A 144,179-nucleotide genomic window follows, 5' to 3' on the forward strand; every position below is an offset into this window, starting at 1 on the left:
TATTGGCCAATGCACGATTAACTTGCGAGTACATCACTTGTAGCGCTATAAAACGGAACATTTCTCTAGCGTTTCACGCATGTTTGGACATATACGTATTTTCAGAGATGGCATAATAATGCTCATACGTGCGCAAAATTTTTCTTGCGGGCTTATTAGATAGGCCAACTTGCTACAATATACTTCTCAAAGCATTTTAGGTCGGTTTCCTAGCATGACTCAACTAAAAGTTATCACGAACATACGTGGGTTCCAATAACAGTAATGAAACCTGAGTACTGCTATTATGCTCGTTTTATACCCTAAACATCACATCATAAAACACTCCCCTACTCACTCTACCACAGAATAGCCCTCACGTGCTGGCATGAGGTCACGTTCATTCAGCCTCCCCAAATGCGCCAATAACTTTAGAGAGCGCTCCACCATTGCCGCGAGCTCCACCGTGCTGCCTTGTTTTCCAAATTTTATGAAAATTTCTCAAGTTTGAGAATTAGCGGGTTCTTTGAGAACGTTCGGGTAGAGCTTCAAACGTCTTGTAACTCGACAATTAGGAAACAAGCGTTATGGTGAGCATATATAGACTTGCATTAAGCGCGAGCATTGCTATAAAAATGGCCAGTTTCCGTAATAAGCACTGTGAGAGTGATTTAAAATGTCGACTTGAAAATATCCCTAGAGTATTGACATCTACAGGCCGTATTCCAGATCTTGCAATCATCTTGAACACCCAGGACGGTACGTGAGATATTTGCGAAGATAAACAGCTCCTCTATGTTACGTGAATTTAAATCACAGAGGTTTTGTGAGGGCTATACAACTATCTAGGTAGGCACACACTTCGAGAACTCAATCATTTTTCATCCCCTAGGTCATGTAGTAACTTAGTGAACGTTGCCCACCTCGACCTTGTCGCGCCGCTCTCTGATCAAAACACCGTTAAAAGAAAACCTTATCAGCTCGCACTGTAAAACTATGTGAAGGAGGGCGTGGGGACTCAAACAATAGAGGGTTTAAGAGTAGTCGACTAAACTTAGAGCTTTGTTATGACCGGATGCCTTGAGCGTGTAGTTGCTGACAATTAGGTCATTGCATGCCTCGCAGGACGTCACTCACGCTGACAAGCGATCGCATAGGCGGCGGTGAGGCAAGGTGGGTACTGACTGGCACACCAACGGGAACTAGTGTTGAGTGAGAATAACGTTCGGCTCAAGGGTTTGGCAGATAACATTGTTCTGGCCGATCTGTTTACTTGGTTAATTAACCTCATTTGATTATCGATCTTTCAAATATGCAAGAAATCATCTTGATGGGGTACGTCCCTGCGCATGAAATAAAAAAAATCTTCAATCATTAGTGTATTGTAATTATCATTATATATCGTCCACCCGGTTATTCCCTTGATGTCATTACTGTTATTGCTAATTTCATGTGCCTGGCTAACATTCCTTCATCACTATATAACTGCATGGGTGATTTTAACGCCCCTAGTATCTCTGGCCATAACTAAACACAACAGGTCATGAGATACCAAATTGTAATGAAATAATAAATATTTCCTTGTCTTTTGGGCTCACTAAAGTTGTTTTTACTGCAACTAGGTCAAATTCCATCCTCAACTTCGTTTTCTTAAGCGCTGATCTAGCGAAAAACGACTTCTCTTCCTAATTGAGAGGCTCTCAGATCACAAAGGCGTCTTGTTATCACTCTCTTGTCCAATATCCAAACCAACCTGTACGTTTACTAGCTTCCCTGACTTCACTCGTGTGGATGACAATTTTATTACTAATCTCTTAGCTCATTAGCTCATAATTTCAATATGTTTTGCTCTTTGTCAGATACAGAGGATGTAAATTGTCTTGTTAATTACTTTCAAAATCTTTTCCTTTATCCAACAAATTGTGCCCATTAAAATTAACAAAAGTAATGCTAACCTTCCCTGGATGACTCGTGACATCTTGCATGTATCTCGTCATGTCCGTAGGCTTAGGCGTTTTCAATGAACCAACGATCCTATAACTCTGGACAGGTGACACAAGGAAAAAAAAACAGATTTATAAGTGCAAACGCGTAAAGATCCTTTTTACGCGTTTACCAGCCTGATCTATTAAGAACTAACCCTCGTAAATTTTGGTCTTCTAGTTTCCCTCGCTATGCATCACCCACTTCAATCAAAATTGATGATGACGTTATCAGCGAGCGGTCTGTAATATCAGATGCTTTCGAAAAGTATTTTCCGTCCGTATTTGTACCCGATATCAACTTCATTCCTTCTCTTACCAATATAGTTCATTGTGAAGCAATCTGTGAGATTACCATAAGCAATGAAAGCATTCTTAACCTCGGAGAAAACCAATAAATGCACAGGTCCGCGCGGGATACACAATGCATGCTTGGTTCGCTATTCCTTGTGGGCATCCAGATAACTCATGGTCATAGTCAACAAGTCTTTATCATCTGCCACCATTGTTCCGTCCTCATGGAAGATAGCCAAAGTGCTTCCTCTTTTTAAATCCGGTGATAAGCAGTTTGTCGACCTACAGACCGATTTCAATAACTTCAAAATTATGAAAAATATTAGAACATGTCATTCATAAACACATAATACTTTTTGTGCAATCACATAATTTGCCGTATAATATATAGCATGGGTTTAGGCGTGGTTTTAGTACAACGCCGTTGAGCTTACGCATGACATTTTCCTTAACCTTATTGTTGACAACAGGGTTGACACTAGCTTTATAGACTTCTGAATATGACTTCTGAATGCTGAAAAATTTTAATGTTAAGTGTATATTTCAATTTCACGTGTGCTATGTATACGTGTACTAGTGTATGCAGCCAACATAGTGGGCACACTATTTTAATGGCTTCAAGCAGACATGAGTTTCGCGCTGAGTCTCGTAATTTTCGCTCAACCTGCATATCGCAAACGTTGAATCTTGCCTGTTCATATGTGGAACTACCTGTGTGTTAAATGTCTTGCAATACTGGGGCATATTTTTGACCCATTATCTGTACACGTTACACCTATGTCATTATTTGCGTACACTCTAAAAATTTCAACACCCTTAAGGGTGTAAATGGCTTGTCCCATGGGTGACACCCTTTTTGGGTGTATTGCTACACCCCAAGCAAAGGGTGCACATTAACACCCCACAAAAGAAGGGGTGTTTATATGACGTCACCTCACCTATGGGTGTAAAGCAAACAACACCCTTTCTATATGGGGTGTAACACAGACAACCACCCTTTCAATATGGGTGTAGCATGTGACAACACCCTTCAAAAGGGTGTTATCCCTGCAAGTATTTTAGCGTTCACTACAGCCATGTAGTTAATGGGCAGACTAGCTGTTGTGAATGCTGCCTAGCCTTAGCTATGGTACTACCTTGTTCAGTATGAGCCAGAATCTGTGAGGCGTCGACATATTGCGCTTCTGGTCCGTCATGTGGTAGCATAACGTGCGGCCCTTTCAGGAAAACAATTTAAGGTTTCACCATTGCAGCAAGGCACACACGCCATGCTTTCGTAATCTTCCTCTGCAGTGATAGTACACTGCCGGCAGGATGCAGAGCGCAATAACAATGCGCGCTGCACTAAGGACACAGGATCTCCCGCACCTTGGTGCACCAGTACTTATAACTCCGTGGAAACAGCACACAGCCAAAAGCATAGTTACATGCATTTCAGAAATTATTAAAAACCTCCTTTTCTTGGTCAAAAATTTTCGCAACACCAGCTCGACCAGGAGGGAAAGACACCACAGCTCGCTGCTGTAGCTCATATTGAATGCAATAGAGCGCAAGCAATGCATGTATTGGCGACGGTAACAAGTGCAGTACTACAGAAGCATACGTTTGCCTGTCAAGCAGTTTTTTGCCGTTTTAAGCACATATTTTATACCTCTATTCATCAAAGTTGTCATTTATCTCCACGGGATGCTTCTACTAGTACCTTCACATATATGACCTAAAGGTAGCACTGAAAGCCCAAGAACAAAGTGCTTCCACGTCGAATAATCTCTCAGCATTTACGAACAAAACAGCATGTGTAGCTGTGCATGCTGTTCAATATGTAAGCATGCACTATTTTCTGAAATATACGTATGCTCCATTTACTGACAGTGACCTGCTTATACCCAATAACGTAGTGTATTTTTCACCATGTGCTTGCATTGAATATTCTACAGGCATTGTAAGTTAAGCTACCAGAATAACAATTAGCTAGTCTAAGGTTACCTCATTGAACAAAATCATTGTAAAATTTGTGACGAAATGTCAGAAGTATTTATTTCATTCAAGAGAAATGGTTACATAATAATGTTTGCACATTTTAAAAGTAAAAAGGAAGATGAGTAAAACCATACCAATACAAAGACATAAGCACCGAATAATGGCACAGGCTTGCTCAATTAAATTTTAAGCAGAACAGTTTTTTAAATAACCTCACCACGAACTATCACATGTTTTCACTTGAAAAGCACTGCATCTTATTATAAAGCACAAAAATAACCGCTCACATAAGTAAGAACAAGTCTGAGTGTGTCTTTAACACAAGGATAAAAAGTTGGGCAAGTTGGTACAGTAACCTGATCTTGGATGGTAGCGCGAAGTGACACGGACACAGACTAGAAGCAGACAGGATGAGCGCTAACTCTCAACTAAATTTTTATTGAAACGAAGAATATATCCATATATATATATATATACATACATATATATATATATATATATATATATATATATATATATATATATATATTTATATATATATATGTGTGTGTGTGTGCGTGTGCGTGTGTGTGTGTGTGTGTGTGTGTGTGTGTGACTGGAAAAAACCGCAGCACATGTAAATGAATATTGAATACATAGTAGTAACATGAAGACGACAAACAAAAGCTATCAGCCATCAACTGCGTGGCAAAACTGAGTGCAAGCTATTCTCTTATCAAGTATACCTGTAGGCATTGCGACCAATGTGCTCCCAAGATGTATGAGGCATTAGTCATTGCAGAGTTGTAAGGACATGACAATCCTAGAATGATTATGTTCTTGAGGCTTTTTTCCCCACTTTCCATCTTTTGACACATGTATACTTTAGTCTTGAAAACAAAAATGCTACAACTGGCGTGTGATAAGTTTTGCATCTTATTTCCTAGCAGCTCACTGAAAAGAGCCACGATGACAAGTTTAAATGCTGTTACCTCATCAGACATTCAAATTTCTTAAACACAAACAAAACCAGATAGGCATTAGAGTGAGCATCACTTAAATACATTACACTGGTTTAACGTTATTGCACCACTTTGGGCCAGGTAAAAACGTTAGAAACATCAAAAATGTTAAGATTCTACGGCCAACCATGAAAACTAAATAAAAAAAATCATTAAGCTGTCTTAAACGGGTACAGGAGCTTTACAACTGGCCATCTTGGTGATGGACACGCAGATAGATGAGCAGCCATTCCACTGAGACGAGAATGTTGAGGGCTTCGCATGGAAGTCTGTGAGACACTGCAGAGTAGTTCTTGGTCCACATGAAGGAGGTTGCTTGCATACACGTCTGGGCCACCATACTGAATGCAGTGTTACCGGAACCTTTTCCCCCTGCATTGTGGTAAAAAAGCATGGCTAAGTTTATACGATATTTATTATGCAAAAAAAGAGGTGAGGCATGCAGACAGGACACGAGAGTAGAGAAGTGAACACGAACGCGAAAAACATGAAAATTTTCAATAAATTGTTTTATTAGATAAAATTTTTATACTGTGTGTCATTCATTATGAGGGTTCATAACCGCAACACATTTATGATATAAACAGGTAGAATTATCAGCTTGGTCAGTTTGTACAAGCTCGTTTGAGGCAAGAAATCGAGTTTCACAAACACAACCTCAACATTCTTGATTGAAAAAGGAACACCTTAGATGACATGCAGTCCTGTGAGTGGGAATTGCACAGTTCAAGAAAAACAAATTAGAACTCACAGACCGATCCTGAAAAAGGAATAAGCACCTGCTACTGCAAAAAGCGAATTAATTGGTAGGTTTTAGTAGCACAAGGGCATCTTTGGCCAATGAGCGCCAAGTCTATATTGCAAAAGATAAAGTTAGTGCATCTTTAAAAAGCAAATATATAAAGATGACTAATGCCTCTCTGCACTAGTTGCTTTGCTCTAGCGTGAAGTCATTTTAATGCATGCAGACGTACATACACATGCTACACCCAAGTGTAACAGCTGCAGAATTAAAATTGGGCAGCAACAAAGTCGCAACCTTTAACCATTGATCACAAGCTGTACTAGTGACTGGAGGTAGTACCAATATCGCCAATGACTAGTTGCACTCTTTCTGCCCGACGTTATGCTGCTCTTGTTGTCAAAGATGAGTTACAGTCGGCATTGAGGGAAAGCTGCCCTCAAGAGCAGCTCGTATTTTTGTGTTATTTCTAACCAGAGACCAATGGAGTAATATATTTTTAGAAAGAAAATGACACCGAAAATTGAGTACGTAAAACATTTGGTACATTTTCCGGAATTAACTTGGGGGTTAACAGCTAAAGCGGCAATCCAGACACTAGAACATGTTTTGACATGTTTGCTACCAGTGAATGCTGGAAAATATGTTGGCATTCTGTAGTTTTGTTCAACAATGCAAAAGGGATTCTTAATAACTGAGGAAATAAATGGAAAAGTATCATGAAGTATATTTCGTGAATGTAATGCAGAATCACTCAACTTCTGTTGCTATATAATCTCCACTTGATTAACCTGCACTTTCTGAACTAGTTCAGGAGGTACTGCATTTCACTACTCATTCCACCAGTTCAACGTGGTAGCAACTGCACGTTGTGATTTGTTTTACTTAGTGCAGGCAATGTACATGGCGAGTTCACAGCATTCCCTGCACTCGGCCGAAAGGCAGTGCATGTTTACGCAGCAGGTGTGGTGCCGCTTCTGCACGAGCGAGGCGCAGAAATCAGAGTTTCATACAATAATTACTAGAGGGAACTCTGACGTTAGTGTCCACAGGAGATCAAACAAGAACGGCTGTACCAGCATGGAAATTATGGGAAGTACATGGATTTGCCTAAACTTCGTCTGTTTGGCTTCAAACGGCTTTGTGACTTTGTATTCTAGTCATTTTCAACAATATACTGTGTAATAAATAAATAAACATTAAAATCGTCCGACGACAGGATTCAAACACAGGAACTCTAGAACAGAAGTCTGATATTGAAACCATTAAGCAACGGAGGCATGTAACGACAAGCGAGTGCAACGCCCTGATGAATTTATCGCGGGCATACTAGTGCCTTGAGACGCTTGGTGCCCTTCGATTTGGCTACCTGGACAAGCTCAATCGTTGCAATTAATAGCAATTGTGCGTGTTGGCGCTGTCTTCTGCACTTCGAACAGTATAGACTGCGCTGAAATTTACGACAATAAGATTTATATAGCGTATAATATACGAAGCCACAAGAACGTCTGAATTCACAAGCACGAATATCAGACAAATCCATGTGCTTCCCATCATTCCCATGGTGGTACGACTGCAGCGGCAGAGTTCCCTCTAGTAATTACTGTAAGAAACTCTATGGCAGAAATAACCGAAGTGCCTCGCATTTTGTTCTGGAGTAATAAACTAAGTTTTGCTGGTCCCATAAATCTTACTGGTCATTAATTCCAAGTTTTAGTGCAGTCACATGTCTAGTAGGCAATTGTATTTTGCATAAACATTGCAAAGCCAACTGTGATGAAAGTTCACTCTGGTAAATTGTTTATGATCGAGTAGCATAGACTACTGAAGCAATCTCTGGAAGGCAAGTGAAGTAATTTTCTTATTAGCAGCCTTTAAACAGCATTCGAGCATATGACGCATGCACGTCAGATATGCAGTAATATTTCCTTGACTAAGCAAGAAGCGATGCTTCATGTTCGACGAGGCTACTTCTATCAAAGCAGTATTGGTGCTCTCTAAAAACAATGCCAATGCAGATGATCCAAATATTTTTCAGGGGCAACAGCTATGCCTGAAATCATGCCAGATTAGTTTTTTTAAACACATGCTCAGACCATGTTAGAAGTGCTTCTTAAAATCCTCCTATTTATTAGACTAGTCATATATCTGTACACAAAGGCTACTAATTAGGTCCCACGCTACATCATCTTAACAAAAACTTCACTTAGTAATACACATGCTGTGATAAGATTTGAGACCACATTGAGATGCTGAACAAGGTGAATTCATTATTTTTAAAATGAAGCTCCTGTTCTTCCAAACGAGAAGAACGGATACTGAGGGTCAAAATTTTTCTGAATCACAGCTGGAAGATGCCAGGGAAGGCACGTGGAAACTTATTCGTAATTTTCTATTTAAATGTAGAAATGATAAAAGGAAATGAAAATGGTAAAAAAAACAGGCATGGGGGGAGAACGAACCTACAGCCTTTGCATTAGGCATGCGATGCACTAACCACTGTGCCACCGAGGCAGGATTCAACCGTCCACAATGGCCCCTCAGATTGTCGACGCTCGAACATGGCCGTAGTACCACAGTGGTTAGTATATCACATGCGTAATGTGAAGGTTATGGGTTCGTGCCCCACCAAGAGGTGGATATCTTTTAATCCACTTTCACTTACCTAGAATTCATCATTTCTATACTTCATATAAAAAACTTAAAACGTGTTCCTCATTGCTTTCCTTGGCCTCATTATCTGCTGGCTTCTTCCAGTTCTGTTACTTCCAACACTTATACATATTCTAATCTGGTAAGTAAACAGTTCTGTATGATGCTGGAATGCAATATGAAACATTATTGCAGGGCCGTGTTATGTAGAATGCCTTACATTGCCCAGGCAAGGTGTATTTATGTCAATCTGAAAAAAAAAACAATTCCCACTCTAGGCATAAATGCTGTGTACTGCTGTGTGCAACAGGGTTTAACGAAAACAACTTGTTCAGAAATAAAGCCACCAAACAACGAGGAAATATGTAAACTAGATGAAAATTTGTGCAGTTGCATGTTAAAAATTTAGCACAGCAACAGATGTATACATAATGAAGGAAGCGCGAGGATGGTTTATTTTGGACACACGGGTCAATAGACTTGAAAGATGCATATGAGCTTACATGTGGAGAAATATTGTTTATGTAGCAGCTAAACTACGAACAGGCCTAGAACACACTGATGCAAGGTGTCGAGCATGTAACTCTTATCATGCCCTTAAGTGAAAGAAACATGGCTGTTTCTCATGATTTGCTACATATGGCTGGCTCACACAACTTAGCCACTTCTATATATGCCTTGTAATTACCAGGTGGTCTGTATGACATGTGCAAGCTTTAAATATGTACAAGTGCCACGTAGCTGGACAGCACCAAGGCAATGTCGTTTGCCATCGTTTTGAGGAAGTGAAACCAATTCTTACATTTCTTCTAATTAGTTAATTAGTTAGTAACGATTACTTAACTGCTCAAATATTATATTCAAAGCAAAAGTGTCAGTGCGAAAATTGTAGAGCATCCTGAAAAAAAATGGCTGTGGCTTAGGTAAGGTTAAGCCCAGGATGCGAAGCATACTAGCCTTTATTTTAGTTGTTGAACCACTGTTTAGCCTGGTGAACTGCTGTTGCTTGGCTATATTTGGTTCGGCTAGACGACGGAACAACTCATGCATTACTGCTTCGCCTTCAAGAGTGGAACGCGACAGCGTTCCCGTCAACCCGCCAAGGGGTGTAAGACAATGGGCTACAGGGCAGCGACTACGCGCCCCGCATTGGACGCGGTGAGCGTCGAGCAAAGCAGCGTTCGGCGCGGCAACGAAATGTGCGCCTGAGCAAGAGACGCACGCCTTAGAAACAGCTCGTTTCTAAGGCAACACCGCATTCACTAGAGGCGCTTTTGTACCGCTTTGAAGCATCGTACTCGTGGCTCAGTGGTAGCGTCTCCGTCCCACACTCCGGAGACCCTGGTTCGATTCCTACCCAGCCCGTCTTGCAAGAGTTGAGCCAAAGCCACTTCTCCTCTGTCGTGACGTCACGGTGTCACGTGGTTTCATGGCGACACCGCCGCGCCTGAGGAGCTGGGTTGAGCTCTCGTAATATGCTTCGCATAAAATTCCCAATCCAGCTTTCTACTGCTCAATAGGTGCAACAAATTTTTCTTTCAAGCTAGAAAGAAGCCAGTGAACACATGCAAGAAGTGCCGTGCAACTAACTGCTCGTGCACCTGAACACCATTTGGCTCCTCCTTTCATGCTTGAAAAAAACTTTTTGAAAAGAATATTTTAGAAATTGATTAATTATTATTGACTATGTTTTAGGCAAAATGCATGAAATAGTGTGACTACCACCGCCATTTTCGGCGACATGAATTGACTCCATTTTCATGTCCAAATCCAGCTATACATAGTGCGTGTTTTGAGCTGGTTCTGTAATTTAGGCTGGTTTTGACTAATTGAAGCTTCGCACTTTAATAATGGAGTCAGGTTAAAAAGAAATTGGTACATAAACGGCCACTGACAGTACTACATACTCCTTTAACTTAGTGCAAAGTGCTTGTGAGCCAAGAAGTTGGTAGTTCTAAGCAGTATTTCTCATTTTGACCTGGTGTAATAGCCCACTTACTATGATGCCATGCTGCTCAGTCATGCTGGTCCCAGCTTCAATCTAGGCCATGGCAGCTGCCCTCCAATGAGGGTAAAATGCAATACCGCTTATGCACTTAAATTCAGGTGTACATTAAAGAAGCTAGGTTACCAAAACTTTAGGTTTTGGGATGTAAAAGCCCATATCTTAATTTTAAAATCTAAAAGTGCTTTATTAGGAGCAGGGGCATCATTTTGAGCTTTTACTGCACTGCCATGACACCAAGAAGCTCCAAGTAAATAAAAACAATTTCTTAGACAATGTACATATCTTGCAAACATTTACAAACACTTCTCTGCATGCACCTCCGTTGCTGTTATATTTAGATCCGTATGCCAAGGCGGGCTATGATGTTACAACATGTTTCAAATTTTTTTTACCGCTTTAAAGTTGTTGGTTATTTTGCATCTCACTGTGTGTCGAACGCACATTTCAGTGCATCAATTTCTTCAGAAAGTGCACTCCTCTTTATTTATTTGTGCATGCAAAAAGGGTTCAGAACTGCTTTATGAAGGTCTGTATAACAAGCAAAAAACAATTCTATGTAGGCTGCACAAAGAGAAAGGATTGGTTTGTAAATATGTTATTTAGTTCTTAAAAAAAGAGGCAGCTGTCAGTATTCTGTTCCAAAGTAAAAATTGCCCCTACCTGGCTCTGCTTCATTTTCCAATGTTGATGGTCCATTCGGGGGCACTCAACTGATAGGCTGCACTTTGGCGATGTCGGGTGTGCTGTCGCCAGGCCGAAGGTCGATCGACATCCTCACCAAAAGTCGTGTCCAAACGCTATAAAAGAAATATCTCATCATTTTGCTATCAGTTTTGTCATCTTGCGTGTTTCACACACGGCCGTCAGTGAAATATTTCGTCACTTGGATACTGAAAGAAATTCAAGCATTTTCTGGCAGCCAAGCTGATGATGATGATGTGTGGTGTTTTATGGCGCAAGGGCCAGGTTTGGCCAAAGAGCGCCATGACAAGTGGTAATGTTGACGATGTATTATGGAAGATGTGACTTGGCTGTAAACTGGCCTAAAAATTGTCGATGTGAAGTGCGTAAAATCTACGTGCTATAACATTATGGCGATGACTAATGACAAATACTATTAACATTAAAATCCATCGTGGAAGAATGATGCAAAATAGAAAATATATAGGATGGTAAAATTACTTGGAGCACTGCTGCCTCGCGGGAGCCCTTGAAACACAAGGGCCTAGAGGCATGTGCTATACGAAAGAGCTATCACAGCGGCATCCTCTGAAGAGAAGGTGGCAGCCAAGCTGAATACACAGTAAATGGAGAACATTAAAGAGCAGATGCAGTTGTCACATTAGATTGATCAAGTACAGCAGAAATGGAAAATAAATCAGTGATACTGTGTCTGTTGGCTTTGAATGCAAGAAACGTAAAAACAGGGCCTTGCAGCCACGCCACTTTGAATTTCCCGCGTTTGCTACACCTCACAAGTTTGGCATCGTCCGGTACTCGGGGATAGTAACCGCTTAAAATCAAGATGAACGAGCGTCAGCATAAATGAACAGGATACTTAACCGGGCAATATAGGCGCATAAAACAACTCACGTAGCGAAGCTACTGTCAATTACCCGATGACGCATCTGGGGGCGGTGCAGTTTGGGCGAACAATTCAAAAAGGAATGCGAGTTTCACTTGTTTCACGCCTACTAAGCTAACACAGAATTTGAGTTTCTTACTAAACTATACTGGATATTTACGCTCCGAATAAAACGCTGGAAATTTTGTTACCTCACATTGCATACGTATGAGTGAGGAAATTGCTTTTATTGTGTTCTACCCAGACGGCACGCAGCAGCTACCACTCTCATGCAACAAAAGCATGGAAGTGGTACTCGTGACACCGAAAACAAACATATACAGCGCCAACGTTACGCCCCTTAGAGTTGGAACTAAGCACGATCAAGCCATTTAGTTTTCTAGCTTTCATAACGCCCATAAACACGACCAAACATCGAGCGAAAAAACTCTGCTCTCGAAAATTAATACCGCTTCCATTTATACACCTATCGCTGCCACAAGCAAATGTCAATGGGCTAGCTATCCACAAGCCGCAGATTAGACTGACAGCAACATATTACGGTAACGTAAAACAATTTCCACGCTTACTTAGCAGCCGTGGTGTGCTCTAAGTGCCAAAGTTCTCGTTCGCCGCTCGAAATTCACACCATGATCACGGGCACTGCATCTTTCACATGAAATATTGCACGCTTTGCTCCGGAGCTCAATAGGAGGGCGAAACGCATTTGCACGTACCTGAAATCCGCATGCCGGAAACCCGTCGACGCTTCCGAGAACGGGGCGCACAGCCATACACCCGTACGGCGGCTTGACTTGGACGTGAGGCACTTCTATCAAACATTTCACATGCGACATGTTTCACACCGATTGCGGGAGCACCAGAAAATGACGCAGGCCGCATTACGACGCCGAGCAGACGTGCAGCCACCGATGAGCTGTGTGCGCGGATTGCAGAGAACAAAACCATACAAAACGTTAGGCGCGAGAAGATGGCGGCTCTCGTTGCGGAGACGACGCGGACGAAGCAATGACGCGCGAATGAATGTTGCCAACAGTTGGTTCCGCGTTATGCCGGCGGTGGTGGCTTTAGTGGCGTGTGTTGCGGCTGTCTAATTTTTTATTTCTTTTCCCCAAACAGTATAGCTAAGATCAGTTCTTTGTTTGAATTTTTAGTTGTGTCGTTTGGCATTATCTTTGTCTTTTTATGCTATTAAGCGGCCAATTATGGCCTCTCAGGTTCGCGCGCGCCAGCTTCGCGCGCAAATCTCAGAGGCCATAAGACAACTCGTTAGAAAATGCCGTTATTGTCGTTGTTAACGCTTCATCATCCTTTCTTCAACTGAGATAGAAAAGCAGTGTCCCTTTTCCTGGGGTTGGGAGGGGGCGATCAAGACGGCATCGCTCAGCGGGGGGTGGGGGAGTAGGTTGGTGTTGGTTCTTATCGCGAAATTCGCGAACCCTGCGATTTTTTTTATAACGTAAGCATTTCTATACTTCCCCAACAAGAAAAACCATCCGTCCGTCAGTCCGTACCGCACGATATCTTTCAATATAGAACCCGCAGCAGCGAGTGAATTCACCTTCGTGCTAGCTCTCGCTTCAAGGCTTCAACGCGACCGAAGCGGCGAGAACACTGCGCTCAGGAAGCTTTCAGCTTATGCCGCACTATGCGCTTTTCGCAGATCACTTTCAAGATAGGTGTGCGCGCGTCTGTTTTCAAAGCGAAGTAAACGGTGAGAACACAGCGCGTGAAGTCTTCAGCAGTGGGCACACTGTCCACAATGCAGTTCGCTTTCAAGATACGGTTCGCGCGGCCGTGCCACAAGCAGCCGCCGCCGGAGAACGGTTGATAATGGTTCGTCGCGGATGAGGAGGGCTAAAGAGCGATAACAGCTCAAAACGAACGGAACGTCACCAGCGCGCCTGGCCCCGCCACCTGCAGTACTTTGCTTGCGCTGCCGACCAGAGCAGCCCGTGTCGCCGCAGCGCTGGCGCTTATACTTGTCGGATCAAGTCTCATAACATTGATAACGACATGGACTGCGTGTAGATGAGGAAGAGTCACAATGCTTACGCACACTTAGACAAATCCGAGAGGAGTTCATGGGTGATTTTTTTTACCGGAAATGTACAGTCAGCGGTGGGACCCAGAGTTGACAATGCCTGTAAGAGGGGTGCCAAGCTTTTTTTCTTTTGTGGGAGTCTTGCCCAGCTCCCAAAGATCTGCTCAAGCTAAGACTGTCTGATGGCTGTATGTGTTTTTTTTATTGTCGCATGCCCTCGGACCGCCACGAATCCTACAGTGTAATGGCATTAATGCAGTATTCACGTCCAAAGGGAAATGCAGCCGTTAATTGGGCTGCCTAAGGTTTGCGGCCCGGCGGCAGCTGCCCTCCCGTCCCCCGTTTCCGTTGACAAGTTAGGGGGAGGGGTCTAGAGCAATCTTACAACCCCCTTCCCACAGTGGCGTAACCAGAAAATTTGTTCGTGTGAGGGAGGGGGGGGGTCCCAATTGACCGTGGAGGGGGAAGGAGCGGGGCCATTGCCATAGCAGCGTAAATTTTACTTTTAGTGAGCGTTACAAGTGCCCGGTGTGCCCCACTTGGCTACGACGCTACTAGCGCCCCCCCCCCCCCCCGCAATCGACGGAAATCGAGCTATCAGAACGTGCATGACACGCATGCATGACATAACATGAAAGACATGCCGCGAAGCTAGCAAGGATGTCGTCACATCATCATCATCATCAGCTTATTTTGACGTCCATCGCAGGACGAAAGCTTCTCCAGCGATCTCCAATACCCCTGTCTTGTGCTAACTGGTTCCACGTGTTTTCAAGTTTCCCGATTCCATCACGTCCACATTATTCTCTGCCGTCCTCGACTGTGCTTTCCTTCCCTTAGCACCCATTTTGCAACTCCAATAGACCAGCAGTTCTCTCCCTTACGCATTGCAATGTCTGCCCAGCACGACTTCTTCCTCATAATGTCAACCAGTATATCAGCTATTCCCGTTCGCTCTCTAATCCACATCGCTGTCTTCCAGTCTATTATCATCATGCCTAATAATTTTCATTCCATCGTTCGTTGCGCGGTCCTCAACGTCTTCCCAAGCTTCTTTGGTAACTTCCAAGTTTCGGCCCCATACGTTAGTAACGGTAGAAAGCAATGGTTAGCAGAAGCTCCCTGGTCATGATTTAGTAATTCCTGCCGTAAGCTCTCCAGCTAATGTTTTATTTTTGTTAATTTCCTTGATCAGAGGCCCCTGCGAGTAATTAAGCTCAATAAACGTATTTCTGCGCAGGTTCTAGAGGCTGACTGCCGACCATGACATTCGTTCTCTCGCCACGCTGCGGAACATTACTTTTCTGTTCTGCATACTAACTCTCAGTCAGACTTACACTTTCTTCGACATGTTCCTCAAAGGTTTGTTGCAAATAGTCTGCAGTGTTGCTGAGTATGCCAATGTCATCTACGAACCGTAAGTTGGTGAGCTATTTACCGTTAGCCCTCACTCCTAACCATTCCCAGTCTAACTGGTTGCACACCTTTAAGTATTCAGTGATAGCATTGTAAATATTTTGCTATTGATCATATGAAGCCTTTTGCAGATATCTGGCTATGCAAAGTCTGCGCGTTAGTGTCATCCGTTCGATATCAACATTCGTGGGAAACTTCATTTTTGACCACTGTTCGGAGCCAGTGCGCTGCTGCCTAGGTGCCCCGATCTAATCATTCCGGCTACCTGATTCAAGCGCAGGTAGCGCGCGTTTCATGTACAGCCAATATCAACGCCTTAACTGGCAATGTTCATTCATCATATACTGTAAGCGTGTTCACTTACTCCCTTATAATTAGGGTGTAAATTAGAAAGACTGGGGTGTTCCAAGGGTGTTTTCTTGTTGAACACCCTTTTTCGTTATAAAAGGGTGTTTCAAGGGTGTTTACAAGGGTGAAAAGATGAATACACCCGCATTACACCCATAAGGGTGTGAAAATTTTTAGAATGTAACTCACGAATGTGAAATACTGTTACCTTGTTTTTATAAAATTATAGTGCTCCGTACGCTTTTACGTCATTTGCATCTTTCGGAGTGGATCTAACTGTAATTGCAACCTGTTTTTAAAACTGTGAGTAGATGCAGCGTAAAAGTACAAGGAGTATACTGGTTTCTGTTATAGCGCTACAACAGCTCGACATTGTCTTTTGTTACGGCAAAATTTAGTGAGATATTTAGGAAAGGTACGCAAAACATGGTTTCGTACAAAATTACTAAAGAGAACGCTATAACTAGTAGGAGGGGTTCAGCATGGTGGCTAAGCCAGTTTGTTAGTGACATGACTGATTTGGCTAAACTTCGCCCTTGTGGCTTAAATGGCTCTGCGACTTGCAAGTGATCGTTTTCAACAAAACCTTGCCCCAGTGGTGAAACAATTGAGAAGTATTTTACACGTGGCCCGGCCACAGAAAGCTACATTTTCGTGCCTTGTTTAGAAAAAATATGTTCGCTTGAAATTTTGAACTGCGGACAGTAAAACAGCAACCTTGCATGAACGTTAGGAGCCAAAATCACAAATATTGGACAAATGCATCTACTATATCCATCTAGTCTACGTTAGCTGAATGATCACAGTCCATTCTAGTAAATGTTTAAATTTAACAGAGAAGACTTCAAGCACACCCAAGGCTTTCTTTTTTTTTAAATTTGGGAAGGGACTACAGCTGAGCAGACCAGCTGGAGATTGTAGGAAAAACCACGCAGCCTGACGCATGGGCAGCTATGACGTAGAGGTATTCCATTGTGATTTTATTCCAATCTCATGACGTCAAATTTGCCTAATCGCAGAAGTAAGCGTAAGCGGGAACCTACAACGTTTTCTGACAAGGCTCAGTCTGTTCATTTTCTTCGGTTTTCAAACGAAATAAATTCGCCTAAGGGGGTAGATTTTCCTTATCTCCCTCGCTGGCGGGAGGCGATGAGTGCTCATTAGTGGAAAGGATGTAAGCCGAGCCAAGCTAGTGGCCAAGCAAGGAGGGTTTTACCTGGGTCTCAGAGAGGTTAGAGTGGTGCTGGCACCACCCCGGCATCACATAACATAGGCAGGGCGGAGGGGAGTAGATACGGAACCTCCGATTAGTCTCAGTTATCTTGCTTAGCTTGCTTTTGCTCCTCGGCAATCACGGCGGTGTGCAACGAGGCGATGAAAACACCGCCAAAATGGATCCTCAGAATAGTCGGCACAGCGACGTCGTCCACGCAACAAAAAGTCTCGGCAACATTAAACTTTATACAAGGGTTAAGGGTTGCGGACTGGATTCCAAGGGAAGCGAAGCGTAGCAGGGGGCGGCAGAAAGTTAGGTGGGCGGATGAGATTAAGAAGTTTGCAGAGACGGCATGGCCACAATTAGTACATGACCGGGGTTGTTGGAGAAGTATGGGTGAGGCCTTTGCCCTGCAGTGGGCGTAGCCAGGCTGATGATGATGATGATGAACATTATACTGCGAGGAGGGGGTGGGAAATGGCAGCAACAACTGGATCGGGAGTTCAGCCTTCAGCACTGTGAAACGACACGTCAGCAATCATATTTAACTGCTGTGCAAATATTGACTCCGAGAGGTACTCTTTTTATTGTGGTGTGCGCGATTGGCTGTCGGTTCAGTGAGACAGTCAGTATTGATAACCTAATAAGATATAAACTGGCAGTGTTTATTGCTCCGCCGAAACATTCGCATTTAATCACGGAAACATTATACAACGAATACATGCATTATCATCAAAATACCATTACTGCCTTGACAAGCATGTCTTCAGAGGCTTGCTAGTAGATATCTTGCATTTGAACGATCCACGGGCAATTCAGCGACGTAATAAAGCTATTCGCTTACTTAGATAATCATCTTCGGTAGCTACTGCACGATTTTTTTTAATGGTAGCGCCGTATAGCAACTTCATTTTCGGCATAAACAGATGAAGTGTGCGCTATTCTGAAAGCAGAATTGTTTTATAAAACTTCCACGTAAAAGCGGTTGTATTGCATTTGGAATTAAATTTAGGTACTTCGATTTCTAAAGCCGTAGTGACATAACTCTTGATTACAATTCAAATTTATGTCGCTCAGCTTGCATAATATGGCAGCCGCTGTCCAAAACTGTGATCAGCACTACGAGTTGCGTTACCGTTAATTGCGCATATACAGCTGTGCGAGATCAACTGAGGTATCGGACTGAGGCGTAAATTCGACAGAGGAGTATTGCATTTTCCGGGATGAAGCGAGAAACTGGGAATGGGGGCATATAACGAGGTGAGCAAACAAATTTTTACGCAACTTACGCAACTTCCATTGAGCGATAACGTAAAGTATTTAGCTTCACTTTATTTCGCTCAGAATACACACTGATTGTCGCTTGACATTCGGGTTCGGATTTCATTTTATCATACCCAAGTAAATACATTCTCGCCAACAGCCAGAGCTACAGCGATCGTCGACCACCGATCTTCTATTCCACTCTAAACGGAGCAGTCTCCGGCAATTGAAGAAATACATGCACTTTTGCTCGCATAATAATGCATGTTTAGTCCGCAGACGTCCCTTGCCCGCGTTGAGTTGTGGCCGTTTTGTCATGTACTGTCACAGAACGGCAAGAACAGGTGAAATAGGCACGGATGGAAAGTTTTGTCCAATAGCGGAGGCATAATGGTGAGATGCGCGTATTTCAGATTCTTTCACACGTTCACCTAAGATAGGGAGCTTTCGTGGTTTTCGTGATTTGTTACCGACAGGCGATGTGGGCGCAGCATCAAGACTTTTTTTCACCCGTCACGGAGGGCTAATGGCGGAATAGAAACAGAAACTGATTTGAATAGCTTTAGGTTATAGGGCGCCTGATCCCCAACACGGTCTGGGATAGGGCTACGTGGCGTTCCACAGAATTACGTGCACATCAGATAGCGCAACCAGACAAGAACGAGAAGGAATGACGAAGAGTGGTTATCTTGTCACCATCAGTGCTCGCCGTCTCAAATTCTTGTCCAGGATCCCATCGACTGCTGCGTTGTGGAATAGCTTGTATAATCTCATAAGGACTGTTCATGTTTACTGCTTAACACGCGCGTGGTGCTACCATGAAGTTGGTACTCATCCCCGCCCTCTTTCGATGTGTTTGTCTTGCGTGGAGTAGTATCCCACTCTCTTTTTGCTTGTCGAAAAAAGTTAGTGAAATGTTCAGTGAGTTTGGTTGCGGCTCTGGCAGCATAATAGTAATTAATAGGACCAAATGGTAGTTAAAAGCAGCACCTTTCGGGAGGAAGCTTCCGGACTCGGCCCAGGTGCCACATGACTGGAGCCCATGTGTGTGCTTCGGGGGATTGAAGCCAAGCCTTGGCTGCCTTGAGCCGGCATACTTCGTCGCTCTTTCGGCGCGTCAGGAAGAGTAGCCCGTATGCTGGTAGCGTCCTGCTCCGAGAGGAAGGAGAGGAAGTAAAGCATGGCTCGAGATAAGGGCAACAAACAAAAAGTGTGCGAAACACGAAGCCAGCCATAAAAAAATGACGAAATACTGCAGTCGCTATACAGTAATTCCTTTAGCAAGGTTTGAGAAGTGGTTCTTTGAAGCACTACGTGAGATTATTTTTTACGGAGGGCGCACCCCATTCTACTGTGTTTCACCCATAGGTGGGAGCCAAGCAGTTAAGTCAAGCTCAAGTCCCAGTTCACAACCCGGTGCAGTAAACTAACTAAGACCAACTCTGCTTGGCGCAGCGTCTTGAATGACGGCGCCCGTTTCTTTGTTTGCGACCACAGGTGTAGCATCTCAAGGACACCGCCTCAAAACGCTAGCTGCCACGTGGGGAGGAATTCGCGAATGGCCCCCTTACAACCATACCACCATGCAGTACCACAAGATGGCATTCTAACACCGGTTGTAGCACAGGCACCCGTCATATGAATGTATGGTGGCACTCTACTAGGGGTGGTACTAGCACCTGTGGTACGGTGCCGTCAGTACCGCCTGCCTTACCGCACGCAGGTACCGTAGCACCGTGCTGTTGTTAGAGCTACTTCTGAGCCTGCTTTCTGCGAGATCGGTCACACACTGTTAAACATTACAAATCACGGTCAGTGCACGAAGGAAGATATAGGTACCAATAGTGGCCATTTCCAATGATAGCAAAAAAAGTAACGTAAAGAAAAGAAAGTGCTAAGAATGCATATGACTAAAGCTTCGCAATATTTCATATATAGTCGAAGGAATTTCCTAGATTAAACTCAATGCAACGACGCAGAACATCTTCAAACATTTTGCACCACACGACAAATAGCAGAAGCACAACCCTGCCGTGCATTGTAGCCTGACCCTACACTCACCACTTTTTTTTTTCATATTGCTAACCTAAAAGAAAGCACGAATTTCGTGATCGTGAGCATAGTTGGGCTTTATTACGCGTAATATTGTCACTAAGAGTAGCTATGCTGCACTGCCTATTCCTAAACATTGCGCTTCCGCAGACAAGGTTGTTTTATACCGATAGCCATATACAAGCAGCAAGCCTTACTCTAAATGCCGTAGGTATGCCAATATAGATTCACAAGTTGGCTAATGTTGGCTATGGTGAATGGGCAAGCTATTTTAAGGTTCAACTCGTTATATAGGAACACATTCACGCACATAACCCCTCCCCTCCCCCTAACACGCACTCAAGTTCTTGCACTGCAGCCAATTTTATTCTGAAGTCAAGACACTCAGCAACAACCTTCTCCACTGAGATAGATCGCCACGTTCTCCACGTTGTTCAGTCTCGGGAATATAGAGATACGCCTTCTTTTTCGGAGAATATAAGGGCGTTGGAGCCGTTCTATAATGTGATGTGAAGCCTGTGCTGCTTATATCACTAAATACTTCATGATCTTGTACCGTTCGCGTCTCGTCATCGACAACGTCATATCTCCCGCTGCTGTGAGGCCCAGAGAGTTGCGCTGGAGAGCTTCGTTTTGTATTTCGTAGTCGCACTTCGGGTACTGTTGTAGCGGGCTGCCCTCCCAGTCCATATGTAGACGGACCTGCATCTAAGTTATAATTCCCACTGTTCGGAGGGCCATCGGCGTTTTGCGCTTCAGAGCTTAGTTCCGCATTTGATTCCTTTCGCGGGATGGCTGTAGCTGTGTGTAATTCCTCTTCATGTTCAGTAAAACGGACATCTACGTCGTATTTCCCACGGCCCCGCGGACGGTCCACGTATGGTGCCTCGTCATCGACAACGTCATAACGCCTGCCGCTGTGAGGTCCATCAGAGAGTTGCGCTGGAGAGCTTCGTTTTGTATTTCGTAGTCGCATTTCGGGTACTGTAGTAGCGGGCTGCCCTCCCAGTCCATATGTAGTCGGACCTGCATCTACGTCATAATTCCCACTGTTCGGAGGGCCATCGGCGTTTTGCGCTTCAGAGCTTAGTTCTTCATTTGATTCCTTTTGCGGGATGGCTGTAGCTGTGTGTAATCCCTCTTCATCTTCAGTAAAACGGACATCTACGTCGTATTTCCCACGGCCCCGAGGATGGTCCACGTATGGTGCTGCAGAGCTCCGTTCTGTATCGTACCGTTGCTTTCGCAGGAGTGCAGCAACAGGCTGTCCTCTTTGTCCATATTTAGTCAAACTGGCACCTGGTTGCGATGTCCTGCAAAAAATAAAGATTCGACAGATGCCAAGGATTTAACCTCCCCGCCCCTTGAGTATAGTGGAACAAAGTAAATTTGTTTGCATGCATGCACAGTGTGTGTTGCAGATAAAGCAGACACTAAACTTGGGAGAGCTTGGAGGCGCCGAACCACTCACGTGGGCATAATAGACGTAAGACGATGAAGCATATTAACACGCAGAGGATGTTAACCTTGATTAGCACAAGGGCGATTGCATTTGAAGCCATTTCTGCGTATCCGGGAAATTGAAGAAAATTGAAGCAGCTGTTCTTGGTTACGAGATATAGCGGATATTCTGTTGTGCCTAGAATGAATGACCTAAGGTACGTCTTGTGGAAGCTAGGTGAGTATGATTACGTGTTCTCGAATTTCCACAGAAAAAGTACTGTCACTGCTTGGAGAAGCTCCGTGCAAAATAAATACTGCTTAATGACGACCCTGCGACCAAACTTGCTTCTGTTCACCATCGGTGTAAACTCAGTTCGCCACTGCATGCTTGTGTGAAAATCTTGTGGAAATTTAGAGAATAACGTTGGGCTAGGTTGTCGGAATTCCAGAATTGAGATATCCTTAACTAGCGCCAAGAAAGACGTAGGCCATGAAAGACTGCAAAATAGGACACGCGCCAGTGTCGAGGCCACAAGGACATTGACCATGCGCCGTGCCATTGCTGGCAATATAGCACCACGCTGCTTGCAGGAAATTCATGACCTTGCCGCCACCACACTCATTTTGCTGTGGGCAGAAACAATAAAAACATTTCTCAGGGCCTGGGGCTGAAATGTGGATTCAGTCAGAGCCAGCCAGGCAAGGCTTTTTTCTTACTAGTCAGGGTTAACTTTACTCCTTTACTTATGCCATCAGTCAGAGACTGACGTGCCACTTTTCTATGGTGTCTAATACCCACCATTAATAGTGGGCCCTTCATACAGCAGGATTGGCGTCTTCTCTTTCATTCAACTATTCGCCAATGAGTAGGCACAGATTTCGGTATCAGAGATCACAGACCACGTATAAAAGTAGAATGCGCTTACCAGGTGCTCGGTTTGTAGACTTTCATAGGCAGATTCTCGTTATCGTCTGCCTCGTCATCGGGGGAGATTATTGCGTTTTCCGCACTTCTAGCCATCTCGGAACGCTCACTACGTGGCAAAGGTTAGGTCGTCTTCTTCTTTAGCGTCTACCCTCAGAACTCCGAACCCGTACCTTGGCTAGCATGTGAAATGCATGTGAAACATAATTATAAGCAATCAATTCTTCATAATCAACCTTATTATTAGTAAGAAACATCCTTTATAAACCGTAAGTGATTAGTTAGAGCTTCAGCTGTCGTCTTCTTGGGGCCCTATAACGTAAAACTGTTCCAATATGTTTTTATTTCAAACTCCTCACGTCACATTTGCGTAACCGCCGATGTAAGGATCGGGCGGTCACCCATAGGTTTGTCTGAACAGACTAATCAAACGCTCTCCTCGTTCATAGGAGGTCACTTTTGTTTGCTTGAAAACGAATAACGTTGCCTACACTGAGCGGCTTGTTTTATCTAATTGGCTGACAAGAGGCGAGGAACCCGCTCAAGTGGAGAGGGATTCGATGGGGCCGGGCGACTGCACTGAAAGTCGATAACCGGATGAAGAGGGTGGTGCCGGCGTCTGCGATTGGTCCGCTTTGCCTTACTTAGCTTGCGGTGGCTCGTAGAAAATGGCGGCGGCATGCAACGGAAGCTTAAGAACGACGCTGAAACAGATCCTCAGCAAAGAAGATTTGACGGAACGAGGTTGTAAACCTGCCGAAAGTGCTCGAAAACGTGACATGGCCACGCAAGCAGTTTTATTATGCGCAAACAAACTCATGCTCTCCGGCAGGTACGAGTCACCAGTGCCTGAGCGATCGGTGGCAGCCATCTTTTGTTCCTTTTGGAACGGAGCAGCCTGCGGCTATTCAGAAGAAATTTCAGTTTTGTTCTGCATATTAATGCATCTTTATCGCGTACACGTCACTTTGACGCGTAAGTTTTTGTGGTCTTCTAACATCGCGTGGCAGACAGGTGAAATAGGTGCAACCCGAAAACTTTTGAACAATAGCCGAGGGCTAATGGCGAAAAGGGGTCGAATCATAAATAACCATTTTACTTTTGTTCTATCAATCTTTTGTTCTACCATTTTTCTTTTGTTCTATGCATAAGAAATGTGGACATGTCATATCATGTGGGGAGCTATCACGGTTTTTGTGACGTCGAGTGAGAGACAGGTTAAGTGGGGATGGTCCAAAGAAGTTTTGATCAATCGTGGAGGGCTGATTGCAGAATTTGAATAGAAAATTTTGAAATAGGTTTACGTTATAGGTTCCTTGGTCTTATATTTCGACTTTGGCGCTCCTTTATATTTAATGAAATACCACTTCCCCCAGCCGTATATCATTCTTAAATGGGCTCAGGACCCCTTTTTTATCGAAGTGCGGGAAGGCATTTGAAGTGAAAATAGGCTATTTCAGGAATAGTTCGTCGCAAAAAGTACATGTATGCGTGTAGCAGAAGCGCAGTTAATTGCAATCAAGCACGACATCTGCTGTGCTTCCGTTTCTTCAATGCCTTGCGGTGCGAAGGCTGCGGCGCAGTGGGGGGTACCCACAACGCTCCGCCTTCTAAATTTCACCGTGGCGCGCAGTTAAAATTTCGTTTAGGATGTTAACGTTGACGTCACGACTTGCGCTTTTAGTGCCTACGACGCGCTAAACATTAGACAAGCGTGGTTGTCGCCAGCGATCCGCAGTGCGCTTTGCCAGTGGGCTCGTAGCGGCCCCTCGCGGCGGCCGCGGTATCTATGCCATGTACCCAACCGGAGCTTGACGTCATCTATCGACGAATAGCAGTCGTCTAAGGGAATGACGAAATGGTGCGTCCGTTGACGAAATAGTGAGTCTGCAAGAAAATGAGGATAGGCCTTCAGTTGACAAGAGAGCGTTTGAGAGAAAAGTGATTTCGCGATCCGCTTGCGAGCTCCACGCCCGGCGTACGACAGCGAAACTTGGTTGAGATGTTCACAGCAGCGTTTGCTACCCGCGGACTATGTTATTTCACCAAGGCCGAGTGCAAGTCAGGCCTTTTTATGCATGCTCTTAAAGGATGGCAACAAAAAGTGTCAGTATTAAACTATATATTCTGTCATGAGCGGACGACAAATACGCAAAAACTAACAGTATTAGTCCTAAATATATGGGACCTTTCTTATTTCAGATATAATTCATCCTACAATAATTTTTATACTGGTTGCTCCTTTTGCCCATACCCAGTAGAAAGTAATGTTTTTACATTGTTAACAAGTGCAAGAGATATTGATGAGGTATAATGAGAGAAATACTGAAAAAGACGGGAATAATGATTTAAGATTGATTATTTAGTCTTGCGAGTAAATCGTCAATCATATTGTGCACACCCAGCTGGAGAAGTTTGCTCGTAGCAGTAGTCTTAGGAAAGCGCATGGCGGTCTTATATGCTGTGCTGATGAGGCCATCTAGCTGGTCCCTCTGAGTGGTGAGAGGTGCAGAAAGGGGAGGGAGTAAGTTGTCATGCAGAGTCAGAACAGTTGTACTAGGTGGCGAGTGTCTGCATCGCGAGTTCTCTTGGGACGATTAGAAATCCTCTATATGAGGGTGGAGGCATTCTGCACCGACCTCCGTAGGGAACCTGTAGCTGTAGAATTGGAAGCGTTATTGGAAATGTGAAGCCCTCGAATTCTTATGTTGTTTACCACAGGTATGACTTCCTTAGGCTTGTAGTGCAGCTCAGAAAGGGCAAAAAGGATGGTAGAAGGGGTGATGAAAGGAAATGGAGATCAGAGTGAGCGCTAACTTCCAACTGATGCTTTATTTTGTGACACAGAAGGCTACTTATACACACGGCGAACCATGTGACATCAAGAGATTGCAGAAAACCAAGAAACAAAACCGATGGTAACCAGTGAAAAACATATTCAGACAGTATGTGGCTGCAGTCGGAGATACACCATTTCATTGCTTGATAGTGATAATGAAGGTGAGCTTACACATGCATGGCCCAGACTTATGATAGCTTTTGCTTTGATGATTTCTCTTGTGAGCTGATTACGACTACGACCTAGAATGACGTATTCTTCTAAGACAAGTTCGCAACTACACGTTTGGCAGCGGTGTTCAAAAAACCCCCAGCTGTAATACAATTCTTAGCTTTGTAACCACGTTTGTGCGGCCTCTCGTTCAGACATCGGCCAGTTTGACCAATGTAATGAGACTGAGGTTGCTATGGTAGTGCCAATAGTCAAAGAATGCCTTGCGCCCCTTGACGTTACTTACGAGCTCCCACAGCATCACACAATCCGGTTTTTGTATCCGCGCTTAGCTTGTTCGGATATTCATACGTGTTGGTACTATGAACCTCGTGCTAACAAACCACTTCTTCCGTCTCATTCTGCTCATTCTAAGTTGGTCAAGAGAGGCCTTACTAACCTTTGCCTAAATAATGCTTTGAAAAAGTCGTTCCACCATAGTGTTTCGTCTAGCTTTACCTGTCAGTGCGAACGGCTTTCACAGGCTGGTTGTCGCGTGTCCCTACAAGTGTCAGCAGCAGAACGGCTTCTAAGAGAGTTTAGAAAAAACAACCAGCACCAAGATAATCCAGCAACTACTCGGGGTAGGAAAAGTATCATTCGTTATATTCACACCGTCTCACATAATCTTAAGAAAATCGCCAAGCGAGCGAGTATTCGTGTATTGTTTTCTACCCTTAACAAGCTTATGACGACTAGCAAGCTCATTAATCCGAATAATGAGGCTCCTATTAGTTGTTCTAAGAATAAAAAAAAAGAAGTTCGTTAATTGCACAGATTGTGTTGTTTATTGTTTTCCATTCAAGTGTGGAAAACGTTACGTTGCTCAAACTGGCGGATGACTTAATAACAGGCTGAGCGAACATGGTTACAATGCTAAGAATTGTATTACGGCTGGGGGGTTTCTCACACAGCATTACAAAACGTGTGGTTGCGAACCTGTCTTAGATGACTGCGTCCTTCTAGGTCGTAGCCGTAATCAGCTCACAAGAGAAATCATCGAAGCAAAAGCTATCATTGGTCTGGGCCATGCATGTGCAAGCTCACCTTCATTGTCACTATGAAGCAATGAATTGGCGTATCTTCGACTGCAGCCACAGGCTACTGAATATGTTTTTCATTGGTTACTCTCCGTTTTTTTTCTTGGTTTTGTGCAATCTCTTGATGTCATATGGTTCGCCGACTGTATAAGTAGCCTTCTGTGTCACGAAGTAAACCATCAATTGGAAGTTAGCGCACACTCTGTTCTCCGTTTCCTTTCATCAACCCTTCCACCGCCCTTTTTGCTCTTCCTGAGCTGCGCTACAAGCCTAAAAAAGTCATGACATACTAACTCGGCCAAACTGCCACACTTTTGACTCAGGCGTGAGTTTATCGTCAAGATATATTGATATTGCTGGAGGAAAAGAGTTTTTCAGGCGAAGGAAAATAACGTCTTATTTAGGAGCTTAGCAAATGAGGCCGATGCTCCGCGCATTTTTTCGGTCTGTTTTGCGGCTCTTTGAAGAGAGTATTCGATTGTGCCCCTGTTGCCCTTGGTGGTCAAGAGAGTAATGCAATCGGCGTGCAGAGGCTGTTTTTTTTTGTTTGTTTGCAGAGAATCATTTTTGCGCAATGGGGACTAGAGTTATATTTAATAGGAAAAGGGACAAAATGGCCCGTTCCAATGTGCCCTTGCTGCACAGCGGGAAAATCGGGCGTACAGATAATTTTACCTAAAAAATTATTTAAACCAATTACTGCTTGTACACTGTCCTGCCTTTCATCATTTCTGTTTTTGCTGGAATAAACAGAGGTGTCCTCGGCAATCCGAAGCTGCATACACCAAATTACGTTGTCGCATCCAATTGAATTTTGTTTACATACAGATGGCCGTATGATGTCACCTCAGTGGCCTAATTGTAACTAAATTACATCAATGGGTCACTGCTACGTATCCTGCCGAACGTATATTCACACCCGAGAAAGATATTACTCGAAGCTCCACTCTGCAAGACTGGGTTAGGATTAAGTATATTAGTTATAATGTCATTTAAGGCCTCACACTAGACTGCAGTGATGTTTGCTGCATAATATTTGATTTTTTAACTGAAACAAAATATTTACCCCGCTAATATTTTTTAGCTTTATTCTGCCTCTCCGTTGACTGTTCAGCTTACTGAAAATTTTTCTCCATGTTACTTAATAAAATATTGTCTTTATTTTCTCCTTGGTAATAACTTCTTATAAAATTGTGCTTCAGTTAGTCTGACTGTCCTCTCACATATTGTTCTAGCTATTCTAGCATTTCTTTCCTTTTAGATTGCATTTTTCCTCTGCAAATAAGCAATCTCGGGAGTTACCTTACGCCTCCCGATTCTTGGTCTATCGCCCTCAGTGGGTACGCGCCATAAAAGAGGAACACCATCACTATCATCATCTTTGCCAATATTTCAAAGTAGGCCTGGGCCCTCGGTTTACGTGGACTTTTCTGTTAGAACGCAGCCGCACTTCCTGCGTACAACGCCAACGCCGAAGGCCTTTGCCCCAGATTCTGCTCACGTGCTACACTTGCGGCTTCCTCTCGTCGGCTGTCGTCAGCAGCTGCCAAGCATGCTTCCGTTCAGGTGGCACTCAAGGTCGCGCTCAGCATCGCTTTCATCATTGAGGTAAGCACCAGAGGTCGTCGCGTTTAATGTTGGCACGATTCCTTCATCACAACTTAATTTCGGATGCACAGTGCCGGAAGACTGGAATCAAAACTGCACTCATCGGAGACACGATAGCGAAGCCGCGGATTTTGTGAATTTGTATGGGAGTGTTTACAACTTCATAGTGGCGACCACTTTAAGAAATGTATCCCTAGAGTTATTCTTGCAGAGCGCAGATTTCGTTCGCACAATATACACGTTCTATAGCCTGCGCAAAGAGGATGTTGCCCGTGGTGTATTAAATTTGTGGGTCTTTGTCGACAGATATTGAACCTATATTCAATAGTTACACGACCATGAACATATATCAACTGTAGTAAAAATGAATGTGTGAGTCGACAGAAGGCTTGGAAAAGAGGTCACATACCTGGGAATATGTCGCTTCTTATTTAGCGTGTGATAGGCTCCCAGCAGGTTAAGAAGCGGACTTTTTTTTGCCAGATGCTTATTTTATGAATGCTTCCAATATAACTTGCAACTTGCAATATAAGTTAGCAGGTACACTCTACTTGGATTATCCGTTTGGAGGCATACATCGCTTACAGTGTTATTTTGAAGCAGACATTTCATCAACTGATGGTGACCTAAACGAACATTTCCTCAATACGCACGTTGCTTATTAGAAACAACAGCGTCGGTAGCCATTAAAATTTATAATGAAGGAGAGCGAATTGCGACTGACTAACAACGTAAACGTTTATTCGTATTAGAAGCATGGTGAATATATTCCTTTCTAAAACTGGTACAGCGCGTCATAGAAAGGAAGAAACAAGTCGAGCCGGCCATATGATAGAACAGATCGTTTATTCGTTCTCAAATGGCTCTGTCCTTTCAGATGGCGAGCTCGGCTTGCTTCTTCCTTTCTATGTAGCGCTGTGCCAGTTTTAGAGTGCAAAACCAACCCGCCCTATCCTAAGCCCGAGTGAATATATCTCCATATTCATGGTACGAGCAAGTATTTTCGAGCGAAGCTTTTAGGCTCCCGTTCCTCCAGCAAGCATCGGCATCAGCGTCCCTCGGCCTGCTTCAGCGTAACCAAGCGAACGAGCACAGCAAATGATGATTGAGCAAGGAGATGAAAGAGAGCGCGAGGAGAAAAGCGGACGAGGAGGGTGCAGAGGAACCATGAGGCGGAAAGCAGAGGAAGGAGGTATGACGAAAGCGTGAGAAGAAATGCAGCATAAGACGGGCTGTGCGGCGACGATGTGTACGGGATGACGCCAGTGTAGCGCTCGCCGTGTTTACCCATGACGCTACCGATACCATACATGGAAACAAAGCGTTACACGAGCGGAGGCACGTCTGGGGTGGCTGCTGTGAATCGCGCCCACGCATCACCCACGCACTGCCCGTCGGGATCTCCTGATTAGAGAGGCAGTCGCGCCACAATTTCGTCTGTTTGCAACGTGCAGCCCGATACACATTGTCCGCACCAGCTAACATTTCGCGAAATGAATCAAAACATGTATACAATTGCGTTAAAATTTCGCAGTAGGGAGCATCATAATCGTCGGTGAAGTTTTTTGTATCTATAATAAAAATGAAGTAGAACAAATGTAGAATAATTCGTTTTACGCGAAAAACTGTCGTGAATACCTGCAACGCATCCTTCACTTCAGGTGGTACTCAAGGATTACCCGTTGTATAAAGTCCGGGCCAGGCCCAGGCCCGGGATTTTATGAATGGGCCCAGCCCAGGTTGACTGGGGTGCTTGGTCGATATGCTTTAAAATCGTCGTTGCCTCGGCGTTGAAATTCAAGCTATTACCACAAGACTTCATGGAATGACAATGAAACACAATAAGCAACTTTTTTCTAGAAAGCACGTGTACAGCTACGCAGATAGGGCCGAGAGAAGAAACAAAACCTGTCTTAAAGAATTCCTGGCAAGTTATTTTTATGTGCAGAGCTGGAGAGGACCCTCGTTTACACTTATGTTGTAAGCCCTAAGAACAGAACGATGCACACAATTGACATATGTGACATTTCCGCGAGAAGGCGAAGCATTGGTAGTGATATCGAGGTTTAGCCTTGAGGCTGTATGTTCTCACATGCTTTTCTTAGCAAGTAGATGTCACATAGCGCTACAAAGCACGCGAAACTACTGATGCAGCGCAGCATAAAAACTTTTGAAAACACTTAAGCTTCGACATTAAGAGTGGAACGCGATATCATTCAAAGACCCCTGACTACTTTGCAAGGTTCTCGGCAACTGAAGCTTATGACACGGTATCATTTACCGGAAAACGCTGGCGGCGAACGCTATGCACGAAGGCAAGCTTTCTGGTAGAAACGCGGCCTCTTGTGTGGGTCGGCCTCCCGTTATTGTTTGGCATGGTTATTATTTCAGTGTGTGAAGAGCTAATATAAAAGATATGCGCTGTAGGTGTTTTTTTCATTACATTTGTTTGTGGGCTGCCGTTCTCTAAATTCTGAGGAATAACTTCTAAAGAACTTAAGACAAGATTTGGGCAACATTGGTAGTAGGACAGTGTTCGCATATGCTTGGTTCGGGATTTGGTTCGACATGATTTTTGTCAAATCGACTTCCGCCCTACGACGCCGGACGACGACGTCGGTGTTTCTGCGACGCGAGGCACGCTGTGGAGTTAATAGCGCCCTGACAGGCACCCGCCGTGTCAAGGCGCTGTATACGTGAGGATTGTTGGCAACGGCGTTACTGGCGTCGCACCTCAATGGTGCACTAGATGAGACAGTTGGAAGGCTGTTAAACCTTTTGGCGTTCGGCCGCGCCAAAAATTTAGTTCGGCCTTTGAAGTTCATTCCTCTCAGACCAGTGTATGCACCATAGCGGGTAAAGTACGTAACTTCTCAGTAGTAAGGCTGTCTGAGCGCATCACGCTAATTGTAGCTGTATAATACACAACGATACCCTGGCTACAGTAGAGCCTATTAAGCAGGGAGTGAGGTTTCATTTTTCAACATGGTGTGGAAAGCGATAAAGCATTAGCTAGCCCATTGTCATACCATTCGTAAGGGTGACTTGGCATCGACGCTGTAGTAGCTAAATTCAACTCCCCATGCGCAGTCTATGCATGCGCTTTGTTACCTTGACACCATAGTGGCGGCGGTGCGAGCGCCCCTTTGGAGTCCTTAGTGTGGTCACAAAAAAAATTTTAATTTGTAAATTTGCGCCTGGTAATAGTACTTAGAGCAAGCAAAAAATAAAATATGGAGCCGATACTACAAGTTGGAATCTATATACAGCGAAGCTTTGTGCGCGTGCGCAAAGAGTTGAAACACGAATTTGTGTTTGTTATAGGTCCGCACAAAGTGACACGGAAAGCTGTATTCAGCCATTGTAGAGAAGCTACTGCAATGCAGCCGCCGCTGCCGCGTGTGCTCGAAGGCGACTTTCCGGGTTCATTTTTTTCCAACGCACGGCCGCCGCCGCGGATTCGCGGAGACGAGTGCCATCTATTGGTGGTGCAAGGAACCAAGCGGCGATGCCGCGCGCGTCGTCCGCTGTGATTGGCTGGCCTATTCGGCTAGAGAACAGCAACGCAGCACACAGCACTACGAAAACCGGGCGACGTTCGCAAAGAAAACATTCGCTATTAAACGTCGGAAGTCTATCAGGTCCGAAAGCAGGTGATTGTTCAAACAAGCTTATACTAACTTCGGGTAGCAAAAAATTGTGTGGGAAGTGCACGAACTTATCCAAGGCCATGAAAAAACAGTTCTCATGCACCAAGTCAAGGATCATATATAACGCTGCAAATACTCTTAATGCGCCATCTATTTATGTGTGCTGCAGTGAACATAAAACAATAGTCAATGTGGTGCAATAAACAAAAAAGCGACAAAATGATGCAACTCGAGTAGAATAATCGTATCGAGACTAATGAAATAGTGAAATCGCAAAAAGCGGTAACAGCCGGGCCGCTTCAAAAACGTGTTGTAGGATAATTTCTTTATTCAGCGAGAAATAGGCTTACTTTTAGCAACAAGGCAGCAAAATAATCAGGAAATTTTGTAACATATAGAAATAAGAAAAAAGAGAATAACTCTAATTTTTTTATTTGCTAATGTAGTACGAAAAAATTTGCTAATGGTCGACCAGCCAGTTATTCCAACTTGTCGCTTGAGCGTTGCCCCCAGAATACCGCGGATCTATGCGGAGTACCCGCATGTGTTTGAAGATTCGAGCTAAGGGCTTGTCAGTGAACAGGCCCAGGCCTAGCCCGGGCCCGCAAGATCAAGCGCAGCGCATACCCGAATGCTTCAGGCCCGAGCCCGGTCCGGGCCTGGCGCGTTCAGTCCTGAATGAGCTACATTGCCTGTTCGCGCTTTCATTTGTGTCGTTTCAGGTCACCCTCTCCCACATCGCTAAGGTAAGGAAATATTATAATTATGAAGGCTGCCATCGCTGATGCAAACGAACTGGACAAGTTGAGTGATGGTAACATGATGCCGTGCCTACCGTGTTGTACTAGCATTCATTGTATCCCTACACCGACATATTAATTAAGATGATGCATTATCGTATTTGTGGGCGAATAATGAATGCACTCTCTTAATACATCCACAGTTGCAGTGCTTTTCGGCTCTGTGTCGTTCCATACTTACTGCTTTTGAAAAACAATTATATTCAATATTATTTCGCTTATTGCACAATAAGAACCTGGTGGGCAAAGTTCCATATTAGTGGTCGTTCCATATTTACTGCTTTTGAAAAACAATTATATTCAATATTATTTCGCTTATTGCACAATAAGAACCTGGTGGGCAAAGTAAATGAGCGACAACAATGCATAAGACAAAAGCGAAAATATGTTCGTAAGTGGGAACGCAATTGTAACGAAGTTATGTGCTGCAGCGATTGACCTAGTGATTTCAGTCAGCAATGTTGCTTAAATAAACTCTTTAAAAAACGCTCGCTCCCGGCAAAAGGCACAGACCCACTTCGGCGTCGTTCTCGCGGCGGCTCCTACCTTCAGCATCACCCGATGATATCGTAATAATATGTTCGTTCAGCAAAAATTTGGGATTAAGCCATATTGATGAGTGGGATGAGTTGGTCTCGTCATTACTGGATCACTATGCATTGCGGGGTAGAGTACTAGTTTATTGCTGAGTTGCTGAGAAAGGAACTCCAGCCGTATTTTTTTTCCCCACAATTCATAGCACGGAATATCATTAGATCACACTTGTTCAGTTGGAGAGTGTGAGGTCAAAAATTTACTGTGCACAACTGAACCGTCTCTCTTTGGATTTATTCAAGACTGGTTGTTACACTGAGAGTAGGCGTCCTAGAAATTATGGGCATACTTGTGCTTCCGTCTGATTAGTCAACGCTAAGCAAACCGTTTAACATGCGCTGGATTTTGTTTTAGGTTTGTATGTAACAAACACTGTTCGCTTAGATCATTGTTAGCATGAAGATTCCACACTAGGTTGTTATAGTGACACTTAGCTATTTGCATTTAGTAACTTCTTCAAGTAGGGAAGAGCTTAGCATGTACGTTTAAGATAGCGCTTGTTTTTTCTTGCTAGCTATGGAACGAATGCTTGTTTCTTCTACATTCATAGCCATGCGCTATTGTGGGCGCCAATATGTAATGCTATTCAGGTTCTCGTTGCGGTCATTAAGGTTATTTTTACAGGTGATGTGGTAGAAAGCACAATTATCCCTAGATGGTAGTATTTTGCACTTGGTTTCAAAACATGAGCAACACCATTACAATACAACACCAATATTGAATGGCCAAAGCACTACCCTAGGCTATTACTAGTGTAACTCAAACGTCTTTCTTTCGCCCATATTCGCAAACATTTAGCGATCTGGTACATATTCTGTGTTCTAAGAAAATAATATTTACAAAATACGGTAGAACTAAGATGAAATTTTAGCTTGTAGTGAAGCAGCGTCACTAAAGTGAAGGTAAAATTAAATAAATCTGGATTTTACAACATCCTGAAGTGGCAAAATAGTGAATTACCGGGACTGGTTCAGTAAGTCAGGAAGAGCACATTCTTCTAAAGGCTAGTGGATGAATGCGCTAAAATTGTGTTCTCTCCAAAAACCCCTGTGATACTTTTTGCAACAACGTGCTCCATTAGCTGAAATCAGGTTGACATTATTGAGATTGGACGGTAATGTAACTTATATTAAAGTAGACATTGGTGCTTCCTATTTTCTGTACTGGATATTATTACAACGCTGAGGAACAGGATGGGCGGTCATACAACACATGTTATTGTCATATATAAAAACAAATTTTCACCGAAAAGGGAAAAGTCGGCAGCAAAATAATTTACTCGTAAGAAAGCTGGGGAAATGGCATCTAAGTGAATACTGGCACGAAACACGCCGAAGTTTCGCGTGCCAGCGAAAATGAAATAAAAGTGCCAAGAGTTCCAGAAAATAAGAAAAAGATGCTGAAAAATAGTATGCCGGCGATTATTTCACTAAAACATACAGTATGGTTGATTCAAGCAGGAGTAATCTCATTATCGGCACTTGTTAGGTAGTAATCACAATCACTCTGCAAGAATCTAATTTTGCATGTACCTTATTAGGCTTCTCGTTCAACATGACACGTGTCGGCTTCGCATGTTCTGAGGGTGAAAGAATGTAATAATTCTAGAGTTTTTCGGGACAAAACCACGATTTAATTATAGGGCACGCCATTGTTAGGGACTTCGGAATAATTTTGACCACCAGGGAATGTTTAACGTGCCCCCAATGCACGGAACACTGGACGTTCTTGCATATAGCGCCCACGGAAATGCGCCCGCTGACACCGGGATTCGATCCCGCAACTTCGTGCTTAGCAGCGCATCACCATAGCCGCTAAGCAATCGCGACGGCTGTACTTTAATGGGTCGCGACGTCGATAAGTTTGATAGTGTTCGCCTTCTTTACAACCGCGTTGCAAGCGTTTAGTCTTGTAAAGCCTCAAAGACGAAGGAACAGCATTAATCCGAAATATGCAGTAAAATCAGAGCGCTCACGTATACTGTACGATGAAACGATTGTTCTGTGCCATCAGCAAGCGGATGACCTGAGTAACCACGATGTATACCGATACATCTGCGATTCACTTCGCGGGTGCGGTTTGAAACCTATGTATTTTTTAGGAAAATGTTTTTTAGCTACGATATGAAATTCTTCACTTTGAAAGACTTGCTGAAGCTATTACGTAGGTACACACATTTCCCCTCGGCGTTATAAAGAATCCCTGAAACGAAACAGGAAGTCCTGCTACTCGGTCTTCAATGTTTATACAATTCATTAACCGAATGTAATTTGTGTGTTATGAGGAACAATAAACAAAAGAGATGCAGCGGTCGCACGTTTATGTTGCATAACGTTGCATCCTTTTATTTCCCAGCGAATATCACAGCCCTGCTGTGCGACTCGTCAGACTCCGGAGCCGTGCCGCGACTAAGTTCCGGTGGAAGCAAATCTACGCATCTCTGGTTGTCATCTCCTGTTTCATCATGGCTATCCTCGTCATCAGTGCTTGGAACAGAAGGATGGTAGAGCACGTTCTCATATCGATATTATTTATTCCGGTGCTTCAACTTGAAAAGTCGTGGGTGTAATTCAATAAGAGGGAATTTAGGCTCGACCAAGTCGAGAATGACTAGATCGCTGTAGTGCATTGTGACACTTGAAGTTTCATCCCTGTTTCCAGCTAAGGTTTAAATTAGGCTCAGAATTGGACGTCTCGGGGGACATCTTGCGTATAAATCAGCTGCAATATGAATGCCCGTCACATGTCCGCGGACCTTCGTCCAATAAATATTCGCATTAGTTTTATTATTGTTGTATTACTCTTACTTTAGTAATTTACCTTCCCTTCCGTTACGCTATTCAGGGTATACCTCACTCCGAAAGGCAAATCATTAACATAACTTTATTAACAGGGAGGCACGTAAAAATAAACACACAAGTATTGAAAACTTGAGTTGGCGTCGGCGCTTTTTATAGTGGTGCCCCAATCGTAGCTCAGGCGCTGCCTGCCACGCCTTCATTTTACTGCCTTTATAGCTTTTACAAAGCTGTAGCGTGTTTAATAGACAGCGCCGCCGAAAGCAAGGAGGTGAACAGGGCAGTGAAATGACTTGTGACGCATCCTGCACCAGGAGCCAAAATGAGAGAAAACTGAGTAGCAGTAGGTCAACACTACTGTGTGTAGACATGCCTGTTTGGGGGGAAACATCGCCGCTTGTATCATGCGTTAGGGGAAACCAGATGAGAATGAGATGGACTTTTGATGGGCACATTTCTCTCATCACAAGTCGTTTAACATGGGTCATCCTTATTTTAAAAGAAAGAAAGATCTGCCCCATAGCTCCGTTTATCCGATAACCCGATATGAAACATATAGGATATTTTATAAAAACTGGTGTTTCCCTTATAATTTATGAAGTTATTAGACGTATCAGTAAAGGGAAATATATTTCTTTTCACTAGAGTTGCCGCATATGTCGTATAAATCTCAGTGCGTTCTCTGCAATCACACAGCAGGCTATTCCCGAAGTGAATTATCTTTGTCTGCAAAGAGTCTTACTTCGGTGGAAAGTGCCGCAAGTTTTTCTGTAAAAAAAGCCATACTCTAATGTGATGCCTGTCACTCTTTTTAAACATTGAGCTCTCTATCGAATGTGTCTTCTTCAAAAATACGCGATTCCCAACGCACACTGGTTCTTAGCAAAGTAAACCAGCAGATGTGCCGCGCATTCCACTGATCCCCTGAGAAAGAGTGTCCGAGTAAATCTATTGCTATTTTCAATCATTAAACGACCACAACATGCTGCGATGCGAGCATTACTTGTGTTATGATGGCTTAAATTCAGACAGAACTCCCTCTGGACGATAAATTTCAGTTTGAGGCCTTGGCTCAGAGGCTACTGAATTGTGCTTCGGAGCGCTATTTTTTGGGTATTACTATGCACTTTGCCATGTTTCTATGCTGGCACATTAAATCAACGCTACTATAACGAGCTTTGGCCGTGGCAGCGTTAAAATAACTGCTTATTTATATCATAATGGAGCCCCCAACTTGGCGAGCCTAACTGTCATACTTTTAACATTGGCAGGTCAAACGTAAATAGTAGATTCATAAATTGCCAAAGCACTGTATTACAATGGAGGCTACTGGGTAAATTATAAAATTTATGATTTAGACAGGGAAAGCAGGGAGACAAGAAAAAAGTTAGGGCGGACAGAAACTCTAGCTAGCTCACTTTCAACAGGAGGTTTCTTGCAATAATGTGCAAATGAAATGCTTATGCCACAAAAATAATAAACTAACGAAAATGGTCTGAAAAACTAAGTAGTCAGGCGGGTGAGATAGTGGTATGTGTAATCTAAAAAAACCCTTCGATTTAGTTAAAGCCATAGGTGGTTCCCTTAAATAAGAATGCGCAATAGTTTCAATATGAAAAGCTTCGGCAATTTTACGGGTGCGCCGATCTATGTGCCTCAGAAGTATTGGAGTGCAACTGAATCTGGTAAGCAGACAAGTGAACTAAAATTTCTGAATAAATGAAAGGTGGGTGTACATTTTAGGAAATTGAAGTTTTACTTCAAGCGAATAAGACATAGACCAGCTTAGTCTATGTGAGCCTTACCACAAGACAGCAGGACTTTGTAATCGTCCCTGCGACATTGTATAAAGCTGTTGGTGTGATCAACTGTACACACGTGATACGTAAAATTCACAACTGACACACATGGTATGTGAAATACATATCTGATATATGAATTGCTGGGACTTTGCAAGGCACGACACTAGAACAGGCTTAAATGTAAATGGCGATAGTGTGATAATAACGCTAGGTTTGCTAATTCGTTGGCATGTATAGCGATTTTCTTTTATTTGCGATAGGTGACAATTGACAGTGACAAGCACCCTGCCTTATTTTAGCAACTTAGAAGTTGAGAAAGTTGGTTAGAAGATTACTTTCTAGATCGCATTTAATTATAGAAGAGATACGAGTAGGCGACGTAAACTGGCTCTATTGCGCGTGTACTCTGTGATTTTAGCGAAACAACCACGCTCTGCGCTCAAAAAGACCCTATACGTTGTGGTTAGCTGTCCCTGAAGAAATAGGCTTGGCACCATGCTCACAAAATCCTAGTTGTTTAGTTTTTTTTTCTTTAAGGAACCAATTAGAATGGACCTTTACGCTAGAGATGATTACTGTAGTTTCTCTAAATATATTCGTTTAGGGAACTTAGTAGGCTTAGGTTTAAACTATATTATCATTCAAAATAAATGATTCAGACATAAGGAACGCAGCGGGCGAATAAAACTATATATTAGTAAACTGCGTGGGTCGTAGGGACTGGGTAGACGCCCACGCGATGAGTACGCAAACCTAGTTCCGCACTTCGCACGGATTTTGGATAAAGGAATTCTGCACAAAGCTCTCCGGTGAAACAAGAGCAGGCGACGCCTTATTCGGCTTGTAGAAAGATACCGTGATTGTCATGTGCCATGATAACAAAAGTAGCAGGCGCTTGCCCCAGAATTTCATGCTCCTCTCACAGGGGCCAGAAGAAAATTTACAGGCATAGCCTACACTAAGCCGGTTTCCTTGTTTTGAAGACCAGACTACACGTGTTCGTAGGAATGGTGGCGGAATTCTAAAATTACTGTCTAAAAGGAAACCCAAACTTTTAGCTATCATCCTTCGTTGCTTTGTAAACATAGTAAAGTTAAAGCTTCTTGTACCGTGCTGGTAAACTTACTTTTTATTCATAACTGAGGCGGACACTGAATGCTGGCACAACGTTTGGGCAAGTGCATCCCGCTAGCTGATTTTATAGCCTCCCAAACAGCCTATATTATAAGTCACTGGACCGCAACAAAGACAATTTGTTGGCTTTGCCGCAAAATTTGGCCGAATGTTGACGACTTTTTCGTCTCAGTTTGGCAACGTGCTCGAAAAAAATGGCACTACTGAATAGTCTAGGCTGCCATAACAGTGGTCGTTTTCTTGATGGCTGGTGCACGAAAGCTAATACCTACGTTCAGAGGAGACGAAATACGTGCGTGGGTTTGGCCGTTCACCTTACTTGTTTATATATTTATTTGGTGAAGGCATAGCGAATACACGGAGTGTTCTTTTTTCGCGTTTCATACAAACGGGAAGTGCTCTCTCTTCCTAGCGAAACAGCTCGATAACCTCCCAAGTTAAGGTGACAGTTTCCACCTATTCGCTATATACTCTATGACTATTCGCTATATACTCTGAACATATTTGAAGAATTGCTCAAGTTGAATAGAGCATTTCAATGTCATTTTAAATTGACAATCGAAAGATGATGATTATAGCTTCAGTTAAGTTTATAAAGATGAGGCATCTCATGGGAAGCTTCTTTTTTTTTTGCCCACGAAGATGTTATAGATGTGCGAGATCAAACTAGTACTTCTCTTTCCTCAGAACGGATGGTCTCATAGGTTATGATCTGCAGGCGGCGCACCCTAAAGACTCCCAACCACAACGCCAGGAGGGTCCCTTTGGACGCTTTGAGACGGTGGCTCCAGCTGCAGAGGTAGTAAGCATAGCGCGTTGCACTGTGCCAAACATTTCTGCAGCAAAACGCTTTCGCAGACTTCTGATGCGGACTATTGGCTGCCGTTGGCTCGGGCAGTCGGGGAGAAGCCTGGCGGGGAAGCAGCGCCCGACGCGGAGCTCAAAGGCCAAACGACGATGTACGAAGCGCTCGTCCCCGTCGTCCAGCAGGACGAGGAGAACTCGCCAACAGGCAGCTACGATTCGCCACTGGTCATCGGGGCAAACGGCACCATGGAGTGCGACACCCCGCAGTGCGGCAAGATTAAGCAGTGGTTTGAGGAGGCGGTAGTGAGCCAGGCTGACCCGTGCAGAGAGCGCAACACCTTCGTTTGCAATGCCTCTCTGATGCTTCCAAGCTGGGATGCAACGGCTGGAAAGGTCAGTGTGGTTACCTGCATGTAGATGATGCTCCTCCAATACTTCGCAGACTTGCGTCCCTGGCACACCATGTTAATCATATTTCAGTGTTTTCTTTCTCTTTTTTTTAACGTCACGACTACTGAGCGTCAAGAAAATAGTGCTGCCACTGATGAATACAACCACCTACGCGGCAGCGCACTGTCTGCCGGACAGTGGGCTGGCCTGCCAGTACTGAGAAAACTGTTCCCTGTGCAGCTGTCGGCCGGTTCGCTTGAAATCTAAACACCATAATTGGGACCTGATGGCGATCGCACGCAAATGCACCCATCGGTCATAGCCGGCTAAGTGGTGGTAAAGCTATCGCCGTTTTCACAGGCATTCTCAGAATGCGCACGCGGATGCCAAACGTTGACACTCAAACCGGATAAGCAGTGTCGCGTCGCCCAGTTTCCGTGACTGTGGCGGTCGACGGGATATGTAGGAAGCGCATGGGCATTAGTGGTGTTGGTGTCCTCAAGCACCCCCTACCTTTTAGCTTCAAGCCCGTCTCCCGGAACGCTACCCTTCAGCTCGGATCGTACACCCTTTCGTTCAGATCCGGTGCCTCTTCTACGGGGCAGCCACTAATCCAATTTCTTTCCACGCGTGGGTGTTTCCCATGTACACTCTTCGCGGAACCCTCCTGCGTCCTTCCTTTCCAGTTATTGGCCGATACACCAGCGTGTGAAATCATGCTGCGCTTTGCTGTAGTCGCCTAAACTGGGCCACACAAAGACAGCAAGACCGACTCCCTAACCTCAAACTGAGTCCGTCTACGCACCAACTCACTCACTTTGCATTCAGTCCGGAGTACTTTCGCCAGCTAATGTATTTGATATACAACCCTAAGCAATCGCAACTCTAGTTACTCTAGCAGATCGCCTTGCAATCATTTGTCTGCTTGCGTGATGCGATCTCTGCTTTACTTAAACAATGTTTTCACTTCGTCGAGATGACGCATTCTTTTTTTTACATTTCCAGAAAACATTAGACGAACTAATGATGCCGGCTTCTAGTTTTGCTACCACATCTGGCCAAGGAGCGACAAATGAGTATCACAGTGCAAAGGAGAAGAACGGCTTAAGCTATATATCTGAGGCGTGTCTACGATATGCTTGGAACCCCGAGGAAGGGGTAGAAGACGTCCTCGCATTTCTTTCGCATTTTAAATTGGACCTGCGCAACATCGCAGAGGACACAACTGAGGATCCGCTGGGGCGAATGATTGAGCTCTCTTTCGAGTATGGTCTGGAGGTCCTTGTCTCCTTCTCGCTGGACTACAACGTCACCAGCGACATCTATAACGCCTTTGTTGTCCAGGTTGGTTGCGGATTCGAGCACGGTAGTAAACCACTGGGTTAACTTGATTTTAGACGTCGAACTTAAGCATGTTTCATTGCGTTGTTTACGTGCTTCCGTTTTTTGTATGTTCTACTTTAATGCAACGTTTGCGACATTTTTGAAACAGGTTGCAGAACGACTGTGAATATACGATGCATCAGCGTTTTGCTTTTGAATCCAGCGACACATACTCTAAAAAATATTGCTTGTGATTATTTCTATAAAAGCTTTATCTTCGTTTGATTCCACTAATAAATTTGCAAGGATAACATGTTAGTTTATAGATAGAATGCTGAGGAATTATAGAATAATTTGAAGAGATAATATTAATTTTCTTTCTGGAAATGGTATGCAATAAGACTGAAGGACAAGGCTGCAGCATTTGTATGCAATATGATTGGGGAATATTGGGAGGCTGTCTGTAATACTCGCACACTTGTCGACGTGTAAGGACTTAAAGAAGAATTGCTTTTATGACTCACAATATCACGGTGCGTAAACATCTATATTTTCATGATAGCGATGTATTACTGAAGTTGCTTATTCTCGGTGAAAAACCATAAACGGGATAAAGGAAGGTGAGAGAGACGAGACAAGCACCTGACCCGTCTTTCTCGCCTTTCTGAGGTCCCGATTACTGCGCTTCACCAAAGTCAAATATGCATCCCCAACTAGCCCAAAAATCTACTCTTCAAGAATACTTAGACTGTAAGCGGATGCTTCCCAATCTAGCACTTATACTTAGCTACTACTTACGGTGTGTAGCTTCACACGGCACATGCAACCATGGGGCTACTGACCACAGACACACCGGCATGCGGGCGCAAGGACAACACATACGCATTGATAATTAAGAAAAGTCGCAGTTTTGCCCGAACATCGAGGCGTCAATTACGATAGCAAAATGTTAGCTGCACGAAGTAATTGTTTTACGAAGCATAATAGTACGAAGAATAATAGATTTATTGGCCGCAAAGATTCGTAAAAGTTTGCCTACTAAATAGTTTAAGAATCACGGTGTCACGCACGCAATTGAAAACACAAACACATCTCACTCGATCCCCGCGGACACCCGCTGTCAAAACGCTGGCTTGAAGAAATGCGGCAGCAGCAGCGAGCGAATTGACCTTCGTGCGGCCCCTTGTGTTAACGCGTAATAAGCGGCGAAAATGTAGCTCGCATGAAGGGCCCCATTCATCTCTTAGGGGCCCCTAGACTTTGTGCTCATCGCCAACTGCTCTCAAGATTGAGCCCACGTGACCGCGCTCAGCCGCGCCATAACCAGCGTGCCGCTGGTATAAAAGAACCCCGCGCCTCCTTCCCGGTGTCTTGCCCGCGAACGAGTATGGCACGCTTTCTCCTCGCTTTCCTCCTTTGGGCGCTCGAGATCGTGCCACGAGCTTCAGCTCCCCCTCGCACCCATTGTATGGTGCGCGTGCCACGATTTTATCGCATTCGTACTTTATGCAGAACGAGACGGTGACGCCGACACCGAGGGCGAAAGTACGCCTGGAGTGTCCGTATGGTTGCTATCGCAATGAAACAAACGCTTCATTGCGCCTTCCCAACAAGACGCCCTCGTTTCCAGAGCCCTTGATAAGCAGGTATCAAGAATTGAAAAGATCTAGATTAGCAAGAAGCCGAGGTAATTAATCTGTGCTTAGGGCAGTAGCCTCCAGCTTCTGGCATCCGGTGTCCCTTGGTGTGGTCCTCTTAAGGGACGCCAGTTCCCACAGCTTCCACTACAGTCCGTATGCCGCAGTGGCGTAGCCAGAAATTTCGCTCGGGGGGGGGGGGGCTCACATTGCAGCTCGGCCTCCTCCTAAGAAGAAAAATTAGGTCGGATGCTCCTATCTAATACACGTAGAAGGAAAATTCGTCTTTCTCGGCAACCACTGCACCAAATTTGATTAGATTTGTTGCATTTAAAAGAAAAACTTAAATTCTAGTGCCTGTTTGTTTCGAATTTTCGATTTATATCGTCAATATTTTATTGAAAAGTGGCACAAATCGAAAAATTTCAGAAAACGAAACAATGAAGTTTATAAATCTGTAAATCAGCAATTAAAATTGATATCACAATTCCGTGACTTGCACATAGTAGTACGTCTACAGCGGACAAAATTGATATGTTACACATGAGTCTCGAAAAATTAAGTATTATGGAAATACGGCTCTTGCAGAACCCTTGTACATAACATAACCAATTCATGTAAGATACAAATAGAAATATCCTATTTGTCCGCTTTGAATGGTGTAATGGATGCCGTATACACAACCGCGATATCTGTTCTTGATGCAGAGCTCTTAATTTGTAAACTTCGTCCTATTTTTTCTTTCGAAGTTTCGAATTTTTCAAAATATTTTAAACAAAGTTCCGGCCCTAAATCGAAATTCCGCTTCCAACAGACACTAGAATTTAACTTACTCTCTCAAATGCAACAAATTTCATTAAAAGCGATTCAGGAGTTGTCTCAGAAAAGCGTTTCTGCGTTTTACATGCATCTGAACTGGCCGCGTCGGAGTTGCGCTCAAGCTAAGCTTCCTCTTAAATAATTTGCCTAGGGATCAAATACATGAATCATAACTTCATTGCCACTGCCAAAGATGCTGCAAACGAATTCTTGAACACTACGCACTGTCAATACAAGTAAAATATGTATTTTTTCATACAATATTATATTCGTATGTGCCAAAAATCGTGCCCACTGTAACTGATGTCAATGCTTCCATGTTTTTTGTCTATTTAATAATAAAGAAAATATCACATGAACGTTAGAACTACATCAGTTCGAAATCACCAAAGCAGTGCATGTCGCTGATATGAAAAATGTAAAGGCCATGAAATGAACAAGTTTAGGAGAAATATGTTAATAAAACTTTGTCATTCAAGGTCCTTGTTTACATCCTTGTACATATGCAACGGCCAGTAAAAAATCTCAATGACGCTGTCATTTGTTCCAATGTATTACGCAGAAGCATCTATCACCGGTCGTGTATCGTGAGTAATTGCACCGATATTATAGTAGCAGCAGAGAGCACGTATCAGAAGCAGGGGTTCTGCAGAGTATACGAGGGCGAGTCAAATGAAAGTGAGCCAATGCAAATATATGACAAATGAGGTACTTTATTTAAAGTAGCCTCCATGAGCATTTAGACATTTAGACATTTCTCTCATTGACTAACGAGTCGCGTAATTCTCGTCTCATAAAGTTCCTTGGGTTGCTGCTTCAAAACGTCTGCAACTGACTTTCACGTCATCGTCAGAGACGAATCTGGTTCCCATGAGCGTTTTTTTTTGGTTGCCCCAAAATGTGGAAGTCACAAGGCGATAGATATGAGTTGTATGGCGGATATTGCAGCATTTCCCACTTAAACTTCGGCAGTTTTATATTAACCACATGAGCGACTTGGATATGGGCATTGTCGTGGAACAAGATGAACCCATTCGTCAATTTTTCACGTAGTTTGTTCTTGACTGCGATACGCAGCCGATCCGGCGTTTCACAATATCGGAAACAAGTGATAGTCTCTCAAGATTCAGTAAATTCTATCAGTAATGGCCTCTGACGATCGAAAAATAAAAGTCAACAACACCTTTCCGGCGGGAACGATGGCCTTTGCTTTCTTTGGGGGGTGGTGAATTCAAGTGTTTCCATTGTAAGCTTTGCCGTCGTGTTTCAAGCTCGTAGTAGTGGCACCATGGTTCGTCCTCGATCGCACTTGCAGACAAGAAATCGTCACCCTTATTGTAATACCGGATCAGATGAGTAAAGGCAGCGCCGAACTTCTCCGTAATCTGGCGGAGATTCAAAATCTTGGGCATCCATTGCGCACACAAGAGCCGATAACCGAGATGTTCATGAATTATGGCGTGAACGGTGACGGTGAACCGAACCGTGACTGATGTTCACACGCTCTGCCAGTTAATCGATGCTTATCCTCCGTTCTTGTGTCATCAGCTCATCAACCTTTGAAATTTTGTTAGGGGTGATTGCGCGATGGCTTTGTCCCAGTCTGGGATCGTCTTTGCAACTTTCACGTCCATCTTTGAACAGTTTGTTTTAACGCTTCACAGTGGCCAATGAAATGCAATGTTCAATCTACACGGCAGCCATACGATGAGTAATTTCTTTTCGGGAAACACCTTCAGCTGTCAAAAAGCTCACGGCACCACGCTGCTCAACTTCTGGAGCGTCCATTACGTCACGCAACTAGGTTCAACCAAGTGTATGGGCGCATTAAAGAACATTTATACTCACACCTGCGTGCCACTTTTGTAAATGAGAGATGCCTGCGTGCTACGCGCAGGCCTTGCAGATAATGAACAGAACCATCATTGCGCGGAGTGGGTAGGCTAACATTCATTTGACTCGCCCTCGTACATTAGAAATGCGAAGATACAATGGAATATACAAATGCTAAGATACAGCTTGATAAAGGGCGAAAAATTGCCACTGGAAACAAAGTTAACTGCACGTATACACAAAACCTCGGAACAAGATATCTAAACATACGTATACGTATAAGTCTCCAATAAATCTACGTATCTAAGAAAAAGTCATGGTATACAATGGGTCAAACAAGGCAAATAAACATGTTGCGCAATCACAGATTCCCAGAATCCTAGATCTCACCCCAATTCCATCCACTTCCCCCGATGTATCACGAGCGACGGAAAGCGCGGCGCGCTTGCTCCCCGCTTTTCTTCTTTGCGCACACAAGACTGAGCCACCATCATCGGCTCACCCATCCCCTCCACCACACACAAACACACGCTTTCACTCGCACATACAGCATGCGGCGCACGGTCACGATGTTATCGCCCTTAGACTTTATGCGGAACATGAGGGCGACGGCGACGGCAGGAATGCGCCTCTCCAGTGCAATAATATAATGCGCATCCGGCAGCTGAAGCGTCCCATGGCCCATTACTTTCCGCAAAAGAAGTAACAAAATAGAACTTTCACCATGCGACAATTCGCTGCGCCGCAACATTTTTTTCTTTCCTTTTGTGGGGCGGGGGAACCGTAATGAAAAAAATACCCAAAGGAAAGTATGTTGGTCACAATCGAATGCCTACTTTGGGCAACTAATGTGGCTATTAAATGAATATCGAAGAAAGCACGAGACGCTTGGTCCACCAAGAACCATGTGAATACTGCTCGGTACCCTACACTGGCGAGACAAGTCTTTCAGGAGAGGTTCCGCTCAAGCGAACGCGGTGCAATCCGTCGAGTCCCCACATTGATGGCGGGGAGCGACCATTGTTTCTTTTTCTCGTCTGCCAGCTAGAAAGCGTCCAAAACTCTGCCAGGCGAAAATGCACTCGGCCAGAGAAAACCGAAGGCGCGTGTGCCGCGCGGTGGTCGGGGCAACACGAGAAAAAAGCATGCGCTCTGGCTAGCTCTGGCAGCCCCCGGGTAGGGGAGCGAGAACAAAAAAAATTGAAGTGGCTCAACGTGTCCTCGCGATTAAAAGTCATAGTAGAAAAAATAAATAAGAACGTAGTTACCTTGGCTGGCTTTAGTGTCTTCACTGGATGCTTTGGCGCAGGTGAAAAAAAAAATTGATATTTTTTATGTGACATGACGGCACGAATGAACCACCACAACGCTTCGTCTCATCGGGCCTCGCTGCGGGCTTTGTCAACTTGTCTGATAGTGTGTTGATTTGGCTAGTCTCGTTGTATGGCCCGATGTGCGACTTTGGAAAACTTAATGCACCTTTGGCGTCAAATATTTATGGGAACATTCCCTTTACAAAGTTCCGGAATTCAAAATCTAAAGCACACGTTTGGAAATGTCAATGCACCTTTCACATCAAAAAGTTGATGAGAACTTTATACCCATAAAGTTTCGGAATTGACATCCACGCGCTCCGTAGATTCCATGATAGAGTGTAGATACCGCGGCCTCCGCGAGATGCCGCGGCGAGCCCGTTCTCCATCAAAACGTCCTTGAAACTTAGTGCTCGGATGGGGCTGCTTGCGTTATGTGACTCCCGGTGCATGGGCGTTGCCGCGAAATCTAGCCCGAGTTCACAATTTTTGCAGTGAAATGGCTTTTCGAACGTGAAAAATACGTTCTAGAGAAAATCCAGAATGATTTTCTGCGCCGGGGGTCGCTTTGGTGGGCGTTGCATGGACAGTGCGAAAAAATTTCGGGGGGGGGCTGAAGCCCCATAAGCCCCCCCCCCCCCCCCCCCCTGGCTACGCCCCTGGTATGCCGCAATTGGCTCTCCGCAACCTTATATTGGCGTAGACACTCCCTTGCAATTCTTACTCTCTCCGAGAAGGGGTCGTTCTCACTCACGGGGATAAACATACCGTCGAGCGAGAGTATATCGGGCTACCTCGCGACGCACGAAGCACAGGAATTCCGGCATTTGCCACACACAACGTAGAAACGCTCAGTTGATCTACCTAATTGCAAAACATGTTTATGACCATGAATGCTTGAATGCTGCACTTCCCATGGATTCAGAGGGAATATTGAACTATCATTTAATAAGATGTACCGATATTGTATGTAATCGGGCTCGTGTCTGCGTTAATTGAGATTTTTGGGAGCCATTTGCCGCATCTGGCATCAGTCTAATGAATTCACCGAAGACTTATAGCTCCGGCACTGTGATTTTTTCACCTGTACTAACCAGCAACCGAGCTTCCCAGTTACCCAGTACCCAGTTTCCAGTTCTAGATACTAAAGCAGACCGGTTATGTAATAGCCTATACAATAATTAGGCATTACTTCCCAAAAACATTTTATTTATAAAAAAGTAAGTATTAACTATGCTATTTAAGCTTTAAATAAAGTCCCCCTTCATTCTTGCTTTTTTTACAAATGCACTCGATAATGTCATGAATAATGTGAACAAGCGCTTGATGTCAAGCGCTTGTTGTCCTTAACAAGCGCTTGATGTCCTTCGGGATTATAGGGCTATAGGCTACGGGGAGGGTTGGTACGTAGCATGGACTCGGCGATCACGCACTGTAGTCAATAAAATGCGCTTATATTCAATACGCTTATAGCTACTTTATATTAGATTTACAACCACTGGCGTTGTTATTATTCACGGCAGATCAATGTCAGCAGCGAACTCGAAGAGTTCTTCTGGTCCTTGGGAAGCTTGAATGAGGAGGCAGTGGATGACTTCTACCAGCTTCTGCTCAGACGCTACGCTCTCGTTGAAGACTCTGAGATTGTTCAGCACCTACAACAAGCCGACGTTGATAGTGAGTTACTCGCAGCTTTGGATGCAGGGTCTCAAAGAATGCACAAAACTTGGATGAGTGAAGTTCTGCAAATACTGCGACACTGCCGATTTCATTGCTAAAACCATTTCGAGAATTGTTAAAAACACTATAGCGGGATGGAACCATCCTGACTAAATACGGAATATATAAACGCTGACCTTACAAGCACACTCACCAAAATTAGTACAATACTTTCTCTGCTGCCTCCGGTATATACGTATATCTGCTGCCAAGCATAAAATTTTGTCCATGACTAGTTAGTTATGTTTGTTGGCTAAAAATATCTTGTGCTTACGTCAAGTGGCCTACCGGAGTTTCGATCGCGTTACAATAAACGCTGTAAGTTTCGTAATAAACAAAGGGCCTCTTTGATGTTACGCTGTAATTATACACTCTCACTAAGATGACCCTTCATAACATTTCTTTTGTAACAAGCCTTCGCCGTCACAAACGGCAACTAATGGTTTATGGAAACAACCGACGTTACGCATGCGCTGCCTACTGTATACTTCAAGGAGGATCACAGTCCATGTATACGCACTGCTCTGTTGCAGGATACACATATTTTATGTCACTTAACCTGACAGCTAGTGCAATTTGTGCAACATAGTCTGCTTACATTTTGAGCCCACGGGTATTGATAATGATGATGTGCACTTTTCATAACTGATTTTGGATCTGGTACTTTTTTTTTTCAGTTTACGACATCCTGAATGTAACCACTGAGTCCGGCACACAAGCCAAGAAAAGCATAGGAGAACTTGCCAGAGCCACAGGTGTTACAACAGGTTTGTGACTTCCATATTAAGATACTGCGTTAACGCCGACTGAAATCACAGCGCAAAAAATTGTGTCGATTTTTTACTTACAGAAAAAGATAACGTCTAAACAGTGAGCGTGAAAACACATTTCTGCCATCAATATACAGTAAACGTATTCATACAGTGCATCGCTGGCTGGCCATGATCAATTACGCGAACGTTGTGATCATACTGTTACGTAAAAAGACGCAGATGAAAAGCTATATACAAGTACATTTACAACGTAATACGCCGCACTTGGCCAAGAGGCAACAGCGCGCGCTAGCCTCCAAGCGTCGTCGTCGTCTTCTTACTGCTGGCCTCTTTGTCATCGGTAATACTATTCCGTAGCACTACCCCCGGCGGCAAAAGCGCCGTCCCGGAGCGACTAAAGGCCGGACTCGGAAGCAGTGTAGTAGGCCTTGAGCCTACTGACGTGCACGACATCACTAGATGCCGCAGTAGATGACGAGGTTGAGCTCACAGGGGCAATTTCGTACGTCACAGGCGTCACCTGGCGCAGCACGCGGTAGGGCCCTGTGTATCGCGAAAGGAGCTTTTGTGAAAGTCCGACGTGACGAGAGGGCAACCACAAGAGCACGAGCGCACCAGGCGAAAACTGTACGTCATGGTGGCGGGCGTTGTACTGACGCTGCTGAGTGGTTTGCGAGTCCGTCAGTCGAGCACGGGCAACCTGGCGTGCATGGTCGGCGAGGGCGATGGCGTCGCGCGCATACTCGCTTGTTGAGATCGAAGCAGGAGGAAGTGCCGTGTCAAGGGGCAAGGTCAGCTCACGACCGTAGAGTAGATAAAAGGGAGAAAATCCGGCGGTGTCGTGCCGGGAAGAACTATAGGCAAATGTGGCGTAAGGAAGGGCAATGTCCCAGTCGTGGTGGTCCTTGGAAACGTACTTGGACAGCATATCGGTAAGAGTACGGTTTAACCGCTCTGTCAGGCCATTGGTTTGAGGATGGTATGAGGTAGTCAGCTTGTGTAGAGTGGAGCAGGAACGTATAATGTCGGCGATAACTTTCGAGATGAAGTTGTGACCACAGTCAGTGAGCAGCTGTCGCGGAGCGCCATGAAGTAAGATAATGTCACGCAAGAGAAAGTCCGCGACGTCAGTGGCGCAACTGGTGGGGAGAGCCCGCGTGATAGCGTATGGGGTGGCGTAATCAGTTGCGACGGCTACCCATTTGTTCCCAGAGGATGACGTTGGAAAGGGACCGAGGAGGTCTAATCCAACACAAAAGAACGGTTCCACAGGAACAGTGATCGCCTGGAGATGACCGGTAGGTAGCACCTGAGGAGTTTTCCGACGCTGGCGGGTATCACAGGCAGCAACATAGCGCCGGATGGAGCGAGCGAGACCAGGCCAATAGAAGCGGCGGCGGACACGGTCGTACGTGCTGGTTACGCGATGATGTCCTGCAGTAAGTGCGTCATGCATCTCAAAGAGTACAGTCTGTCGTAGGTGTTTTGGCTCGACTAGAAGAAGATCAGATCCGTCAGGGAGGAAGTTCCTTCGGTACAGAATGCCGCCCGGGAGAACATAGCGGCGAAAGGACGCGTCGGTAGGTGTAGAGCGCAGACGCTCGATGAGTGCTGGCAGTGGTAGGTCTCGGTACTGCTCATCGGCGATGTTAGCGAAGGCAGACACAGAGAAAATGCCGTTGGCGGTACTACTGTCGGCGTCGTCAGGCTCGTCTACCGGTTAACGAGACAGGCAGTCAGCGTCCTTGTGTAGTCGGCCAGATTTGTAGGTGACAGTATATGAATATTCTTGGAAGCGTAATGCCCAGCGACCAAGTCTTCCTGTAGGGTCTTTCAGTGAGCATAACCAGCAAAGCGCGTGATGGTCTGTGACAACGGAAAAGGGTCGGCCATATAAGTATACGTGGAACTTCGCAACCGCCCAAACTAGGGCCAGACACTCACGCTCAGTGATGGAATAGTTGCGCTCCGTGGGTGAGAGGAGCCTGCTGGCGTAAGCGATAACACGGTCGTTGCCGCACTGGCGTTGTGCCAGTACTGCGCCAATTCCGTGACCACTGGCATCAGTACGGACTTCGGTAGGCGCAGAAGGATCGAAATGGGCCAGAACGGGAGGCGTTGTGAGAACATCGATTAGATGCGAGAATGCAGAGGCCTCGTTATCACCCCACTGGAAAGGGGCGTCTTTTCTCAAAAGCTCGGTTAGTGGTCGTGCTATGGCCGCGAAATTTTTCACGAAACGGCGGAAGTAGGAACAAAGGCCGATGAAGCTGCGCACATTCTTGACACACTTCGGAACAGGGAAGTGCGTAACAGCATGGATCTTGCCTGGGTCCTTACACCGCACCTCCACCAGATATGTTACGTAAGAAGACGCAGATGAAAAGCTATATACAAGTATATTTACAACGTAATACGCCGCACTTGGCCAAGAGGCAACAGCCCGCGCTAGCCTCCAATCGTCGTCGCCGTCTTCTTACTGCTCGCCACTTCGTCATCGGTAATACTATTCCGTAGCAATATGAACAAAACCCGTCACCTATGCGCTGTACTGTCCGCCTTACCGATGACGTTATAGTAAGCTGCCTGCATTGTCCGTGGTGGACTCGTCGTATTTCTGAAACCGGGCTATATTAGTGCGGGACTTGGAATAGCTAGGTAGCAAGACAGTCCTTGCGGCTTTCACTGGCAGAAAGGCGACGAGAAGGCGACGGCTGCTGTGAAAAAGAACTTCAAGCCTGTGCCAGTGAAAGCCGCAAGGACAAAGGCGAAGGCCGTTTCTATGTGCAAGGAGATGGAACTGAACAAACTGGCTACCTCTGTCACCAAAAGTAAAGGTGATGGCTTGTTCGTGTTTTTTACGGCCAAGACGCACAATGAAGATATCCCTTTCCGATCTATCGTGAGTGAAAGGGGAACTTGGCAGAACGAAGTAAGCAAGTTTTTGCAGAAATGTTTATCGCACCTGAAATTGCACGACCCGTTTGAAACAAGGAACTCGGAAGCTGTTACTAGCTTTATAGAGTCGAATGACGATATAGGCCATGCTTTTTCCATTGACATAGAAGATTTGTTTTATTCTATCCCCCACGCTGCATTGTTTCAGGCTGTTCAGAAATGTATTGAAGTTAATGGCGAAGTGTCTTTTCAGAATTATACCGGCTTGACTGTTAATAGGTTTTTAGCGTTGCTTGAGTTTTACCTCAAATCTACCTTCATCCAGTTTAAAGGAGACTATTACGTACAGAAACAAGGTATATGTATAGGATCTTGCGTTGCTCCAATTTTGTGCAATATTTACTTATCGGAATTTGACAGAGCGGTAAACGAAGGGATCGATCGTGACCTGGTTGCTACCGTGTTCCGCTATGTTGACGATTTTCTTGTACTTTTAAAAAAGCAAGCCAGCTACACATATGACGACGCCATCGCAGGTGTACTACACATGTTTCAGCGCCTTGGCAAAGGTTTAACATTCACCCATGAGCTAACAAAGGATAATAATATTCAGTTTTTAGACAACGCTATAAGCTTCTGTGACGACCATGTGTGCTGGAAATATAACCCAAGATCCCAAAAGAAATTGTTGCCCTACGATTCGGCTCATTCAAAAACGGTAAAGCGGGCAATAGCCACCCAGTGCATCTTATCAGCCTTAAGGAAGTCCTGCACGCACAAAATACAGGAAAGCTTTGACAAGCAGATTGTAAGGCTGGACGAAGCCGGTTTCCCGCAATCAGTCATTTCAGCAGTAGTGGAGGCAGTGCTTAAGAAGACAAAGACGGAAGGCAACGTTGCTGAAGACACAAGGGAGCGCAAAAATAAGAAATGGACAGTTGTACCTTATGTTCACAAGACTTCCCACAACTTAAAGAAGGTTGTGAAACGGTATGGAGTTGAGATAGCGTTCTCGGCTCCCGGCAAGCTCGCTGGGCTATGCTCGCGCATAGAAAGAAGTAAAAATAACTTCCAAGGGTGCGGAACTAAGCACTCCATTTCCCACGTAGCTTGCAGTGTTGGAGTAGTATACCAGATACCTCTATCATGCGGCAAAGTTTACATTGGCCAAACAGGAAGGTGTGTGAATGTGCGCTTGCGTGAGCACGAATTGTCTATTAGAAATAAAACGAATGGGCACCTGCCTGTCCACTGCCTGGCGTGCACGTGCAAGCCGATCATGAAGGAAACAAAGATTTTGTGCCACTGCAGAGATAGCCGAGCCAGAGAGATACTCGAGGCGTACCATATTAAAAAGAAGGGACAACAATGTGTCAGTGACACCTCAGTTTATTTACATACCAGTGAGATTAGGTTTATTGACGAGCGTAGGTAGGTCGCGTTTTGGCATATACAAGGTTTTACTTATCTTTTACCTTTCCTTTTTTTCGCGCACGCGCAGTGGTGTATGTCGGGTGTGTATTTATATGTGTACCTTGTGGAATAAACTTTAGTTGCAAGTCTGCGCCCGTCCTTGTCCCTCGCTGTCTTTGTGGTTCGTTTGCTCGCGCAGTTAAACAATGTTCGCTTATTCTAGTCGTCGTCAGAGCTTGCGCCATCGTGTTTGTGCTGATTGCCTTCGGTTGTAGCATCTATAAGTTACACTGGACTTCGTTTTTGCGTACAAAAGATACCTCTGAGAAACCTCGGGTGTGGATCACTTCCGTTCTTTTTTTTGTATATTATTCAACAGCATTTTCATCAGTGTCATTGGCAATGTAATACTTCATGCCCCGTTTTCCTTCATACATAGAATTTAGGGTGCCTTAGGTTTCGCCAGGCTTAGAAAGAATATCACTCGGCAACTCCAAGTGGTGATGATCACTTTTTGTTGTTGTTGTTGTTGTTGCGGAATGCATCAGGTTTGCGCAGCGGCTGACTTAGTTAACGTGCTCATGACAAGATATTTTCGTATCCTTAGCAAGCACGAGTTCTTCAAAAACAAAATTAGTGCCTACAGATCTCACTGGTGACGTCTTACCTTCCGCAGACCGCTGGACTGTGCTCCTGGCTAGTTGCTGTCCTAACCAATCTAAGTGCAACGAATACGTGGTGACGAACGAGCGGTCGCTAGCCTTGGTGGCCTATGTGGCTCGAGCCGGACAAGCACTCAGGATGCGACGCCTGTTGGCTTGGCACGTGTTACGTTGCTTGGTCGCAGCGAAGGCCGACGTCTTGGCGGCACTCAACCACACGGGGTTGGTAAGCCATCTCCAGGAAGATTACGATATCGCAGTGAGCTTACGTTTAAGACTCGTGCTCATTCGGGCATTTCAAATCTCATGCTTTCCTATGACAACTGAAATAAAAAGAAAAAAAGCAGTGCGGAATACTTGCAAAATTATCTGAAGTATCAACAAAACAAATTTTTCTGACTGCAGTTGAAAGCGAAAGATGATAAGAAACGTAGAGCACATTGAGAACCAGTTTACCACTCTAGCAGCAACGATACGTAAGTAGAGATAATAGATCAGTGATGAAGCTCTGGCAGGCGTCATGATAAGTTAGATGAAATTTCTTGCATATGAAAGAGAAATGTCTAGGGATGAGGTTGGAGTTCTAAATATATAATACAGTCTAGGCAATATGTTTTATGACATTCTCTACCGTGGAATAACTTAAAAAAAATGGCTGTGGCTTAGGTAAGGTTAAGCCCAGGATGCGAAGCATACTAGCCTTTATTTTAGTTGTTGAACCACTGTTTAGCCTGGTGAACTGCTGTTGCTTGGCTATATTTGGTTCGGCTAGACGAAGAAACAACTCATGCATTACTGCTTCGCCTTCAAGAGTGGAACGCGACAGCGTTCCCGTCGACCCGCCAAGGGGTGTAAGACAATGGGCTACAGGGCAGCGACTACGCGCCCCGCATTGGACGCGGTGAGCGTCGAGCAAAGCAGCGTTCGGCGCGGCAACGAAATGTGCGCCCGAGCAAGAGACGCACGCCTTCGAAACAGCTCGTTTCTAAGGCAACACCGCATTCACTACAGGCGCTTTTGTACCGCTTTGAAGCATCGTACTCGTGGCTCAGTGGTAGCGTCTCCGTCCCACACTCCGGAGACCCTGGTTCGATTCCCACCCAGCCCGTCTTGCAAGAGTTGAGCCAAAGCCACTTCTCCTCTGTCGTGACGTCACGGTGTCACGTGGTTTCAAGGCGACACCGCCGCGCCTGAGGAGCTGGGTTGAGCTCTCGTAATATGCTTCGCATAAAAAAAAAGAGGGGAAGAAACGTTTCCTTCCATAAACAATACATGAAGAATTAGTTGAGCACTCAAGATAAAGTGCAGAAATAATCTGGGCAAATACGTAAGTCGATGCGCCACTTCCCTTCTTACTTTGCACAGCAAATGCTTCTTTAGCAAATGCTTTCTTTAAAACCTTAATGTGCTTTTTTATCGTCTTTACAGACAAATCCTGAGAGCAAATGTTATTGGCTTTTGGAGAAACTGGGCGACATTCGCTACACTGCCATAGATCTTTTTGAAGGTAATTGTACTGCCTGTAATGCCTGTATATATTATTGCTTTTTTGCGTCTTTTCTCTAATTATCCCTTCAAGAATTGTACTCCCTGATATGTTCATTTTTCGTGTATTTTACATTCTAGTAATGGTGCCTTACGTTATGTTTTACTCATGTTATTTCGTTAAGTGTACCTTTGGGGCCTTTCATTACTTCATGTGTTCCTTTGTCATGTTTTGATCTTGGTAGTAATCTTGATAAGCCTTGCATTGAGGCGTATCTTTTGTATTACACTTTAGAAAGCTTCTAACTCTTTTTTCCCATGATTTTGTAACCTCCCTTGCACAATGCGCCCATAGGGCTTGTAAGGTATATTAAATAAAAAAAAATAAACTGCGAGTGCCATGTTGCCGAGTTAGAATAATCGGATGTTTCGCCTGCACCAAAGTGTTAGGCAGTCGCATATTTTTACACGTAGTGAATTACATAATGAGTCGGACCAGGTGCAGATTCTGTCAGACCTTCCGAAAATGCTCAATACACAATGCTCTACTGGTGAAGAAATGAAAGGCCTTTCAGAGAGAGCTAAAGTACTGGAGGAAAAAATTGATGCGAGTTCAACTGGCCACACTATGAAACTCCCGTCTGCCGAAATAGAGACCTTGAAGGCTGCTTTTTATGACGCCGAAAAGAGACTTCGAAGGAGCAATATTCGGTCTTTCGGTTTCACTGATAACGTATCAGAGACGTAGAAGCAGTCGGAAGACGCTGCTGCCTCTTCTTGCGCTACCGAACTCGGTATTTCAATTGACCCAGTTAACATCGATTATGTTCGCAGGGTTGGCTCTTTCCGGGAAGACAGAGGTCGTCCTATTGTTGTGCGGTTTTTCAGATATAAAGAGAAGGATGCAGTTCTTGGTTTGTGTCATAAGCCTAAAGACATTGAATTTTAAGCTCGCGAAGACCTATCACGCCCACTTCGTCTTGCCCACAAAAAGCTTCTCGAGTTTGGTAATGCCCAAGACTTATCTTTTATTCTCACTCACAATAAACTGTTCAATGGTGGCAGAAGCTACGCGTACAATGCTAGCTCGGATACTGTGGTTTTACAAAAAAAAAAGTAGCACGTAATCGATCTCGACCTTGACAACCTGCACCTGTTGCTCATTATAATTCTACCTCCCGTTTTTTTCTCGCGTCAAGAGGCGTCAGTGTCATGCTCATGAATTGTCGAAGTGCAAATAATAAAAGTGACGAACTAGCTGCCTTACTATCCTCTTCGAACACAGATATAGTTATGGGCTGCTAACCTTGGTTAGATGAATCCATTTCCAGCGCTGAAGTGTCTCCCTCTGAATATGTACCTTACCGAAAAGATAGAAACACACGTGGAGAGGGCGTGTCCTTGCTCGTAAGACAAAATATAGCAAGCTATGCGTTCACTATCGCTCATATCAAATGTGGGTCAGTGTTGTGTAAAGTGGTACTTGAGTATGATAAACACCTCATGATTGGTGCGTTTTACCACCCGCCTAATGACCACTTACATTTTCTTAATGCTCTCTAGAAGTTTCAATATTTCCTGATGGGAGGAGACCTTAACATGCCTGATGTTCAGTGTCGTAATAAATTGCCAGTGCTATCCTCCCACCCGTCTTTATGTAATGCTTTCAATGAATTTATCTCAACACATGGCCTTTTTCAATTTGTGGCGAAGCCGGCCACACGACAAAATGGGCCAAGCTCATCTCTTGGCCTTTTGTTCTCAAGCGCCCCTTCGTGTCTCCAGTCTCTCTCGGTTGTACCTGGAATAAGCGAGCGTGACGCTGTGGAAGCCCGCATTGCGTGTCCGAAACCGATCATCCCTGTGCCGCCGCCTCGCAATGTCTACAACATTGAAAGAGAAGATTATGATAATATTATCCTTGCCCTTCAATGTTAACTTGACAGCTTTGTTCAATACAGCGCTACCAGAATTCTTGATGAGTTGTGGTCTGACTTCACACATAAGGTTCTGGACCTAATTGACACTTACATGTCTCATCTAAATTCTTTCGATAAAACGCAAAAGGTACAAGCTGTGGTTCATGAAAGAAATAAGCAAACTTATTAACAAAAAATCGTATGTTTAGAATCTATAGAAGCCAGACTAACTCGCCTGCTTTCTTGAGACTTGAGCAGTTGAATGCGGAAATAAACTCTAAAATCAAATTAGCAAAGAAGAATTCTTTCTCTTACTTGAACCACGAATCGCAAGTAATTCAAAAAAATTTGTGGAATTAGCTTAAGGCAAATAGTAAAGATAAGGTCGGGATCGCACCGATAACAGATGAAGGTAGGATCCTTAGCAGCGATGAAGACGAGGCAACCTGCTTTAACGAATATTTCGCCTCTGTTCTTTCGTACTCGGCTACAAAGCCTACCCCTGTTACCGTGGGTGTCATTTCTGAGGTCATGCCTGACATTACAATCAATTGGTCGGGTATTCCTAATCTTCGGAAGCTAAAACATAATTCTATTCCTGGCCCTGACAAAATACTGAACTTTGTCTTTATATATTGTGGAAACATCCTATCTGAATATTTATCCGTGTTCGCAAAATCTCTAGGCGCTTCTGAACTCCCCCAGGAATGCAAAATAGGAACTGTAGTACCTATTCTTAAGAAAGGATGAAGGGACCGCGTCTCGAACTACAGAAAAATTTCTTTAGCTAGCGTTTCTTGTAAGACACGTGATTTACACTAAAATTTGTTCCCACCTTGACAATGATAATTGGTTTGTCGACTATCAGCATGCGTTTAGTTTAGGGAGATCTCGTGTTGCACAGCTAACTGAGTCCTCCGAAGATATATTAAGCTCATTCAATAATGGTTTTCAAACTGACAGCATTATTGATTTTCAGAAGGCATTTGACAAATTTTCTCACACTCTTCTCTTTCATAAGCTGTTCGCTCTCAGTTTACCTCGAAATATTCTTCTATGCCAGCAATATTAGGCAATGGACCGTTCACAGAAAGTAATCATCAACTGAGCTTAATCTACTGCCGCTCCTGTGTCCTCCGGGGTACCATAGGGCTCTGTTTTATGGCCTCTTCTTGTTCCAATTTATATCATTGACATTAGTTCTGGAATAACATAAAGTGTCAGGCTGTGCGCTGACGACCATGTTTCATACTGGGAAATGATAAACGATTCAGTCTGATTAGCTTTGCAGTTAGATCTCCATAATATATCCCGTTGGTGTCAAAACCGGCTTATACCTCTAAATCTTTGCAAGTGCTGATGTATCCGTTTCACCAGAAAGCCTAGCCGAATGCAATCAAATTATCACATTAATGGTCAACCCATCGCCACAGTTAATGAAGCTACATGCCCACAAACTACCTTTTACTCAGATTTGTCATAGAATCGTCACGTTCAAGGTATAACTCAGAAGGCAGGTCGTGTTCTTCACGTTACTAAAGAAAATCAAAGTATGCCCCGAAAAACGTTATGGAAACACGGAATGTAACTAATGACCGGCCTACCCTTGAATATGCCTGCGTTGTGTGGGACCCACATACACAGCATCTCATTAATAGCTTAAAAGCTATCCAGAACCGCGCCGCTCGCTTTGTAACTAGTGGTTACCGATTTTCCACTAGGATCTCCTATATTCAACGTCGAATTAACTGAATGGACCTTTCCTTGCGCCGTGAACAATTTCACCTCGTATTTTTGTGGGAAGTACTGTATAATGAAACACCACTAGTGATAAGTAGATATTTACAGGCACCGAGTTACGTATCTGAGCGACGAGATCACAGCTTAAGGATGAAAGAAAATTTTGCCCGCACGTCTGTTTATAAGAACTCGCTTTTTCCGCGAACTATCAGTGATCGGAACCGGCTGCGTTCTGACATTGTTGAAACTGCTGCTGATCGTGCAAGGTTTTCCGATATGCTTACTCCGTATGTGAAGCTTGTTCATTTTTTTGTGTGTGTCCAATGATTGATTACCCGTGTTTGTTGCTTGTGTTTATTTATTACTTTGGTGCAATGAATTGTTTCTCAATCTTTCCACGCCCTTTACTCTAATGCTCATCAGCACGCTGTATGTCGTGGCTGTATTTATACATTCTACAACTTTGGTGCTGCCAAGTGTTCCTTTATTTTGCCTCGTCTCCCGTACTGTAATGCCCACCAGGGCGATATGTAGATACTTGAATAAAGAAATAAAACAAATAAAACACTAAATTAATACCGATCAGAAGTAATTAATGAGGGGAAATGAGACGTCCACCCAAACGTAGCTAAGTGCTAGAAAGGGAGCCCATACAGGCTCCTGGAAATAAAAGCTTTTTATTCAAGGAACCCATATAGGTTTCCTTTGTAGTACTTAGCTACGTTTGGGTGGAAGTCTCATTTCTCATTGTTAATTACTTGTCTCCACTTTGCGGGTTTCGGCAAAACTATTCGATCAAATCTGAAGTATAAAAAAAAACCTGATGTTCATTCATCAGTGTGTTCACTTACGGAACTTGAAAATTTTCTAACCTCGTCTACAAGGTAGTGTGCTTCAAAAACCACGACATTTTTTTCGCATTAATCAACTTAAGCACGAATCTACTTGTACGCTCTACAGAGGTGTTCTGCAAATACAAGCGCCCATTTCCCGCACTATGATATTGCGACGCTTACTACTTATCTTGTCTCATCTTAGCACTTGTAGTCCTATAACACTATAAATTGGGAATTTTGCACTCTCCTGGTACAGGTATAGACGCTGTATCTACTCGCACTATCGCTAGTGTGGCGAGCTTCATGGTCCAGTTCCAGAACGCCGTAGCCTCAGTATTCAACAGCCCCCAGAGAAACAAAAATGGCGGAGCCACTAAAATTGTTACGAAGCAGCGTGAAGTGGTCATTCCCGGGGGAGACGCGAGACAGCTTCTCGACGCACAACGTGGTCACACCTTCACTGCCTTCACAGTGATCAAAAAGGTTTTTGCTTTCTTTTCAGTACGCATTTGACGTCTCCACTCGTAAACTGCGCTCTGTTGTGGTATTTAGCGGGAGAAGCTGGACGTGACGAAGTCGATCTTCTGCGTCTATTTACCATGACAGTGGCGCAAGTCAGTTTATGATAAAGATTCTTGCGAACAACCAGTTGTGGAGTGCGAAAACTCCAGAAATCGTCAGTTATTGCACCCAACTAATCGCAGCGGCATTATTGCATGCACCGGCTGTTGCCACGCTTCGGTCAGAACTAGGATGTAGTGACGTCTCATGCTTATCTTTATTTTTGCGGGGTGGCAGAAAATGTTCATGCTGTACTAAATGTAAATGATGTACTCGTTTTTCAGCGTCATCAGAAAATAATTATCCGAAAGGTAAAAAAACAAATGAATTTATTAGTACAATGTATAATCATACAAACTACGTATGAAAATAATTTATCTGATTTTGCATGCGAGAACCACAATATGAGCGTAAAGCCTGGAAAGGAGAATATCGCCGAAATAATTGCGATCCCATGTGCTTCTGTCAGGTGACACTTAACATAAATTAACTAATATAAGTCGACGTGCATCTTAATATTCGCCCACGCGGAAATGTGGCCGCGGCGTCAGTTGTCCAATCCACGACGTCGAGACTAACAGCGCATGTTCCTAGCCGGGGGGAGAGTTGTCACCGCAACCCGGACGAAAGAGGAAACGAAGTAGACAATGCGAGCGCTTTTTTCTCTCCTCTGGGTTGCGCTGCCCTCCCCTCGGAACATGTTCAATCACCGACTCGCCCAACTTGCCGTGTTAACAGCGCAACACCGTAGAAACATACATTAATAGAAAAGTTGGTGAAGACGTTTTTTTAACCACTGCGAATATTGTGAATTTCGCCCCGTATATCGTTTAAGTCTTTCCTTGACTTACTCGCCCGATATTTGGATATTGAGTCTGCCGACGTACAAATTCACATTGTAATACTGACTGTTCCAAATAATTGCTCTCACAAAGCGACTGTCTATCATTCATGCGAACTGGCCTTCACCTGGCAGAAATGTACTCCTAAATCTTGATTACCTTTGTGCAGCTTCAATTTAACCAAGTTGACCCAGCTGTTTAAGTAATTGATCGGATGAATGCTGCTGTTTAGCATTGATACGAATAATAGATTTATTACTTTATGTAATAAACATGAATTACCGACTGTCCACTTTTCAGCAGCACAATGGCAGCGCGAAGGAGCGACAGCTCTCTCTCAAAGGAAGCAGCTTCCCCTTCCTCTGGTTACGACGCCTCCGAGCATGGCATGCCCTCCCGCCGCTGCTGCAAGCCCTACTTCCGGTCATGGCGACGTTGGCGGATATAAAACGCCTGAACGCCTTCTTTCGACTGCCGTACTACGACGCCCGGATATTAGCAGCCTACAACTTTGCTGCACTGGGACACGTACGTTGACCTCAAATTTGACTTTCACGGCCATTTTTGTGTGGTTGTGAGATTTTCGACAAACTGTATCGCTGTCCTATAGGCACTGTGCTGAGCAAGAAATGATCTATTTGGCTCTTCAAAGAAGCAATGTTTATTTATGTAGGAGGAAGGATCTCGCGCGTAAGCAGCGTTAATTGCAACATGCTTCACCTTCCTCACTTTTGAGCGCACTTTCTCCGTGGAGCTGACGACCGCTTCCTCCAGTTTCGCCATCAAAAGCGGCATTGGACACCTGTTTATGCGACGAATAGGTGGAAGTTTGGTGGATTGTAATACATGAACATATACATCAACTGAAATGAAATGAACCGAAATGATGCAGAAACATAAAGGTTCCGCTTTCAAGAGATAAAAGTTTTGCTTCTGGAGCTCTCTCAATAACGTCACTATTTGCGCTTGTGTGTATATCATCTTGAATCTAAAACAGCGCAACACACAAGAAGGACAGAACAATACACCCACCGCACTGGGTGCGTCTTTTTCCATCCCTGTCGAGCTTTTCACTGTTATTACAAATTTGAGACGATCACCCCATAAGACCAGCCTTCGACGTTATGAAGTTATATTTATGTTACGTCAGGCTGCCTTGCGCGTGATTAGTGTCATCCTACGTTTTTCGTTTCACTAATAGCCCATAACATCTACCGCGCTCGCTATATCTCATTATGACTCCACAAATCACCCTGATGTGTTATTGTTTGGTAGCTTCGTGCCGTCATGGTGACGCGGCAAGTGAATCTGCGAATCTGGCATACTTAGCGTTATGTGCCTTCTCTTCCCTCCCTGTTTCGTGCCTCTATTTTTCAATTCGAAGTGAGATTTCCCGATATGCTAGGAAACGCCATTGTGAATTATTAAAACATTTATCGTTGGTTCCGGCGGCTTGCCACAGGTTGTCGGTCGAGCAATAGCTCACAAGGTGGACCACCTACGGCGCCAGGATAAATCCATGGATGAACGTTGGCAGCGCTTCTGGGAGAGCTCTGATGTTATCGACTCCAACAACGTTTACTGCGCGGAAGCTACGATTAATGAGGTGAGAATGACAGGGCTCAATTTACAGGCCTCCATGAGTCATCCTTCAAACTCACGAACCTACATTCAGAAGAGTACGATTAGATACACACATGCGCAGGTGCGGTAAGCAGGCAGCTGCTCGGCGCATGCCCGCGACAATGTTCAGAAGGAGGTGAAGTTTATCCCGATAAACGTTTATTCCAATACACCGCGACCTTTCGTAATTGATTTATTTTTGGTAACACAGGAAGCACGAAAAACGACGGAAAAATGACGGAAAATTAGGGGTCACAACACTTGGTGATGCTTCTTTATTTCGTACAGTATGGGTCATAAAACCTATATTGTAAACAGAGGAAAGCAGCCACGCAATATTAGAAGGCGCTAAAATTCGGAAGTTGGACTCCTCTTTTGCAGATGATTTCCAAAGAATTGTATAAAATGGTGCAAATGAACAACTTGCGCTAACATGTTGCTTTAAAATAGCACACCACGTTGAATTTACGAGCTTTCGCTTTATCGCTTCACGAAAATACATATATTGTAGACATCGTCAAGAAGTACTTTCATTAATGGGCATATTTTGTATGCAGAAACGATTGGAAGCGTTTTGGTGTGCGGTTGCTTTTATTCTAAATCGTGGATAAGCTCCACTTCTTTCTCAGATGAGGAGCGGACACGCGCCTTTTCACTTAATTAAACGCTGCGCTGTTCGGGAGTGGCCACTTCATTGTCCTTTCAATATGGGCTGGCTCGACAGAGGCTCGTCCGCTTCAGTTTCTTAGGATAGTTACAGAAGGTATACAAAATATAGTAGAAAATGATCTCTAAAAATTAATAGAAAAATTTATGCTTGCAGCGTGGGCGACGCATTCACAATTTTTTTTATATTTTTTGTGCATGACAGAATGACACGTGGCGTCAGAAGAGGGTGAACGAATTTGTCGCTAACGATGCGCTTCTGGACCACGTCGTCGGCTTGAAGATGGCCCACCTTGCCCTAGTAAGCTCAACCAACAGGGCCAGTCTGTCTTACAGTGAACGACAACTGCTTCCAGGCATTCATCTGTCGAGCAAGCAGCTATTTCTTATATTGCACTGTGCTTTGGGCTGCACAATGGACGCCAGCCGAGACAGCCATCACTCTATTCACAAGAATAACTGCATGGTGGTGTACAGGTCCTTCCGACCTTTCATCGACAAGCCATGTGCACAACCCACTGACGAAAATGCGCTCAATGATTGTCGCTACATATAAGAAAATATTTAAAGCCACACAGCAAATCACGACATCGCGTCTTTTGGCTTGCCTTGTGCCATACTTGTGTGATGAGCTGAAGCAATCCTTTAATTTCAGCCTCTGCAGGTATTGTGAGAGCTGAAAGTAGTTGCAATAAAAATAATCTTATTCGTTTGAACTCAACAGATTTTTGCTAGCAGGAGTTCCACACGACCGTTCCAATAACACTATTTCGTTAATTTATAAAAAAGCCACAAGTGCAGTAACCGCCAAGGGTATGCTTCATTTTTTTCGTTCCATTCCCATAATGTATTTCTCAGTTGGAAGTAATACGCGCACGTCAACTGCAAAGGTAAGCTAACACCTCTTCTTTTGCGCAACAGATTGAAGGCCACGCAGTGCGCTTGGCAGATGACTGGTAGTCTTCATGTCAAATAGAAGAATCAACCCGTGACAGAAGAAATGAAGTTGGGTAAATGGCAAAAAAATTACATGGTCTGGAGAAATGAGGAAATTTTCAAGGGTCATCTGGCGTTGGACAAGTTTATACGAATACTGGGGAGAGAAGCCTGCAGTGGATGTATATTGGGCTGACGCTGCTGCTGCTGACCATGATGATAAAGCAGAATGCACGCAAGCTTATCAAGCAGTAAAAGAATGACTGATTGCATAGATGTTGCTGGCAGCACTCGACACTGGGGTTGACGAACATGGATAATAATGATGATGATGATCGGGAATACCTTCGCGTATACACTTAGGAGGAAGGGTTAAGGGAAAGTTCGGGTGGTCATTTCAGTGCGCTCTGTGACTGCGACAAATGCTGTGTAAAAGGGGAATTAGGTGTTAGTGATAGCACAAATGGGTTCAATAGATGATAAGCAGGATCCTCACTTCGATACCAAGTTATTTCAGTACAGCTCTAAAGCTGGTTGTTTTACATGAGCTTCGTAGCACAGCGAAACGACAAAACGAATAGAACTAGTCGTGTAGCAGAAGGTAGCTCAGCCATCTTCTTATAAAAGGAGTTATGAAAAAAGGTTGCACAAGCAAAACAATGTTTGCGAGTCAGCAAGCAGACTAAGAACAAATCAAATAATATTAAATGTTCGTCGATCTTTCTTATGGTATGTTGCAGGCCAAGCGGGGAGTGCGATGTACCATGCCATAGCTACATTGTGTGCCGTAGTTCCCCGCAATCATTTCGAATAAATGTTACGCCTACACTGAGCGCGACAAGGCGCCAGAAAGCGGAAGTGATGAACTAAACTGTGGGACACAAACAAAGCACATGTGAGGTCAACTAAATCTAGAGGGGAGCGACGTGTGCCTCGATGACGTTTCTAGAGTAAGCAGGAGGTATCGAATACAGCTAACGTGGTTCAGAAACTAGCGAGAAATGAGGACACGCCGTCAGGCCCAAGGCAAACATCGTAGTCCCTTCCAGACGTGCACCGGGCAGCACCGCACCAGCTCGCCACACTCTGTAAACGAAGGTTTTAACGCCATTAGCGTTCACTGCGAATTTCCCCAGGTTGCAGTGCATGCTTGCCTGCATCCAACTACTTTCGCGCCAGCATGGGCCAGTGAGCACGTGTCGTTCGGTAGGCGTCGCTCTTCAACGAACCAATGTAACGCCAGCCTGATTTCCTGTGTACTTGCGGCTGCGTATACGTCGTTTTTCGATAATCCGTTTTCACAGCAACTTCTGTCACTGGGTATGTGCGGCTACCTATTGACAAAAAAGAATCCTTCAAAATCGCTCAGATGCTGCGCAGAATTGGAGCTACGCCCTACATATCCATAAAATTTTCTCTGAATGAATATTCAAACAGGTGGCACACGCGCATTCTCGGCGGCGCCGCAATATGGCACTGCCTTTCCGGAGCGAAGCTCGAGAGAATAGCTTGGCTGTACTCGGCGCCTCAGGCGTAATGAGATTCGGAGGTGATAGCTTTCGTGTGTCGCTACATTCCTTCAATGCTAATCGCGTCAACATCCACGGTCATCGTGAGAAGCTTTCTGCCGTAATTGCTCTATGTTTATGTTGATATGAGGCGGCCGCAATTGCAGCGTCCATTATAAGCAAGCTTTAACATAGAAGCTGTCATACATGTATCAGCTTAAGAGAAATTGTTAAGCTCGAGTTCACTGAGTACGTGTTGATGATGTTTGTTGCGTGAAACACAAATACCGCAAATGTACCTATTTTATAGGTGGCTTACTTTTTATTGCGCCGTCAAATTTTCTACTACAACTGTTGTAAATAAAATAAAATGAGATGGTAAGCTTGCAATGGAAGCTCTGAGTTTATATAACGACGTAAAAATACCGCAATTTTCATTTATTGACAAATCGCAGTATAGCAACGAAGTATTGTGAACCACTGTGGTATAGACGAATATTTTGTGAATGAATGACCTTTAGTACACTCATAAATGATGTCAATATGTTTTTTTTTTTTTCGAAAGCTGCGTTTCACGAAATTTTCCCCACAAATGCTGAATTATGCGCAGTTTACGCGAACTTTATGCGTCTTTTCGTTGTAGTGAAACGAATCTTGGCACGTTCTTTATCTTTTTCAACGCAGCAATATGTAGTGACATTCTTAAAAAATTCCAGTACTGTAAATGAAAAGCTTGCTTTAAGCAGTCGTAAGGCATTCAAGGAGCATATTCACGAAAGATTTTAATTCACAATTTAGTGCTCTTTGCCATAGGCCCCCCATTTTCCCTAATAAAACATCCAGCGTCTGGATTGGCTAGAATTTCCTCTTACAAGTTCTCCCGCAGGATCCTAGCGCAAGAGCTTCTTGTGATTATGGTCGGTTGCTCCTACTAAAGACAATAAACGTCAAACAAATCAGTGTTTTAGTGCGATTGTCATTATATGGACACTGCAGGTGAATTTCTCCTCGTTGCCATACACACGACGGCGGTTGGTGCGACATCTTTGAGTTAGCGTATTGATAAAAGATTGGGATTCACTATTCGAGATCCAGTAATAAGAACGAATGATTTGGTTACTTCAGGAATGTCAGCAAGCACTGCGCAGGAAGCATTTTTTTCAGTCATACATCTGCTGACAGGAATAACGAAATATTTCTTGTATTGAGGAAGTGCGTACAGCCTCAGACTGCTCGGCATGTGTGGCAATCTTGTTCGCCCCTGTTTTTGCTTAACTTGTCAATATGCCACATCCGATATTTACAAACATACATAGTTTTCACTAATTGCCACTGTTCTGACGCTTTCACTTCCAAACATAGTCGCGCTAAGCATATAGTTTAGGTTACGAATCGCGTTCAACATCAACGCAGTTAAACCCTTGTGGCATGGGTGCTGTGCTTAGGGCGCAGGAAGCAGTGGGCTCTTTGAAGCCGTGTCACAATCACCAGTGCTGCAACGCTTTAGCCTGCAGTAATGTTTTTGGATTAATATGGCATCCGCGTATGTCAACGACCGTGGAAGAGCTTCTCCTACTTACCACCATTACTTTCCGTGATGACTGCTTGCTGGGGCATTTATTCGGGAAGCAATAACAAACATATTTATGTCCTACATGCATTTCACTTTCTCCGAACAAAGTTGAAACATTAAGGGGTGTATAAATTTATTTATAAGCAAAATGAAGCGGCATCTGCGTTATGAGTATTGGTGGCGCAGGGCAAGGAAATGTCGCGTCGATATTTACCACAGAAGCTAACCACTAGTGCTGCATCAGTCGGTGTTACATTACCAATGCTTCCCAGTGCAACAACTATAGACAAACAAGACACACTCATCATGGTAGCAGGCTTCCGTTCAACAGCGTGAGTGTCCATTCTAGTGTCCCCACGTCATTCGGCCGGAGAAACTGGCCGTGTTTTTTGTCCCCAGAGAAAAAAAAAATAATGGGTCTGACAACGCCGTTCTATGTAGTGAAAAAGAAAGAGTAACTCGTGCTTTTTTTCTTGTGCTTAGAAATAACTGTCTGCCATCTGCCTTCGACCTTTATACCTAGACGAATGCCACGTGTTGTCAAAACACCGTTTGGTTTGTCAGTGCAGAAAATACACATCACAGAGGACTATTCTTGAGAGCAAGCTGTGCCATAAAGCCGTTTCTTCGTCTTTTTATATGAGAACAGGAAAAATAAAAGGTTTATTTATCCGTCTCTCTTTTATGATGCTAACCTAAGTCTGATATTATCGAGGTGGTGAGATCATCGCTGGAGTCTTTGTTCATCGCAAAGGAATCGTTGGTGAGAGTATATGTAGTGTTACAAAAAGGCATGTAGGAGGTATTGCAAAGTGTGGAAAGAATTGCATTGCTGCCTGGCTTTTCTTTTTCAGTAAGCATGAATAATGTTATGTTGAAGTAAAAACAGCAATGAATGTAAAATTTGACGACACAAGCTCTCTGCAGAATGACATATGCTCGCTCCCATTTGTTATTTGTTAAAGCAAACATGGTTTTAAGATGCGAAAAAGCATAGCCTTCTATCGCCATCGCGGACATACTTACCATAGAGCTGCATGGCAGCAGAAATAAGAGGTCACTAAAGCCTGGAGGAGGGCGTCCGTGGCTGAATTCTTCGTCCACTGCACCAGGGTGGCTGTTATTGGTGTAGCGCGCAATATCGCACTATAAATCGCATCAAGCTCAAAGTTACTATGTATACGCAGAATAACGTTTAAAGGGGAGCTTTCCCTGCCAGCTCTGTTGCACCTTTCTCACCGTGGCTGCTCAGTGTTGCTGTCTTGCCCACTACCTGACAAATAAAAAAAAAATCCCTTACGTTTCCCCTGTGGTGTAACTCCTGATACGGAACAGTGGTACACTGTTGAGTATAGACAACACTGGTGAGGCGATATAGTAACGTGCTTTTTGCACTCAAATTGTCTTTGTTCAAGCACCAATAGTCTATCCGGGAAATCGCCTGTTTCCGCACAGTGCATACTCGCAACATTCCGGGTTGATACCTTCCCTCGTAGGTATCAATTTGCACGGTGGCGTTGCGGCCACCTTTCCGCACCTGAAAAGAAATAGAATAGTTGAAGTAGCCAGAAACAGCGACACATTTTCTCTACACCAATGTGATCCGCGCAATAATATTCTAGGGGTTGTTAATCTGACGTTCATATTCTTTTATTGCAATAGAAATAACGCGGACACTCAAGGCGAACGTTCGCCATCGGCATCTGTGTTGCTGTGTGGATGCTCATGTATATGAGCATTTGTGTTTTATATGTTGAGGCATGTTGTATATGCAAGGTAGATTTCACTACTGTTCAGCCCCAATGGTTCTTCAAACCAGGTGTTTTATTTATCTCCAAATTATTGTTCAGGATTGTGAGAGTGGCTGCCCACAATCAGACGTCATTAAGCATAACATTCACTGTGCATGGCTTATATAGTAAACATTCTCAGACTATTACATGTTTATGTTCAAAACAATATCAGTGTTAAAACCTGAAATGTATGTAATTTACTTGCGCGGCTCTTTAAGGGCAGAATGGTGCCGATTTTTCGAAGTCATTACCGGCCCCACGAGGTATGCTAAAGCTTTTAAGCGGAGAGGAAGATAAATAAGAGCCCAGGGTTCGCCGGCACTCTGAGCCTCTCGCGCTTAAGCAGTTTGTAACGTTTTTGCCATTTTCATGATAGTCCTTCATCAAGGATGAGCAAGAAGACGCTCCGCTCACACAGCCTTCTAAACAAGGTCAGTTGTCTGCTGCAGCGCTCATTTTTGGACGACGTGCTTTTGAATGCTAGGACAAGTTCGGTTGCTGGGAGAGCTCAACGCCGGAGGTTATGGATTCTCACTAGAAGTAAACTGTAGCCATGGGGTGCCGTATGAAGATGCGCCGTATATCGACTGAGAAGGCTTCTCCAAATCAGAGTGAGCAGGAATCCTTCATGGTTTCTTACGTACCGCTCTCGATGTCACAGCGCATCAGCTCCCAAAGCACGCAACTTCTAACCGAATGTACTGAAAGTGTGGCGCCTGGACGAGATCAGTATCAATGGTCGTAAGAACATCCTGACGATAGATGCAAAAGAGTGAAAGTGAACAAGTTCAAGACCATTCCGCAGTGGAGCGCAGTCCCTGTCCGTCCTTTATTTCGCGCGGGAAGCCGGCAATGACTGGTGCGATTTCCGACGTGGAGCTTGAAATCAAGTATGCCGACCTGAACAGTCTTCTGAGGTCATTGGTGCGAAATCTCGAGATTCGCTGCTTGGGGAACTTCTGATGCGTCAAGTTGATATTTGCTTCTTCGACATTACCAGCGTCTGTCGAAGTGACTACATGATACACCGTGTGCGCCCACTCGCTCCCTGACCTCTTCAGTGCCGGCGATGTCTAAAGATAGGACGCGTGAGCGCTGCTTGTAGAAGTGAAGTCACGTGCTCGCGTAGTGACGGAGAGCATAATACCACCGACTGTGATGCGTCTTCATTTAAAGGTCCCAACTGTACTGGCTCTCACGAAGCGACTTCGAAGGAATGCTTAAAGATCATACAAGTACTTCGTATTTTTCGAAAAAAGGCAAGAGACCAAATCTTCACGCAAAGAGGCTACTTGTTCTGTTTGCCAAAGTTATTACCGCTAGCGAAAGTAGGGCCACAGAACCATTTCGGAAGACCTACACAGCGGCACGCCGACGCCACGAGCCCCTCTGCCTGTGCGCATATTCCTAATTCAAGGTCGCATAGAGCACGGGGCAAATATTCGCTTCCACCAGCTGATAAAGACCCGGAATGGCCTTTGCTGCCCTCTGGGCCGACGGCCATAGCAGCGGGCCTTAAAGCGGTCCTCTGCGCCATGAAGCCTAGAATGATAAGGCCAACGAAACCGGTGACACAACGGGCAAGGAAGGAGATGGACACAATGAGAACGAAATCATTCAGGAAATTCTGAAGCACCTGGTTGAGTTGATTAGCGTGATTCTCTGTGGTCTCACGAATCCAGCCGCTAAAGGTGCCCTGCAGGACTTACCGCGCTGGAGCCGCTTATCACAGCTCTTTACACGTTGTTAACTGTCTAAAGATTTTTCTTAGCGCCTGGGCTTCTCATGCAGTGGAGGCCTCCAAACCAGTTTCGTTTTCGCGCCTTTATCTGAAGGTTCGCTTGAACTAGTGACTAGAAGGAAGATATGGAATCTGGCAGTGGCTTAATGGATGACATTTCTGAATGTTTATAACCGGAATGTTGAACTTGCTTTCACCGTTGTTCATCCATCTTTTTATGTCATCATCATCACTCAACACACCTTTATGACCCCATTCCCCCTCCCCTTATGCAAAGTAACATGTCGGAGTGCGATGGCTCAGGCCGCGCTCTCTGCCTTCTTTCAAATGACTTCTGGCTTTCTCGCTCCTTAAGAGTACCGCAAATCTTGTTGCAGCCTCGTATGTGACGCAAGCATTATTCGCAGCCGCGTATAATTAATGAACCGCCCAAGAAGTTCAAGTACATCGATAAAGCTTCCTTTTGTAGTCGAAACATTTTCCTGGTTCTTCATCACTGCAACCATTTGGAAACATTCTTTGTTTGTTCCTTCCTTTTGTGATCTCTCGAAAGTTAATTATATTCGATGACCAGAAATAATAATGCGAAATCACGCTTGTACGTAGTGAAAAATGTTTCGAAGTAAAGTTTAATTCGCAGCTCTCCTTTTGATTCCAAAGTGAAGAATTAATATCACGCATAAATTGAGCTAAGCAAGAAAAACCTTAAAGAGGTGCGAGCACACTTTAGAAACAGCTTAACATTTAAACCTTATGTTCCATATTTCGTTGACATAGCAAGTATTCCTACAGTCCAAAAACATATCCTTGTGCAAATAAAGGTAATGGCAGCTGTACCTTCTTATCTAAATGTGAAGAGGTAACATACAGCGTAAGTTAAGGAACAAAAGGCGTAAACAAAGTGCGAGCAAACCTTAAAAACAGCTGAATATTCAAGTATTACCGTTGATATTTCAGTTAACGCAGCAGCTATTCTTATACTCCACAGAACACATCTTTGCACCAATATTGTTTCCGAGCTGTAAAATTCTACATCTCCACTGCAGCCATATCGGTAGGAATAAATCGCTCAGGCAATCCTGTGTTTGCGAATAGGCGAGTAGTCACAACAGTTCTATGATAATGTCGCGCAAACCAATGCTGACTGAATAGAGTTCGCCACTTCTTTTTTTGAGTAATTAGAGTTTCATTCGTTTTAAAATGTGAGATTCGAAAGATTTGAGCAAGGGCTAAATTTAGTGGAATCAAAGTAGGTTTTATGTAATAAAAGAAAAAAAAAACCTAACTTTTCCTACAGGGCCCATTGCTTTCTTTTAGCGCTAGTAATGGAGCTCTCGTTTTCGAATTTTTGTATATTGAACAAATTATTTATCATAATTTCTCGTATATTTGAGCCCAATGTATTGTAACTGCAAAAGCAATTTAGCCGTTTTAGGGCAGGCTCATAGGTATGCCGAATAAAACGTGGCGGCAGCAGCCATGGCAATAAAGAAACGCCGCTAAGCCAAACATCGCTGATTTCCAGCACCGTTGTATTCACAAGCATTCAGATATCCTGGCACGTGGACTTCACTCTCACCAGAACCACCAATCAACATCACCGTAGATACCAGGTAACATCTCACAGCGCTACCATGGAACTGAATCGCTCCGTGGCGCTGCCAGCACTACGAAAAAGGATGCGCCTTGTCCCGCGCTTCACTTGGTAGCAGTAGCCGTGACAACAAAGAAACGCCGCTAAGTCAAACTTTTTGGTTGCGGAAATCGGAGTACGGTCATCGGCAACGCTGTGTTTCCACCATCGTTGTGGTTACAGGCATTCAGATATCCTGGCACATGGACCTCACGCTCACCAGCACCGCCAATCAACAACACAGGCGACACCTGGTGACATCTCACAGCTCTACCGCTGAACTGGATCGCTCCGTGGCACTGCCAGCACAACGAAAAATTATTCGCCTGGCCTCGTGCTTCACTTGGCAGCAGCAGCCGTGGCAACAAGGAAACGCCGCTCAGCGAAACTTTTTGGTTGCGCAGGTTAATCTTCCCTCTCGTAAGGCATTTGCCGGTTCTGTTTTGTGACGTCGGCTGCTGCCAAGGAAACTCCCGCGGTTTTCTAGCGATGCCTCGTAAGTCAGAACTTGCTCGCGATGTTGAAGCCCTCCGGCAAGAAACCGCTGGAATCCGTGAAATTTTGCCATGATCAACCAATTTTATGAAGAATCCAGGGGAAATTTGACGCACTGAGTGCTGAGAACAAGACGTTCACAAATAAAAACAAAATGCTGGCTAGAACGGTAGCGGACCTCGAACAGTAGTTTCGCAGAATCAATGTCGAGATGAAGGGTGTGCCGTGCACACAGGCTGAGAACTGTGTTGCTGTTTTCCAAAACACAAGTGACAAGATTGGCTGCCCTGTGGCACCACCTGACATAGACACTGTTCACCGCATCTCTGCGAAGTATGATAAACATATAATACCACGCTTCTGTCTTGCTCTAAAAAGGGTGACTTCGTAAGTAAAGCCCACAGGGTGCCTACCAATCGGCAAAACCGGCAACTCCCTGGGATACCTTATAGTCAGGAAATACTCAGGGAAATTGTGCTTATATGAGGGAAAATCAGCTGTAAGTTTATTGAAAGGTAACGAAGTAACAAAGAGAAAGCATAACTAATCGTGTTTGATGCCGGCTGGAGGAGTTGCCAGTGTACAGTCAACGACCGGCCTTCCGGACGTCCGATAATTTGGTCTGCTTCGCGGCACCGCCAGGTACCCATAGAGCCTATGAAAAGAACGTCTGAAAATTTGGATGCAAAAAACATTCACCGTCGGATTTTCCGGACTTTTTGCAGTGACCGTAGGGGCGAAACGGAATTTATCACAGCCACAATCACCGCCATTTTGGTGACCTCGCCGCTTCGAATCGGCGCTTTCGCACGCAGGTCCGCTGGTAGCCGTAGCCACTACCGCAACAAAGCTAGACCTGGCTGCTTAGACGTTCGCTATTACACTTCTTGCCGTTCTGTGCCGCGTTTTTCATTGCAAGAATTTGCCGCTGTCAGCAATGGCACCGACTCCGCCTTTGTGGTGCTCGCGATTGACTTCGAAGCCCGGAAAGCATGGCGCGTTGCATAATGCCGGTTACCAAAAGTTAGTTTTGCTTCATAACGGCCCTGTCAGACGGTGAAGCATGCGCAAACGTACTGCGGTGAAGCATAACAAGCGTGGGAAGAGACAATTGTCATGGAAAATGGTTTGTATTTCTTCATTATGCAAGCATGCACCCATTGTCTTTTGTCGCAGCACGAGCACCGATATGCCTATGAAGTCGTCAGTGTTTTTTGTATGTCCCTGCAGCATGTTTAGTCTTTAAGGGTGGTAAAAGAAATGCACTCATTTTTTCCGACTGCCTGATTTTTTTTAACTTTTCGAGGCCCATAGGGAGCGATGACTGTACAACTGACCAAGAGGATGCTTCAAATGGTTCGTGGGGCGAACGTGCGGCGGAAGGAGGACGAGCATAGAAAATATCGATGCACTGAGGAATGAACGGAAAAGGAAGCGTGCCACCGCTTCTTTGAAGCTTGAGCTAAAGAAAAAACGTAGTGTTGACTGATGCCAAGATGCAGGTGTTCCTAATACAAAGTAAAGTAATCTCTTTATATCAGTGAAACCCTTATCTGTGGCGTTGTGCGCGGGCTGAGAATATCTCAGGAGAGCTGAGGTTACCATCCGTTGAGAGAGAACCTAACTTGTGACAAAGTTTTCGGTCTCACTCCAGTGAACTTGCTATCAGTTGATAGAAATACCTGATTTTCGAAAATATTTGCGTCTGTGTGCATCTTCTTTTTATTAATATTTGGGTACCTGCGACATTAGCTTCTACCACTTTCGAAATTTTTTTTCGCTGTGCATTTTACTGATCCTTCCCTTGTATTTTATTTTTGAATAACAGGAACACTACTCTTTAGTGTTCTAACTAGATTAAGTTGTATTGTTTTATTTTTTTAACAACCGTACTAGGGAGTGACACCATAGGGCGAAAGTGTCAGCCCATCTTGACATAAAACAGAGTTGTGTGTCACCCAGACAATTTTGCAAAGGCACTGAGAGGAAACTTTGAGAAATCAAGAAATTTAGAACTGTCAACTTGGTAGACACCCTCAGCCCGGAAAGCACGACTAAGCACTACTACTTTCGGCTTCCCCCCACCTGCAGAGACCAAAGTCTTTACTAACGACCATTTAACACAAGACAAGACTGGTTGATTAGGCCCTGGACCTAAAAAGGCAGCACAACTGGAAATTCTTATGGACGGACAACTGCCGCATCAAAGCACGAAAGACAGAAGGGAGCTGCGTGTACGTCATTTGTAGCACGTGCGACATTTGGCTAATTGCCTCGCACCTGTCCAAAACGTTTTTTGATATCTAATCAAATAAATATTCCAGTGAATGTATTTTCTTGAGAAGAACTAAAACGTTCGCTAAGTAACACCAGGCTTACCCACAAATCCCTGATAGAATTTAGCACAGGTAGCCTCTCAAAGAACTATGATAACATAATAAATTTCTTTTCTCATCTAAATAATCCTTTCACTATAATTTTTCTCTCATAAATATGGCTTACAAGCGCTGATAGTAACTTATTTTGTATTCCCGGATACACAATGGAAGTATGTCTCCGTAAGCAAGTTCGGTATTGTTGTTCAGCGATCCTCGTCCAAGACAACCAGCCATGTCCTCGTCGCAATGACCTGTGTTTCTCTCGCCGTAACGCTGAATCTGTTTTTTTTTTTGGAATTTGATAAATGTTTTTCAGTTAACGCTACAAACACAATAATTGGATCAGTGCAGCATCCCCCATCGTCCTCTTCCGTTCGTTATTGTTCCCAACTAGATGCTATCTTCAACATAATTGCAAATGAAAACAAAAATGTCGTCATCCCTCGTGACAATTACATAAATAATACTAACCACTTTGATAGTCATTGCTCGAATTACACCAACTGCTATGCAGGATATGGCCTAGATTCATTATTAACCGTACAAACAAGATGTCATCCGTCCGGATCTCACTGATTAATAGACCATGTATAATCAAACTTACACCTAGAGCAATGTGCTCGCGTAGTCACTATTCCCTGTATGGACCGCTATCTTTTGTTCGTTCTCTTAAAATGTGTCAAGTCACCCGACCATGGAAACATAAAGATAGCTAACCTGCGCACCACTATGTTCAATAATCAAATTGCGGAAATCACCTGGAACTCGATTCCTTCTATGAAAGACCCAATCCTGCTTTTCCAACAATTTAATAACAAGGTTAGAAGCGTGTACTGAGAGTGCACGAGACTAACACAGAATACTCACTGGTTCTCCGCCCCTAGAAACCCCTGGATAACAGGATCCCTCTTAAGAAGTACAACTAAACGCGATAAACCTAATAAAAGAAATTAAACGCCAAGCCTTTGATGTAATCATAAAGTCGCGGTACATAGCTTATTTTACTACACTTAGCAGACTCTTTAAAGAAGCCAAGCGCTCCTACTTTGAGAAAGTGAGCGTTAAACACAAATAATACCCGCAGAACCTGGGATACCATTAGAGCCTTTCTTCACCTGTCTTCGCCAAACCGCACTCTGAACAAACTTCATGCAGGAACAACGGCAGTAGCGAAAGCCACTGATATCGCAAATGAATTCAATGATTTTTCCTGTCCTAGACATGATCATTCACCAGACAGAATACCAAAGCCAGTATTCAGGCAAACGCTTAATTATGTTTACTTCTACTAACATCACCCAAAGAACTGTCGGTTTCAATCGCTTGTTCACTAACTACAGGTCCCGGCTTTGATGATTTTTAACCCTCCCAAATCAAATTTATATTGCTACGGAACAGTATTTGCGATGACGAAGGGGCCAGCAGTGTGAAGACGACGACGACGATTAGAAGCTAGCGAGGGCTGTTGCCTCTTGGCAACAGCCCACGCTACGGCGTATTTTTTTGTAAATATACTTGTATTTAGCTTTCCGTCTGCGTCTTCCTACGTAACTTATCTGGCGGAGGTGGACGTTACCTGTACCTCGTCACGGAGCTTCGCAGTGCACGGTACGTCGAGCCTTTCTTCATGGCTCCCGGCGACGAGAACTCGACTCAGCCTCCTCCGACACCTGCTGCCACTTCGACGACCTACATCGCTCTCCCCGCTCCCACTTATCCTGGCATATTCTCGGGCCAAGATGGGGAATACGTCGAGGACTCTACCAGCCTGTACGTACACGACAGCCACAATAACTGGTGGGACCCTACTAACGTAGTCTAACGTAGTCCTTTTACCTAGGTGGCACACCTCGAGATTGGTTTCGGACGCACGAAGATGAGCTCACCAGTTGGGATTCGCTTAAACAAAAGATCGGAGACTTGTTCAGCAACCCCTACGGTCACCAACTTGCCGCGCAGAAGACGTTATCCGGCTGTGTGCAGACGTCAACAGAACCCTACGTCACGTACATACAGGACGTCTTGGCTCTGTTCCGCAATGTTGCCGCACACATGACTGAGTCAGACAAGGTTTCCTACATCCTCAAAGGCATTGCCGATGCCGCCTTCAACTTGCTCGTTTTCAACAACGTGGCGATGGTGGATGTAGTTATACAAGAGTGCCGCCGCCTGGAACTCGCTAAAAGCCGACATATCGACCAGCAGTTTGCCCGTCTGCCCAACAACCCAGCGACATCTTCCTGTGCCGACACTCCTCGTCCAAACAACACTGGCGATGTTACCAGGATTGTCCGGCATGAGATCGAGGCCGCCTATCCGGCTGCCTTCAACTCCAGCTCCTCCAACGCACCGGCAGTCACGGTTTCCCTGACCCAGGCAGTTGGCCGCTAGGAGTTCGCAAACATGGGTCTTCACACCATCTGCTCGGCCCATCACCGTGATACCCACCCGGCTTCTTCGATTCCGCCCCGTCCCGCATCTTATAACCCACCACGTTTCCGCGACCCATCTGAATGGCGCATTGCTGAAAACAAGCCAATTTGTTTTCACTGCCGTAAAATCGGGCACATTTCTCGGCACTGTCACAGTGAGTTCCCCGACCCCGTCTAATTATACTGGCTACTCTCGCCCCCCAGATGGCCCTTCTCGTCCCTATGCCGCACACTCCGATAACACCGCCTTTGATTCTCCTGCGCCTAACCGCCCCTATTCTCGTTCGCCTTCGCCCCAACGACGACAGTCTCGCCCTCCCCAAACCCGTTGCTCCTTTTCGCCGACTCCCTTCGGACGCCGCTCCCAGTCGGAAAACTAGACGATGCAGCGCCTCGAGGTGACGCTGCATTGCTCCCTATGCCGCCAAATTCTCTGCTGACGTTGCCCACGGATCTGAACCTTCTTGACGTGCATGTCGACGGTGTTTCTCCATCTGCCCTTGTAGACACGGGCGCATTTGTCGGTAATGAGCGTTGACCTTCGTAACCACCTGAAGAATATAATCACGCCCGCCACGACGACTGTTGTCCATGTCGCCAATGGCGAAACAGCCCCGGCAATTGGTATGTGTGCCGCCCGCGTCTCGTTCGCCGATCACTACACTATCGTGATATTCCCAGTCATCGCCTCCTGTCCCCACGACATCGTCCTCGGCTTAGACTTCCTCTCCACACATCCTGTTCTCATCGACTATTCCGCCATTACTCTCTGCCTTGACCTGCCTGTTCTGGATCCCGCTGAACTACACCCCATTCGCCTCAGTTCCGTCGACTTCGTTCGCTTGCCAACTTCGGCACTGACATACGTTGATTAAGTGTCATCCCCACTAGTGCTCGACGGTCACTAGATCGCAGCTCCTATGCGAGACGTCCTCCTTACACACCGGATCACAGAACGTCATACAGTTTTATCTATTACGGCGAAATCGTCTGCCTGCCAGTGGTCAATTTTGGCTTAACGACACAGGTGCTGCCACGCGGGATGTCTCTGCCCAGCTTTACTCATTCGAGAATCACTCAGTAGCATCTATTGCAGTAGACGACAATTTAGCCGATCCTCCTCTACCATCGCTGTAGGCAACTTCTGCCATCGCCGACTTAGTGAAAATGATTGCGCCCTACATGCCGTCCGAGCACGCTCGTAAGCTGTCCCTCGTTCTCTTTTCCTACCACGATATTTTTTACTTTAACGATCGTCCTTTGGCCCAAACTACAGCTGTTAAACATCGCATTATTACAGGCGATGCCCCTCCTATTCATCCCCGCCCGTATCGAATGTCACCAGCTAAGCGTCAAGTTATTCACGCAAAAGGTCGCAAAATGCTTGCCAAGAACATTATTGAACCGTCATGTAGTTCATATGCGTCACCTGTTGTACTGGTAAAAAAGAAGGGCGGCTCATGGCGCTTTTGCGTGGATAATCGGCCCCTAAACAGGGTTACCAAAAAGGACGTGTATCCCCTACCTCGGATTGATGAAGACCTTGATTGTCTCTACGGCGCTTGCTATTTCTCCTCTATTGACCTTCGCTCTGGATACTGGCAGATTGCCGTGGACGATCTCGACCGCGAGAAGACTGCTTTTGTGGCACCCGCCGGTGTTTATCAATCCAGTATGATGCCATTCGGTCTATATAACACTCCTGCCACTGTTGAAGGCATGATAGACTCCCTTCTTCACGGTATCAAAAAGTATACGTTCCTGTGCTACTTGGACGACATTATAATATTCTCCGCAACGTTCGCTACGCACCTCGAGCGCCTCTCAGCAGTCCTTGGCATTTTTCGTCGAGCCGGTCTGCAATTCAACGCATCGAAGTGCCAATTCGGCCATCACCAGATTACCGTCCTTGACATCTCATTGACGAGAACGGAGTGCAACCGGACCCAGGCAAGATCCATGCTCTTACACGCTTCCCTTTTCCAAAGTGCGTCAAGAATGTGCGCAGCTTCATCGGTCGTTGTTCGTACTTCCGCCGTTTCGTGAAAAATTTCGCGGCCATAGCACGACCCCTAACCGACCTTTTGAATAAAGACGCCCCTTTCCAGTGGGGCGATATTGAGGCCTCTGCATTCTTGCATCTAATCGACCTTCTCACAACGACTCCCGTTCTGGCCCATTTCCATCCTTCTGGGCATACCGAAGTCCGTACTGATGCCAGCGGTCACGGAATTGGCGCAGTACTGGCACAACGCCAGCGCGGCAACGTCCGTGTTATGGCTTGCGCCGGCAGCTCAAGATAAGGCCGCGCGACCGCGCTTAGTCGCCACATGCGCAGTTAAGCCGGAGTAGAACGCACTCCCCCCTTCTCCCGGTGCCTCGCGCGCGATGGGCTCCTCTCACCCTCGGAGCGCAACTAGTCGATCACTGAGCGTTAGTGTCTGGCCGTAGTTTGGGCGTTTCCGAAGCTCTGCCCATACTTATATGGCCGACCCTTTTCCGTTGTCACAGACCATCACGCGCTTTGCTGGTTATACTCAGTGAAAGATAGTACAGGAATACTTGGTCGCTGGGCTTTACGACTCCAAGAGTATTCGTATTCTGTCACCTACAAATCGGGCCGACCACACAAGGACGCTGACTGCCTGTGTCGCTACCCGGTAGACGAGCCTGACGACGCTGACAGTAGTACCGCCAACGGTATTTTCTCTGTGTCTGCCTTCGCTAACATTGCCGATGAGCAGTTCCGAGGCCTACCGCTGCGAGCACTCATCGAGCGTCTGCGCTCTTCACCTACCAACGCATCTGTTCGCCGATATGTCTTTCATGGCGGCATTCTCTGCCGAAGGAACTTCCTCCCTGACGGACCTGTTCTTCTTCTTGTCGTGCCAAAACATCTACGACAGACTGTGCTCTTTGAGATGCATGACGCACCCACTGCAGGACATCTTGGGGTAACCCGCACGTACGACCGCGTCCACCGCCGCTTCTATTGACCTTGTCTCGCACGCTCCGTCCGACGCTATGTTGCTGCCTGTGATCCCTGCCAGAGTCAGAAAACCCCTCAGGTGCTACTTACCGGTCATCTCCAGCCGATCACCGTCCCTGTGGAACCGTTCTTTCGTGTTGGATTAGACCACCTCGGTCCTTTTCCCACGTCATCCTCTGGGGACGAATTGGTAGCCGTCTCAACTGATTACGCCACCCGATACGCTATCACGCGGGCTCTCCCTACGAGTTCCGCCACTGACGTCGCGGACTTTCTCTTGCGTGACAGTATCTTGCTTCGTCGCCCCCCGCGACAGCTGCTTACTGACTGGCCATGGTCGTAAATTCTTCTGGAAAGCTATCGCCGACGTTGTGCGTTCCTGCTCCACTCAACGCAACTGACTACCTCACACCATCCTCAAATAAATGGCCTAACAGAGCTATTCAACCGTACTCTTACCGATATGCTATCCAAGTAGGTTTCCAAGGACCACCACGACTTGGACATTGCCCTTCCTTACGTCACATTTGCGTATAATTCTTCCCGGCATGACACCGCCGGATTTTCTCCATTTTATCTTCTGTACAGTTGCGAACCGACCTTGCCCCTTGACATGGCTCTTAATCCTGCTGCCATCTCAACAAGCGGGTATGCGCGCGACGCCATCGCCCTCGCCGACCATGCACGCCAGCTTTCCCGTACTCGACTGGCGGCCTCACAAATCACGAATCACCGTGACGTACACTTTTCACTTGGTGCGTGCGTGCTCCTGTCCTCACCCACTCGTCACGTCGGACTTTCAGTAAAGCTCCTCCCGCGATACATGGGGCCCTACCACTTGCTGCGCCAGGTGACGCCTGTGACGTACGAAATTGCTCCTGTGAGTTCAACCTCGTTCTCTACTCTGGCATCTAGTGATGTCGTGCACGTCGGTAGGCTCAAGACCTACTACACTGCTTCCGAGTCCTGTCCTTAGTCGCTCCATGATGGCGCTTTTGCCGCCGGGGGTAGAGCTACGTAACAGTAATTGCGATGACGAAGAGGCCAGCAGTGTGAAGACGACGACGACGATTAGACGCTAGCGCAGGCTGTTGCCTTTTGGTCAAGTGCGGCGTATTTCCTTGTAAATATACTTTTATATAGCTTTCCATCTGTGTCTTCCTACGTAACATATCATCTCATATCACCGACGTACTTTCGCTCATTGTGAAATGCTCTTCAAAACAGGCGTTTTCCCCGTCGAACCAAAACACGGTAAAATAACTCCTATATTGAAAAAGTGAGAAAGAACTAATTTCAAGCTGCCACGCAGTCAGCATGCTATCCCATTTAGTAAACTTACTGAGAAACTTTTTGTAAACCGCTTGCCAAACTACATTCACAAATTTAATCTTCTCTCGCCTGAGCATCATGAGTTTCGTATCGGTTGTTCGACTGAAACAGCTGAAACATCATTCACTGACAAAAAAACACGCCCTTGACCAGGGCTGTATTGTTGACTCAGTTTTCGTTAAAGCATTTGAAACCATATGTCATGGCATTATTTCGTAGAAGTTGGAGGCTCTGGGCATTCGTGGCCAAGCTCTTTCGCTCATCCACAAAGAACGCAAGTGGTAGATTTCGGTGGTTTACTGTCACGTACTAAATGAGTCACTAGGTGTATGTCACAAGGCTCGCTCCTTGGCCTTTTACTTTTCCTCGTGTACAATAATGACCTTCCTCACTGTTTAACCAGTACTTCATATATACTGTATGCTGAAGACACCACCATATTTACTAATAGCAAATACATCAATACTGTAATAAACAGACTAAATTCTTACCTCAACAAGTTACGTGCATGGTGCAGAAGTAATAACCTTCGGATCAAGCCTTTCAAAACGCAGTTTGTGCTTTTTCATGCGCAAACTTTCATCGCCCCCTCACCACAGCTCACGTTCTTTCACTTGCACGTGAAGTTGTGTGACCTTGGCGTGAAACTTGACCGTCACCTTTAATTTAACTTGCATGCCGACATGATCTAAAAAATTGCTTTTGGAATAAAAGCGCTAACATTAACACGCTCACGTTTCGCACAAAACATAAGAACTTCACTTTATTACACATTTAGACATTGCCACTTAGAATACTGTATCTCGGTTTGGGGAAACGAATATTCCACGCAGATGACACATCTAGACATAAAAAATGAAGCCTTGATGATAATTACTTTCTCTACTTAAATGTCACATGCAACACTAATTCTCACTTCCTTAAAGATACTACCATTAGACTATATGCTCCAGCTCCAATTGGTCTTACTAATATACCACACACTAAACCATGCAATCATTTTAGATACATTTATTATATCTGCTCATAACAACACTAACAATATGAGATTTTCCTCTGGCAAGAGCTTTTACTCTCTAAAGTAAGCACTAATTATACAAGGTTTGCTGCCTTTTTTATGGCTAGTTGATTCTGGAATAAACTAGCACTCCATAGTAAGACTGCCGCACAAACAAAACTCAGAAGAGATAGGAAGAAATATGTACTAACGACACTACTGGCAACAAACTCAATAATATGAACATATATTGTATACTAATTGATTTTACACTTTCCAGTGATTCTGTATTTGCCTAATGTATTGCTTTTATTCTCTACCTCCTATTTCCTCTTTACTTTTCTTTCTTAGAAATCTTAGGTTTTTCGTTTCTTCTGTACTTGCCTAATGTATTGCTTCTATGCCCTAAATACCATTGTCTTTCTTAATTTTTCTTAGACGTTTTAAGTTTTTCGTTCCATAGGATATATGTGCCTTCTACTTCGCACATTGTTAGCATACTTCTGTTTCCAATTATGTGCTACATTAACCTCGTGTTGTTTTATATATGTCATGCCTATTTTTCTCTAAATTGTCAATTACTACATTTATATTTACTGATACGCAGTATCTCTTTCATTTCCTTGTGTTTGACTTGAACTTCAATTATTGTAGACACCCTTCTTGTACTTGATTATCTGCTTCATTAACTTAGTGTAATCTGATGTCTGTCGCTGCAATGTTGCCATATTGTATTAAATAATATATTGTTCAATTACTAATAAAAGATCCGCCGGACAGTTTTTGCAACTCCGGGACCTCCTCCTCTACTAATGATGACTGATGATGAAATCAGCACTGGCTGTTTTGCATGAAAATTGACGTTGTTGCCTTGAAAGGAAACATTACTGTAGCATTTTCCAGATGTCCTAAGTTCATTGCGTGCATGAAAATAGTATAAAATGTCTCGTGGCAAGTAATGCTGAACTGTATGGAATATATAATCAATGCTATGGTGATATATGTATGTATATATATATGCATAATAAAATTATACTCACCCTGCACCAGACATCCCACCATGAGTGCTGTTCTGTCGGATACAAATCCATTTCATGCACTGCTTTGTGTCATACATTGCCTCTCCAACTTGATAACTTCTTCCTCTGAAGTAGCACTTCCCTTTAATGAAGAAGTAATATATAATTGTACCGTCTTGGCAGCTAGTTAAACAATACAATAGAGTATGATATATTCGGTCACTCGACATGAAGGCATTCATATGAATGGTTGAGTCCTAGCCTCACCAGGCGAAGTAAGTACAGAAGTAACTCATTACGACAACGGCTGGTCCCACAGCCTGAACGTCAGTACAGACTCGTTTCTCTCTCTCTCTCTCTCTCTCTCTCTCTCTATATATATATATATATATATATATATATATATATATATATATATATATATAGAGAGAGAGAGAGAGAGAGAGAGAGAGAGAGAGAGAGAGAGAAGATAACCAATGTGAGCGCAGAGTCGGCAACATCGGCAGCATCAAGCGCGCAACCGAGGCTTGATCTAGTGAACTGTGCTCCATGCATCCTAGAACCGGCTGTCGCTACGAACCTGAATCAATCTCGTGTATAATATATATATATATATATATATATACATACATACATACACGAGACAAGCAATGCTAATGGTCAGAGCCCACATCATATCTTCGTTGTGACAATATACTTACAGGGCGTTTCAGCAATTACATTCGAAAATATAAGTTGCCGCTGGCAAGCACAATTCTAGTTCATGGGCTGGTCTACTGGAAGAGGCGGGCATCAAGTGACAAAGATTCAAATGCATAAGCGTCAAATTAAGCAAACAATTCTAATAAATTTTTAATTATACGGATTGTGGCGAATACTGCGATTTACAAAGTCTAGCCCGTAAGTTTGCAAAGCGGATCCACTTGGAACAAATTCTCGAAAGGAGACCAATTGCGAGACCTTCATTTCCCAACTTTGAGGAGAAATGCATTGACGTTCGAGTAAATTTTCTGCTTCAGTGCATAAAACAACGTTTTGTTAAGAAACTAAGTGGAACGACAGTGCATTTTTACCGCAAGTTTGACGGCGCATATCTCGTGAACGTTATCACCCACACAATTATTTTCTAGTGGACATGCCTTGTAGTCTCAACCGCTAGAATTTGTAAATTGCCATATGTGCTTAAGGTAGTTATTTAAAAATCTGATGCGCTAACCTTTATAGTTAGTCCATAAGGCATTTAAATTTTTTGTGCAAGTAATGTCCACCTCTTCGGGCAGACCAGCTCATGGACGAACTGTGTTATCACCGCAGGCAGTGTTTTTTTTAATTTGAAAGTGTTTGGTCAAATATCTTGTATGACATGTTCGATATGGGCTATGTTCATTAGTATTGCTTGTCACCATGTCTTTCTCTTTCGCAATTCTCAGCTTAAACTGTCCTCACAATCTTTTACTCAGCATTGAATTTCCAATACTGCATTCTTTAAAATCAAGAAAGGGTCTGACAGATGGAATATCACACTGCGGTATAAATGTTATAAACAGCAATAAGCTGCCTCAGAAAGGCACGCCAACGTTTCGATAGGAGGTTTTATCTTCGTCAAAGTCCACTTCGTCATCCTTGGCATGTTAGTTTTAATGGGCGGATAGGGGGACGTCATGTGCGGTTGTTGTCGATGGCGGCTGGTTGTAAAAGGAGAGACTTCCAAGAGAAAGATTGCTGTCGCCTGTAAGCATGGTTCCTAAGATGAGGGGACAAGAGCGGGGGAATGGGAGGGTGGAGCGAAAGATAAGAAAGAAAAGGAGGAAGTAAAAACAGACACCGCGAGGTACAACAAGAAAAGAAAAAGGAAGGCATGGGAGGGTGTTGGGGAAGCGAGACGTCCGGGAGCAGTTAGGGGTGTCGTTGGGGGCATGTTTTTGCGGCTTTATAAGAGCCGGTCTGCCGGTCAGGGGACGAGTAACAAAAAAGGTGTAAAAATACATCATTTGAAAGAATCGCTAGAGTAGCGTAGCAGAAGTGCATCTGGTAATCTTGAAGGATTTAAAATGGCGAAGAGCGTCTGGGGTGCAATGCTTGGTCTTCCAAGCGACGTGAGCCCCAGTAGCGCAGCGTAAGAGTCGTCATGGCAGCATACAGAAGTGGCGATACCCTCTGTGGCTGAGGCGCCAAAAAAAGTATCCTGGCATCTGGGATTTGGGAAAGATTTGGCGAGGGTATATATATATATATATATATATATATTAATATATATATATATATATATATATATATATATATATATATATATAAATGGACATAAAAGGTTGGTGGTTGAGTAAAATCGAGCGGGGACAGGCGTATAGAGGAAAAGGGGTCGTACAGTTGATGTAAACCTAAACCCATGAAAGAGTGTATTAATTTCAGTAGTAGGCAGGTAAAAATTGGAAATAGAGGAATAGGTGATGTTAAGGAATTAAGGTAAGTTGGTGGCATGATGTGTTTTGTGCCTTTGTTCTTGACATGACAATTTCAAATTTAAGTACCAGTTTTTAAAGATTCTAAGCTGCCACATGCCAAATTCATTACCATCGGGTGTAGGCATTTAAACTTGTGTATGAGGTATGATTCCGTACATTTCCTCTTACGAGGGGAACGGAAATTTGTAGTATACAGAGCCTTGCTTTGTCGAATGTGGACTATGTTTACTGAAGAGGCTGGCTACTGCTTTAGGTAAATTGTGGTATGTATCTGCTCGGTGACCGTTGAGTCTTGTACGATTTTGTTGTCCAGTCCCACCTATGTATTGTTTGCTACAAGCGGCACATTCTGGACAGTAGACTATGTTGCTTGATGAGTAAGTGAAACACGAAGTTAGGTTGTGTGAGTAATTCGACGCTGTATCTTTTACTGTAGTAGTAGATTGAATATGTTTGCATGTAGAGCACCTGGGGCGGCCACAGGCGCCGGCTGCTAACTTCGTCTTTGTCGTTAGTTTGGCATGTACAGGAATATCCTCAAAATTTGTGTTGCGTCTGTAGGCTACTCTGGGCGGATCGGGAAAAGTCTTATTAGATATATGGTTGCTGGTGAGAATTGGGTAGTAATTACGGAGAATACTGTTCACATATAGGAGTGCGTTTGAGAATTTAGTAGCAAGAAGAGGCGTTGTTGTTCTTGTGATCCTAGAGCGGGGCTTGAGGACCTAGACTCGATGAGTTTGGTTGCATCGGTGTAGGCTTGTTGAAAGGCACTGTTTCGGTAATTCCTGTTTGATAGGGTTTTTTTAAGGTGATCAAGTCTATCTTTGTAGTCAAGGTTTTCAATGCAAATGGAACTTGGTCGTGTGGCTCAGCCTTTAAAAATGTCTTGTTTGCAATGTCTTGAATTGGCTTGTAAATTCTGGGTACTGTTCTTTGTCGAAAGGCTGCCTATACAGCGTTGTGTTTAGTGTCCCATTGCCAATGAATATTGTTGTCTCCAGAAAGTTTATACGCTTCGTTGAAGGTTGTGATCTGAATTTTATTGTTGGGTGAAAAGAATTTAGAAATACTACATATATTTCCCGACTGTCTTGCCAATGTCGCAATAGTATGAATATCTCCTCTGTGTACCCTAGGCATGTGTGGGGCTTGTCAGTGCAGCGTGGTACGAAATCACTTTCTTGAATCCCCATAAATATGTTCGCGTAGGTTGGCCCAAAAGGCATACCCATACTTTTCCCATATATTTGTAGGTAGTAGCTCCCCTAAAATTCCAACGAGGTATGTGTTAGAACTAATTCAAGGAGAGACAAGTAGACTTCAATGGAGTGTTGTGCATTGCGTTTAGACAGCGTTTTTTTATCGAACATAAACCGTCGGGGATTGGAATTTTGGTATAGAGGGCCGTGACGTCTAGTGGTGCGAGAATTATGCTTTGGGGTATTGTTCATTTAGCATTAATCTCCTCCATAATGTCCTTAGTTGGCATGGAAATCCAAAATCAAGATTGGGGCTGACAGATGAAATACCACATGGTGGTATAAATGCTATGAACAGAGATAAGAGGCCTCAGAAAGGCAGGCCAACGTTTCGATATGAGGCCCTTTTTTGGTCCTGGGTATGTTAGCTTTAACGGATTAGTAGAGTGACGTCACGTGCGGTTGTTGTCGGTGGTGGCTCGTTGTAAAGGGAGAGACTTCAAAGGGAATGAGCGCTGCCATCTGGCGTCTGTAAGCGTAGTTCCCAAAACGAGGGGACAAGAGCGGGGGAGTGGGAAGGCGGCGACAAAAGAAATAAAGAAAAGGCGAGAAAAAAGGACACCAAGGGGCGCTGGCCCGAACGCACGCACAGCCATAACAACTGTCGCTCCCCCACTACAAAACAAACACCGCTCACTAATCTAAGTACTAACGTACTCACGAAGTACAATGAGGAGACCAACAAGCTCAACTCATTCTTTTCAACTTGGAACAATTCCGCAAGAACGTTGACACAATTCACCACGCAGAAATACCCGAAGCACCGCATGGACACGTAGCTTGGGACGGCTTCCATTTAAACCGGAGAGGAATACAGCTGGTTTGTCAACGCATCAAATCGTTCATTAAGGACAAGTACAGGCAAACACTCTTTAAACGTACCCCAGATACCACCCCAGCGACTCTGCCGACTTTGGGACCCCGAACAACACAACGGCGACAGTCACATCAGGAACACTCGGAACACAGCAGAATGTGAAACGAGCCACAAGAGAAAAACTATTCCAAAAACGGCACCAATGGCCGTGCAAACTGACACAACTCTAACAGACTACAAAAAATTCACTACCAAAGTGTTCACACAGACACCTACACGCGCACCTGCACACGCGGAAAGTCAAACAGAAACCGAGCTGGAATTAATCGAGGCCATACGGTAGGAAACTTGCCAAACAGAAACACACCCCACGCACATCTACCCACAAAAAGACAAATAAATGACAGCCATTGCGAGCCGATAACTCTTCTCTGCCATGGAGCACCGAATTCCTGCAGGTTAGAAAAGTTGCCCGTCCGAATAGGTGCACAGTCTGCACAGAGAACATTATATTCCCTAAAGGCCTAACAATTGTAAAGATTTCACTAGCATACAGCCGGCACAACCCATTTATTGCTGCATTCATCCGGCTAACCTCGTCGTCATTACCCAGCTGGCGATATGCATCGCCACACATTTCCAATCGGCTGTCCTGGCCCGCACGATGATAATACGGTAGCGCGTTCCCATTTGAAGCCTCTTGTACTTTTTCGCGGGGTCCTTAGTTTAATATCTTCAGCAGTCCTTACTATCTAGTTGTCTTGACGACTTAGTAAAGTTCTGTAAAAGGTGTTTTCGAATTAATTCCCTATTGGACGATAATTTACGAATCTGGTTCAAACTCTAGCACCTTTGTGTAGTGTCTGCGGTCAAAATTCTTTTTCGTTGTCGCTCTACATTTTTATCGCTGTTGAGAAGTCTTGGGATGTTCCTTTAGATCAATTTGCTTCACGAAGCCCAATTCGTGGTCCGCTGGCATCCATGAACCCGTGCCAAATGTCGCAATGCGTGGCCTGCATCCCAGGCCTGCTGCATATGATCTGTTGAGTTGCGCAAGGGCGGCTTCCAAGGCGCATTTCCAGCCGCCTTTGAATTCGGGGTATCATTGTATGTACATTCTAAAGTTATCATTCTCGTTGCGAGGCAATTTGCTTCCGGATGGTAAGATTCTGGAAAACGAAAGGTCCTATTCATTTTCTTCAGCCCAAAATCACAGTTTTTAGTTTTCAAATGCTGGGCCATTGTCTGCGAGTCTCGCGTTCTTGAAGAGTTTTCCTTCCAGCAATGATATCACGCAGTTTGCGTTCTCTTTCAAGCTTTGGTGGCGACAAAACGCGTGCACTCATCCACGGCGACATGCAATGCTGGCGTCCTCCTAACTCCCTCCCCCTTCTTTTTAATTTAAGCAAAATCAAGATGAACACACTCGAAAGGGATATCGGAATACATGGCTTGTACATGCCTTTAACAAGCTGACAGTGACGACAAGTTTTCACATAATTTGTTATTTCTTCTTTCATGGTTTGCCAAGTGAGGCACTGGGCTATTTTGTGGAATTTCTTCCAGAATCCGTCGTGCCGTCCTGGCTCTGGACTAGTGTGGCAAAGCTTCAGGACTGTTGGTACTTTGGTCTCCAGGACGTATAATTTTCCGTTCTTTACTGCCATATCCTTTGTGCCTTCCCAAAACTGCAACAGGTTTGCCTTTCTAGTTGAAGTTTCATACGGCAAGTGGAGTCAAGATACGGCATCGGCACCTTGATGTTTCTGTCCCTGGCGATGTATGACGCCAAAGCTGAATGGTTGTATTTCGCTGCCTCACTCTAAGAACAGTTTACACCCTTTGGCGTGCCCCTACTGCCACACAACAAAAATCGTCATCTGCCTTGATGCGTTTCCTTTCTTTAACGCTGCGAGCCCAGAACTTTCCAGTAACGAATAGCACGCGCGTTATCAGAAGGGGCACTCCAAAGGGTGTAAAATGGTCTATTCTGATAACGCGCGTGCCGTTCGTTACTGGAAAGTTCCGGGGCCGCAGCGTTAAAGAAAGAAACGCATCAAGGCAGATGACGATTATCGTTGTGTGGCAGATGGGGCACGCCAAAGGGTGTAAACTGTTCTTAGAGTGCTCATAGGGCTGTTCTGCCCTTTGGATGTGATAGCTCTAACAGGTACGTCAACGCCTGGTTGTGTGTGAACAGCTTGAAGTGGTTGCCTTACAGACAGCTTCTGAACTTTCTCAAGGTTAACGCCACTGCCAGTGCTTATTCTTCTGTAGTTGCATAATTTTCTTCTGTCTTCGTAAAAGTGGAAGAATAGTAACTTACTACCCTCAGCTCCTTTCCTTGTTGCTTTGTGGCACCACGCTGGTAGAGTATGGCGACTACTCCATAATAAGATGCATTGGTATAGGGCTCAAAAGGCAGCTTGAGAACAGGGAGCATAAATACAGGGTCCGATGAAATGATGCAGACATGCTCCATGTAGCTATTCTCACACTCTTGTGACCACATAAACGGTACGCCCTTTTCGAATAAGGTGAGGCATTTGGTTTTTCTGGCATAGTCTCTTATGAGTGCACGGAAATGAACATAGGATTTCGCCATTTTATTGATGTGTTGAACACTCTCTTCCTTGGTGCTTTTCGTTTCACCATCAAAGACCATTCCGAGGAAGACCACCTTATTACATAAAAAAAACTCACTTTTCTTCATGTTAATCTTACGTCGGGCGGTGCTTAGCGCCTGAAGTACTTTACACAATTGTTCCTCGTGGTTTTCCCTTGTCCTGGAGTAGACAATAATATAATCCACATATACATTGCAAATTTTTTCAATGAATTTGCTCAGCTTTTCGTTTATCAACTTCTGGAACTACGACCCAGATTTCTTCCAGCCAAATGGTAACCGATTATACTTGTAGATGTCGAATAGTGTGACAGTACCGTAAACTTATTAGTCTCTTCTTTCAGTGGTACTTGGGAGTACCCCTTGCATAACTCTATGCGTGAAAAACATCCGCATCCTCCTGTCTCGTCAATGATGTCACCTATCCCAGGCATCGGGTAGGAAAAAAGATTGGTCTGCCTTTTCATCATTTGGTAATCAGTGCACAGTCGGAATTATCCATCTTTCTTTGGTACAATGGTAATGGGGGAAGCAAAACAGGATGTAGATGGCCTAATGATCCCTGCTTCTAGCATGCCTTGAAGTTCTTGTCTTAGCCATATTTTATTTTCATGGCTGAGCCTGTACGGCTTTTTCTGACTACTGTACTGTCGCGCAACAAGAACAGCACCTCAATCGTGGCTGTGGCTTCGGGATATAGTCCAATGCAGATTAACTCGGGCAACTTCAGCGGCACGTCTTTTGCGCATGATGGCTTTCGTTAATCGGGTTTCTCCGCTGGAGACACATATCATACTCAGGTTTTTCAATAGTCCCCTCGTCATTCCATAGTATATTCATCATCATATTCTTCGTGTCAGGTTTTGATAAAGGAAAGGTGAAGTTCACCGCTGGCACGACTAGCGCTTCTACCTTGAACTTCTGACTTTCAAACTCAACAGCTGCTGTTGTTCATGTACGGTAATCCAGAGATGAACCGTCGTAGCTACTCACACGAATAAGTTTTCCGGATATGATTCTGGCTGATTCCATTATAGCTTCAATAATTAGTCTCACGGAAGCACCAGTGTCCATCAATGCTGACCTGTTTAGGTTGTTTACAAGCGTCGGCCCTGTCAGAACACTTGGTTTAACAAGGAACACCGTTTCTTCAGCATATTGCGGAGATTATGTGCTGCCTGGACTTATGGAGGTATGCCTGGTTATGAAGTACCGAGCCTGGCGTGTGCTTGTCGCTTGGTTCAGGCTTGCGACTCTTGTCTTTTTTCATGGTACACTAAAATGTGTTGTCATAACGTACGTCAGTGGCTGAGACACTAAAGCACTAAACGGTACTTTTAGAGACGTTGTTGTCCGAATTCAACCCACAGGCACTTGGAACTCTCCATAGAACATCAGGCGTGGTGACATCGTCCAGTGGCCGGGCATGGTGTTCGTCACTTGCTTTGTAACCTTCCATGATGGTTTGCCCTTCCTTTAACGCGACGTTCATCTTCTTCTCCACAGGTTCCTGTTTTCGACTGCACCAATGTAAAGATTTCACTAGGGTAGTGCCGGTAGAACCCATTTATTGCTACACTCCTCCAGCTAGTGTCGTCGTATTCTCTTCTTCATTACACCGCTCGCGACGTGGATCGCCACAACACCAGTTATACCAGTTCTAGGACAACGGCCACTACACAATTGTGCAAACTGGCAAACAACATTGAACAATGCTTCACTTTCACTTTTCAATATCCTGAAGGAACATTGCGAAGATCAACTCGAAAGCTTTAGCCACAGACTTCAGAACATAGCTGTGACACCGGATGAGAAAAAAGATTTGGAGCATTAGGACGAAAAGCAGTCTAGAAATTTGGTTCAAAAACGAAGTGAAAAAAGCAAATTCAATAAAAAAACAACATTCCAGGAAAACAGCCACCTCACGTCAAGAAGAGGGACCTCGAATCTAGAAATACCAAACGTGGCGGAAGCTTCGACAAAATTATGCCTGTCTAATGTAGTGGACATTTCAAAAACATTTAATAAAGGAGAAATAGGCGTGCTCACCTACCAACAGCACAGAAACTTTTGTTCCATACCAACACGTTACTCCGGAATCATTTCGGGAGCAACGTTTTTCATTATAATCAGGTACTATCGTTTGCGCAACTATAAAACTCCGCTGTCGATCAACAGTATCATAAACACTTATTCTCCCCTTCCGTTATTCCTCTTCGTTTTACCTTCTCGTAGTACAAGCCAAGCATCCAATTGCAATTTTAACCTGCCCAAATGTAACAATGTGCTTGGTGAACACTTGATCCAGTTCAGTGGTGCCAAAATGTGAAATGAACTACCGATATAGGTTAAAGCAGCGATAAAGTTTAAGATGACCACGAACCTTCATTAAAAGTGCAATGAAACTGTCTGAAACACATATGGGGATTTTCGTTTTGTGTCATATTTTTCTCTTGGATTCGTTGCGTATATTTTGTAAACATGTTCTATTACAGTTGTATAATATAGTGTTGTATCCATCTCAATTGTTCTTCAGCCCTTCACGCTCTGTAGCTGAATTGCATGTAGTTTTTGTTTTCGACAGGCCTCTAGCCTTTGCAGGTATGGGTCCATACAGTGTTTTGTACATAATTCATGAGTTATTGAATAAACGTTCAGATTTAAATGGAAGAATAAATCTAATTCGAGCTTCACAAGTAACTTTCAGAACTTCCCTAGTGAATGCGCATCGGACAATTTTCGCAGAGAACACATCAGACAGCGGGATGACACCACTTAGAGCCAAATCCACTTGGACTTCCGATCAAGAAAAAGCCATAGAACTTGACCTATATCTTAGAACTGTGAGTAAAGAAATTATAAGCCAATTCAAGACAACTAAGGGACCTAAAAACAAGACTGAGTCGGAGAGTCGTATCATTTCAAATCGTAATTGCCGGATTGAGATTTTTATTAAGGAACCAGGTAAAGATGGAAGTATAGTTATTTGGCCAGGAGAAAAATACAAGCACGAAGCTTACAGACAACTAAACAATCCAGAACATTACCGTAAGCTACATAACAATACGACATTATCCTACACAATGACAATTACCAACAGGCTGAAATCACTTTTGGGTGATGAATGTATAACACCATAAGAATAGAAATTTCTTAACCCAAGCAACAGAAATGCCGGGCGCTTCTACCTCCTTCCAAGGGTGCATAAAATTCCATCCACTGAACTATAAACCACTAATATCACGGGGCGCCAGATGGTATCAAACAACAACACACGACAGAAACCAACTCCCCATTCCTTAACCACTTCCTTGGTGACATTCCAAAAGCACTTCCATCATTTGTACAAGATACGCCTCACCTACTGAGAATTATGGGGGGAAATAATGCTAAAGGCACACTACGCAAAAAGATATTCTCGAAACACTATACGGCACGGCCTTTTACACCAGCATTCCAATCCTCGATGGTTTATGTTCGATAAAACAAACGCTGTCTAAACACAATCCATGAAACTCTATTGAAGTCTACTTGTCTCGCCTTGAATTAGTTGTACCACATAACGACTTCGAAATTGAGGAGAGTTACTACCTACAGATACGTGGGACAAGTATGGGTACGCCTTTTGCACCAAACTACGCGAGCATAATAATGGGGATTCTAGAAGCAGATTTCCTATGGCGCTGCACTGAGAAGCCTCACACATAGCTACGATACGTTCAATTCAACTCATTCAATTTAATTTTAATTTAAAAAATACATTTGGTAATAATAGCATTCAATAGATTGGTCTAAGTACATTGCGCTTGTAACCAACCAGGCAGTAAATAGAGCGTCTAAATGTATGTAACAAAAATGTGCCACAGAGTTATTGTATCAACATCACGTGCTACACATTATTTCTCCAAATTTAACAATTCACAAGATATTCCAGGTGTATATAACAGCATCTTACAAAAACCGGATTTGATACACGGAGATCTATGTCGTGTTTACACAAAGTGTAAGAGAAAAAAGTGTATTTGATGTGCAGGCAATGCTGTACATCCAAAAACATTTTGTTACATTATATATTGGCCCCCACAGACACAAACCATTTTCTAATTTCTTCATGCATTTTTCTTTTGAAGGTAATTCCCAACAGGCCCTCGTCAATTTGATTAATTAAAGACTTGGAACATAATATTCGAGCCCCTTGCTACCATAATTATTAGGACAACGTAATTTAACGAAGCTCTCCCTTGTACGTAATGTTACATTTTTGAACTGGTATGTTGAAATTGGAAAACAAATACCGCGAAAGCACAACAAAATTAAAGAGTTCCTGTATTCGTACTACACAAAGAAGAACGCATGTATTTCCCATGTCAGCTGATTGCAATGAAGTGCCGTAAGTTGCTGTATTTGCAATTCGTGTAACTGTATTGTTCAAGGTTTGGTTTTTACAGTGTGAGCAAGTGCCATATAATGTGATCGCGTACATTAATACAGATTCAATTAATGATTTGTATATGGTTAACCGCAAGTTCAGTGGCGTTTTCCCTCGCAAGTAGTACATCGTTGCCTCAGCGGCCCTTATCCTTTTAGATATGTAGGTAGCTCGTTCAGTCCATATAACATGTTTGTCAAAGAGAACACTCAGGTACTTAAAAACTGGTTAATACCCTAAAAGCAGACACTTACACGGGGAACACATCGAACCGTGCATGTATAAATGCAGCTCTTGGGAAATATTCTTATTCGGGTTCCTAAGACATAGCAGCTTTTTTTTGCGATTTACATAAACTGCATTTTCTGAAAACCAGTCTATTACATTGCTAATATCCTGCTGAAAGGTTTGATTGTTTGCTTTAAATCCAGATATCTGGAGGCCAAATGCTGTATCATCTGCCTATAGGAGCAGCTTCGAATTAGTTTTTAACAACCCAGATCAGATACATATATGTTGAAAAGCAATTGTGCGAGCATGCTACCATGAGGCACCCCATAGTTCATTAGTTGAAAGTTTCCATAAATGTCCCCGAGTCTCACACGCTGTATTCTGTTTTAAATTTAATTACTAAACACTTTCTAAACTCGTTCTGAAAGCCCAAGCAGTTTAACTTTTCCAGCAACGTATTGTTGTCTATTGTATCAAATTCTTTGTTTAGGTCTAAGAATAGTGCTAGTACTACGTGGTTATTTTCAAACGCATTGTTGTTGAAATCCGCAAACTTCAAGTAGTGTAACCGAGTTGTTATTCTTTGTAAATCCAAACTGTGCCATGCTAATTAAAGAAAACCTGTTGCAGAATGATTGCATGGCAAATGCAGTGCGTTTTTCAAAGATGAAATTGTGATTGGCCTGTAGTATGCCCACTTTGACTTTTTGACATTCTTATTTAATGGTCTCAGCATGGATACCTTGAGTTCATCAGGTATTTCACCGGTTTCGAATATTGCATTTAGTATTTTGATCCTAACTTCGTTTAGCTTATTAAAGTTGTAGAACAGATCTTTAAAGCGAATTTTATCATACCCAGGTTGTTTGTGCTTCTTCATCTGGCGCATTATAGCATTTAGAACATATTCAGAAATAGGCGGCAAATACGCAGAATCCATACAACCATGTTTCGGCCGATACCTGCTATCTTTATCAGCGTTCATACGTCTCACTTCTTCTGCTCCACTTGTGAAGGTCGTATGGAATTTATCGCATATGGTGTGCAAATTTTCCCTGGGAAAGTTTTTTTTACTGCTTCGTCAGAAGACATTTTCTTTGATCTGCCCATCATTTGGTTTGCCAGTTTCAAAGTTCTTTGCGATAATTTTTCTTCAGGTAAACTGCCTCATGAGGTACCTTTGATGTGATTTTATAATTTTTGTGGTTATACGATTTCTTAATGATTTGCCTTCATCTCTGGATGAAAGATATTCTAAGTCTTTATTGTACTTTTTCCAAGTTTCAGCTCCAGATAACATAAATGAACTAGCCCTTTTGTCATCCATTCATTTTCAGCGTTTCTTATTTTAATCTTTACACGTTTCATTGACTTGAGAGAAATATCTTGCGATACTTGTGCTATTTTCTTGTACAAACTAATGTGACCAAGTAGCAACAGGGACATCAAATCAAAATTTTTATACGTTTATCTACTATGTTGTTATCTAATACCTCTTTTGTGATAGCGTGATCATCGCAGTTTTCAGCGTGTTTATCCGTCATCACCACAATGGACACAAATACTGATCCACTAATTTTATTTCACAATACCAGCAGCATAGCCTTCATTTGCACATCAAATAATAATGTGGTCAATGCAGAATTTTGTAATTTTTGAGCTGCGATATTCCTCTCTAGCGTAATCTTTAATTAAGTTGTCTAGTTCAAATTCTGATAATAAATTTAGATAATCCCTTACAACTCGACTAGGCTCCTTCATTGTGTTTATGTTAATGTCTCCAACTAATAGTAATCGCGCTTCATTCGTGCATGTTTGAAAAAAAAAATATGCTTAAGAAAACCATTCGCGTTCATATTAGGAGGTCAATATATCGCACCTAACGTATAATCCACATCCTGTTTATTTATAGAAAGTCCCACTACTTCTGGATCAGTAAAGCTTACTTCCGTATTATTCGATATCCAGTCATCATGAATGAACACAACACCTCCACCTTTCCTATATTTTCTGCACCACACATACAAGTATAGCCATTTAGGGTATACATATTTACCGAAGAGATGTCTACATTGACTTCAGTTAAAACAATAGCCTCACTGCGGAGAACTGCTCGTTCTAGACATAAACATAATTCCTCCATATTTCTTCTCAATTTGTGTATATTTATGTCTACTTATTTCGATTAATTTGCAACCCCTCGTCCTTTAAATTATCATTTACATGAGCATTCCAGCCACTGATGTTGCGAAATGTACCCACTACGTTATGTAGATAAGGTCCCTCTCTGTCCTGATGTGCTTTTTCGGTGCCCCTTCCACTTTTCTCATTAGCATTCGTTCGTTCTGTGTCCACATGTAGTGGTAGCCTTTTTGTTTAGCAAGCTCTCGGTATTGCCAAATATATTGCTACGCAAGAACAAAACGAAGACCAGTGAACGTGCATGCGGTCCCAAGTGGGGGGAAGGAAGAAGAGGACAACGCTCAGTTGATCAGCCAGCCCCCACTCGGGACCACAAGCACGTTCACTGGTCTTCGTTTTGTTCATGCGTAACAATATTGTTTTGGTTCCTTGTCATGTTGTGATTGATAAAATTGTTGTAATCGTTTAGCGCTTTTCTTTCTGATAACCAAGTGTCCCTAGTGTTCTGATCTCTGAAGCGAACAATGATTGACGAAATCTGTCAGGCCATGCTCGTGGTCGATGCACCGCTTCAATTTCCTCATGTTTCGGTGCCTGCAATTACTGTAGCCTAGAGCTAAGTTCTGTCAATGTACAATATAAATCTTCCTGAGGCGCCTCACGAATTCCATGTATTTAAATGTTCCTATGACGCGAGTAGTTTGACAGGGTACTCCCATAATTTCAACAGTGCCTTTCCACAGAATTATTTCGCTTACTCTTCCAGCTTTTTTCTCGTTATTTCCGCATTGCTTTTTCTCCTCTTTTTTCCTGCTGTTATGTGCACAAATTTTATTTACCATGTATTGCACCTTTTTCTTTTTCATCTGGTTGGGTATACACTGTTGGGAGTTTTCGCAACCCTCCTTACACAGTGCCCTATGGGCCTGTAAGGTACTTCACATAAATAAAAAAAATAAATAAATGGATAAATGGAAGCATGTTAGGTCAAGAATCGACCATGAGGTATTCCTGTGGTCATATCGTGAAAATCAGAATTACCTTCGGTCATTTCTACAGCGGGAACCATAACGCATGAACGCTGACCATAACACTAAAGAGTACCAAATGCTTTTTGAATATAAAAAATGATTTATGAATGTTTGCGGGAACGCCAGGTGGCGCCGAGGAGTGCAGACGTGTTCGCATCGGCTCTGTCAATAATCTTGCCTATTAGCGGCCAAAATCATGTGACAACCACGGAATTCGCAGGATTTGTGTAGGAAGACACCAGGAACGCGCTGATACCCCCTGTTTTGACAAGTGGGCCTGGTTTCTTCCAAGAAGATAAGACCACCGCCCGAGCATGCCGGCCCGCCACGCTAAGCCTAACGGCGTACCGGAGCGCGGACCCCCGGCAGTCAGCTCCCGGCCCAAGCGTAGCGCCGCCACGGCCCAACTTCCAACGGACAACGACCCGGAAATAGCCCAGGACACCATGGACACGGATGACCAAGCCATCGAAACCCAAGCGGGATCTGCGGCCGATGCTGAAGAGGACTTGCTCTCGCCTGACGAGGTGACACAGGGGGAATCAACCAGCGACGCCGACGAAAACGAGGAGAAAGAGACAGCACGGGAAGATGACGAAGCCAAGAATGGTCAGTGGCAACTTGCACTATCTTTGCGAGAACGAAAAGGTCTAAGAAAACAACTGCGAACAGCCACTGATGACAGCGGAGCTCGATGCGACGGTGAGGGCAACAGCAGCTGCATTGCCAGGGCGCCTGCAGGAGAGCGAGCTCAACGCGGCGTAGCGTCTATAAGAGCCTGACGGCGAACGCGCGCGGTGCCGCTGCTCAGAAATGACATGAAAATTATCATGCGTCCCAAGCCAGGACTAGTTGTAAAAGAACTTAAAATCTAGGAAGTTGCGCGAGCGATAGAGCGTGCCAGCGGCGACCCGGAGACCTGCAGGAGCGATAAATTTCTGCTTCGCCTCCGCAACGGGTCAAACATAATCATTGTAAGTACCCCATACGAACAAGTGGCGGAGAAGATCATGAAGATCAAAACGCTGGAGCTCAATGGCACTAAACATCCGATGAACACCTACATAACCACCCCTGAAGGGTACCTTAAAGGAGTGGTACACGGACTGGAACGCGAAACCCCAGAAGAGGAACTTTTAAGTCATCTCCGAGTGCGCACTCAAGGAGTGACAATCGTACAAGCCCGGATGCTCGGCAAGTCTGAAACCGTAGTGATAACGTTCGATGGACCGATAGTGCCACGCTTCGTCTACTATTACGGTGGCGAAATGCCATGTGTGCCTTATCAGCCCACAAGACAATACTGCAAACTGTTTAAAAGCAAGGGACATAGAACGGACGTTTGTCCAACGCCCACGGCAAAGGCGTGCAGCAATTGTTGGCTAAGGGACCCTCCTGAGGACCACACCTGTGATCCAGAGTGTGCCCTGTGTGGGGGGGGCTCATCCCACGGGGGCATCGGAGTGCACCAAAAAACTCAAACGGGTCCCCCAAAGGGGCAGGCCACCACTGTCGCAACGTCTACGCCGACCACAAGCCAACGGAATCCTCAAGAGACGCTGGTTCAGCATGGACCGTGAGGACTCTGCATCACCAGATGGGGCCCGTTCCAGGTCCCGATCCAGTTCCCGATCCAGGTCTAGCTCCCGAGACCGCTCCAACTCCAGGGACAGTGGCCAAGAGAGGGGCCAAACAACAAAACAACAGCCGAAGAGCAAGAAGACTGTGAACAAGGAAGGCAAAAACAAGGTGAGCTGGGCAGCAATCGCCACCCAACCCCGCCACCAAACAACACGACTCACACGCCTAGAACGCGAACTAGAGCTAATGCGAGTGCGAATAGGGGACCTAGAAAGAGAAAATAGGCAATTGAAAAAGCAACAAATGCAGCAACCACAACGAGAGCCTAAACCAGTCCAGACAGGACAGAAAGGACAAAAGCTACCGAATTTAGAAGGCGACACCGTAATTACCTTGTCGATATTGAAAGAAACCATAAAAGAAGTTATACCCACAATCATAGAGCAGGTAATGATTCAGGTAGATCGAAAACTAGAAGCCCTAGACAAGAAAATCCAGGCACAACAAATAGAATTTACGAAAGCACTGAGAAAACATGCCACAGGCAGCAGCATAAGAGAAAACGCAGAGAAAGTATACAACAGGCCAGGCTTGTCGGCCATTACCCAGGCGACACACAATGCCTAAACATCAAAAGCACGCTTCCGAAAAGTGCGAAATATGGCAGAGGAACTGCCGCGGGTTCCGGCGTAAAATGGGACAACTGTCGCAGCTGGTGATGACACAAAACAGATCACCAGCTATCATTGCTTTGCAAGAAGCCGGAACAAACCCAAAATTACAGGGATACGAAACCTTCAATACCGAAGGTGAAAACTGGAAGGTCGCAACATTGGTGGACAAGAAAGTAACGGATTTATGTCACAAGTCCATAGAAGGAACGGACATTCCGCATATAATAACAGAAATCACATATAAAGGCACGAGAAGAAAGAGTGCCTTCATAATTAATGTCTACAGCCCGCCGACTCAGAAGAGAGCAACGTTCGACAAACTATTTCAAGAGGCAGCAAAAATGGCGAAGGGGAGACCTCTAGTGATAGTTGGGGATTTTAATGCCAGGCACTCAAGCTGGGGGTATCCAACCCAGAACAATAAAGGCAAAAATATCATGGGACAAATAGAAGCGCTCGGCATAACACTTCTAACCGACCCTGCAATGCCAACAAGAACAGGGAATAGTATCTCCGCAGACACAAGTCCGGACTTAACAATAACCAAAAATTGTCCAAATGCGGAATGGTGCAACACCCTCGAAAATCTAGGCAGTGACCATTGCATTATAAGTACCACAATCCGCACAGCTCAAATCCGCAAACAAATAGGTACAGCTAAAATAACAGACTGGCGGGCGTACAGAGAATCGCTTAAAGAACATACCACGGACATAAATGATTTAGATAATTGGTGCGAATGCATATGAAATATAAAGCAGAAACATACCAAAACCATCACCAGGACAGACAAAACGCCTGAAGTGGACCCTCACCTATTGCATCTGTGGGATGCAAGACGAAGCCTGACCAAAAGATGGAAGCGACAGAAATGCAACCGCAAACTCAAAATGAAAATCAAAGAAATAACCCAGAAGGCCGAGTAATATGCTAATCAACTTACAACAGCCAACTGGGAACGCTTCTGCGGATCACCTAATGGAATCCTAGGGACGGCAAAAACGTGGAACATCCTCAGAGGAATGATTGACCCGCTAAAAACCAGACGCGAAGGACAAAAGAACTTGGAGAGATTGCTACACTCGTACCCAGGCACAAAAGAAGAACTCCTACAGGTAGTCCATAGAAAATGCTTCGGTAACAAAGCCCCGATACCCCCATACCAAGCTGATTACATCGGACACCCAAACCCAGAAATGGATGAACTCTTCACGGTAGGAGAAGGTAAAGCAGCAATCGCCAGTACAAAACGGAACACAGCGGCAGGGGCGGACCAAATATCAAATGCCATGATTAGAAACATGAATGATGAAGTCATAACAGCCCTTACGAACTTTATAAATGATCATTCGGTCAAAGGAACGATACCACAGCAATGGAAACACGCTGTGATAATCATGATTCCAAAACCAGGGAAGAAATTTACTTTAGACAACCTTAGGCCCATCTCTCTTACATAATGTCTTGGAAAGGTGTTCGAAAGATTAGTAAACACTAGACTCCAACGTCATCTTGAAGAAAACAACTTAATGTCTGATACCATGTTTGGCTTCAGACCACATCTGTCAACACAGGACATACTCCTGCTTTTAAAGGAGGAAGTGTTAACGAGCGTCCCCAAGGCCGGAGAACACATTGTCATGGCTGTCGACATAAAAGGGGCCTTCGACAACGTAAGTCACATAGGGATACTGGATGGACTTGCAGAGACCAGCTGCGGTCAAAGGACGTACCAGTACATCCGAAGCTTCCTCAACGAGAGAATAGCAGTTATAAAAGTAGGAAACGATGAATCTGAAGTCATCCATCCTCTCAAGAAAGGAACGCCACAGGGTGCGGTGATTTCGCCTACACTCTTCAACATAGGCATGATTGGACTAGCTAAAAAACTCCAAGAAATCCCCGACGTCCACCATTCCCTATACGCGGATGATATAACGATATGGATAACCAAGGGCAACTTGGGAGAGAAGGAGGAAAAGCTCCAACGGGCAGCCAATATAATAGGCAACTATACGCAACAAAGAGGACTCCAGTGCTCTGCGGAGAAGTCATAACTCATTCGCCTCACGAAAAAAAAACAAAGAACTGACCCGAGCCTCAAACTCGAGATCAGGCTGGACGGGAAAATTATTCCTGAGAGGTCAATAGTAAGAGTGTTGGGGATGTGGCTGCAATCTAATGCCAGATGTTTACACACTTTAAACACGATCAGAAAAACAACGCAACAAATTAACCGGATGATAGCCCGTGTGGCTCATAATCGGACAGGAATGGGGGAACAAGACACCCTCAGACTGGTGAACAGCCTGCTCAATCAGCAGACTAATGTACTCCCTTCCTTACCATACCATAAACAGGGAGGAAGAAGAAAAGGCTGATACAATAATAAGGATGGCATATAAGACAGCCCTGCGGTTGCCACGCAACACTTCAAATGAGAAGCTTCTAGCCCTCGGCCTCCACAATACATTTCATGAGCTGGCTGAGGCCCAACTCATAGCGCAGAGGAGTCGATTGGCGCAAACGACAGTCGGCAGAGCTCTTCTTCTAAGAGTGAGCCTTGGAGAATGCATACAAATACACCAAAACGCCAAAGGTCTACCCTGCCAGATTAGAGCTTTGTATGAGGTATCACCAATACCACAAAACATGGATCCGACATTACACGCAGGAGGGAGAAAAGCTCGGGCAGAATACATAGACAAAACAACAAAATACTTGGACACTGCACGATTCACGGATGCTTCACCATATCGGGCCAACGCAAAGAACATGGTGGCAGCTGTCGTAAACCGTGAAGGGAAAATCACGGCCTGTGCTTCGGTTTCCCGAGCAACCATTTTAGAAGCCGAAGAGATAGCCATCGCCTTAGCTATACGAGAAGGCATAGAGCGCAATGCTCAACTAACAATAGTCACAGATTCTCAGGCCGCATGTAGAAACTGTCAGAAGGGACAGATCAGCGCGAGGGCACGCTGGATACTTACCGAAATCAACAGAGACCTTGACGTCAGGTATACCCAAACTATAACATGGGCCCCGGGACACGAGGGTGTTACTGGGAACCTCCATGCAGATGAGGTGGCTCGAGGTTTTACTAATTGCCGAGCTGCCCATGGCAACATGGGGGAGGACCCGACACCCATCGATCCAAGTAATAAAGCGATCTTGCAACACTACAAGGTAATCAGAAGGCTCTACCCAGCCCTGCATAGGAACCTTTCAGTCATGGACTCAGCGACGTTACGCAGGCTCCAAACAGACACATACATAAACCTACATAAATTGCACATATACTACCCAACAGCATACAAGGACATATGCCCGTGGTGTGGGAGCACACCAACGCTCTACCACATCACATGGGAGTGCACAGCTCACACAGAAGAACAAGAAGATAATAACACGAGAGCGAGGTGGGAGGCATTGCTATCCAGCTCCGCCCTTGGGGATCAGCTCAGGCTCGTCCGCAGGGCAGAAAGGATGGCGAGGGCCAGCGGTGCCTTGGAATAGGGGCCCGACCACACGGCGTTACCCCGTTTTAGGGGCAAGGAAGTTCTTTCTACGAATAAAGTTTTGTTCTTCTTCTATGAAGCTTTGAGCGATATGAATGCTAGTTTACGACACCAGACACAGTCAACGATAGGCGCCTACTACGAGGAGATCGGGAGCCCAAGTGCAACCTTCCTCCTAAACTGTACCGAAAGGGGAGGCTCCCTCCCCGCCCCCGTCGCCTTGCGATACACAAGACAACTGCGCCGTTGTCAGGCCTCTTTCACCCTCATCTGACATTTATTTTTATGCGGGCTCTAATTTTCCACTTGCTCAATCTTTCAGTTGACTAAAATCTTCTTTTCGCGCCACGATGGCTAAGTGAACTTGTATTACGCTGTTAAGGCCGAGGTCACGGCGTCAAGGTCACGGGATCAAACCCCAGCCGCGGCGGCTGCATTTTGATGTAATTTTAAGTTGAAGCTTGCTATATAATTGTTCGTGTGGGTGTGCTCGACTCTTATAGTTTGTCTTTTCGCTTATTTCCTGCAAAAGCTTAAAGTAAGTGAAAGGTGCATTGAAGAGCAATTTAGCAATGTATCCTTCATTTCTAATGGTTTGGTGAGCTTGTACCTGTAGTGCATAAATATTTTCTAAATCTTCGAGTAGCTTGCAACATTGTTGTGAAACCATGCGATACAAGCGCTTGAAAACGTTATATAGCGTGTTCCAGCTAACGCTAGGCACGACGAACAAATAAAAAATTGTATAAAAGAACATGGTGACAAATCAAATTTTAAAATCACGGAGTTCGGTCGTCAGAACTTTGCAGATCATTGTAGTTTTTAAAATCGTAACTTGCATCGTATACTTATGTGTCGCTGTATTTAACAGCTTGGCTAATCATTTACGTGTGTTAACGGTGTAGAGTGAGAACATGATAATTGACGATGTTCACATTTACAGCTTAAACGGTCACTTAAGAGAAAAAGGATATGGGCTGCTTTGGTAAATTGCCCTTCATCAATATCAGGAAAAGAACCCTAAAAGTGGGAAGATGGTTCATAAGTAACAAAACACTGGAAAGCGCAGTACAGGTGGCGACACTACGTTCTGAAGCCCGCACTTACTGGCGCGTCATGTTCTGAATTTGGACAGTTTTTCCTCGAGCCTAATTCTGTTTTTATTTTTAAATGTGTGTTACGTTTTGTAGTAATTGAAGGAAAAACAAATATAGTATGTTTTGAGAATTTTCATTTTGGTGAAATGGCTCAAATAAGAGAAAATAAATTGAGACATATCACATTACACTGACGTACCAGCCCTGGGGTTTAGGCGCAAAATGAAAAAAAAAGGAAACCATAAATGCAGATGACAATAAAGCATTCAATTTCTCGATTATATAAACATATGTATATTATCGTAAAGTAAAACTAACAATAGACTTAATCAAGAAGGCTTTATCAATAGAAATATATTTGCTATATCTGTTCATGGTACCTATAAGACGTACTAATGTCGTAGTTGATAATCCCTGAATTAGACTTGTGCAACGCACTTGAACAAACATGGATGCAGACAAAATGACGGAACACACGAAGCGCTAAATTTTTCTACATTTCATGTTTCTCTGTGCGAGTTTCTTTTTCGGTCTCAATAACAAAGTTATACTTAGGCCCGTATTCACAAAGGGAACCTACCCTTAACTTAGGACTGAAGTAACCGGTCGGGACATAGCACGTTTCACACACAAATCTTCTACTCAAGGTAAACCTTAATCGCCACTTAACTGACGGAAAGTACAACTATTGGCGACCTTAAGCGCGGCTTTCACTGCGTTCATGAAACAAACAAAATGGCCGACCACTACGACAGCCTCGCCGACTTTGCCGATTTCGTCGGACGTGTGGACGATGTTAGGGAAGATGAGGCACACTGATAACGAGCCGCCGTTACAGCCAGTTCTTAGGGATCGACAGATTACCGTACAGGTGTACACAACGACGCGGAATGCTTTTCGCTGTACTGATTTTTCGAAGCGAGTGCTACCGCGGCTATTGGAAACGCTTCCGCTGTGCCAGAATGACGACGAGCGCGGTCACTCCGTTCCGCCGCTGCTCCAGCTCCTGATCGCATTGCAATTGAGGGCTGCCGGGAGCTACCAAAATGTCATCGACGACCTCCTTAATGTTTCACAAGCAACTGTGTCTCGAATCAACGCAAGCAGGTCAAGAATGATCGCCGAGACTTTTGTTCCCGCAGCTGGTGAAGTTTCCCAACGCCAATGAACTGGCAATGCTAATTAGGAAATTTTGCCCCATCGCCCCGTTTCCTGGTGGGAGCGGATGCATAGACTTCCGTCATGCGCCGATCAGAAGTTCCGGCGTAGATAACGCGCAAGCCTTTCGCAATCGAGAGGACTACTTCTCCGTCAATGTTCAGGTATGTATATTACACTGTCATTGAGAGAATGCAATGAGCGGCGAGAGAAAGTAACGATGTTGTTGTTTGAAATTTTATTACTAGCAAACAACGTTACCGATTTCACGTATACTCGATCGGTTATCCTGTTTCCGCAATTAGCGAACTTCAATGCAAAAGAGGTGTTCATACATCTCGCACGTCACCGTTTGAGTCCTCATTAGCTGTGTGACGGTTAAAATCGCTGAGACACACGGTTGCCTACTTAGAGGACTATGGTCCTTAACATTACCTAGAAACGAGAGACGTACAATTACTGTGTTCTTCGGCATAGCTGATGCATTATTATTTCCGTTTATTCCTTATTACATTGAGCGCAGCCACTGCGATGAGCTGCCGCGGCTGCTGTCATTAATTTCATGCTTCATGGAGACATCTCCAAAGAAAAAAAATTTAACCAGGTCATATACATACCATTCTTCCAAGCTTTAATGTCCATAACCGTCAATTGTTCAGAGATTTCTATCGCAAATAATACCCCCGCAATAGCAATGAGTAGTGACCTGGGGACGTTTTTCATGTCTACGTCTCTGCGAAATGCCGTGCAGTCAGATACTTGTCGTCGCTAGCGCCGTAATGCCAAAATTTCAAGTGCGTGTCTAGCAAGCGTCCCACATCGCGCTGGGGACAATATATATTTAAACATCACTTGCTGTTGTGGAAAACGCGCATCTGTATGCGTAAAATAAAACGAACATACAGGCCTGTCGAGCCCTAACCACAGCTTCGTGTACGAAACAATGGCTTTCCAAACGGCCGCGAAAGAAGAGTAGAAACCGATAATATTAAAAATTTAACGGGTCCAAAAGGGCGGCACGAAATGAACGCCAGGAATAAGTGAGTATACATATATCTACTGTACTCGAATTAAAGTGCAGAAGGAAGAAGAAAGAGGGAAAAGACAATGAGATTTCCTTTCCTTTCACGCTTGACGCACAATATAGTATTGAAGTCAGACGGATCGGCTTGAAAGAAAGTGCAGGGGCAGATGCGTTGCGGCGTTGGCCGAAAGCTATTATTCAAAATGTGAGGAGCTCGCAGGTGAAATATGGACACAAACAACAGCCATGAATATTCAATACCGTAATATTTGTATTCTGCTTGGAATTTTTTAGGGAAAGCTGCAAAATTATTTCTGATTACAGGTTGCAGCGAATCACAGAGAGGTGAGAGTTCCAGTGCCGGAATGATGAAAAGAAAGATCTCAACCGCCGTAGTTGTTTAGCGGCTATGCTGTTGGGCTTCTAAGCACGAGGTTGCGGGATCGAATTCCGGCCACGACGGCCGCATTTCGACGGGGCCGAAATGCGAAGACGCAATTGTATTTAGACTTTGGTGCATGTTAAAAAACTCCAGGTGGTCGAAATTTCCGCAGTCCCTCACTACGGCGTGTCTCATAAGCAGATCGTGATTTGGGCAGGTAAAACCCCATCATGATATTTTTATTTTTAAAAGGTCTCGTCCTTAGTATCGCATTGATTGCTCTTTTATTTCTTTCTTTTTCGCTCAAGAAAACTTTAGGCGTATGTGACTTTAGCGCAATGTATAAGCAGTAGGATCGGGGAGTGACAAATAACAAAACAAATTATGTCGTTTTCTTGATCACAAGCGTCGCCGATCTTGTTTAGAAGCATAAAAGATAACTAAAAAACTATACCTAAATGCGGTAATGAAAATAAATTCTTGTGATGACTGCGTTTAAGACAAATTGAAAGTATTATACTTCATTGATAAAAACCAGTCATACTATTTAGGACTGTCAATATTCTCAGCAACAACGGTCACACGCACAGATTGTCAACCTCATGACTGGATTGTGTCCGTTCAGTTTCTCAATTGCTTCTGAGTCGTCTGCAGTATCGGTGAAGGGGGATCATTACGTAGAAACGGAAGGCCAACTCGCGCATTGGAGACGCTCTTTGTTGCAACTAAACAACTTGATGTCCATCTCCTTATATACACTCGGCGCGCATGTAGTCAGTAATGTGCAAGAGATAGTTGCTTTTGCCCTTGCGCTGTACTCTTCCGAAACGCTATTTTTGCAAATTTCAAAGCGATCTAGTTTTAAGGGCATCTCACGCAGTGAGCACAGCGCCAGCGGCGTTGTGCGTGTGTGAAAGCTGTGCCAATCACAGCGCGGCGCACGACGCGTGCCGCGTTTCTACCAATTACATAGCAGCCCATGGCAAGCATCGCGCTTCCACCAATCACAGAGCAGCATTCGGTTCCTTGAACCTTGAACGCTCCCAGATGGCGCTTGCCACCGTGCGTCCGCTAGAGCAAAATTTTGCAAAGGAAGCTTATATTGAAAAAGAAAGGAGCAAATATCCCGAATAATACGGCAACAGGATCCGTTGAAATCCCAATACAGCTAATCAAAAATACCTCAGTCGAAAGAGCGAGGCACGGCGCGCTAATGCCATAGGGCAATGATTAGAACGAAGAAAATTCTGGTTTGATGTCGTGTAAGCAAGATGAACGTCATCTACAAAGGCAAAGGTGATAGGGATAACACGACCTCGTACAGGTCCGTTACAGTAACGTCAGTAATGTATAAACTGGCATTGAAGCCATACAATTGCAACTAAGTGGGTGGAGAAAAATGATGTACTGGGGGAACTGAAGCATGGGTTCAGACCGGGTAGACTCTTTGTACTAACTGAGTGCATAGAGATTTAAGTGGCTCCCAATTCACCTTTACCGATGTAATTCCTAAATATTAGAGGAGCCTATCACAAACTAGACAGGAAATATAATGGCATATTCTTAAGCACGAAGGCATATATTACGATTTCGTGGAGCTGCTGAGGGAGATGCATAGTAATAACCGAGCACGAGTTAAAAAGGTAATGAAGTGATGAGATTTCAACAAGGGCTGAAGCAAGGATGTCATTTCTCTCCATCGTTGTCCGCGCTTTACCTTAAAGGCAAGGAAAGAGGACTGGAATAATAAAAATTACGGTTTGATATATCCTGCATGCGTAGTGGACAAATGGTGAAACACAAGCTGTCTGGGCTGATGTATCTCGACGACATACGACACTGGCTGGCAGTAAAAGAGATTTACAGATACTTCCTGAAACCTGCGGCAGCGAAGCGACAAGGCCACAAGTTTAGAATGCAAAAATAGGTAATTATCTTCAATGAAGATACCACAAGTGTCGTGATGTTAATTCAACCGCAATTGATGCCCATAGTCCAACATTATATACACACCTCGGCATTTCAAACGAAGGAGAGGCTTATTCAATTACCCACCAAGAGAATCTGAAATAAAGGGGAAAGCGGATGGCCACAATAAATATAAGGTGGTGCATGGAATCTGTAAAAGAGCAGCGGTGCTAGAACTAACGTCCGCGAATCCTATTGTATGCTTAAAACCGGATATATTGTCGGGGTTGGAAGTTAACCAAAGATCGGTAGGCCAGTTGGCTTTGTGAGCCCGCGGTAAAACTGCAAATTTGACAGAGCAGGGTGACATGGCTTGGGCGTTTTTTGAAGTCCCTAAACAAACACAGAGCAAACTAGTTTTGAAGAAAGACTCAGGAACATTGATGAAAATAAATGGGAAGCTAAAGTGTACACGTATCCGTACTTGCAAGGCGTGTAAGCGGTATGGAGGAAGAGGTCAAAGAAGATGGTAACGAATTACAGGGTCACTGAAGCTGTAAATAGACAGCCACGAGTCATCGGAAAGGAAGTGAGAGAAACAGATACTGATTTGTATGCAGAGAATGGAAACAAGACCATGGGGATTTACAAGAATACGAAGAAAGAAATTATGGGGGATAGTCTGTATGATCACACGAAGGGAAGCGCCTTGCTCTTTGAGGCTCGAGCCGGTTGCCTTAGGAAAAAAAACATGCTAGATAAATATTCGCAACTAGATGAGGCATGCGCATGCTGTTGCGAAAATGAGGAGACCACTCAGCACACCTTAATAGAATGCGAAGGGCTTCACCCAGTAAGACCCGCAGGTGAAGTACACCTCCCAGAAGTGCCATGGGTTTATACCATTCAGTAAAAACCTACATGGGCGGTAGAATATATTATGAATCTCACTTTCTTCTCGGCTCAAAGAAAGCTAAAACCAAAAATTATGAAGAAGAAATACTTTAATGCAGTTGTGATGTAAAGAAAAATATCAAACAGTGAACTCATTTTTGAATAGGAAGCAAGCAACTAATAGCATAGCTAAAATATCTCACGATAGTAATACTTATTTAGAACCACTAAATGACTGTGAATGCTTTCAGCGATTTTTTTCTTTCCTACAATCTCATGTCAAACAGAAGAGCACTTATACACACCAGAGCCCCTTCCACAGTCATTTTATATGTTTTAAACCACTCGTGATGAGGTACTATGAGTAATTAACAATTTAAAAATAACTAGTGCTTCACTAGATAAAATTCATCGTGGTCATGTTAAATTATTTCCAAATCAATATAATTTGCACTGTCTGCAAATAATACCCACATGTTTAAAATAAACAGCTTTCCTGGCAAGCTTAAACGCGACAAGGTTTCTCCAGTTTTAAAGAAACGCGATCGCTAATTACTATTTAAATATGCGCGTATCTGTGTTTTACTCTTTAGAAATGTTCATGGAGAATATCATCGAAAAATGACTGATAAAACACTTAAACAAATTGATTATTCCACCTGACCAGTTTGCATTTCTGTACAGTTATATTAACGACCTAGCACTTGGATATCTTACTGACAAATTAGGCGAATCCATTGAACATGGTAAATTCGCAGAATCCCTATTTGCGGACTTGTCAAAGGCATTTAATAGCATTGGCGACAAGATTCTTAATGGTAAACTAGATTCAATAGGCATAACAGATCCTGCTGTTATACTGAAAGACTGAAACAAGGTTGTTAATGTTTTCGGTGCTTATACTAAGCCCAGAATGACTAATTCAGGTGCTCCGCAAGGATCCGTTCAGGGCTCGTTACTCTTTTTACTTTATGTTTTTGATCTACCATAACTGTCTTAGATCTTCTAAGTGTATACCACATGCCGATAACACTACAATAACGGATTCTGGTGATAATCTGTCAACGGTAGCAGCCAGGCTTGATAGTGATTTTAGACACTTGTTAAAATGGTGCAAAATCAATAGAGTTCCCACTAATCACACTAAAACTTCATTTTGTTTTTCATTCTCATATCAATAAATCATCACTATGCATACTCCCCATTTCGATTGGTAACCATTTATTTTGAGCAAGTGAAGAATGTACATACTTAGTAGTTATTGACTATAACCTAAAAGTTAATCGCCATATAACTCAAACCAAGAAGGAGTTATCGCATGGAATAATAATTCTCATTAGGGCATGTCCGTTCTTTTCACGACCTGTGTTGGTCTTCCTATATTTCGCGTTTGTACACTCCCACATTAATTACTGCATGACCTCCTAGGGTAAGACGTACACGACTTACCGAAAGCCGATATAAACAATCCAGAACCGGGCAATTAGAATAATCACGTCGAATATGCACACCGCCAATGCTAAACAGCTACTACAAGCAAATAACATTCTGGACGTTGTCGTCCTTGTGAAGTACAACCTTGCCATTTTACTTCTGAAACTGATCAATGACAGAATATTATTGCCGATAATTTCTATATCATGTCTAACGAACACTAACTCTACACATCTCGCGGTACATAATAACTTCACTGGGCCCAAAGTGCGCACTAATTATGGCAAACAGGCAGTTCATTTTGCAGCCATATCATGATGGAATACATTACCATTGCCATAAAACTCCAGAAAGCCCATCGATTATTCCATGAATTGAACAAAAAATTTTATGTCAGATGCGTGTGACAAAGTGTACTGTATAGCCCAGTTTTTGTTTTAGACCTGCGATTCCTTTGTACTCCAACAGGTAGCTTGTATTTTTTTCTAGTTTCTTTCGTTTCTCTTTTTTCCGTTTCCTGCTCTTGTATGCTAGTTTTATCTAATTCCACAATTTTACTTACTGCCAATTCATTGTTGTGTATTAATGTGTTTAGTTACTTATATCCGGATTTCATTATTTATCTTTTTTGTCTCTTTTCTGATTCAGCTGCTGTTTCTTGCCGTTGTAACTTTTATGGAGACCATGAACAGGAGGTCCAATTCTTTTTTCACTCTGGGACCTCCTTCTGTAAACCTCGATATGTGAAGTATTTTTGTGAAATACTCGCAATTGATTGATTGATTGATTGATTGATTGATTGATTGATTGATTGATTGATTGATTGATCGATCGATTGATTGATCGATTGATTGATAGATCGATCGCTGGACGGTTATGGAAGCTTCGTGTGTAAACGACCGTACAAGTGTTTCTCCTATTCACCATCATTACTTTCCGTGCTAACTGCTTGTTGGGGCATTTATTCAGGAAGCACTAATAAATATTTTATGCCCTATGTGCGTTTCAGTTTCTCTGGGCTAAATTCAAGCATGAGGAGGTATGTATTATTTCTTATTTATTAACAAAATAAAGCTGCACCTGCATTGTGAGTATTGGTGGCACGCGGGAGGGTCGTGCCGCACTGACGTTTTTCACAGAAGCTGAGCATTGGTGCTGCACCAGTCGGTGTTACTTTACCAATGCTTCCCAGTGCGACAAAACAAGACACACATCTCTGTAGCAGCAGGAGTTCATTTTAGTTTGCCCATGTCATTTGCCCTGAGAAACTGGCCATATATTTCATTCATAGAGAAAGAAAAATAACGGGTCTCATAATGCACTTCCGCGTAGGTAAAAAAAAGGTAACTCGTGCTTTTTTTTCTTTTGCTTATAAATAAGCAGCTGCCACCTGCTCTTTCGGCCCTTATACCTAGACGATTGCTACGTGTTGTTTATACAACCTTTGATCTGCCTGTGCGGGAAAAGCACATCACAGTGGACTATTCTTTTGGAAAGCAAGCTGTGCGAAAAAGTCGTTCGTTCGACTTTTTATATGACCACACGAAAGAAAGATTTATTTCTCTGTCTTTCCTTTCCGACGCTAACCTACGTCTGGTATTTATATTCTTGGCGAGATGATTTTCTGGCGTTTTTTTCAGCACAAACGAATCTTTGTTTAGAGTGGTGTGATAAAGGAAAGTGGAGAAACAAACTATTGCTGCCCAGCTTTTTTTTTTCATACAGCTTGAATAAAGTTACGTTCAGGTGAGAACAGCGACAAATGTAAAATTTGATGACACACAAGTTCTCTAATGAATGACACATGTTCGCACCCATTTATTAAAGCAAACATAGATAAAATATTTAAAAAAAAGAATGAGCTTCTGTCGCCAACGCAGGTGTGCTGTGAGAAATGGTACTGTTTTTATAGTTTTGTTTTTTCTTGAGCCGGCCATGCTTACCATAGAGTAGCATAGCAACAGAAGAAACGGACGACTGAAGCCTGAAGGAAGGCGTCCGTGGCTGAATGCCGTGTCCACTATACCAGGGAGGCCATTACTGGTGTATACTGTCGCACTATACATCGCATCCAGCTCAAAGTTAGCACGCATGACAACTCCTAAAGCGGAGCTTTCCTCGCCAACTCTCCTGAGCGTTTCTGACAGAGGCTTTGTTGTCTTCATAACGCATGATACGAATGATAACTTTTAAGGCGTAGCTTTCCTTGCCAGCTTGTTTGCACTTTCCTAACCGAGGCTGCTCGGTGTTGCAGCCTTGCCGGCTGCGTCGCACTTAAAGCACTTACGGTCCCAGTAGTGCGATCGAGCCTCGGTACCATGGCAAAACAGTTCGCTGCTCTAATAAATAGGGCACGATTGCGCGCCTACTGCTATAGTGTTAACGCCAACTGGCGCTTTGAGTTGATCGGCGCGCGTGTTGCATTTCGTAGAACGCACCCGAGCAGATGCGAAGAGGCTGCGTTCGTACAGCTTTCGAAGGTCGAAGGTCTTCGGTATGACCTTGCACTGACACTTCAATAACGCGGAAACTTCTTCGTACGCTTAAACAAAGCTTCCTTGTACGTAAACTCCGACGAGATGAGGCGGATCTGACAAAAATAGTTTTAATAGAGTTACTGTCGCTGCGTGGGGCTTCCCAGGTTCGCAAACCGTGTACATGGGGACAACGTCACACTAGTTAGTTATCAATAAACACTTTACATACACGTTTCCCTTCCGTAAGCGAATACAAATTGAACGGTTCATTCTTCGTTTTGTTCTGCTACGTTTGGATCTCTTGGGCCGCCTGTAGATCAATGTACTCTTGCTGACAGTAATAAATCTGGCTTGAAAGATGTATAATGAAGCTCTCTCGACTAATTTCCTTGATATAAATTACTCCAATGATTTGCTTAGGAAGAGAGAGGGGGGAAGGCTACGGTGGGAGACGCTGCATGACGGGTTTATTTGAGTGTCAAAGTAAATTGACGTGTGTAATCGGGTGTTGCCGAGACGATGTCAAGCGTAACCATAGATAGTGAAGAATGATACGTTGTCGAGTAAAGAGAGCACTGGTGAGGCAACATCATAACGTGCTTCTTGCAATGCACTCCTGTTTTATTTGTTCAAATGCAAAATGTCTACACGCGTTTTCGGCTTCTTGGGCACTCTATTTGAAGACAACTTTCATTACACCATGGTTACCTAGGCAATCATAGCTCAAGGGCGAATTATTTTAACGTTGTTGTTCTTTTATTGCAATAAAAACTACTTCGACACTCCAGGCGAATTTTCGCCGTCGGCAACTGCCTTGCCGTGGTGCGCCTCAGGTATATAGGGATATATATACTATATGTCCATGCATGCCGTATATGCAAGATATATTGCTTTACTATTCAGTCGCAAGGGTTGTTCAAACTAGGACTTACGTATATGGCTGAATCATTCCTTGGAATTTTTAGAGTCGCAGCCCACGAATAGAGTCGTTAAACATAACTTTCACAGCGCATGGCCTATATTGTAAAAATTCTCAGTATAATAAATATCTAAGTGCAAAACGATATCAGCGTTCATATCTCAAAGGCATGCGATTTTACCGGCGGGGCTCTTTACAGGCAGAATAATGGTGAATGTGCCATATCTTTACGGGCCCTACGCGGAGTGGTATGCATCAACAAAACATATCTTTTAGCAGTCCACAAAAATACATTTGCACCAACAATGCTACTGCGAGCTGTAAAACTAAATCTCAATAAATACCATAGCGGTAGGAATAAATAGCGCAGGCAATACCGTGTTTGCGTCAAGCCGAGCACTCGCTGTAGATATTCGTTAACGAACATCACGAAAAGCAATGCTGAGTGATCTTTCAATAGTTTCCTCAACATTTCCGCACCCGCGTGTGTTACGTCAGCGTTATTTGGACCCGCGTATGCTTAATACACCGTCCGAGAGGTTCAAGCAAAACGCTAAAACTTGTTTGAAGACGAAACTTCTTGCTGGTTCAGAGTCAAAATAACCATTTGTAAACTTTCTTCGTTTCGTTCCCTCTTTTGGTGATCTCGTTAAAGTTAGATATATTCTATACCTATAAGTACGAGTGCGGAATCATGCCGCATTTGCGTTCCGTTCACGTTGCACGTTGTAAATTCATTCCCAAATATATTTTTTTATTTGCATCTATCCTTCTTGTCTAAAACTTAAGAATTAACATCAGGGCTAACTGGAGCTAAGCAACAAAAAGCGTAAACAAGGTGCGAGCAAACTTCAAAAATGGCTTAATATTCAAATGTTTTCTTTGATATCTGCATCAACGAAACATATATTCTAGAAGTCCACAAAAATACATTTGCACCAACAAAGCTACTGCGAGCTGAAAACTAAATCTCATTAAATACCATAGTGGCACGAATAAATAACTCAGGCAATCCCGTGTTTGCGTCAAGCCGGGCACTCGCTGTAGATATTTGTTAACCAACATCACGAAAAGCAATGCTGAGTGATTATAGCTCTTCATTTATTTTGCTTTGCAATTACAGTTTTATTGCTTTTTAAAAAGTAGGATTCCAAAGATTTTACGCAAATTTGGTGGAATCAAAGTAGGTTATATGTTCCCCTACCCCCAAAAAAAGGTATACGGAACTTTTGTCAGGTGGTGCATATCTTTCTTTCAGTGCTTGAAACGTCACCTTCAGTTTCTTATGGTATATTGAAAATGAAAAAAAATTATCATAATGTACTTCATATTTGTGCCCTATGTCCTATAACTGCAAAAGCAATGTCGTCGTTTCAGGCAGGCTCCTGGTATGTCAAAAATATTTAGCTCACAGTTGATCAACACTTGCGGCTTTTCATGAAACTTGAGATTAGTTACCCTTGATCAAACTATTATTGCAGCATTTTCAAATGTCCAAAGTCCATTGCGTGCACGAAGACGGTATAAAAAATGTTGTGCCAAGTAATACTCAAGTAAATAGAGTATATGAACACATCTCCGTATTTATATATATATATATATATATATATATATTTCTGATGAAGGCCGGACCCCGGCCGAAACGTCAATAAACCGCTTCATACGCGCGTCTACTTCACTGTATATATATATATATATATATATATATATATATATATATATATATGTATATACTTCGCTAGCCGTAGGAGGAGAACGATCCCATGTGTTCGTATTGCGCATGAGCTGCTTTAATCAATAGAGCTACCGCTGCGCCGCTCGCGCTTCCACTTTCTTGGGTATTTATGTTTTACTGCCAGAACTAACGTTGTAATTGTTAGCCTGCAAACACTTTCATATATACATATAATTAAGAAACGAAACAGCTCGACGCACGTTTGGTTTGCACAGTATCGTTTACTAACGTTCTGGCTGGTGAACTGCCACGCAAATTTAATGAAGGCATGCCATAGCATGGCTACCATATCAGGAAAAAGATAATCGTGTTGTGTAAGCATGTCTTCACTAATTTTGCATGACACTGAATTTGAATTTTTAAACCACTTCGTAGTGTAGCATTAGATTACAGGATTTTGCTGTTTGTCTTTGTACTTATTATTACGCCATCAATGAGAGAGAACGTTGGTAGAGGTGGCAGCACTTAAGTATGTGTAAGCTTCCTAATAAAGTTAGTTGCAGGTTCAGCGCTGTCCTGTGTGTTTCCTGCCTTCTGTCTTTGTCGCCTTGCACTTCCCCTTCAGCATGTCCAACTGCAGTACCAACTTGCCCAATTGTTGATTCTTCTCATTCTTTTCTTTCGGAGAAAAAAGAACGAACTTGAGCTTACGCCGCGACAACCCCTCGCATGGCCATGACGCATGCTTGGATCACGTGCCATATGAAACCAACATATATTTAGTCCAGAATTCACCACAGCTTCGCACGCTTGCGCCGCCCGCGGACGGTCACCCGACAAGTGTAATTCACACTCCACTGTATGTTGTTGTTAGTAACCAAATCTATTTTATTTGTGGGCGTAACCTTAGTCCAACAATAACATTCGTAGTTCCGCCCGAAAGGCGAAGCCTCGATTGTGATAATCAAATAGTAGACAGCTGTACAAGGTAAGCATAGTAGTGCTATCGGCCATGTAAACTTGTAAACGCTCGATTACTATCTATGTTACCAATGATAGAGTATGTAAGCGTAATTCAACGAGTAGGTAGAAAGAAAGAGACATAAAGAGACAGCGCTGTCTTTGTGTGTCTGCTTCTATCTACGTCCTTGCTCCGTCGCGCTTACACGTTCTATCAGGGATTCAAACCAACTAGCTCGCCAACGTGTTTATCTGAATTAATCAGCATGGCGTGAGGCGCGCACAGTTGAAAATGAATCCATCTCGCTCAATGAGAGCGGGAAGTCACGGTGAAAATTCTAGAGTTAGCGATCCCGGCAGCAGCCGCGAGCAGCGAAACGCCGAAAGCACAGCGCATACGAAGCTACCGACACTGCGCGGACTCTGCAAACATCGAAGATCGCTTTGAAGATGAGGCCCCCGCGGGTGCGCACTTTGGCGCCAAGTCGGAGATTGCTTTCAAAAGATCAGAGGTATCACCATCAGCGAGATAAAAGAAGGAAGATGAAGCATGTGCTCGCAGCGGAAGTAGAAAGGACCAGAAGTAGAAAGGAACAGCTGACCCAGCTGCGTCCTGCTCGTTCGCTGCGGCTTCTGTCACTTGGCCAGGTTTTGGGTGATATTAGGCTTTACTAATCTTATTTCTTGAGCTCTCACTAATTCTAACGCCACCTTCTTCCTAGGCTGATGTCTAAAAACTCCCCAGGCAGGGGTTTGTCCCCATGGGCGGCCTCTATTCCAACGGATGAATTACCTCTAGATTTGTTCATCCGCAGTGGTGTGAGCAACATCCCGGTGGCTCTGGTTCCTTCAAATGGAGGCTTTATACGTCTAACCAACCCCCAGGCGATCCAGAAATCCCTGCAAGCTGCTACCTCTTCATACCAGACCATCACGGAAGTGAGGCAGTTCGGCCGAGGAGGTATCGTGTGTCGGTCACCAGACCAGTCCTGTGTCGCGGATTTGCTAAAGTGCTCGTCATTCGCGTCATTACCGGTGAGTGCCTTTATCCCTGCTCACCTCGCCTGCACTAAGGGAATAGTCAGAGGTGTCGATGCTGATCTTTCTCCCGCTGAAACACTTGAGAGATTGTCTGGGACTGGAGTAATTGCTGTTTACCGATGCACTCGAGTGGTAGAGAATAAGCGGGTCCCAACAGAATCAGTGATTGCGACTTTTGCTGGAACTTCCTGCCCGTCAGAGCTAAAGGTGTGGCCCCTTGTGTTCAGAGTTGAACCCCTGGCGTCGCGTCCGATTCAATGCCGCAATTGCTGGCGATACGGCCATAGTATGGCAGGGTGTAAATCAAGACAACGTTGTTGCGCATGTGGGGGAGAACACGCTCAAAGTGATTGTAATGCCCAAGAAGAGCGATGCTGCCTCTGTGATGGAAATCATCCAGCCAATTATTTAAACTGTTCTGTTAGGGCTCAAGAGTTACAGGTGATTGAAATAATTGATCGTCGACGCTGCTCTAGGATGGAGGCCATAAACATTGTGAAAGAAAGGGCATCTGGCTATGCGGGGATAATAGGTAGACAAAATCTTACCCCGGACCGATCACTTACTGCAACTATAGAGGCCGCTGTGGAAAAGGCAGTTACAAAGGCTATGGAAAGGTTGGCAATGAGCCTTGGTGAATGTATCTCACAAGCCGTTTCTAGTCATTTATCTCATTTGATGCAAACTACCTGCCCAGCTCCTGTACCAACGCAAACAGTTGATCCTGAGCACCAAACTAATCATGAAAGATCAGACGCCAATCCTTGCAATAATGATATTGGACTTTCAAATCCCTCTTCTGCGGGTCCTACAACTTGTAATCTGGTTAATACAGATTTGGAGATGACAGAGGTAGAACAAAATGCTCGAGCATATAAAAGAACCACGTCGTCTATTAGTGAAGACTCCTCCTCCGGTCCTCACTCAAAAGCGAAGAAAAGTCAGTCCAGTGATGTGCTAAAGGATAACATTCTGCAGAAGGCAGTTTCAACTGCGGCACTTTCCAAAAAATAGGATCACTAAAAGTGCTTCAGTGGAACTGCCGCTCTTTATATTCTGCATCAGTAGATTTAACTTGTTTAACTTCTCAACTTAATCCTGATTTAATTATGTTACAAGAAACGTGGCTAAAACCTGAGAAATCTTTTCAACTGAAATTCTACAGGTCATTTCGATTAGACCGTCCTACAAGAGGCGGCGGGTTACTTACACTTATCTCATCTAAAATTTGCCATAAGGCTAAAATTTCATATCAATTTTCTACTCCAGAGTGTGAAATCCTAGCTATAAAATTGGTTCTCCCGGGACGTGCTCCTTTTACCGTAGTTAATGCATATTTTCCATCTGGCGTACAGGACACTAGCACACTGGATAGTGTCATTAACTCTTGTGGACGTGACATTGTAATCTCAGGTGATTTCAATTCTCACCATATCTCATGGGGTTTAAGAACAGATTTGTGCGGCACCCGATTGTGGAACTGGTCGTTGGACAATCGCCTCACGTGTGTAAACTCCGGATCTATTACGTTTGTTAGAGGCCGATCTTACTCTTCACTAGATCTTACATTCTCTGGCCCGAGTCTCTCCGTAACTTCTTGGTCGACTATTGATTGTTCGACAAGCAGTGATCACCTTCCGATAGTATTTGACGTTGCACGTCCGGTAACATTTATAGGTGACCAGGTTCGAACCTTCATAAATTACAACATTTTTAAAAAATGCCTACGAAATGTTCTTTCATCTCTGTCTGATGCGCCTACAGAACAAAAAACCACGATTATCTGTTCCGCTTTGGAAAGTTCTCAAAAAAAGGCTCAATTTGAGATTGGATTGAATAAAAGAAATTCTTACAGTCCTTGGTGGAATGAAGAATGCACTCGAGACTACAGAAAGAGAAAAGCTGCTTGGAAAAAATTATTGCATAACCAGAGTCCCCAAAATTGGAGTGACTATAAATTGTTTCGAGCTGTCTTTAAACACACAGTTTCTAAAGCCAAAGATGAATTCGACTGTAAGCATTTTGATTTCTTATCTAACAATAAAAATAGGCGTGCATTGTTCCGCTTTCTCCGCGGTAGGAAAATTCTTCCGCGCCAAATTAATATTGACTCTATAATCTTAAGTAGCGATGAAATGAAACAATCACTAGAAGAAATCGCGAAGGGATTAGAAATTAGATTTTCTTCTGTCTTACCAAGTGGTTCTCGCTTACGAAGGGCATCAGATGATTTTACAGAAATCTCTATGTTAGAATTGGCTGAAATCGTGGAGCGACTTCCAGATTCAGCTCCCGGTGTGGATGGGGTAACATCTACTATGATCAGAATTTTATTTAAGGAAGCTCCTGATGACCTTTTGGCTATTGTAAATTACTCAATTCGCTTCTCATGGATTCCGTCTGCGTGGAAAATTGCTAAAATCATCCCTATTCTTAAAAATCATGGGGAAGGATATACAATAGATAACATTAGGCCAATTGCGCTAACTTCAAATTTGGTTAAATTAATTGAAAGAATTCTATATGCCCGCATGATTAAATTTATACAGAACAAGGACTTGCTTAGCCCCTGCCAAATTGGATTCCGACCATCATGTTCAATTTGGCATGCTCACGTGGACCTAGAAAGTAGAATAAAATTAGCACGACGACAGAGGCAAATAGGTGCTCTTGTGACATTAGACATTTCCAAAGCCTACGACAGTGTAGAACACTTAATTTTATTAGATATATTGCGAAATCTAGACATTCCAAATTATTTTTCAAACTGGATTGGTGAGTTTTTAAATGGAAGAACATTTTACTGCAGTCTGAGAGGCGTTTCCTCGAGTATATATAATCAATCACGAGGTGTTCCTCAAGGAGCTGTCACTTCACCATTACTATTTAATATTCTGATGTGTTCCATTCCTCTTCATCAAGATGTACAAACATACGTATACGCGGATGACATTGCTTTCTTCGCATCAGACAGTGATATTCACTCTCTATATTATCGACTACAAAACTACCTCAACGCCATAGAAACCTGGTTAAACAAAATTCGCCTTTCACTTAACGTTAGAAAATCCTCGTTATTGGTTTTTCCTCTTAATAATCCCGTTAATATATCGATATCTTATCGCCTCGAGACTATACCTCAAGTGGAGTCGGTGAAATACTTAGGTGTAGTATATGACGGTTCCCTCAACTGGCTCGGCCATATCGACCATATCGTTAAAAAAGGAGTACGAGCAGTTGGTATGCTACGTAAGCTGTGCAATAGTCGGTCCGGAATGCGGAGAGATCCACTTTTAATGATATACAAAATGTATGTGCGGCCCATTTTAGAATTTGGATGTGTTTTATTTTCTGGTGCCCCAGCTTATAAATTACGTCCCCTTGTTCTACTTGAGCGGGAAGCCCTACGACTGTGTTGTGGATTACCGAAATATGTTGCCAATAACATATTACACCAAGAAGTCAGGTTGCCCTCAATATTGTGTAGATTTCGGTTACTGACGGTGCAAACAGTCTTGAAATTGTATGAATCCCCTATTAGAAGATTGAAATACATATTCATTTCCCAGCCTGCACTTTTCTTCGGAGTACACTGGCATCGTTTTCATACACCACAGGTGGTCTTCGTACAAACATTGATAAACCCCTTAAATGTACGTCTTTGGGAGGTATCGCCTATTTGTGATGTGCGAGAGAACCTAAAAATTATATATGATGACATCTACCCAAATAATGCAAAACATCTTCCTTATAATATATTAAACGGCTTATTACAGGACCATTTATTTGGTTTATCTATAAGTACGGTCATTGCGACAGACGCCTCACAGTGTGAAGAAAAATCTGGAATTGGCATTTTCTCTCCCGCTCTAAACTGGTAATTTGCAATCAGGATTCCGGACTTTTATTCCGTATTTTTGGCTGAATTTCTAGCTGTAGTCCTAGCCTTACGCAAACTAAATTTGTCAACATCGGCGGTAGTAATTATAACAGATTCGTTATCCTTATGTTCCTCGCTAACAGCAAATGGTGTCACTAACCTTTTACGTACATTTCATTTTCTAGTACCTGCCAACATAAATTTAATTAGATTGCTTTGGGTGCCTGGACATAAAGGATTAGTCATGAATGAAATGGCTGACAGTCTCGCGAGAGCGGCCCTCAGTGGCCCTGTATTACCATTACTCCCTACAATAGCTTACCTGACGACTACTAGATTCAGGAGATATACAATTACTCAAGACTTTTTGAACCCAGCTGTAGCAAATTTTTCCGAGTATCGACACCTCCTATTCCCTTGGCCTAAAAATTCCTTTCACACAAGAAAAACTGAAGTCATCTTTACCCAATTACGTTGTCGAATACCAAAATTAAACTTTTATCGTCACAGGGCTGGTCTGGTGCCCTCCCTTCTGTGCCCAGCCTGTGGAGAAGATGAAACAATCGATCATTTTTTCATATTCTGCCGCCGTTTCACTTCTTTAAGAAAAAATCTAGAATCAAGATTTACACAGCTTGGTTTGAGCTTTTCAATTATAAATATCCTTTCTCTAGGAGCCTCCTCTCTTGGACAGTGCCACAGGGATATTTGCTCAACCGTGGAGGATTTTATAATTGCTACGAAGAGGTTGTCTTGAATTATTAAACATTTTATTTTTGTTCTTTTCCTCCAGTTAGCTTTACCATTTTCAGTTTTTTAATAAAGATAGCCTAATTTCATCCAAATCTTGGCCAATCCCCCACAGTGGGTGTGCGCCATCGCTCAAGGAATACCATACCATACCATACCAGCGGTAAAGCTAGGGAAGCTATGAAAGTATGTTTTACTAGAATGTGATGACGTCTACCCAGCAGCCGACTTAGGCACCACTGGCCTCCTTGAAGCCCTCGAGTTCGGCGAGAGCAGTGGAAAAGTAAACATGTCCGCAATAGGGCTTAGTAAGAGCGGATTAGAGCATTGGTGGAAGAAAAGTAAGGAAACGACAAAAAACAAAGACATACAAAAGAAAAGTTTGCATTAGGGGTCAGAAAACTTGGTTGCGGGAGTTCATAGCGTTTATTTTGTGTTTTTTTATTGTTTAACCAAGGTAGGACATTAGGCCGTACAATTGCAAGAGCTTGGTGGCGCATTCCACCACCCCGTTCCAAAGGGGACACTCATAACATCCATCCATCCATCCATCCATCCATCCATCCATCCATTCATCCACAGAGATCGCTTTCAAAACATACGGGTGCCGGCATAGAGTTTCCTACAAGAATTACTAGAGGGAACTCTGGCGCTAGTGTCTACGGGAGCTGCAATGACAGCGGTTGTGCCAGCATGGGAATTATGGGAAGTACATGGATTTGCCTAAACTTTGTCCTTTTGGCTTCAAACGGCTTTGTGACTTTGTAAACTCGTCATTTTCAACAGTTTATTGCGTAAAAAATGATTAAATAAACATCATTAAAATTGCCCGACGGCAGGATTCGAACACAAGGACTCTACTACAGAAGCCTGATATTGAAACCATTAAGCCACGGATGCATGAATCGACAAGCGAATGAAACGCACTTATGAATTTATCGCGGGCATGCCAGTGCTTTGAGACGCTAGAGACGCTTGGCGCGTTTCGATTTGGGCACAAAGACAAGCTCAATCGTTGCAATTAATAGCAATTGTACGCGTTCCCGGCGTCTTCTGCACTTCGAAGAATATAGATTGCGCTGAAATATACGACAGTAAGATTTATATAGCGTCATATACAAAGCCACAAGAACGTCTGAATCCATAAGCACGAAGATCAAACAAATCCATGTACTTCCCATCATTCCCATGGTAGGACAACGACTGCAGCGCCAGAGTTCCCTCTAGTAATTTTGTAGGAAACTCTATGGGTGCCGGCAACGCATCCCTATGGCGTCCACCGAGGGCGTCTACTGCGGCGTCTGTGATTCGCGCGCCGAACGCCGTAGTACAGGCCGCGGTTGTCTCCACTCTGTATGAAGCGGTGGACAACGAGGCACCCTAACAACCGCTGTAGAAGAAGGCCGCTCCTCCCTCGTCTGACCTCCCTGCCTCGCGTGCCACAGGAGAGGGCACGCATCCGGGCCGCGTTGCGCGCTCGCGCAGGCGACATTGAACCGCGTTCGGCGGCTCACCTTCACAGGCTTTCACTCCTACGTAACATCACCGCAATGACGACGGCAGAAAAGCGCCTGGAGGGTGAATATAATTGATATCGCAATGAAAGGCTGTTACGCAATATATGGAGAGATAACAACTTGAACCGGCTCCTTCCGAAGTAAACAGGGCAACTTATTCCGTACCAGAAGAGGACACCCACACTGTAGGGATCGTCATATGCGCCCGACCTACTCCCTGGAGCTAAAGCACAGCTTAGAAATAGTAAGACTGCTGCAGTAAGGTCATATTAGTGAAATAAATTTTCAGAAATACAAAAGTGATATGCGAGGCTGACTGTAGGCTAGAACACGCGTGCACACATTCCGCTGGTGCTCCGTCCACCTCAGTGCAGCAAAAACTCCAGCCATGCTGGCTTAAAACTCTCCATAACGTCACAAAGAACCATTTGTCACCTAGAAGATGCCACGGCATACCCAATAACCCGCGCGATGCGTAATCAACTAGCACAAGCTGCTGCCGAGCTTATGCCTTGCCTACACGCACCGAGCGCTCGTCCAAGCCAGCATGCCGACTGCCCATAGATGGCACCTCTGAATGCGTAGTTTGGCGGCGACCATGATAAAAACGGTCTATACGTTGACATTTTTTCGTTAGAACATATGTCTCTAGCTTAACTTGGGCAACGTCTCCTTTTTTAATAGGATCTATATGTTCCAGTAAACACTGTAGGTCGGAAAAGCATTGACCGCTAATACAACCTCTGAAGTTAAAGCAAGTAATGTCTTCGGGTGTCATCGAGTGATCAAAAGCTAGAAAAAACATCAATGCTACCATCGATAGCGTGCAACCAATACTAACGTTGATAATTCACTACCGATAGACTTCGTGCTATGGATACAGCATTGTGATTTAAGTAAGATCACGCCACCAGTGGCACGCAAATCAACGATATAAACTTCGTACCACTCCCCTTTTCTGATCGTATAAACAGACTGTTACTGACAGTCAGTTATTGCAAAACTCCTGGAAATAGCCTCCGGGAAGACTAGCAAAACAAACGGTAGCACTGCTAATAGCAAATGGTCTGACTATTTATAGTATCCTAGACAGTACCAGATTCGATAGCTTTTGTTATACCAATAAGACTTCAGGAACAAGATATCGTACTAGTATTGATAATGTTATCATCAGTAATACTAGCGATAGCATTCTTAAAATATTGATCATTTCGAAATCTGTTGATTCTATTGGTGCCGATTTAGCGGTAGTTTCACATTGTTAGTACAGCGTCACTGTGGGTTTTACAAGAATTTCACCATTCTTAATATCACTCCTCAAATATGATCTTTTCCATCATTACTTTCACAACTAGAAATTCTAGCGCCCTTTTTACCCCATAAAGTTGATTCTATCAATGTCATTCTGTAAATTTCGCATTTTTACATTAAGCTTAACAATAACGTTAATACTATATTCCTAGGAGTATATTTTTTTCTGCGGTACCTGGCCTGAAATATTTTTAGCCAGGAGGTGCGGTCCTTCTTTTCAAATTATGTGCTATAAGACCACGCATTGATGACTACCTATTTTATTGCTCAAACACTTATATCATAGAGGAAACGTGCTTTGAGCATCCGGAGCATATTAATAACACGGGGCTCTCAACAAAATTCGCTGTCACAAGACAAAGGTTCATGGTACTTGCCATGACTTTAATTAATTTTGTCTATTTATTCGCATATTAAAAGTGCGTTATTTTGGAATATGCATTGCGTTCGTGCTTCTCGTTATTTCATTTTCCGACCCCTAATTTTTCCGAAATTCTCCCTCTATCATTGCGGCCGCTTTCTCATTCGCGTATTTCATTCGCGAAGGGAGACAAGGGATGTATTGAACTCGCGTACAGTGAAAATTTCTTGCCGTAATTCTTGTACAACTAGCCACCTTGTACTTTGTTGTTATGGTCATCGTGCTGGTCGTTAAAGCTTAGCGATTCGAGACGAATGCATTAAACTCATTCTTTCCGTTTATTTTTTATAGAATTTATCTCTACTTGAGTTATTCCATAACTTTCCTTGCAGTCCGGAAAAAAAGTCCCTTTCCTTTAAGCGGATGCAGGTACAATTTCCCTATCGGTGTAGTTTGTGTACACTTGACGTCAGAAATTAAGGAGCCATAGTACGCGAGAAAAACCTGAATGTTTCCGTAACCAGGTATTTGGATTTTAAGAATTTACTGGCTCCCTCAAACAACCTAAGGTTGTACAATGAAATTTTGGTCTGCATTAGCTGGTTCATTTCTTAAGTAAAATCATGGTACCACGCTAAAGACAGGACGCACCGGTACGCGTAAAGCAGGAAGGGTGCTGTCCCCCACCCGTGCTGTGCATCTTCCGGCAGCTTTCATTGGGAAAGAAAGACGCCCAGCGGTACATACGCGCTGGCACCAACTTACTCATACGTTATTGTATGGAACTGTAGCACTTCATTGGAAGCAAAACGTGTACGAATATTCGGAAAAGAAAATTTCTTCAGCATAATCGCTGAGACACAGGGTTGCTTGCTTAGTGGGCTGTGGTGCTTAACATCTCGAGGACACACTGGAAATGCAATTATTGCGTTCTTTGGCATAGCTAATGCACTATTATTTCCGTTTATTGATATTTAATTGAGCGCACTCACTGCGTTGGACTGGCGTGGCTGCTGCCACTAATTTGTTGCTGCAGGGAGACATTTTGAAAGAAAAAAGAACATATCTAGAACATAGACATAGCATCCTTCGCTGCTGCGGGGTCAAAAATCTTCCCTTGCTCAGAGATTTACATCGCAAATAATGCCCCCACAACAGCAATCACTAGTCATCTGCGGGCTTTTCTCATGGCTACTTCGGAGCAAAAGTGCCGTGTGGCGAGATACTTGTCCTCACTAGAGCAGCAAATCCAAGTGCCTGTCTTTCAAGCATCTTGTCTTCTCTGCATCCAACTTTCACGCCAGCATGGGCCAGTGAGCACGTGTCGTTTGGTAGGCGTCGCTCTTCAACGAACCACTTTAACGCCAGTCTGATTCCCTGTGCACTTGCGGCTGCGTATACGTCGTTTTTCGATAATTCGTTTTGACGGCAACTACTGTCACTGGGTATGTGCGGCTACCTACTGACAACAAAAATCCTTCAAAATCGCTCAGATGCTGCGCCGAATTGGAGCTACGCCATACATATCCATACAATTGTGTCTGAGTGAATATTCAAACAGGTGGCACGCGCGCACTTCTCGGCGGCGCCGCTAAATGGCGCCGCCGAGAAGCTTTCGGCGGCGCCATTCGTGCTTTCGTGTGTCGCTACATTCCTTCAATGCTAATCGGGTAAACATCCAGGGTCATCGTGAGAAGCTTACTGCCGTAATTGCTCTATGTTTATGTTGATATGGGGCGGCCGCAATTGCAGCGTCCATTATAAGCAAGGTTTACCATAGAAGATGTCATACATGTATCAGCCTAAGAGAAATTGTTAAGCTCGAGTTCACTGAGTACGTGTTGATGATGTTTGTTCCGTTAAACACAAATAGCGCAAGTGTAGCTATAATATAGGTGGCTTATTTTTTATTGCGCCGTCAAATTTTGTACTACAACTGTTGTAAATAAAATAAAATGAGACAGTAAGATTGCAATGGAAGCTCAGAGTTTATATAACGTCGTAAAAATACCGCAATGTGCATTTATTTAAAAATCGCACTATAGCAACGACGTATTGTGAACCACTGTGGTATAGACGAATATTTTGTGAATGAATGACCTTTAGTACACTCGTAAATGATGTCAATGTGTTTTTTTTTTAGAAAGCTGCGCTTCACGAACTTTTCCCCACAAATGCTGAATGAGGCGCAGTTTATGCGAAATTTATGCGTCTTTTCGATGCAGTGAAACGAATCTTGGCACGTCCTGCTTTATCTTTTTCAACGCAGGAATATGCAGTGACAATCTTAAAAAATTCCAGTACTGTAAAGGAAAAGTTTGCGTTCAGCAGTCGAAAGGTATTCAAGGAGCATATTCACGAAAGATTTGCATTCACAATTTAGTGCTCTTTGCCGTAGGCCCCCCATTTTTCCTAATAAAACATCCAGCATCTGGATTGGCTAGAATTTGCTCTTACAAGTTCTCCTGCAGGATCCTAGCGCAAGAGCCTTTTGTGATTATGGGCGGTTGCTTCTATTAAAGGCAATAAAGGTCAAACAAATCAGTGTTCTAGTGCGATTGTATTTATATGGACACTGCAGGTGAATTTCTGTCCTCGTTGCCATACACACGACAGCGGTTTGTGCGACATCTTGGACATAGCGTATTGATAAAAGATTGGGATTTACTATTTGAGATCCAGTAATAAGAATGAATGATTTGGTTACTTCAGGAATGTCAGCAAGGACTCCGCAGGAAGCGTTTTTTTTCAGTCATACATCTGCTGACAGGAATAACGAAACATTTCTTGTATTGAGGAAGTGCGTACAGCCTCAGACTGCTCGGCATGTTTTGCTATATTGTTCGCCCCTGTTTTTGCTTAACTTGTCAATATGTCACATCCGATATTTACAAACATACATAGTTTTGACTAATTGCCATTGTTCTGACGCTTTCACTTCCAAACATAGTCGCGCTAAGCATATAGTTTAGGTTACGAGTCGCGTTCAACATCAACGCAGTTAAACCCTTGTGGCACCGGTGTGTGCGTAGGGCGCAGGAAGCAGTGGGCTCTTTGAAGCCGTGTCACAATCACCAGTGCTGCAACGCTTTAGGCTGGAGTAATGTTTTTGGATTGTTATAGAAGCCGCGACCGTGGAAGAGCTTCAACGACCGTGGAAGAGCTTCTCCTACTTACCACCATTACTTTCCGTGATGACTGCGTGAACAAAGATATATTTCACTATGCATACATATTTATGTCCTACGTGCATTACACTTTCTCCGAGCAAGTTTGAAACATGAAGGGGTTTATTATTTATTTATTAGCAAAATAAAGCGGCACCTGCGTTATGAGTATTGGTGGCGCGGGGCAAGGGAATGTCGCGTCGACATTTTGCACAGAAGCTAACCACTAGTGCTGCATCAGTCGGCGTTACATTGCCAATGCTTCCCAGTGCGACAAGTAGAGACAAACAAGACACACTCATCTCGGTAGCAGGCTTCCGTTCAACAGCGTGAGTGTCCATTCTAATTTCCCCACGTCATTCGGCCGGAGAAACTGGCCGCGTTTTTTGTCCCCAGAGGAAAAAAAATCATGGGTCTGACAAAGCCGTTCCACGTAGTGAAAAAGAAAGGGTAACTCGTGCTTTTTTTCTTGTGCTTAGAAATACCTGTCTGCCATCTGCCCTCGACGCTTATACCTAGATGAATTCCACCTGTTGTCAAAACACCGTTTCGTTTGTCACTGCAGAAAACACACATCACAGAGGACTATTCTTGAGAGCAAGCTGTGCCATAAAGCGGTTTCTTCGTCTTTTTATATGAGAACAGGAAAACTAAAAGGTTTATTTATCCGTTTCTCTTTTCTAATGGTAACCTAAGTCTGATATTATCGAGGTGGTGAGATCATCGCTTGAGTCTTTGTTCATCACAAAGGAATCGTTCTTGAGAGTATATGTAGTGTTATAAAAAGGCATGTAGGAGGTATTGCAAAGTGTGGAAAGAATTGGATTGCTGCCTGGCTTTTCTTTTTCGGCAAGCATGAATAATGTTATGTTGAGGTAAAAACAGCAATGAATGTAAAATTTGACGACACAAGCTCTCTGCAGAATGACATATGCTCGCTCCCATTTGTTAAAGCAAACATGGTTTTAAGATGCGAAAAAGCATAGCCTTCTATCGCCATCGCGGATGTACTTACCATAGAGCTGCATGGCAACAGAAATAAGAGGTCACTAAAGCCTGAAGGAGGGCATCCATGGCTGAATTTTTGTCCACTACACCAAGGTGGCTGTTATAGCTGTAGCACACAATATCGCACTATAAATCGTATACAGCTCAAAGTTACTATGTATACGCACAATAACGTTTAAAGGGGAGCTTTCCCTGCCAGCTCGGCTGCATCTTTCTCACCGTGGCTGCTCAGTGTTGCTGTCTTGCACACTACCTGACACATTAAAAGAAAGCCCTTACGTTTCTCCAGTGGTGTAACTCCAGATACGAAACAGTGGTACGCTGTTGAGTATAGACAACACTGGGGAGACGATATAATAACGTGCTTCTTGCACTCAAGTTGTCTTTGTTCAAGTACCAATAGTCTATTGGGCCAATCGCCTGTTTCCGCACAGTGCATACTCGCAACATTCCGGGTTGATACCTTCCCTCGTAGGTATCAGTTTGCACGGTGGCGTTGCGTCCACCTTTCCACACCTGAAAAGAAATAGAATAGTTGAAGTAGCCAGAAACAGCGACAAATTTTCGCTACGCCAATGTGATCCGGGTAACCATACTCTGGTGGGTCTTAATTTGACGCTGGTATTTTTATTCCAATAGAAATTACGCGGACACTCAAGGCGAATTTTCGCCATCGGCATCTGTGTTGCTTTGTGGACACTCATGTATACGGGCATTTGTGTTTTATATGTCGAGGCATGTTGTATATGCAAGGTAGATTTCGCTACTGTTCAGCCCCAATGGTTCTTCAAACCCGGCCTTTCATTTACCTCCAAATTATTGCTCAGGATTGTGAGAGTGGCGGCCCACAATCAGACGTCATTAAACATAACATTCACTGTGCATGGCTTATATGGTAAACTTTCTCAGACTATTACAGGTTTATGCTCAAAACTATATCAGTGTTAAAACCTGAAAAAGGGATGAAATTTTACTGGTGCGGCTCATTAAGGGCAGAATATTGCCGATTTTGCGAAGTCATTACCGGCCCTACTAGGCGTGCTAAAGTTTTTAAGCGGAGAGGAAGATAAATAAGAGCCCAGGGTTCGCCGGTACTCTGAGCCTCTCGCGGTTAAGGAGTTTTTAACGGTTTTGCCATTTTCATGATAGTCCTTCATCAAGGATGAGCAAGAAGACGCTCCGCTCACACGACTACCTAAACAAGGTTAGTCGTGTGCTGCAGCGCTCATGTTTTGGACGACGTGCTTTTGAATGCTAGGACAAGCTTGGTTGCTGGGAGAGCTCAACGCCGGAAGTCATGGATTCTGTCTACGAGTAAACTGTAGCCATGGGGTGCCGTATGAAGAAGATGCGCCTTATGTCGACTGAGAAGGCTTCACCAAATCAGAGTGAGCAGGAATCTTTCATGGTTTCTTACGTGCCACTCTCGGTGTCACACAGCATCAGCTCCCAAATCAGGCAATTTCTAACCGAATACACTGAATGTGTGGTGCCTGGACGAGATCAGTATCAATAGTCGCAAGGACATCCTGACGATAGATGTAAGAAATAGAGCGAAAGTGAATAAGTTCAAGACCATTCCGCAGTTAAGCACAATCCCTGTCCGTCCTTTATTACGCACGGGACGCCGACAACGACTGGTGCGATTTCCGACGTGGAGCTTGAAATTGAGTATGCCGACCTCAATAGTCTTCTGAGGTCATCGGTGCGAAATCTCTAGAGTCACTGTTTGGGGAACTCCTGATGCGTCAAGTTAATATTTGCTTCTTCGACATGACCAGCGTCTGTCAAAGTGACTACATGGTACACCGCGTGCGCCGATTCGCTCCCAGGCCTCTTCAGTGCCGGCGATGTCTAAAGACAGGACACGTGAGCACTATTTGTAGAAGTCAATTCACGTGCTCGCGTAGCGACGTGGTGCATAATACCACCAACTGCGATGCGTCTTCATTTAAATGTCCAAACTGTACTGGCTATCACGAAGCAATTTCGAAGGAATGCTTGAAGATGATACAAGAACTTCGTATTCTTCGAAAAAGAGCAAGAGATCCAATCGTCACGTAAAGAGGCTACTCATTCTGTTAGCCAGAAAGATTAACGCTAGCAAAAGTAGCGCCACAAAACCATTTAGGAAGACCTACATAGCGGCGGGTGGACGCCACGAGCACCTCTGCCTGTGCGTGCCTCGAGGATGGTAACCGCGCATATTGCTAATTCAACGTCGCTGAGAGCACTGCGATTGACGGCGCGTTGCATAACGCAGGTTCCCAAAAGTTAGTTTTGCTTCACAACAGCGTCATGAGGCTGTGAAGGATATGCGAAAGTATTGTGGTGAAGCATAACAGGCGTGGGAAGAGGCAATTCTCATGGAAAACAGTTTGTATATTTTCAATATGCAAGCGTGCACCCGTCATCTTCTGTCGCAGCACGAGCACCGATACGCCTAATAAGTCCTCAGCGCTTTTTTGTATGTCCCTGCGGCAAGTTTAGCCTTAAGGGCGGTAAAAGAAATGCACTCATTTTTTCCGACTGCCTGATTTTTTTAACTTTTCGAGGCCCATAGGGAGCGATGAGTGTAGAACTGACCAAGAGGATGCTTCAAATGGTTCGTGGGCGAACGTGCGGCGGAAGGAGTTCGAGCATGGAAAGCACCGACGCATTGAGGAATGAAAGGAAATGGAAGCGTTCCGCGTCTTCTTTGAAGCTCCGGAAAAAAAAAACTGAGTGTTGACTGATGCCGAAATGCAGGTGTTCCTAATATAAACCAAAATGATCTCTTTAAATCAATGAAACGCAACTCTGAGGCGTTATGCGCGGGCTAAGAACATGTCAGGAGAGTTGAGGCTACCATCTGTTGAGAGAGAACGTCACTGTGACAAAGTTTTCGGTCTCACTCCAGTGAGCTTGCTATCAGTTGATAGAAATAGCTCATCTTCGAAAATATTTCTTTCTGTGTGCATCTCATTTTCATTCACAATCGGGTACGTTCGACAATGGCTTTTACCTCCTTCGAAAAACATTTTTACGCTGTGCATTTTACTTAACTTTTCCTTGTAGTTTATTTTTCAATAAAATGAACACTGCTCCTTACTATTCTAACTAGATTAAGTTGTTTTGTTTTGTTCTTTTTATATCCTTACTAAGGAGTGAAACCATACGGCGACAGCGTCAGCCCGTCTTGGCATACAACAAAGTTCTGTGTCGCCGGCACAATTTCGCAAAGGGACTGAGGGAAAACTTTGAAAAATCAGGGAATTTAGAAGTGTCAATTTGGTAGACAACCTCAGCCCGGAAAGCACGACTAAGTACTACTACTCTCGGCTTCCCCCCGCCTGCAGAGACCAAAGTCTTTATTAACGACCACTTAACACAAGAGAAGACTGGTTGATTAAGCCCTGGATGTAAAAGGGTAGCACAACTACGAATTCTTATGCACGGACAACTGCCGCATCAAAGCACGAAAGACAGAAGGGAGCTGCGCGTGTCATTTGTAGCGCATGCGACCTTTCGCTAATCGCCTCGTAGCTGTCAAACATTTTTTTTCATATCAAATAAATATTCCAGTCAGTGTATTATTCTTGAGAAGAGCTGAAACGTGTACGAAATAACACCAGGCCTACCCATAAACCCCTGATAGACTTTACCACAGGTAGTCTCTCAAACAAATATGATAACATGATAGATTTCTAATCGAAATAACCCTTTCACTATGATTTGCCTCACATAAATATGGCTGACAAGCGCTGTCAGTAATTTATGTGGTATTCCCGGATACACAATAGATGTATACGTCCGTAAGCATGTTTGGTATTGTGGTTCAGCGATCCTCGTCCGAAAGAACCAGCCACATCCTCGTCGCCATGATCTGTGTTTCTCTCACCCTAACGCTGAATCGGTATTTTTGGAATTTGATAAATTTTTGCCAACTAACACTACCAACACCATAATTGGATCAGTATATCATTCCCCATCGTCTCGTTCCGCTAGTTATTGTTCCCAACTAGATGCTGTCTTCGACATAATTGCATACGAAAACAAAAATGTCGTCATCCCCGGTGACAATAACATAATATTAACCACTTTGATAGTCATTGTTCCAATTGCACCAACTCCCATGCAGGATATGGCCTAGATTCATTATGAACCGTGCCCACAAGATGTCAGCCGTCCGGATCTCACTGATTAATATACCACGTATTATCAAACTTATACATAGAGCAATGTGCTCGCATAGTTACTACTCCCGGTATCGACCACTATCCTTTTTTCGTTCTAATAAAATATGTCAAATCACCGTACCACGGAAACACAAAGATAGCTAACCATCACACCGCTACATTCAATAATAAAATTGAAGAAATCACCTGGAACACAATTCTGTCCATGACAGACCCAATCCTGCTTTTCCAAGTATTTAATAGCAAGGTTAGAAGCATGCACTCAGAGTGCACGACACTAACAGAGGATACTCACTGGTTCTCATCCCCTAGAAGCCCTTGGATAACAGGCTTCCTCTTAAAGAGTATAACCATACGTGACAAATTTCATAAAAAAATTAAACGCGAAGCCTTTGATGTAATAATAAAGTCGCGGTACACAACTTATTTTATTACACTTACCGGACTCTTTAAAGAAGCGAAGCGCTCCTACTTTGAGAAAGTGAGCGTTAAACATAAAAATATTACCCGCAAAACCCTGGTTACCATTAGGTCCTTTCTTTACATGTTCTCCTAACCGCACTCTGAACAAACATAATGAAGGAACAAGGGCAGTAACTCAAGCCACTGATATAGCAAATGAATTCAATCCTTTTTCCTGTCCGACACATGATCATTCACCAGACAGTATACCGGAGCCAGTACTCAGGAAAACCCTTAATTATTTTTACTTGTACCTTACATCACCCAAAGGAGTGTCGGACTCAGTCGCTAGTTTACGAACTACAGGTCCCGGCTTTGATTATTTTTAACCCTCCAAAATCAAATATTATCATCTCATATCACCGACGTATTTGCGCACATTATTAAGTGATGTTCAAAACAGGTGTTTTCCCCGTCGAACTAAAACACGGTAAAATAACTCCTATGTTAAATAGGGACAAAGAACTAATTTCAAACTACCACCCAATCAGCAAGCTATCCTATTTCGTAAAGTCACTTAGAAACTATTTGTAAACCGCTTACCAGACTACTCTCACACATTTAATCTTCTCTCGCCTGAGCATCACAGGTTTCCTAAAGGTTATTCGACTGAAACAGCTATAACATCATCCACTGACAAAATAAAACAAGCCCTTGACCACGACTTTATCGTTGGCTCAGTTTTCGTTGACTTTAGTAAAGCATTTTATACCATCTGTCACAACATTCTTTCGCATAAGTTAGAGGCTCAGGGCATTGGTCGCCTAGCTCCTTCGCTCATCCACTGCTAGCTAACAGAACACAAGTGGTAGAATTCGGTGGTTCACTGTCACGTACTAAATGAGTCACTAGGGGTGTCCCACAAGGCTCCGTCTCAGGCCTTCTTCTCTTCCTCCTGTACATTAATGACCTTCCTCGCTGTTTAACCAGTAGGTCACCTATGCTATATGCTAACGACACCACAACATTTACTAATAGCAAATCCATAAATACTGTTTTAAACCGACAAAATTTTTACCTCAACAAATTACCTGCGTGGTGCAGAAATGATAAATTCAGATCAACGCTTCGAAAACGCAGTTTGTGCTTTTTCGTACACATAAACGTGTCATCACGGCAGCACCACAGGTTATGTTCTTTCACTTGCACGTGAAGTTGTGTGCCTTGGTGTCAAACTTGACCATCACATTAAATATAACTTGGACGCTGGCATGATTAAAAAAATTGCTTTTGGAAATAAGCGTGCTTAATATAACGCGCTCGCATTTCGCACCAAACATAAGGACTTCACTTTATTACGTATTTAGACATCTCCCCTTAGGATAGTCTTTCTCGGTTTGGGGAAACACATATTCCACGCTGATAACACATCTGCGTTTAAAAAATCAAGCCTTGAGGATCATTACTATCTCTACTTACATGTCACATGCAGCCCTAATTCTTACTTCCTAAATATGCTACCATTACGCTATACGCTCCAGCTCAAGTTGGTCTTACTGATATGCCGCACGTTAAACCATGCAATCATTTTAGATACATTTAATATATCTGCTCCTAACAACACTAACTATATGGGATTTTTCTCTAGCAACAATTTTTACTTTCTCAAATAAACACTACTTATGCAAGGTTTACTGTCCTTTTGATGGCTATTAGATACTGGAATAAGCTGCCTCTCCATAGTAAGCCTGCAGCACAAACTTTACATTCAGGTGAGATACGAAGAAATATTTACTAACGACACTACTGGCTACAAACTCATTACTATGAACATCTATCGCATACTAATTTATTTTACAATTTTGAATGCTTCTGTATTTGCCTAATGTATTGCTTTTATTCTCTCTTTCCTATTGCCCCTTTAACTTTTTTTCTTTTAAATTTTAAATTTTTCCTTCAATGGGATGTACGTGCATTGCACTTCGGATAGTGTAAGTATACTTCTGTTTCCAATTATCTGCACATTAACCTCGTATTCTTTGATATATGTCATTCCTATTTTTACATATACTTACCAATTACTAGATATATATTTACTGATACGCAGTATCTACTTCATTTGCTTGTGTTTGACTTGAACTTCAATTATTTCAATCACCTTTCTTGTATTTGATTATCTCCTTCATTAATATAGTGCAATCTGATGTCTGCCACTGCTATGTTGCCATAATGTATTAAACTATTTGGTAAATTACTAATAAAAGATCCCCCTGACTGTTTTTGTAACTCCCGAACCTCCTCCTACACTAATGACGAATGATCATGAAATCAGCTCTGGCTGTTTTGCATGAAAACTGATATTGTTACGTGTAAAGAAAAACATTACGGTAGCATTTCCCAGATGTCACAAGTTCATTACGTGCATGAAGATGGTATGAAATTTCGGGGCAAGTAACACTGAAGTATACACAACATATAAGTAATGCAATCGCGATATATATATATATATATATATATATATATATATATATATATATATATATATATATATATAAATTATACTCACCCGAGACCCAACATCGCGCCATCAGTCCTATTTTGTCGATAACAGACCCATTTCACGCACTGCTTTGTATCATACGTTGCCTCGCCAACTTTATATACTCCTCCTCTGAAGTAGCACTTTCCTTTAATGAAAAAGAAATAATATATAATTGTACCTTCTCGGAAGCTGTTAATGAAACAATATAGTAGAGTATGATATATTCGGTCACTCGATGTGAATGCATTCATATAAATGGTTGACTCCTAGTAGCACTAGGCGAATGAAGTACAGGAGAAGAAAGTCATTATCGCAATGGCTGGCCCTCAGCCTGGACTGCAGTACTGACCCATTTTTCTTTATTTGTGTACGTGCTTGAAATCTCATATATATATATATATATATATATATATATATATATATATATATATATATATATATATATATATATATGTATATATACATATATATATATATATATATATATATATATATATATATATATATATATATATATATATATATATATATATATATTGACTCCAAATGTACGGATGAACGTGTGAAACACGCCCTCAGCTCTGACGCTGCCGCCGGGGTCAGGCCTCACGGCCTGAAGGAAGTCAGCGCTTCGGCAAAACTTCCAAATAAACGTTGGAAACGTTCGTACGCAGTAGGTTTCGCTTGCGTCTATGCCACTCGCCGGAATATTCGCTTTATATATATTGTAAGGAAGAAAACGAACGTGAGCGCACAGTCAGCTGCATCGGCTGCATCAAGCGCACAGCAGAGGCTCGAGCTAGGGGACTGTGCTCGCAGCGACTCTGCCTACCGTGAGACCCCGAACAACACACAACTGCGACAGTCACCTCACGAACACTCGGAACACAGACAGGTCAATAGGAAACAAGCCACTGCACAAGTACAGCAGTCGCCTCAAGAACACTCGCAACACTACAGAATGTGAAACGAGCCACAAGACACACACTACTGCAAAAACGAGATCGACGGCCATGCAAACTGGCACTACTGTAACAGACAACAGAAAATCCACTACCGAAGTGTTCGCACAGACACCCACACGCCTGCCTTCACACGTCGAAAGTCAAACAGAAACCGAGCTGGAATTATGCCAAACCTCCTGGAAACCTGCCAAACAGAAACACACCGCACGCAGATCTACCCACAAAAAGACAAATGAATGATAGCCATTGCAAGCCAATAACTCTTCTCTGCCGCGGAGCACCGAATACCTACAGGTTAGAAAACTTACCAAAAAAAACGTGCGAGCTACACATCCCACCTGAAAACCCACACAGTTTGCACAAAAAACAATATAATCCCTAAAGACCCAACAATGGTAAAGATTTCCCTAGGGTGATCCGGATAGAACCCATTTATTGCTACATTCCTCCGGCTAACCTCGTCGTCATTACCCCGCTGGCGATGTGGACCGCCACACAATCCGAAACGGCTGTCCTGGCACACACGATGATAATACGGTAGCACGTTCCCAATTGAAGCCTTTTCTACATTTTCGCGGGGTCCTTGGTGTATTGTCTTCAGCAGTCCTTCCTGTATACCAGTTTTGACTACTTAGAAATGTCCCGTAAAAAGTGTTTATGAATGAAGTCTCGTTCGGACGAGAATTCACAAATCTGGTTCAATCTCTGGCATCTTTGTGGTCTGTGGTCAAAATTCTTTTTCAGTGTCGATATATATTTTTGTCGCTCTTGAGATGTCTTGGGACGTTCCTTTAGATCAATTTGCTTCATTAAGCGCAATTCGTGGTCCGCTGGCAGCCATGAACAGGTGCCGAATGTCCAAAATATGGTCTGCATCCCAGGCCTGCTGTGTATGATATGTTGCGATGTGCAACGGCGGCTTCCAAGGCGCATTTGCAGCCGCCTTTGAATTCGGGGTACAACTTTATGAGAACCTTCAAGTGCCTTATCCTTCGCTCTGCGTCGGAAATCGCTTCCGAAGGGGGATATACACTGTTTCAGCCGAAAGCCACAATTTTTCACTTTTAAATGCTGGGCCAATGTTTGCGACGACGTCTATGACGTTCTTAAACAGTTCTCTTTCCAGCAATGATATCACAGTTTGCGTCCCCCTTTCCAGCTTTGGCGGCGACAGAACTCTTGCACTCGTTCGTGGCAACCAGGAATTCTTGTGTCCTCCTAACTCCCTCCCCCTTCTTTTGATTTCAGTGAAATCAGGATGAGCAAACTCGAAGGGGCTGTCGGAATACTTTGGCAAGACCACTCTGTTGCTGCAAGGCTTGTACTTCGCTTTAACATTCAGACAGCGATGACGAGTTTTCACACAATTTGTCATTTCTTCTTTCATGGTTTTCCAAGTGACACGCTGGGCTATATTGTGTAATGTCTTCCAGAATCCGTCCTGCCGTCCTGGCTCTGGACTAGTGCGGTAAAGCTTCAGGACTATCGGTACTTTGGTCTCCAGAACGTATAATTTCCGGTTCTTTACTGCTATCTCCTGTGTGCTTTCCCAAAACTCTAACAGGTTTGCATTTCTAGTTGAAGTTTCAAGCGGCACGTGAAGTCGAGATGCGCCATCGGCATCTTGATGTTTCTGTCCCGGGCGATGTATGGCGTCAAAGGTGAATTTTCGTATTTCGCTAACCCATCGAGCTATTCTGGCCTTCGGCTGCGACAGCTCTAGCAGGTACATGAACGCCTAGTTGTCTATGAATAGCTTGAAGTGGTTGCCTTCCAGGTAGCTTCTGAACATTCTCAAGGCTAACGCCACTGCCAGTGCGTCTTCCTCTGAAGTCGTATAATTTTCTTGTGTCTTCATAAAAGTGGAATAGCAGTTACCTACAACTCTCAGCTCCTTTCCTTGGCGCTTTGTAACATCACGCTTGCAGAGTATGGCACCTACTCCATAATAAGATGCGTCGGTATAGAGCTCAAAGTGCAGCTCGAAGTGGGGGAGCATATATACAGGGTCCAATGAAATGATGCGGACAAGCTTAGTGTAGCTATTCTCCCACTCTTCTGACCACATAAACGGAACGCCCTTCTGGGTCAAAGCGGTGAGGCATTTGGTTTTTCTGGCATAGTGTCTTATGAATGCACGGAAATGAACTGCCAGTGCTAAAAATACTCAGTGGGAATGGACATCATACGGTTTCACCATTTTATTATTGCGTTGAACACTTCCGGGGAAAACAATCTTATTGTTCTTCGTGATAATTATAAGTCGTGCGGTGCTTAGTGCCTCAAGTACTTTACAGAAATATTCCTCGTAGTTTTACCTTGTCCTGGAGTAGACAATGATATCATCCACATTTACAGTGCAAAATTTTCGAATGAATTTGCTCAGCGTTTCGTTAGTCAACTTTGGAAGTACGACACAGAATTCTTCCACCCAAATTGTAACCGATTATACTTGTGGATGTCGAATGGTGTGACACTGCCGTAAACTTAGCCTCTCCTTTCAGTGGCACTTGCCAGTACCCCTTGCATAAGTCTATAGGTGAAAAACATCCACATTCTCCAGTCTCGTCAATGATGTCACCTACCCTAGGCATCGAGCATGGAAAAAGATCGGTCTGCTTGTTTATCACAGTCGGATTCATCTATCTTCCTTTGGTACCATGGTAATAGGGGAAGCCAAACAAGGTGTCGATGGCCTAATGATCCCTTGTTCTAACATGCCTTGAAGTTCTTGTCTTAGCCATATTTTCTTTTCGTGGCTGAGACTATGCGGCTTTTTCCTGACTACTGTGCTGTCGCACAACAGCAGCACCTGAATCGTGGCTTTCACTTCGGGGTATGACCCAATGCAGATTAAGTCGGGGAA

The 144,179-nt window shown here is 43.8% G+C and overlaps 2 protein-coding genes and 2 long non-coding RNA genes across 4 annotated transcripts in view; 1 reads left to right on the forward strand and 3 right to left on the reverse strand.

Annotated features, from left to right (window-relative positions):
* Window positions 1–20,915: 20,915 nt before the first annotated feature.
* LOC135921076 (uncharacterized) lies at window positions 20,916–23,065 on the reverse strand. The gene is made up of 2 exons (XM_065455398.2): window positions 22,932–23,065; window positions 20,916–21,875 (listed from the first exon to the last, which is right to left on the reverse strand). The coding sequence occupies exons 1-2, from the start codon at window positions 23,024–23,026 to the stop codon at window positions 20,927–20,929; spliced, it is 1,044 nt and encodes a 347-aa protein (XP_065311470.1). The 5' UTR covers window positions 23,027–23,065; the 3' UTR covers window positions 20,916–20,926.
* Window positions 23,066–28,427: 5,362 nt separating this feature from the next.
* On the forward strand, window positions 28,428–65,333 carry LOC135921083 (uncharacterized). The gene is made up of 15 exons (XM_065455406.1): window positions 28,428–28,627; window positions 33,000–33,023; window positions 36,027–36,174; window positions 40,124–40,204; window positions 40,264–40,605; window positions 41,608–41,946; window positions 49,051–49,204; window positions 49,924–50,013; window positions 55,007–55,218; window positions 56,421–56,499; window positions 61,229–61,455; window positions 61,818–61,844; window positions 62,676–62,903; window positions 63,838–63,981; window positions 64,870–65,333. Exons 1-15 carry the CDS (start codon window positions 28,572–28,574, stop codon window positions 65,218–65,220), a joined length of 2,502 nt encoding a protein of 833 aa, XP_065311478.1. The 5' UTR covers window positions 28,428–28,571; the 3' UTR covers window positions 65,221–65,333.
* A 4,723-nt stretch (window positions 65,334–70,056) lies between these two features.
* Window positions 70,057–109,240, reverse strand: LOC135921089 (uncharacterized). Its single transcript, XR_010570448.1, has 3 exons — window positions 109,136–109,240; window positions 85,512–85,632; window positions 70,057–70,218 (listed from the first exon to the last, which is right to left on the reverse strand). It is a non-coding gene; the product is annotated as an uncharacterized lncRNA (long non-coding RNA).
* Window positions 109,241–133,580: 24,340 nt separating this feature from the next.
* Window positions 133,581–144,179, reverse strand: part of LOC135921093 (uncharacterized) — a 24,331-nt gene continuing 13,732 nt past the window's right edge. Inside the window, exons 2-3 of the long non-coding RNA XR_010570453.1 lie at window positions 140,373–140,493; window positions 133,581–133,742 (exon numbers count right to left, since the gene is read on the reverse strand). This is a non-coding gene — a long non-coding RNA (uncharacterized lncRNA). The remainder of the gene's footprint in view (window positions 133,743–140,372; window positions 140,494–144,179) is intronic.

Source organism: Dermacentor albipictus, chromosome 8 (genome assembly GCF_038994185.2).
Source record: "Dermacentor albipictus isolate Rhodes 1998 colony chromosome 8, USDA_Dalb.pri_finalv2, whole genome shotgun sequence".
NCBI lineage: Eukaryota > Metazoa > Arthropoda > Arachnida > Ixodida > Ixodidae > Dermacentor > Dermacentor albipictus.

Bases quoted from the DNA above. Each gene is read 5' to 3' on its own strand.
- LOC135921076 (XM_065455398.2), bottom strand. From the start codon at position 23,026: ATGGCTAGAAGTGCGGAAAACGCAATAATCTCCCCCGATGACGAGGCA. The intron at 21,876-22,931 runs GTAAGCGCATTC...TATTTTTTGCAG, and splicing joins GTCTACAAACCGAGCACCTG to GACATCGCAACCAGGTGCCA.
- LOC135921083 (XM_065455406.1), top strand. From the start codon at position 28,572: ATGCTTCCGTTCAGGTGGCACTCAAGGTCGCGCTCAGCATCGCTTTCA. The intron at 36,175-40,123 runs GTAGAGCACGTT...TATGATCTGCAG, and splicing joins GTGCTTGGAACAGAAGGATG to GCGGCGCACCCTAAAGACTC. The intron at 41,947-49,050 runs GTTGGTTGCGGA...TATTCACGGCAG, and splicing joins ATAACGCCTTTGTTGTCCAG to ATCAATGTCAGCAGCGAACT.